Raw genomic sequence first — 133217 nt, 5'->3', positions numbered from 1 at the left:
CTTCTGAAAAGTGAATGGTCACCCAAATGGAAAATGCAAAGCAGTTTAATGTGACACATGATGGGATTCCCCCACCACACTACGCCACCAAAAGAAATAGACTGATGGTGTCTGAGCTGTCTTCAACCAACCACTACATCTCAGAGATGTAGTGTTGAGAGTTGACAGCTTAATGTTTGGCAGATGTAAAACAGCAAATCCCATGAGTAAGGCATAATTGTAATTATGTGTTTCAAGCAACATCGGTATGAGAAAAATCTAGAACATTTGGGGCATTTTTGCTTGGACAAAAGTTAACTGAAGGAACATTATACGCATGATCCGGGTGTAATAAAACCATGCATGGCATGGAGAAAATGGAGAAATGCTTTTGTCACTTTCTGAAAACACTAAGATGAGAGATACAGCTGATTTAGTTCTGGAAGATGTAGAATATAAGAAAGCACTTAAGAAAGTAATTGGATTATTGTGCCATGGAAGAGGATTGGAAAAGGAAGGAAGAAATGGTTTCAATTAAGAGATTTAGTTCCTTAGCTGCATTAGCAGAGGAATAGCATCAATATCAACTTCTCATATAACTACGAGAAGTTATAGTACTATTTTATGCTGCACTAGTGAGGCCACATTTGGAATACTGTGTCCAGTTCTAGTCACCATAATACAAAAAAGATACTGATACCCTAGAAAGAGTGTAGGGAAAAGCAACTAACATGATACCGGGTCTGCAGGATAAATTGTGTGAGGAATAGTTAAGGGAACTAGGTATATCTAGCCTAATGAAGAGAAAAAATAGGGTGATATGATAGCTGTCTTTGATGAGGAGCTGCTATAGAGAGATGGGGATCAACTTATTCTCAAAGCTCCTGAGGGTAGGACAAGAAGCAATGGGTAGAATCTCATTAAAAAGTGATCCAACCTAGAATTAAGGAGAAACTTCCTGACAGTGAGAACACTTAACCAATGGAACAACTTGCCTCCCATAGTTGTGGGTGCACCATCACTGGAGGTTTTCAAGAAAACATTGGACAACCATTTGTCTATGTTTATGCAAGGTCTCCTGTCATGGGGGGGGGGGGCTTGGACTAGACCTCCGAAGTCCCTTCTAGCCCTGTGATTCTATGATTCAGGGCTATATTTTCTGGATAAAAGACAGTGACATAAGATGAGCTGTGTGATACAAAAAAGTGGAAATGTTTCAACTAATGATATTGAAACATGATGAGGTTGATGAGAGATGCTTTCAGCAAAACCCTGGGAGGGTTGAAAATGGAAACTCAGACCTAAGAAGTTCAGATAAAAATTTGTATACTCAAGAAGGAAGTGAAGGATTGACCACAGTTAGATTTTTTAAATAATAAAGAGGAAGAACATTTGCTTATGAAGATTGCAGCCGTTGCTTCTTATTTATTAATGCTCAGACTATGAGCATTGTAAAAGTTCAGATGAGCTTCAATTTATAACATATACATAGAAAAATATGACTTATTTATTTATTATTGCTTTTAAAATAATGAAAAAGGGGAAAAATAAACACTAAGATAATTATGATTAAAAATAAATACATTGTCAAAAAAAGGGAGGAATAGTGGTTTTTTTTAAAAAATGAAGACCTTTCTAGGAGTAATGAAGTAGTAGTGATGAAGGATTTCAATTATGACAAGATCTGGAAGGAAATACTCTACCACATATAGTCCCTCTCTAATCTGTGAGATACTTGTGCTTTCTTTGCTGATTATCACTTTCTCCTTCAGGGAGTAGAATAATACGCAGGAAATCAACTCTGCTTGTCTTGAACCCTGCAATATGAACAATTGAAGGTTTTCCCAGGTTAAAGCATTAGCCTCATATAAATTGTATCCTGGATACATTACTAACAGTCTGGTCCAAACTACATAAACATGGTACACAATTTGCCAAATAATTGAAGAGGACAAATGTACCTATCCTCAAAAAGGAATAGGCTCCAGGAAAGTACAGATCTGGTAATAACAATCTAACATAGATCAACAAAGTTTCCAGAGCAAATGGAATGCTGGAGCCATGCAAGCTTCAAAACTGATTAACAAGGTGTGCTTTAATCTTCATGCAAGCTTTTATTCTTTGTGAACCCTTTCTTTTTCCAGACTTCCATGTATGTATGAAGAAAGATACCTTAGGACTCACATTAACTTTAATAACTTGACTCTTTAAAGCAACCACACTCTTTGTCCTGACTCCCACAGATATCTGGAAAAAAGAAAGAAAGCTGCTTTACTTGTGCTGCAGAGAATTTTATGTGAGATTTGAAGCACATTTTTCAAGTCATTTTTAAAGTGTACACAATGCTTTCAAATGCCCTTTCCCTGCATTGTAAGATGTGCTATTTACAATTATAAAAACAGTTATAAATTATACATAATTGCATACATATATCTTAAATGGTGTTACCGCATGTCTCCACATATACACACAGGGTAGAAGTTAGGCAATTTTAAATGATATTACTCTTCAAACTTGTTCACTAACCTCTAGTTTATAGGAAAGTAGCCAAATAGATACTGGATTCTTGGAATTTCAAAAACCATTGACAAAGTCCTTCACCAAAGGCTCCTGAGCAAATCCAGCTGGCATGAAAAGGGCAAGTGCTCTCATGGACTGCCACTGGTTGAAAAACAGAATGAGCAATTCTGTGTAACTGTGCCTATTGATACCAAACTGTTCAGGTTGGTAGATTCAAAAGGGATTATAAAAAACTCGGAAAAGATCTCTCCAACCTGGCAAATGCAGTTCAGTGTAAACAAATGTGAAGTGACAGAGATTGCCACAAAAAAAATATAAATTTAATCTGTATTAGTGCCAACTGAGCTAGCAGTGAAAGGAAAGGGATCTCAGAGCCCCTATGGATAGCTTAATGAAATATCAACCCAGAATGTGTAAAAAATTATGAAATCATTAGGATTGTGTAATCATTAGAATCATTAGGATTTGGAAATAGAACTGCCAGGATAATAAGCCCTTATATCATTAGATACCAGTTCAGTAGAGTACTGGTCATTCTATCTTTTCCAGAACTAAAGAAAATATAAAAACCACAACTAAAAGAGCAATCCCTCTTTTGAGCAGACTGCAGCTAATGGTGCTTTAGACAAAAAAGAATAACATAAAGGTATGTATGGCAATGATAACTTTTTCTTTCTTTCTTTCCTAACTTTAAATTTGTTTTGTTTTGTTTTGTTTTGTTTTGTTTTTTGTTAATTAAATACAATTTAAAATAAGTGATTTTAGAACTCAAGGTCATCCATTCAAATGCAGGAACAGCAGAAGGAAATCCTTTTAACACAATGCATAATTATAATGTGGGATTTGCTGCCGGCAATTCTAGTAATAAAGCTAATTTGGATGGCTTTCAAAGAGGATTGGGCAGGTTCATAAAGGACCAGCTATTAATATGGATGTCTATGTACCATATTGCCTCCTCGGTAATAGGCATTGAGCCATATGGGGAAAAGATTTTGGGAGCTTGTCTGCATGAGCTATTAGTTTTTTTTTTAAATCACCTGTCTGCATTTGCCCTCATACGGTAGTAGCTTCTTTGGAGGAATTTTTGCAAACACGTAGCATCCACTAATATATACATATACATACATACATGCACATATATATACAGAGGGTGGTTTATAATATGATAAAAATGTGGATTGTTGGAAATAATTTTCAGATGAAATTGACAGAACGATAGCAGAGTTCACTAGGAATTAGTAGGCAATATTTCATCAAGGAATGTTTGTTCCCCTCGGGAATCCTTTTCTATCTTAGAGACTACTTACCACAAGTGCTCCCATTGTGCTAGGGGCAAATTGAATTTTTGCCCATGGTCTTTTGTAAAGGGTAGGAAGAACATGACTCATTCATGGAAGAATCCTAATCTAAAATTAGGATTTGAAACAATCCCAAGAGTTATTTTGGTATTTTGGGTTCCCCCACATACTCCCTACTGAACCATTGTTTTTGAAGGACAAAAAAAAAGACAGAAAAAAGTATTACATTGTCCAACGATTCTGTGAAAAATAAGAAAGAATCCCAAAATAGCAAAAAAAAAAACAAAAACCCCACCCAAAATATAAACTTCTGGCATATAATTACTGTCATAGAGATGCTTCTAAACACACATGCACACCCCTACAGAATTTCTCCTTATTGCCCTGGCAAATAAACAGTGATGTTGCTTAAACTCATCTCTGAATAATGTTTAGGTATGAGATTATGAAAAAAAAAATGACCAAAAAAATCCAGAATAGTTTAAAAACATAAACTTTGTTAAATTTAAAAAATATTTTAGAAATAATTGATTATACCAGATTGTCTTCTAGAACAACTTCCCTAATATAATGTTGTTTATTGTTTTAATGTCTTTTACTGATTTTGAAATAGTTAGTTCTCAGGTTAGGGATTAAAAAACCCGAAAAGTGTAGTAAAAATCTGAGAACATATCCTATTGGCTAAGGATTTTGTGCATTTCTTCTGAACTTTTGAGAAGCATCTCCTTATTCACCATTAAAGCAATTTATGTATTTATTTATTCATTTATTTAATGTATAACTATACATTTCATAGAGTAGCTAGTTCTGATCTGGTACCTATTGCTTGCTTAGATGCTGGCAAAGAATGCTGCCTAGGTGGCTGGTGAAAAATATCATACAAGAAGATTCTTATATAAGTTTCCAAAAAGTCAAGATGGCTGCCTCCTTTTTATATGTGTAGTGACGCACGTAAAAAAGAATGGATTTGATCAAGAAGGGGTGAAATCCAGCAGGTTCTGACAGGTTCTGGAGAACCAGTAGCAGAAATTTTGAGCAGTTCGGAGAACCAGCAAATATCACCTCTGGCTGGCCCCAGAATGGGGTGGGAATGGAGATTTTGCAGTATCCTTCCCCTGCCACGCCCACCAAGCCACCACAATGCCCACCAAGCCATGCCACAGAACCGGTAGTAAAAAAATTTGGATTTCACCAGATTCATCCGCTCCTCACATTCTTGCTTATATTCATAAGAGCAGTTTCTCAAGCTACTGAACAGATACTAAGTACAGGTAGTCCTCGACCTACAACAGTTCATTTAGTGACAGTTCAAAGTTACAACAGTTCAAAGTTACAACAGCATTGGGAAAAAAAGACTTATGACTGTTTTTCACAGTTATTACCATTGTGGCATCCCCATGATCACGATTAAAATTCAGATGCTTGCCAACTGGTTTATATTTATGATAGTTACACTGTCCTGGATTCATGTGATCATCTTTTGCACTCTTCTGACAAGCAAAGTCAGTGGGGAAACCAGGTTCACTTAACAACCGTGTTACTAACTTAACTGCAATGATTCACTTAACGCTGGCAAGAAAAGTTGTAAAATGGGGCAAAACTCACTTAAAATATGTCTCACATAGCAACATAAGTTTTGGGCTCACTTGGAGTCATAAGTTGAAGACAACCAGTATAGTAGGTTTGAATTGTTTGCTATGTCAGCTTTGATGGACCATGGAGATGTAGGGTGCAGGTGAGCCAGCTATTCCTTATCTAGAGATGAATGAAGCATTTATAATACTTACAATCAAGAAAACAAGAGAAAATTTAACAACTTGAACCCAGTCTCTGAACAGGAGAAAATATCTTAGTAGAGTATTCCATAGACTCTTGTGCAACCTAGTGGACAATCTTCCACAGTGCAGGTCCAACCTACTTTTGCAAGACTGGTGTGTGAAAAATAAGAGTGATTTAAAGGCGGGGAAAAATATCCAAAATTGATAATTACCCTGTGGTATGATGGATGGCTGATACATTTTATAAATAAATAAACAAACAAACAAACAATCTTGTGGGCTCAGTATTAAGCTATTAAGGACACGTATTATATCCTTATTCTTTTCCCCATTAAAATCACAAGAATGGGTCTCCCATAAACATCGAGAGGCAAATATTACAAATGAATGCAATTGTTTTAATGTAAGCACATGCTGTACTATCACAAAAGACATAAGTTAATACTGCTAATCTAAGAAGGAGATTTGGAGGAGTTTATTTGCACTCTGACCTTTTAAGAACTGGCAGGGAAATTGTCTCATAGTCTTTCAATGGTGACTCATATCTTCAGGAGGAAACATTCACTGAGCTATGGCAATGACAATCACTTTTCCCTGAACAGCTTAATTATCAGAAAATGCATCAAGTTAAACAAAGTGTCCTTAAACTTAGTACTGTAGCTCTTTGTGTACCCAAGAATGTATACTTTCTGTATTGTTAAAAATTCTTCTGTATTTTGCACACTTATTAGGGGCTTGCACATGAGTAATACATGAGTAAATGGATGGAATCTGATGGTCTATTTCCATTTATGGAAGCAAGATTTTCCTCAGGCTACTGGAAGGTATGATCAGTCTTCCTTGCAGCCTTCCCAGCATATCCTTTATAGAGGAAAGCCAGGGGAAGGAAAAGGATAGTACAGTGGAAAGAAAGCAAGATAAAATACTATTGATTATTATTCCATCAAACATGCCTAGAATTAGATAGGGTCTTTTTTTGAGCTTAATTCATAGTCATCTTAAGATAAAAGTCTTGTGTATTATCTCTTTAAACCCTGCTTTCAGCTCTTCTCTGGCAATCAAAATTAACCTAAAGGCAAAATTGTATCTGGCAGCATAGCCTGAATGTGAAAGTCATCTAAAATAAAACCCCTAATTAAATATGTATCATTTAGGAACAGAATATTTGAATATCTGCTTTTACACATATAAGGCTAGATATTTATAGACGGTGCCTTGATTTCATTGACACTAGATATCCAACTGATTGTCCAAGAGACAAATCTTTTCAGTTGTTCAGGAGCCTGATTGCTGATGTAACAATTATTTATATTATAAATAATTATACTGTTCAGCTGCACCTTTAATTAGGGTTAATTCTCTCTCATAGTACTACTATCTTTTTAAAAGATTTATTTTTGTTGGATTTTAGCAAAAAAAACCTTATGAATTTCATAATTGATAAGCTGCCTTGGAGACTTTATGAGGAACTGAAAGGTTGGACATATTTTGTTCTATCAACTATACTGATAGTTCTTTTGGGAATAACAAAGCTTTTAATGAAAATGAAACAAATAGTATGAGGGAAGGTTTCTTTAACTGAAAGACAGTGTGATGTGATGACAAGTAAATATAATTCCAGATGCATAGCTCACTCGAAACTTTATCTTGATAAAAAACAAGGCAAATCCTAAGCAACAGCAGACCAGCACTGGCATGTTTGGCATTTGAAAATATAAATATGTGGTTCACTGAATTGCATTATACCTTCAGTGTCAAAAAGCATTGAAGGACTATAGAGATATAATCTTGGAGCAAAGCTCACATTTACTTATTCACAGGTTTATTTAATTATTCACCGATGTACACATTAACTACTATGCATTGTTTAAACAATATCAGAGCACATTCAGGGCTACTAACTAATATTCTAAAGTTAGTACCAATGGCATAAGAAATTGATGAAATAATTCAGGAAAAGTTTTTCTCTACCCAGTGCAAGGAAGTTATTAGTTGTCCATTGTATGCAGAGTAAAGCATGCCAAAACAATTATTTCAACTGGTTTAGGGATCATAATAGGTTAAGTACCACAGATTTGAGTACAAAATAATGGACTATTCAGATAATTGAACACTATCTGTCACACTGAAGACATTCCAGTTATTCTTCATATTCAGCAATGTAATGACCTCACTGGTTACAACTTAGTACATTTATATTTCAAAGTGTCATTTCATCCAGTTCACCTAATTAATATTTTTCTTTTTCCTGTGAAGATATGAACTCTTCAAGAGGTATATTACACATTAGATTAGAACAATACAAAGCATATTTTCTACCAGCAAAATATATTATTAGACAGCAAGATTTAAAATTTTCTGCATCTCTTCGCTGTCAATTTGTAGCCCTAATATGCAGTTGCAAGGACACACAGAAAACCTAGAGCTCCTGATAGGAACTGATGCTCCCATCGTAACAGTGTACTGCTTCAAGTTACTTGAAGCTTAGCGCATAGCTGTAGAGAGTCAAGTTATCAATCCAAAATTTAAAAGACAACTCTTTAAAAATTGAGTCTACTGTTCGGAATATATCCATCAGCACTTAGTCTAAATTAGTCATTTAAATATCATATGAATAATCTGTCTCAGTAGCAGTAGTAAGCATTTTTTACTTTTTTATTAGCAGGCATTGCTGCAGTCTTTTGAATAAAAACATTCTGAGTAGATAATGTAAAAATATTTCATTTCCATAAAAGAACCTGATCACTGTGTATACTCTATTGCTGCTTAACCATTGTTTAGGATATAAATAACATTAACTGTTAAAACCGGGTTTCTGAACTTTAGCACAAGGACTATAACTAGGAACAGACACTTATTGTATATAGGTAGTCCTCGACTTACAACCATTTGTTTAGTGACTGTTCAAAACTTACGTTGAAGAAAGTGACTTGACCATTTTTCACATTTACAAGTGTTGCAGCATCCCCATGATCACATGATCAAAATTCAGACGCTTGGAAATTGGTTCATATTTGTGACGGTTGCAGTGTCCTGGGGTCATGCAATCACCTTTTGTGACCTTTTGACAAGCAAAGTTGATGGGAAAGCCAGGTACACTTAACAACCATGTTACTAACTTAACAACTGTAGTGATTCACTTAACAACTGTGGCAAGAAAGGTCATAAAATGGGGCAAAACTTATTTAGAAACTGTCTTGCTTAGCAACAGAAATTTTGGTCTTTGTTGTAGTCGTAAATCGAGGACTACCTGAACATTCAGTAGCCTAACATCTGCACTATATCTCCATATTCATTTAAAGTTATTTATACTGATGCTACCTTTTGTATAAACTTCCAACACCACAATCTCAATCTGAAAGAGCTGAATAGTCCAGAAAGAAAATCAACAAAGATCAACAAAGAAAATAATCTTACACTTAACACCAAAAAAAACTAAAGAACTTATAATTGACTTCAGGAGGAAGAGAGATGTACATTTACCATTGTACATAAATGGTGAGGAGCTGGAGAGGGTTGGTAGTTTTAAATTTCTGGGCATTTATATCTCGAAGGACCTCTCATAAACTGTAAATATTAACATGGTTGTGAAGAAGGCACAGAAGAGGCTGTACTTCCTGACAATGCTCAGTCAGATAAATCTATCTCAGCATCTACTTCTGTCCTACTATCGCAGCACCATTGAGTGTCCTGACATACGGCATTCTTGCATGGTATGGGAGCAGCTCTGTAGCGGACAAAAAAGCTCCACAGAGAATCATTAAAACTGCCCAGAATATAATCAGGCTCCAGCTACCAGCCATGGACGACATCTTCGAATCTCGCTGTTTGAGGAAGTTGCATAACATTATCAGAGACTCTTCCCATCCTGCTTACAATCTTTTTGGACTGTTGCCTTCCGGCAGAAGATACAAAACAATTAAAACTCGGAGCACACGTTTTCTGAATAGTTTTTATCCCAGAGCTATTACTGCACTCAACAATGAATTAAAGGGCCACCATCAGTGAGCTGTTGGACAGCATTACTTGATCTGTTGTGTGGATGTTTGGGTGGTTTAGGGGTGGGGAATTTGTGGTGGGTGGGAGTGTCATGTCATGTGTGTTGGACCTGGTCTTTGGGTGTTAAGTGAATTTTGTTATATGGGTATACTGTGTATACATATACAATGACAATAAAGTTATTATTATTATTATTTTCAACAAAGAAAACATGTCTAGTGCTGCTTTTTTTCTTGGCTGGTGTTTTTTTTTAGATCAGCCAAAGTTGGGTAAGTGGTGCCACTTATAGGTCAATTTCAAAGTAAGGATTAGAGCAGAGTTCATTTAAAGAATATAAGCAGTTATAAATCATTCCCACTTTACCATGATGTTGATTATACCTTCTCCCTGCCCAATAACAGTTTTGTAACTTGTAAGCAATAGTCATTTTCAACAATCCTCAAGGAGTCCTAAAGGTATTGAAACTTTTAAAAACATATTGTCAAAGGAATTGCTTCTCTTGTAGTTAACAAATACTTTGGATAAATCTTAGAAACCTTCATTCACTTAGATTTTCCAGATTATAGCTCAGGTAATTGCTGAGGATTTAGAAACAGTAGCATTGCCACTTTGCTTTTTTTTTTTTTTTTTTTGCAAATTCAGAATATTTGCATAATTTTTCTACTGGTTATATACATTTGCTTCCAGCTGAAATATTTTACACTTTTTAGTCATATTTCAGAATTTCAAATGTACATATATACATGCATTATTCTATGAAGGAATGAAAATAAGTATTAAAGAAATTAAGAAAATATATCCAAATCTAGTTTATACTAGATTTATACATGAGCTGAGGTGGCGCAGTGGTTAGAGTGCAGTACTGCAGTTACTTCAGCTGACTGCTAGTTCAGCAGATCAGCGGATCAAATCTCACCGGCTCAAGGTTGACCCAGCCTTCCATTCTTCCGAGGTGGGTAAAATGAGGACCCAGATAGTTGGGGACAATATGCTATTTAATATACTGTCTTTGGTGTAAGCCAGGGGTGGGTTCTAAATTTTTTTACTACCGGTTCTGTGAGTGTGGCTTATTTTGTGGGTGTGGCTTGGAGGTCATGTGACTAGGTGGGCATGGCTAGCTGGTCAGAGTCATTTCTGGAAGGTCCTCGCACTTACGACCAGTCCTCGCACTTATGACCCAACTCATTTGTTTGCTTTTAGCACTGATCAGCTGTAGGACGGCCCTTTGAAGCCCCACGGCAAGAGTTTAAACAGTTTTTTTCCCTCTAGTCATCAGCTGGGACTCAGGAGGCAGCAATAGATTGGGGGTGGGACCAAATAAAAGGTAAGAATAACGGGGGTGGGTAGGGGGGTGAACCGGTTCAGTGACGTCATATCGTCACCGCTACCGGCTTGGCCGAACCGGACCGGACCGGGAGGAACCCACCACTGGTATAAGCCACCCAGAGTCCTCGGAGAGTGGGTGGCATAGAAATATGACTAATAAATAAATAAAATAAATAAATAAATAAATAAATAAATAAATAAATAAATAAATAAATACCAATGCTACTCACTATAGTAGCATGTACTATAGTAGCACTATAGGGCTGGCTTGATCCCATCCTTTCGGTTTTAATTTGAAATTGGTTTTAACTGGGTTGCTTTAAATTGAGGGCCAAAATTATTTAATGTCTTTTAAACTGTTTTTTAAATTTTATATGTTATGTTTTATCTCGGCTGTTCACCGCCCTGAGTCCTGTTGGAGAAGCAGAGCTGTGGAGTCGGGAGATAAATGTTCCGACTCCGACTCCGACTCCGACTCCTCAGTTTTTTGTACTTCCGACTCCGACTCCGACTCCGACTCCCCGACTCCGACTCCTCTGTATTAATATGCGAATGTATTTTATACATTCCTTGAAGGAAAGAAAGGCAACATACATGTCATTACCACAGGACTACTGGCTGGGAAGCCAACAGTCTACTGTATTGAACAGTTTAAGCAAAAGACAAACACAATGAAAACAACAAAGTTTTATTATTTTTTTTTTATTAATTTAATTAATCAAGTTGCTGGATAGTAGCAGCAGGCATAAACATCAGGAACAGGAACTTTACCAGTTCAAAAATACAAACCACATTATTTGGTTGTTTTAGAACAAAAACAAAGCTTATCTATATGAACCAAAAACAAAATCTGTAAAACCTAGAAATGGTTTATATTAATCTTGAAATGTAGTTATAGGCTTAGCAAATGCAAATCAATTCAATGTAGAGTTCTAAGGAAGAGAATTGCCTCTGCCAGATCCTCTTTCATAGAGGCTCTTAAGTCAGACTTTATTATTTTTAGGGCTGAAAATAATCTTTCGACACTGACTTGGGTGGGTGGCATTGCAGTAACTATTCTGGCCACATCACTAACGATCTCTGGATAAACAAGGATGGCTTCTTCAACAGTAAGTTTTGATGAGCGATCATACTTTTCAACTTCTTTTAGTGCTTTATAAAACTCCTGTTGGAATTTTTTTATTTGGACATTTACTGGTTCTGTAACGCTTATGCGACGTCGCTTTCCTTTAGCAACTTCCATTTTGTCTAAGAAGGAATCAAAGTCTAATTCTTCGTTTGAAGAAGATGATTCTGAGTTACCACTATTGCTTAAAAGAACTCCATCCTCCTGTGGAGGTATTTCAGGTCGTAATCCCTTCATGCGAACTGCTACATCATAGAGGGCCTTTTTCCCAGTAGCAATCTGTTTACTGTTCAATAAAAGTCGGCTCATTGGGTCGACATAAATAGCCGCTAACAAGATTTCATTTTCCAGCAAAAGACTCTCTCTTTTCATCATTGAAGATGCAATGCCCTCAGCTATTAACCCTCCATTTTTGTTCAGGCGATATAACAGGCTCTTCCATTCCAAGAGGAATTTACCCGGGGTTAGATCATCACATTGCAACCTCTTGGTGACAGTGAAGGGGTGAGAAAGAAGGTTCTCCAGCTCTTTTGTTTGTGTCCACTGGCTTGCAGTTAATGCAAGATTTTCATTGTCCATTTCTTCTATGAAGTCTTTAAGTTCAAGTAAACGCTTCACCATTAAATAAGTGCTTCCCCAGCGAGTTGTTTGATCCAAAATGGCTCCTTTTCCTGCACGTCTTTTCAAAATTGCATCTGTTTTTGGGGCCCTGGCTGCAACAGTTACTTGTCGTAATTTGCCAATTAATGTAGCTGCATGGCGATCTTTTAATCCATCTCTTATGGCAAGTTGCAGTGTATGAACAGCACATCGCATATGATGAATAGTAGCAAGCTTCAATGCTTCTTCAACAAAGTTGTCTAAAAAAATGTCAGCATTCTCTTCAGTTTCTAAACTTTCTCTAATACTTGCAGAGCTGTCTTCCTCTAAGTCTAATATCTGTTTGATACCTTCTTCATCTGCCTTCATCTTCTCAATTGTGCTCAACATGTTAGAAGCGTTATCTGTCACAACACATAAAATCTGTTCCTTTTTAATTTCAAAATCTTCTAGAACACCCTCCACTAACTTCTGAAGGTAATCACTGGTGTGATGTGCCTGAGTGTCCTTTACTCCGAGGGTCCGTGTTATTGTTTTGTTATTTTCATCCACAAATCTAACATTAATAGCGAAATAATTGACTCTGTGACGTGTGCATGCATCCATTTTAAGGAAGACAAAACGTCCTTTCATAACTTTCTGTAGTTCTTCCTTTTTACATTTGGCCTCCTCAATTATAAGTTTCCTTATACTTTCTCTTTCCAGAGAAACACCAAGTTTTTTTGCCATTTCTCCATTTAGGCCTAAAAAGGCTGTCTGTGAAAAGAAGGATAGTGGTACACTATTCTTTACTACCATTTCAATAATGTGGTGTTTGAATTTTTCTGGTGTCATCCTTATGGTAACTTTGTCAGATATAAAGAATTTTCTTATCTGTGATTGTTCTCCAGTAGATTTCTGAACGTTTTTTGTCACAGAAGTAGATGCAATGTTTTCATTGCTATCTTTCTCATTCACGGCTTCTAACACTTTGGGATGAAAACGCTGTAAGTGTCTTTTCAAATTTGATGCTCTTGTAGGTGCATTTTTATCAGGCCCACTGAAACTGCTAATTTTTGCATCACATTGTTTTTCACCATCATCATCTTTTCTAATACATTGGCACACGTAATGTTTTCCATCACTTGATAATGCAAAGTGCTCATAAACATGCAATCCAATTTCTTACAAATCAATTAATTATATTTACCAATAATAATAAACCAAATAATTTCCCCCATATATTCCTCCAAACCACAACTTAACCATTTCTGCTTTCAACACAATATACAATTAATAGTATCTCAATTATTACAATTCCCTAGTTAAATAGAGCTTTTTTTCTTTTGTGTTTTAAAATCTCCTTTTTTCCCTAAATTTCCCGTTGTTTGCACCTACCTTTTTTGGTGAGGAAAAAGAAAAGAAATCTGCCTGCCTAATTTTCTAACATGCAAAACCAACAGCCTGCTTTACTTTCTCTTTCGTTTTTCAGTATAGCTAGGGGGGGAAAAATCTGCAGTCTTTCCAAGCAAGCAAAAGAGCACTGAGCAAAACAGCTCAGAGCAAATCAGCTGGGGGTCGGGAGCCGATCTAATCAAGGGCTAATTAGCCTATGCTGAAGCTCCGTGGGCCAATAAAATTACAAAAAAACCACCGAACCATTTGTTAAATTGCTGGGTCGCCCGCCCCTCGCCCACCACTATTTATTGGCAATAAATGGTTTACAGCTTCAGTCTTGAACTATTGACCCTCCATTCCCTTCACTTATGCAAGTGTCTCTAGTCCTGCAAAAAACATATTTACTTAATCCCTTATCAGTGAGAGGCTAGGTTACCCATGGGCGCTGCGTTCCCTGTAACAGCAGAACACAACACTATGGAAAGTATAAGTATTGCCACTCCTAATTGTGCGTTGCGTGCCTTATAGTGAAGCACATGAAAAGCATGCTTCTTCACGGTCACTTAACGTGTTCATTTTGCGGTTACGTGAGGCACTGCATGCATTGGTCTTTATTCTTACAGTAGAGAAGTCATTAATTATAACTTTTTGTGAATTGGGACATTTAAACTTGCTTTTTTTAAAATTCCAATCTAAATTTAGTAGGAGTCGGAGTCGGAGTCGGTGCATTGTTTGCCGACTCCGACTCCGACTCCAGGTACCCAAAATTTCCTCCGACTCCGACTCCTCGACTCCGACTCCGACTCCACAGCACTGTGGAGAAGGGCGGTATAAAAATCAAATAAAATGAAAAAAATATATATATATCTCTCTTCACCTTTTTAGCTCACTTCCAAAATGTCCATAAATGCATCATGCTTTTTGTTCTTTCATCTTTTTTTAAATATCTCATCAACTTCATTCAAGCATACGTTTTCCTTTTTGTCTTAAACCATTTTTTTTTTTGCAATCTTCAGGCTCTTTATATGATCAAATCACCTTGACATACTACTTTTATAGTGGTTAAGCAGTCATTTTATATTCAATCTACATTCATTCCGAACAATACTTTATTATCTCTTTTATTACTATATTATCACACAATTTAATTCCTTTTTCATTTCGCTCACTGTATTTTATATTTCTTAACATTTCTAATTCTTGCTTCCACATGATAAAGTGGGCAGGAGATTCTTATACAAAATACATTTTCACTTATTTTGATAAATCACACTCTATCCAACATTTCTAGTTTATAAATGTTATTCTTATTAGGTAATGAGGGGAGCACTACACATCATTCTTTTACTCTCTGTTTAATGAACTATTCATTTTCACATATGCTTTATTTCTATCATATTCCCCTCTTATTATATTTGGCAACCAAACTTCAGTTTCTCAATTGCTCAAAACATTCCACAGTTCAAATCTATTTGCTTTATCCAATTTCTCTTAAGTATCTCTCAATGAACAAAACAACAAAATTCTGGTCTGCACATGCTGCACTGCACTCCCCAAATTTTGTTGGTACCTCACATACCCTTCAGTTTGGGGGAGGGGTTCTACTTACCTTTACTACCAGTTTGCAACAGGATCACACACACGTGCTCACTTCACTTGTGCACGCACCTTGCATCTGCGCATGCGCAAAAGCTTCGGTACATGAGCAAATCACCGATGACAACATCCGGGGCAGTGGGTGGGGTCTCCTGCCGGTTTTACTACCGGTTCTTGTGAACTGGTCCGAACCGGGGGCAATCCACCACTGCTTCAGTTGGAATTCTGCTTCGTTTCTGTAGTTTTTGCTTTCAATCTTACTTTTCCATTCATTTGTATAGGGAAACAAAAGGACTATTTTTTAAATCAGAAGTCAGCAACCCGTAGCTCTGGAGCTGCATGTGGCTTTCATCCCTCTGCTGCGGCTCCCTGTTGCTGGTCGGCTCCACAATTGATAGGGCTTTTGGTTAGGACAGGTAGAGGAAAAGGGATGTTAGGAGGAGACTATGGTGGGGGAACCGGACTTCCGGTTAGCTCCAGAATTGAACGGGGGCTTCCGGTTAGGACCTTTGTGACTCTTTGAGTGTTTAAGGTTGCCAACCACTGTTTTAAATCCTCATGCTGATTGGTAAATGCATATTAAACAAGGTAAGAGTTGTTCCATAAGCGAACCATATCCATATTTTAACATTCCTCCAATTATAGCTATTCCTAAAACTTTACTGCCATACATTATCTACCAACATTCTCAAAAAAAAAAATTCATCTTTTTTCTCATGGTGATACATTTTAGCATTCATTTTGATTCATCTTTAACATACAATTCTTAAACAAGTCGACAAAATACAACTTTAGAACCCCTTATTTCAATTTTATCCCAAGTCATTATCGCTATCAATTCCATTTGCACTTGGGGTCTCCTTGTTTATTCCTCACCCATTTCCAAAACATCTGCACCTTTTTAAATCTTAATGAATAAAAATACGGTACTCACAACCAGTCCTTGAAGTTGCAGCTGTGGCAGCATCCCCACTCACACAATTATGATTTGGGCATTTACAAGGGTTTCCTGGTCACATGATCACAATTTGCAACCTTCACAGTTGGCTTCCAACAAGCAGTCAATGGGGAAGCTGGCAGGAAGTCACAGGTTGCACTCTCATGTCACACTTAATGACCTGTGATGATTCACTTAATGACTGCGCCTGGAACCAATACTAAGCTGGGCATGATCATGTTGTTTAATGATGGTGTTGCTGGTCCCAATTCCACTCAGTGAGGACACTTTTTCCTCGCACATAGCTTTTCATTTCAGAATTACATCCAGTATCCATTTTCCTACCTCCCAATAGCACAAGTCCATTAAACTCTATTGCAGTCTATTTTTTTTTTCAGTCCCAAACAACTTCCACATCTGCTCTTACATACAACTATTCACTGTGTTGGGAAATGAATATTGCCACACTTTCCTAGTTATACTAGTGACTCATTTCTTTCAGTTCTTCCAGGTTAATTTTTCAAAGACAGACTCCTCATGCTACCAAACAGTCTGTCCAAGAATTAGAATCTCTCATTATCCTTTTAGCTTTAATTGTTTCAATATTTCATCATGAACACTTTAATATTTTTATTCATTCCTTTTCCAAGTTTTCCACATTATATTAACATTGTGCTTCTATTACCAAGTGGGAACAGTTTTTTTTCTAAGCAGATATTCACCAGTGACTCACCAATCCCATTAATTTTTAGGACTTGAACTGGCCCATAGTTTTTATGTATGTTCTCAACTTTCTATTTGCAATAGAACAACAATGACCAGCCTTAGCTTATATTTAAAAAGCAGGGTATAAATCTAATAAATATGCCCTAGTTCTTTCATCATCACCATTCACTAGTGGTGTATAACATCCATCTAGGGATTCTTACTTTTATAGAATATGCACGCACAACCACCTAGATAATATGTTGCTTTTAATTTATAATTAACTTTTTTCCTCTATATTTATATATATATATATCCCACATGATATTTTATTCAAGTATATTATATTCTTCCCTTTAGTTTCATTTTTATTTCCATTTCACCTGAAATCATGCTTTACTGTTTACTCCCCCTTCATTCCAAACTGCAACTTTTCAAATGTCATGGACATCACCAGCTGGACCTATAGATATTGAACTCTGATTATAATTTATCTTCTTGCTAAAGACAGTACTAACCATTGTTGGCATTTTTGACTAGTACAAGCACAGCCAAAGTCATGTTTTATCCCAAGTATCTTGATGATATTCTAGGAAAGTTAGGATTTCTAAACAGAGACAATCTTAATAGGGCAACCTACTATTGCCTGCATCTATCTAAGTAGGAGGTATGTACACTATAACTGGCACACATCCAGGATGAAATGAAGAGTACTGAAAGCCACATCCTGTCTCGAAAGCATCAGGCGTTACCTCAGCAGACATACTGCCCAGAACAGCAGGACTGCATCAATGGGCCTAAGCAGACCTAGGAATGTTTTTCTAGAATAGTACAGGTGTAATCTGACCACTTTCCCGCAAAAAAGACAATGTTAATTTCCAAGTGGCACTTTAATATTTTGATGCAATGCTAATTAAAAACAGAGTGAAACATTCAAGTAGGAAACTGTTTAAACCAAAAAGCCAGTAATAGATAGCATCTATTTGGGCAATATTGAAACAGATTATTAGGGTACCGATTATATTATTCTCTTAACTAAAATCGAAATAAATTTCAATAGGATCTTCTGAAATTGCAAACTACAGCTTTTATGTTGTACAATGTAACAGCTATATACAGTTATTTTGAAAAATGTTAAAACAGTATATTTATGTACAAATAATGAAACATACGAACAGTGACATTCACATATTAATAGAGGAGGGAAGAGAAGGTAGAAAAGGAAGAGGAATTAACTTGACAACTTTTATTAGAAACAATTATAAAAAAGACATTTACACTAACAATGTAATTCAAATATAAAATTGGTGTGCTGTCTCTGTACACAGTACACTAGCTTCAAAGAAGGAAGCTGCTTTCACTAGAGCAACTCTGGTATTTTTTTCACATAATTTTTTAAAAGAAAGCCCATTAACACAATGATTGTTTTAATGCTACAGTTTACAGCAAGACAAACTAAAAATAGCAGCAGTTTCACATGGCATGTATCCACAAGGTTACTCCTGTGGTTTGCAACAATGCCTAACAAAGTGCTCCCAGTTGAATCCACGAATAAATTCACAACAGATTTACCTGACACCAGGTATGGTTTGGCTTGTTGTCCTTTAGACTTTCTCCATGGCACTTCTTATCTCCATGCCTGATGGAGCAATTTATAAAGTAATTCTTTATATTATCAGGAAAATGCCTTTTCTAACAATGCATTAAAACTAAAAAGCAGCACACCATTCCAATGGTTGGCTCTGGATGATATAATATATACTATAGTCAAAAGCCTGTTCAGCAGTGGCTCCATCCAGTGTTCTCTGAGCAGCCTTCCTTTGTGCATTAGGATCTCCCTTTCTTCAACTCCACAAAACATCTCCCAAATCTACTCAAGAGAATCCCTTTCCTCACAATCCTAAACCCTCTAGAATAAATTTAGGGAGTGCACAGCACTGAGGAGAAATCCATTTTACTTGGCGGTGGCTATATTTCCAGAAAATGAAGATCTTGAACGTAACTTTTAAATATTGGGAGAAGCAGAGAAAAGATAATTGATTAACTGCATCTTGTAAAATTCAAATTGCATAAGGCTTCTTTATAAAACCATTGACAATGATTAAATAGAAACTTAGAAACAGACTCCTCTCTTCTGTTCCTAATTCAATCCAGCAATAATCAATTATCTTCCTTTGTCAGTTTATGAAATAGAGTCATTAATATATCGTGAGACTAACTGAACGGTTCATTTTTTTCCCAGTAAGACGAGCAATTCTATTCTGTGCTGTAGATCTAGTTGTCATTCGATCTGTAAATTGTGCTCGCTCCTCAGCAGCCGCCTTTGCAATTTGTGCTTTCTTCAACTCCCTGCAAAGAAGTACACATCGGTTATTTCCCTTCAGATAAATATTGCAGAAATTGTATCTAAAATCATTTAAAAGAATCTGAAACAAAGGTATAACATAAATGGCATTGCTACATATATTACTTCTACAACATGATTAATTGGAGATGGAGCAATTCATAACACTCTGTACATTTGAGCTGTGTTACTTCTTTTCACACCAACTTTAAATTTGATCTCTCTTCCTATGGAATAATTCTTGTAACATCCCCATCTTATGTTCCTTGATTCTTCACAACCAGTTTTACTCTCTTGTGCTTACCACCCCAAAAAAACCCTGCTCTGAATCATACTCCTACCACTATCCATATACACAATAAATAATACTAGAACATCCCAAATCACACATATTCAGTCTAACCCTAACCACCCCACCATTCTCTTACATAATTAACATTCCTTCCTGGCCATTTAAACAGAATACCCAACAAGGATCCCTTCTTACCACTCTCAATATAATCCTCTCAGATCAATCCTTCCCCAATTTACAAAACCTTGACTATGGCCCTCCAACTCATTTATCCATCCTTCCACTTCTCACATGAAGGATGAATGATATCCAGGAACCAATTTTCTATTTTAATCCACCACTGAAGTCCAAAAGTCAAATCACCCTGGCTACATCTCCAGAGATCTAACTATTTAAAGAACTCTATACAGAACTCCATCCCAGTTTTCAAACCAAATCCAACTTTGTTCTTAAGCAGACCCCAAACAGCCTTTCTCTGTCCTACAGTCAACCAGCAGCTTACCAGGCAAGGTTCCAACCCCAAATTCAAATATCACCATTAATGCTAGAAGGATGTTCCAGCCTTCATATGTATTTTGGAAGCAGCCTGACAACATTCATGCTGCTTTTTCCTCCCACATACCAAGGTTGTTCTCCTGCTACTGTCACTGATGAAATCTTCAAGCCTGTCACCCACCAATTGTTTCTCTTCCTTCCTACTTGCCCTGGACTGCCAGGCTCTAATGGAAGTTTTCAGGAATTAGCCCTAACTTACATCACTTGGTCAAAATCATTGAAATGCTATTGTAGTTCAATCCTTCATGAGGCTGTCAGCAACTATCAAACCAATTGCTATATCCACACTAACTCCAATGTTTTAGCTTTAGTCTTACTTTTATTCCCCAATATTGTTTTGCATATTCTGTAATACTCTGCTTTACACTTTCTTAAATTCAGCCTCAGTCTAAACTTATCCCAACTTTAACACACTCAGGACTGGACAATCTACATCACATTTAGTACATTTTCAAAAAAGAAGAAGAAAGGGCTGCAATAAGCTTATATAGGTAGTGCTCGACTTACAACCTTTCATTTAGTAACTGTTCAAAGTTACAACAGCACTGAAAAAACTATTTTTCATACTTATGATCGTTGCAGCATCCCCATGGTCATGTGACCAAGATTCAGCTGCTTGGCAACTGGTATGTATTTGTGACATTGCAGTGTCCCAGGGTCATGTGATCACCTTCTGCCAAGCGAAGTCAATGCAGAAACCAGATTTACTTAACAACCATATTACTAACTTAACAACGGCAGTGATTCACTTAATCACTGTGACAAGAAAGGTTGTAAAACAGGATAAAACTAACTTAACTGTCATGCTTAGCAATGGAAAGTTTGGGCTCAATTGTGGTTGTATGTCAAGGACTACCTGTAAAACGTTACAATTTATTAAGACTGAAAAGCATGCTATTTCTGGCACTGGAGGCACTTCCTTTAAATTATCAATTTCAAACTCCACTGATAAAGAAAACAAGATAACTTGTTTTCCTTTGATTTTCATGGTGCAATCTGGCATGCCGCTCATATGGGTAATTTTCACATTCAACTAGAACAGTCACTGAATTCTCACCTTCCTTCTGATTATAGTATTCTATTTACATTCTGTAAATTATCTTTGGATTTTGATTTCATCAACTACACTGATAATACTTTAGAAAACCATCCATCTTCCAGGGATGAAAGCCAGGATGGACTTTTGCTCATCTCTACATCATTCTTTTTAAAAAGGTAATATAAACATGCCTCTTGCAAAAGAAAAACCCTATCCATTTTCTTCTTATTGGGAGTACAAAGATCTTTCCACAGCAAGTGAACACATTGTCTTTAAACACTTAGAAATCAGTTTCACTCCAACCTTCTGTACTGGCACCCTAAATTACGTTTCTGAAGCCAAAATATTGATGTTCTAGTTCAGATCCCTATATATTAATGCTTCAGAAGAATTGCAGACCTCTTTATTTTGTTGGACAGTTGTTTACTATCAATATTATTCCTCAGTACTTTAAAATAGGCATAGTATAGATTAAACTTACTTCTGCAACAAAGAGTTTTTGAACTTTTCAGCATTCAATTCTATTCGTAGCTGCTCAGCGCTCTTTCTCGCAGTGGATAACAATGCAGAATGCTTAACTAGAGCAACTGCTGAGGGCCTTTTCTCTGGGTCAGGGTTTATCATAACCTGAAATAGATTAAAGGTTCATTTGATTACTGTTTTCATCTTCATATATGAAGGAATTATGTAGTTTGTTGCTGTATATTCTTAAACTTACTTTTAGTAAGTCTAATAAATCTTGAGAGAGGACTTGTGGGATTTTGGGTAGTCTTCCTTGTCGAATTTCATGCCATTGATCCCCATTGGCTGGCAATGGTTCAGCCCCAGCAGCACATATCAGCGTTAATGCCAATGCAAAAATATCCGCTTTTGGCAAGTAATTATAGTTCTGAGGAAAAAAATAATCATACAGAAAACATCAAATTAATCTTTTTCCCTACATTCCAGCTCTGTTTATAGAATAGAAATATAAAACAATCCTTCTATAAATCTAATCAAGATTGATACTCAAAGTTAATTGTTTTGCCATAATTTAAAAGTGCATTACCTCTTGTAAAACTTCATTGGCAAGAAAACGACTATCTCCTTCCTCCACCTGAGGACTGGCTATTCTAGTGACGTGACCAAGATCACCTTTATTAAAACAATACAGGATAAAAAATTACTTTCTCAAAATTAAAAAAGGTTTGCATTAATAGATACAGTTCTAGTATTCCCTACCTATTTTGAAAACAACTCTGCTAGATGACCATTCATCTTCATCTCCTTCTTCAGATGTAGTAGTTGGAATTGAGGTCCTAGATATGAAGATATTACCTGTCAAGGAATAAAATTATAAAAAATGTATCAAAATATAAATTAATTTCAGAGGTAGATTTCTCACCTGCTCTCTTGGGTCTCCTTGAGTAATATACACTAATATTAACAGCTTCCTTGGAAAGAAGCCAAACTTTTAAAGACAAGCAAGGAAACTTAATCCCACAAAAATATTTCCAAAACAAATACAACAGTTGGCCAACCACATATTTCAAAAAAGAACTTTTGCACTGTATTCTGTAGTTAGATTTGAAAAGTTTCAGTTGCTAAGGTGTGGTTCACTATTCATTTTGATACTACCGAACATATATGTTCATTGTGGAAAAACATTAAATCCTTACAATGCAGAAGACATCAGATTTTATAGTACTTACTAGGTTTTATATCCATGTGCACCAGGGACATTGAATGGATGTACTTTAAACCACGAGCAACTTGTAGTAGCAAATCTTTCAGTTCTGGTTCACCAAAGTAACGCATATTTCTATAGTTTTCACTTATAGCATCAGCTAAACTGCCACCTGCATATAAAATTAAAGGATATTTAAGGATAAAAAAAACACCCTGTGTTTTTTTTTAGCATGTAATATTTAATAATCATTCTCAAAAATATTTGGCTTCATAATGTTGATAGAAATCATAAGCTTACAGAATGGATTTGTTTATTGCTGGTATTTCTATGTCACTCTACTCCAAACAGCTCTAAGCACATGTGGTTAAGATCACTACTGAGTTCACAATAAAGAAGAAATAGGAACTATAACTCAGACTTTATATTCATGCTAACTCTAGATGCAAGTAGCACAAGGAAAATTTGTTATGTAGTGTTAGAGAAAATCTATACTTTTTAAAGTACAAGTTCACACAATGAACTGAATTACAAAATCCACACAAATGTAAATAAGCCTGACTTTAATCAAATGCTTTTTAATAATAGCATGAGAGCCAAAACTATGAATTGGAATGACTGAACTATAAACTAATAATAATCTCAGAAAACCCACTATTTTTAGGCTTCTCTAACTCATATGCAATAAGAAGATATCAACATTAGTATCAACTAGATTTTGTCTAAATGATGCTCATGAATGTATATAAAACATTTGGAATATTTAACTATTGATATGCAAAGAAAAATTTATTTTTGTGTAAATTAAGAGTCAGGTTTGCTTATACAGTCTGTAATTTTTATCAAAAGCTTCAAAAGTTTCTTCTATTTTATGTTATTTTACATTATGGATGCATCAATAGATGCTTCATAAGTGCCATTGTGTGACTTTTACCATTGGCTGAGCTGAAATCCTGCTTATTGTTAAAATATTTCACTGGAGCAGAAGGCAAGAAAAAAAAAAAGGAAACCACAGTGCAGAGCTGTGGCATGCTCACAAGAAAACTAAGTAGTAGTAAGACAAAGAGAAGTTATAATTTTGGCTTCCATATGAATCCCTGGTTGTCAGCTGACCCTACATTTCCATTATGGAATAAAAAGGATGTTGGTCTTACCTGACACATCTCTTCTCAGTGCACTGTGGGAGAATCCAAGACTTGAGATATACCCAAGCTTACGGAACTAAGGGTGGGAGACCGGCTGGTCCCGGGTCCCTACGGTGGAATGAACTCATTGAAGTACTCTCCATCCAAAGGACGCCTCATCCGAGGCATACATGTCCAGCTTGTAATGATGGATAAATGGTGATAGAGAAAACCAGGTGGCCGCTCTGCAAATGTCCTCATTTGGAGCCTGCGTGGCCCAAGCAGCCGTAGTAGCTGCACTTCGAGTGGAACGGGACGTGATTCATCGAGGAACAGGCCTTGCCTTCAGTTCATAGGCCTTTGCAATGCAAGCTTTTAACCATCGTCCAATGGTGGAAGACACCTTTTGGCCCATGGGAGATGGCTGAAATGAAACAAATAAGGATTCTGTCTTACGAAACAACGCAGTTCCCTTAATGTAACATCAAAGAGCCCTTCGGACGTCCAGTGTGTGCCATCGAAATCATGAGTTGACTTTAGGCAGAAAAGAGGGGTCCAGGCGAAGGACCACTCTGTCTGCATGAAAGATACAGAGATCCTCACGTACGGATAAGGCCACTAACTCAGAAATCCTTCTGGCCAAAGTTATGGCCATGAGGAAGGCCAATTTCAGAGTCAAAAACAAGAGGCTGGAAGTCTTTAAAGGTTCAAACGGAGCTGAAGTAAGTGCCTGGAGCACTAACACCTGTTGTGGCCCGTCAGTGGCCTGTGCAGTTAGTAGCTGATTCCGACAGCGAGGAGGCTGGTGTGGTGCTGCGCCAGCAGCCTGTGCAGCTGGCGCTCGAGTCAGACAATGAGGAGGCTGGAGAAGATGTAGTGCCAGAGGAGGGGATTCAGCCAGGGCCTTCAGAACCTCCCATAAGTGAAGAGGAAGAAGAGGAGGAGCCTCTTCTCAATGCACGAGCGCGCAGAGCTGTTAAAAGACAAGAGTGGCTCCTCAGGAGGAGATCTCCTCCAGAGTAAGCCTTGGGGCTAATTGGCCACTCCCCTAGCCTATTTAAGGAAGGACGACGACTGAGGCAATTTGCAGGAAACAACTTCGTTCATATTCCTTCGCGTCTTGATTCCAGAAATGTTTGACTCGGCTCTTGTTTCTCTCTTATCAGTTTTCCTGCAAATTGCTTCTGGGCATTCTGCCAACCACAGTAAGATTATGGTTATCTGAAATACTGTACCTCAGAATTTAGTTATTATTCTTTGGATTCTTGTCGGCTGTTAATGAAGTTAAATTAACAGCCCTTCTTCAGAAAATACTGATTTAAACTGTACTTGTGTTCGAACAACTACTAAGAAAGCTCATTAGTAGTCTTTAATTAGTAAACTAAGGTTTGTACAGACTTTGTGTGTGCTGCGTTCTTTGGGGTCTATAGTTAGGGCAGAACAACGCCAGGTCCCAAGTAAGGTAATGATGAACAATCGGAGGTTTCAGGTTGGCAGCTCCCTTAAGGAAATTGAGAATCCTGGGTTGGTGTGGAGTGGTTGCCTATTCTCAACGGACAAAACTGTTGCTAAGGCTGCCACCTGTCTCCGTAGCGTAATCCTCTGTCCAATCTGTGCTGGAGGAAATCCAATATCTCCGGAACTGAAGCTATTAAGGGATCAACCCTTGCTACACCATCTGCAGAATGCTGTCCAAGTAGCATTGCAAATTCTGTTCGTTGAAGGGTGTCCAGACGCCTGGATGGTCTGGATGACTTTCCATGACAGTTTGTCTCTCCTCAGGATGCGCCTTTTAAGTGCCAGGCGATCAACTGGAGCCACTGGGGTTCTGGGTGTACTATGGCCCCCTGGCTGAGATGAACCCTGTCCTGGGGAATTCTCCAGGGGCAGGAGATGGAGAAACTCATGAGACACTGAACCAGGGGCATCTGGGCCAATGTGGGGCGAGAAGAATGATCTCCGCCCTCTCTTCCAACACCTTCCTGATGACCCTCGGGATGAGGGGAAGTGGCGGAAAAGCATAGAGCAGCCCCTGAGGCCAGGGACTACGGAAGGCATTGACTCCTTCTGCCGCCTTCGCCAGGTGTCTGACCTTGGTCTTTGAATTGCTATTCCTGGCCCTCTGATGGGGCAACAGGAACCACTGGAGCAGTCTCACATGAAGCCACACCCAAGGTACTATTGCTACACAGGAGATCATTTTCCCTAGAAGTTGGAAAAGAAGATCCAAGGGAACTAATCGCAGAGATCAGATTTTGGCCATCAGGTGTCTGATGCTTCCTTTCGGTCTGGAGAGAGGAACACCTCGCCTAAGGAGGAGTCGATCACCGCTCCCAGGTGGAAAAGACGGGTGGAAGGAACCAGATGGCTCTTTCCGGAGTTTATTGAGAACCCGTGCCTTTGCAGGGCTAGGGACATAGTGTGCAGGTCCCTCTGAGCTTGAACTGTTGAGATAGACTGGATTAGTATGTCGTTGAGATAACATTGTAGTCTTACTGGAAGAGCTCTGATATTTGCTGCCACTGCTACCAAAAGTTTGGTAAATGTTCTGGGAGCCGATGACAGGCCAAATGGCACGGTCCGATATTGAAAATGACTCCCCGCATAGGTGAAGTGCAGGAATTTGCGGTGGTTAGGTCTTATGGGTACATGTAGATAGGCCACCTTGAGATCTATAGATGTCATCAGGTCTCCTTCCCTGATGCAGCCCAAGATGGATTGAAGAGACTGAATCTTGAAGCGCCTATATACTATGTAGGTGTTGAGCTGTTTCAAATCCAGTATGCCTCTCCTGCCACCCAAACTTTTCTGTACCAAGAAGAGAATGGGATAAAATCCTTGATCCTCTTGACCTGTGGGAAACGGCTCTATTGTGTTGATGGCCAATAAGTGCTGGACTTCAGCCTCCATCAGGTTCCGTTTTCCGATGTTCACCGGGACTGGACAGTGGATAAATCGGTTTGGGGGGCTGGAGAGGAACTCTAGTGTGAGGCCCAACCGCACTGTTTGAAGTACCCACAAATACATGGTGGACCTTTCCAATTGGCTCGCTAAGAGTTGTAGCTGCCCGCCAATGGGAGAATTTATGAAATAGTCATTTCCCCCTACGAAATGGCCTGTTGGAGGAACCCTGAAAGGACTGCTTAGCTGAAGGTTGTCTTTTCCCTCTATCACGGTATGAGGATCTGTCAGAAAAACATTCAGGGCCCTGGGCGTAGGTTCGCTGAAATTGGGGAGCCTGAGTCAGCAGGTCGAAATGGCTGTCTCTGATAATAAGGGGTGGTCCTGCGATCCGCTCACCTGTGCATCAATGGCATTCCTCTTGTCCCTATTCTCAATAAGAATGGGTTCTAGTGCTTCTCCAAACAGATTGGCGGCCTTGTATGGGACGGAAGCCAATCTCCATTTGGAGCACATGTCTGCTTGCCAATTGCGGAGACAAAGAAGGCGATGTGAAATGACCAAATACGCTAAGGCCTGGGAGGCAAATTTTGCCGCGTTGAACGTGGCATCTGCTGAGAACTCTGTGGTTGCCATCAATTTATTCACATCCTGGTGTAATCTAGTTTCCTTGGGGAGAAGCCTCACTTGTAGTTGGCGGAGCCAAATTAAGGAGGCCCTGTTGAAAAAGGAGGCCGCTGATGTGTCTTGCAGAGCACCATCTCAGTCTTTTTGTCCTCTGCCTTCAACCCTTCAGCTATGTTGGCCGGCAAGATGGTGGACGATGTTAATGTTGCCACTGAGCATCATTATGTTGCTCCACAGCTGGCAATTAAAGGATCCTTTCAAGATCCTGATCCACACTGTACAACTTCCTGTCATTCCCATTAGGGGCTGGAACGGATCCAGGTTGTAGCCTTTGATGCTGGATAACGTCTAAGAATAGTTTCGGTGACGGAATAATGTCCTGTTCCGGAACTATTTCAGAAAAAAGGCCTTCATGAGGGTCTGGAATATCCTGAGACTGGTCAGCAATAGATGTTGACCTCCCCATGTTAGTGGTGGGTTTGGCCTTATGTAGTAAGGACTTAAACAGAGAGGATTGAAAAAGGCCTGAAAAGGCAGGCCTATCAGGAGCCATTCCTTCATCATCGGAAAATTCCTGATCATACTGATCCTCCTCTCCTAGTAAGGAGCCTGTAGCCTGGACAAATGCGGAGAATGAGACTCATACAATGAAGGCATATCCCCAGAAACCTGGGTATGCATACTAGGATGGAAGGACTGGGCCTGGCTTTTTTGTTGTAGGCCTACAGTTATCCCTTTTGAAATTGCATCAGCAATCAAATTCCTTAAGTCCTGAGGCAAGTCAGCAGTAGGAGTCTCCACTGAGCAGAGCCCCGTGGCAGTGGGCATAAATGTGGCTGTAGGTGCCGAGCTCCTTGAAGGACCAGGACCTAGATCCAGCCCAGCAGGTGCTAGGCCAGAAAAAGGGCTAAACCTTTGATCTCCTGTCATCAATGCCTCTTGTAGTACACCAGGTCCTTCTGGTGACCACTCCCTTTGTTGCTCCTCACCAAGGTGAGAAGACAAGGCAGGTAACAAAGATTCAGGGAGAATCGCCTCTATAAGAGAGATAGGATGTTCCCCAGATGCCTGTGCCTGTTGTTGGGCCTTGTCAGATTGTTTTTCTAAGGTCTTGTGGCATCTCTGAGCCTGCTTCTCCAGGGCAGTCATAACCCGTATGGCCAAAGACTCCTCAGAATTGCCTTTATGGGAAGATCCCTTGGCAGTGGCTCTGGTGGATCTAAAGCTGTGACCTCTTGCTCTGAGCGTCCTGGGGGGATTCTGATTGGCCCTTATTAGGGGACAATTCCCTTTCAGCTATCCTATGACCGCCCACGATATATACAAACCAATCCTGGACGTTTCTTCCACCGGATCTGGTCTTCCTTCGTTAGGGTGGTGGAGACCTGCCGTTGTGGTCAGGAATCTCTGCACCTCTACTTGTTAGGATTTCGTAACACGAGTCAGACAACACCGATGCGCCAGATCCTGCCGAGCCTCTCAGCTGGTCCCAAAATGGCACCAGCGAGCTTCTCCCTTGTTGGTGCCTTGTGGAGAAGCCAGAAATCCAAATTGCACCTGAAACTGGCGCGAGAGACAGCAAGTTTCTAGCCGCTGCCCAGCTGATATTCACGCTGAGCGAGTTGTAACGCTGCTGCCCTCCAACACCAAGCCGCTCACTCAATCTGGACAAGCTCCTGAGTGCCAGACGATCAAGGCGACTCCACAGCTCCCCACAGTACCTGCACCTCCCAGCTGGTCTCAAATGGTGTGAGAGCGGGATTTCTGGCTCTCTTGGCCCAGCACAGCTTTTTTGCAATTTAAAATCGAGCGGAGTATGTCCCCCTAGTCAGACAGTGACTCCAGCGCCGCACTCCCAGTGAAGGGGATAGCTTGGTGGTGGTGGTTATTCCGGCAGACCGGGGAAACCAGCGCACTCACCAGCGGCCATCTCCAGATGCTAGGGATTGTTGCCTGCACCCACGGGGGATCCCCGGAAACAGGTTGGCCCCGGATTCACTGTCTTCGCTTCCAAAGTTCTGGGTTCCTTTCCATTTCCAGTTGAAATATCCAAGTAATTGACTGAATTGCTGGAGCAATTCTTCCCATGTCTCTCTTGGCTGGATTGAATTGAAAAACTGAAGCTGAGCAGAGGAGGCGTGGCCAAGAAAGTTCTAGCAACTCAAGTCTCTGGCAATAGGATTGAAGATAACCCAATGCTTAGATTCTTCAAGCAGCACACTGGAGAAGATGATGCTTTAATATGTATGTTTTGAGGGGTATAACTGGAGTCCCTAACAATTAATATAAAACAAATGCAGTGAAAATGTATTTCAATATTTAATTTTACAGTTTCAGTTGAACCTGAAGCACATTAGTCAATTACTAACAGTGCAATATTACTCTTATTTTTATTTTTTTTAGTCAGGAAATTTGAAATAATCAGGCTTGATGATAGACCCATCAAGCAAAATAGACAACTATTCTGATCTCGAGGGAAGAAAAGTTTTTCTTTTAATATTTGAAAGAAACGCTTCCTGTCTCATCTTATTTAATATGCATAATTTTATTATAATTCAGCTTTGAGGATTTAATGTATCATACTTCTTCCATTTTTGTTCTGCTCTGTCATAATTGTAATCACACACTCAAACACCTATACAAATTACTGAAACTGAAATCCTCAATCCTTACTAAATCTTTTAAGAGGTTTTATTTTAAGGTAACAAGGACTGACAAATCTTTAACAGGCAATAAATATACTATTTACCTTTCTAAGCCACTTGCTTAACAACCTACTATAGGTATTTTTCCACAGTCATTAGAACAAAAACTTACTTACCATTACAATATTCATTCTGAATAAGCATATGATCATCTTCAGCCCAAGCAGAGAAGTATCTGACTACATGTGAATGCTGTCCCAAAACGGCATGAGCATAAACTTCTCTAAGAGCATTTTGCCTATTATATTGGGGAAAAAACAATTTCACCAAAAATTATTATCAAATATTAAGTTGTTAAATAGATAGAATTCTGGTCATTTCACTAAAGTAATTATATATATATATTTTAAATTATTCTGCATAATGCAATAGTGTTATACAATTTAGGTAAAACTTCAACCAAACACATACGAATGTATAGGAAACAATGTTTCTTGCATGAGGCAAAAAAAATTGTGAATAAGAGATATTCCTGGCCCATTTCAGGTAGGGCCAAACCAAATCCCAGAACAACATTTGAAAAGGTCTAATGGGGTAAATATGGCAAGGCTGGTGCTCCTTATCCTTTTTCCTACTTTTTTTTGCATGGCCTACGTGCTAGTCTTCCCCAAACCCTAATTTTTCTAGATCCTTGCTTTTGTTTAAGAACTGTACTTTACATTTAATTGCAACTTGCTCAATTGGCATAACTATCCTGCCCCGATCTTTCCAGACAACTTCTTTACATACTACTAACAATCTTGCCCTTTTCCATTACTTCAGCCCAGAACATCTGTATTCTGAATCCATGCCAGGAAACATAAATGTGACTGATCTGTTCATGGAACATTTTGTACATCCCTAGAAAGGAGCTACTATAGAGTCAGTTATATTTAGGATTGTTTTAAATATATTAGTGGATCTATGTTAATTATTTTGATACAAAAATGGTATGTACAACTATACATCCCAAAGGTGCTTTTTTTCCAAGAGGCAACTGGACTTTCTGGTTTTTCTTTGAAGACGTTTCGCTTCTCATCCAAGAAGCTTCTTCAGCTCTGATGGATGGTGGGGAGAGCTGAAGAAGCTTCTTGGATGAGAAGCGAAACATCTTCAAAGAAAAACCAGAAAGTCCAGTTGCCCCTTGAAAAAAGAACCTTTGGGACAACCATGACCTGGGTAACTGAGAAACTCCATAGAAATACAATAATACATTTTTTCAAGTACAAACAATTCATTAACCTAATTGCAGAAATGTTATTATATATTTTTAAATGAGTTATGGGCACAGAAACAAAATATAACACAAAATATTTTGCATTTAAATTGTTACTAATACTTACTCATCAACTGAGCCAGCCAATGGTTTCTTAGATCGCTTTATTGCATAGATGCAACCATCAAGCCTTTTCACACATTTGAATACAGAACCAAATTCGCCAGAACCAATCTTCTCCAATTCATGAAATTCTGTGGCATATCGAGATTTCATATTGCTTTCTGTTATGCTGATCCGCTAAAATTGTGTAAACATAAACACTGCTAAATTCAATGTCACTGAAATGTGTTTATTTAGAAATATGTGGTTTTATGGAATTTCTTTTATTTTACCTTGGCAGGTCTGACAGTTTCATCCTCAAGTTCTCCATCACTTGCTTCCATGTCCTCATCACAGGAGCTAAATATATAGAATATACAGAAATAGAATGAAATCTTAACTTTCCAATAAATTTTTCTAAGTAATACATCATTCAGAGGCAAGATGAATAGAGAACATATGAGATGGACAAGAATAATGCTAGGAGAGTACAGAGAATCTTAAATGAAATTCACTCCTTGAGGTAGAATTATTTCTTGTTGTATTATGCTGATACCACAGCATTTGACCAGAGTAAGATATCTCTGTGAAGCAGTGAAAAAGTCAAGTGACGAATGGAATTATTTAAAAGAAAAAAAAAAGAATAGGAATATAAATTGAACAAAATGCCATTTATTTTTGAATTTGTTTTGAATAAATAAAAATAGAAATCTGATCCATAGAGAAAACCTAGGCCATAAACTCCTTTCTTAAACAATAAGATCATTTATGCTAGCTATTCTTAACCAAGAACCAATCAGTATGTTTCTCCTGATATATAATATCCCACGTCTCTTTATCTCCACATTAGTGGAGGTAATAGCTTAGAGTAAACATAGAAAATCATGGCTTCAATAATCCAATCAAAGAAGCTAAACATGCAGCAATTTTGGTAACAGTGACATATTTTAACATAATGATTTTGTTTTGACTATCATTCCTAGCTTCATGAACCTACCTTTTTTTTGGGGGGGGGGGTGTCCATTTCCATTCTGGTTTAGCCAGAATTCCCTGTTATATTCCATAAACTAGGGTCTATATTCTTGCTCTGTTAACTAACATTTAGCTTTCCTTTTCTGTGCTATATTAGAAAGTGAGAGTTTCATTGTAAATATACTTTAAGTCATTGTTACTTTCAGTTCAGATGGTTTGAAATATTTTGCTATGTCACAGTCTGAACACTGAAACCATGATTCAATATACAATAAGGGATTTCACATATGTCATAAACTATATTTTATAAAGAATGCTTAGGTTTATACATTAAGCCAATGATTTGTTAACAAACCATTTTGATTTAGTTCAATGTATAAATCCAGCTATAATTGATCTCAGGTTCATAATTAGAGTTTAAATACAATACAACATAATAAACCACACCAGGCTTATATCTACTTTACTCCTAAAATTCTTTTAAGCACCTGTTTTTACCTCTTTGGGCAACCACAGAAATTCTCTATTGCTCCCATTCATACTCTTAAATACTATTTATTACTGATTGTAATAAATTCACTATGAATCAGTAAGATGATATGGATAAAATCCATTTTCTTTCTCAAGGTAGGCCTCTGGCTGGCGATTGTAAGAACTATATTTTAATAAATGTATAGCAGATCAGATTAACCAAGTCCGTTGTTAAGTATAATACAGATTGTACAACACGTCTGGAAGACACTAAATTGCAGAATTATACTTTCTCAAATAATGGTGGTTTTTTTTAAAAAAAAACATTTTTTTAAAAATAACCCTGATGTATCAAAGATCAGTTTTGATACTCACTCATTCCAATGTGTTCTCTTTCTCCTTCGACACTGTCCAACTGAAGATTGAAGAAAGACAGAGTCTGGAGTAAAGGGATTAATGTTCACATGAGGGGCTTGTCCTATATCACATTCCTGTTTTACTAGTTTTCCAACATTCATAAAGAGAGAGCCACCACGAAGTTTAGCTGAACTCGAGCCCATTCCTTCAGCTCGACAAAGGAGACTCTGAAAAATCAATACAATATATTTAATGAAATAATGAGCATTTAAAATGTAATACATCCATATTCTTGTCATAAACCATTCTTTGTTCTTTCTTTCTGACACACTACAGCAAAAATTGGCTTCTGGTGTTATTCCTAATGCGTAACTCCTCTGACAATGAACAAAAGAAATCATTATGGGAAGAAATACTGTAAAATACTGTAAAATATGCAGATATTTTCAAAATTAAGTTGCAATCAAAGCTATGAGTGTTAGCTATTTTAGCAGGCAGAGAAGTTATTTTCTATCACAAGGATGTCAAACTCAATTTCATTGAGGACTGCATCAGCATTGTGTTTGACCTTGGGGGGCAGGGAGTGTGGCCAGTTCAACACCACTTGTGTGGAGGGCGCCTGTGGCGGCCCGAGCACTCTGCCAGTGAAAACAGAGCTTGGGAGGGCCTCCTATGGCCACCTAAGCTCTGTTTTCGCTGGCAGAGGCACCATGGGTCGGTCCCTCGCTGTTTCCAGGATGGCCCCATGGGCCAGATCTAAGCACCCAGTGAGCCAGATCTGACCCTCGGGCCTTGAGTTTGACACCCCTGTTCTATCAGTACGTCTTGGAACTGAAGCCAAGACATGGTGTAAAAACTATCAATAATGCATGCTTGATACTAAGTCTTTAAAAGTTTCTAGACAGTAATAAAATCCTAATTTTTTTTAACCAGAAAATCCTGCCATGTAAAACACAGGCTTATTAAAAAAAATCAGGACATAAAAGGGCAAGCTGGCTGAGAAGGCATGTGGAGAAGGCCTGCCTTCCACACTAACTCATTTAATTTCTCTCTGGACATGTGGCAGATTTTGCCAGTCAGTTTCTATACTTGGCTACAGGAGTTCATGTCCTTTACAAATGTTACTCTCACCTTCTTGTTCTTTCTGAATTGGAAGGAACACTATTCCTAATGGCTAATGGTTAAGTGTAAGATATTATTGCCACAATGAAAGTATCTATTTCAAAAATGAAACAAAAATTGAAAATTTCTAGCAAATTTTGGCAAACTTTAGAAGGATAAAAAGTGCTAATAATATTTTTAATTAGCAAATGTTAGTAAAATGTATAGCTGCTGCTTACTTCATCAAATGGATAAAATGGCCTGACTAATGTAAGACTAAATTGGGGAAAGATAGGGAAGTGGGGAACAGATTACAAGTACTACATCAATTATTAATTATATGCTAAAAACCCACTGTGTCTGATGACACCTTCTGATATGTATTCTGATGAGACCTTCTGACATTGCCTAAAACTTTTTGATGCACATGAGTTTTCACTCAATGATGCTGTTAAAGTTCTGCTTTTCCAAAACAGTCGCACTGAGGTCTGCTATGATGTCCTGGATGGTTTAAAATGCTCTGATATACTTTTTTTTTCTTGTTTTGGGTCCTGATATCAAACTTGTACCTATTAATTATTTTATGCAAGCTTGCCTATTTGTCCTATGTAGAATCCAGAGGCAAATGACAGCATATACCATATTGGAGGAAGAACAAGTGAAAGTATCCCTCATCTTGTGTGTGGACTTGTTGGTGTTGCTGATGTGGAAATGGTAGCAAAGTATACACCTGGTTTATTGCAAGGTGTGTACTCATGCTTGCATGCTTTTTGTGTAATTTCTTGTTACTCATGAGAATCTGGTGATTGTCCATATGTAAGCATGGGCCTATCAGTACCAGAAAATGTGCATTGTTCATTGTCCAGTATAGGGTGTAGCTTACTCATAATGTGTTTCAGTAGCTTGAGTTATAGATGATAACTAGTGGTATTCTGTTTTTCTGTTGTCTGCTTTTTTAGTAAATCCTTCCTGGGAACTGAACTGGCTCTATTGATCTTGTTGAGTGGGGTAGTTCAGTGTCCCAAGTGATTGATTTTTCAGAACCGCAGGAAGAAGATTCCACTCATCTTAATCAAATAACCTAGAATAGCTGAAAGAATACAAGAACTAATCTTATAAATTAAGAAAAGCTGAAAATTTTCCCTCCTCACTTTCAAGATGTCCATATGGAAAATCAGAACTGATATGCAAGAATCTAACATTTCCAGCAATAATTATATACTCTAACCGTCATGCTTTTTCTGTCAGTAACAGATTTGGCAGAAAAAATGTTACAACTCAGATCTCCATCAGTTTAAGTAAATTCAAAAAACCTATTAATCAGATTACATATTCTGATTCTATACAAATCCACTCATGGCTGAGAATGGATGCACACCTTTATATGTATATTTCTTCTATGTATCTTCTACTTACTGAAGCTTTGAATCCTTTGATAAATATGAAAGATCGATGCAGCAAGTAACAAATAAGAATTTCTAACAGTAACAATATAGGAAATCAATTAATTATAGAATATCCTAGTGAGTCTTCATCCAAGTAATAAGCAGAGCTAACAAACTTAGCTTTTTGAGATCAGCCAAAATGCACTACAGGTAGTCCTTGACTTATAACCATTCATTTAGTGACCTTTCAAAGTTATAATGATGCTGACAAAAGTAACTTGCAACCAGTTCTTGTGCTTACGACCATCTAATGTCCCTGGACACTTGGCAATCAGCATGTATTTATGATGGTTGCAACATCCTAGGATTACGCTATGTGCTTCCCATAAGCAAAATCAATGGGGGAAAATTGGATTCACTTAAAACTGTGGCAAAAAAGTTCATAAAATTGGGTGCAGTCATGTGTTGATCACATCACTCAGCAGCGGACATTCTAGTCCCAAATGTGATCATAAATTGAGGGACTATCTGTAAGGATTTCCACCTACCAGAAAATAAGGTCATTATAAGTATATGAAGCTATACAAATCTAAGTCAGTTCATTAGTTTCTCTGGCCAAGTAGTTCTATGAAGTATCAATGGCTGTACGTTGTTTGGAGCAAATGAGGTATTTTTCACTACCAATCACCCAGTCTTTCTAATCATAGCAGCCATGTGATATTTAATACATTCTGAATACAAAACTTTTTAGCATTAAGCTCTGATCCCTTTTTGACAGTGGTTCAAAAATACTGTACCTAATTTGTGACTTATAATTGCAGCAAGACCAAACGAGTCATTTGTTCTAATACATAATTTGAGCTTTATATTGTCAGATTACTGTATAGTTTTTACTTTTAGAGTCATTTTATGATTATTAACAGCTAGTTAAACTCTACAGAAAATTGCAATATCATATGCAGCCCAGCCCTGTCTACTGTTAGAACATAATGAATTATCTCCTTGGCATTGTTATGGCTGAGGCAGGCAAACTCTGATCTCCCAACAGCATTTGTGATTTCCCAAACTGGGTACAAGTAATTTTTTCCCCAGAAAACTGAGTGTCCTTTATACCTAGTATAATTGAAGTTAAGGGATAAACATAGATCAGTGATGGCTAACCTTTTTCTCGTGTGCCGAAAGCGTGCAGGTGCAATAGCACGCAAGTGTGCCAACACCCTAATGCAATGTGCTCCCTGCGCATGCGAGCACAACCCTGCTCCACACTCCCTCTCCCCCACTCATGCACACGTGACCCCCACACACACTCTACCACCCCCCCGCGCATGTGTGCACAACCCCCCCCGTCCCCATGTTGGGCCTAGTAGGCCTCCCTGCAGCCTCCTGGGCCCAAAAATGGGCCGTGGGGGGCACCACACACCCCGTGCTCCCCCACAATGCGCATGCGACCGTGTATCCTGAAAATCAGCTGGCCGGCAGGAGGCGTGTGTGCGCATGCATGGTGGAGCTGAGCTCGCGTGCCCGCAGAGAAGGCTATGCGTGCCAGCTGTGGCACGCATGCCATAGGTTCACCATCACAGACATAGATGTTTACAGCCTCTGCAAAGCTTAGGACAAACATTTGATGCCTCAAAATACTCAAACCTCCATATTTCAGTTCTACTACTCCAATGACAGCCACCAAAGAGGCCATATAGAAGATATGTATCACAACATCCCATTGAAAATGATTGCAGTCCCCTTGTTTTAGGCCTTGAAATATCTAGGATAGAATAGTATAAATGACTGATACACTAAATGCCAACCATTTATACATATTCACAAACTCACAACAAAAGCTGAGTATGCTTTCCAATGGAATCTTCGCAAAACACATACAATTTTTCTATACATCTAAAGCTTCCCCAGATTCTTCATAGGTTCCTGAATCTACCTCAGTAATCCAATCTAGAATTTGGTTAAACCATGTCTTACTATAAGTAAAATCATAGTTATATTTCCTGACAATTCATTTGGAATATTAAGATTATCTTAATAGGCATGAAAGCCAGCAGGGTGACTATCAATCAAACCTCCCTCACAGGGTTGTTCCGGGGAAAATAGGAGGAAGAAAGGGTATTACATATATTCACCGCTTTGAATTACTTCTAAAGTAATAAAGGGGGGATAAATATCTAATAAATAGGCTTCCATTTTCAAGATATGCATTATTTTAACATACAGTATTGACAGCAAAACATTAATTTTATAGTATGAATGACAGCCTCATAATATGCTTTATTGTTAATTTAGAGGGCTTGATACATAAAACATAAACAGAAAATTAACTTCAGTTGTAAAAATATTGATTCTACAGTGACCATTATCTTAATAAAAAGCAAGAAAAACTAATACATCACTCTCAGAACAAGCAGACAATTATGGTCTCAAAAACAACTCACATCTCTCAGATTTCTTTATAATGTAAAATTCACATAAACTTTTTAAAGCAGATGCTTTGCTTAGAAAAATCACCACAAAACTTTCTCCATTATTTCTCTCTTTTAAAAAGGGTGATTTCCTAATATATACTGAGTGATCCTTGAACTGATTTCTTTCAGGAAAGTAAACATTCCAAAATCACTAAGCAAACCAGAAGGTCAGCATTAGGACCATAAAGGTTGAGTACTTTTGTAAGCCAATTGTAGTGGATTTACCACATACTTCACAATGGGGGGGGGGGGATTATTTTGTTACAAATTTTAGTTTAGTTACATAATCTTAACTGACAATCTGTGGGCAGGCCTTACCAAAATGCCAAGTTTTTTGTAACAGGCAAGCAAATCTGTTACATAACTATTATGATACAAGGGTTTGGCACTGGAAAAAAAAATACTCTTCTTCTTGGTATTGATTTATTGAGAAATGAAGGGTTGCCAGAATTTAAAAGGTCCTCCTGATGACAAATCCACTCTGTCTTTAGTGGAGCTTGTTTGCCTCTTAAAATGCTACCTGCAGCAAAATATCAACCACAGGTAAAGTGGCACGTAGGACATTCAAATGCTTGCTGTAGGTGTGAAACATGACCCTTATCATTACACACAGGAGGAAGACCCAGCTAAATAGACTGAAGGTTAAAACTCCATCTCAAATTCATCCTATTTCTTGAAAATTGTCTTTTGCCTTGCCCACAGGGGTTGGGCATTGGTCATCTTCTTTCCCTCTGCGTTAACATTTGCGACCTTTAACAGAGCAGAAAGCACCCTCAGTGAAACACTCTTAAACCTGTCTGGCACCAAATGGATAATCCCTGTGAAATGTCCTGCGCAGAAAAACTGACAAAGACAGAAAGGGGGCGTGGCTGTTAATCCAAGAGCGCCTCTTGCCGTCTTTTCTGAAAAACAATTCTTTTTTTTTTTCCAAAGCAGACAATACCGACTTTATTCTGACCACACAAAAGGCCAAGAGGTCATGGTCAGGGAGGAAACCAAACGATCGACTCGCCTGGCAAAGAGGATCGACCACCTAAACTCGCCTGAGGTTCACACGTCACCCACGTGCTCGGACGAAACCAAACCAAACAGGGTTCCGACTTTCGGTTAGTTTCCCCCCTCCACCCCAAAAAAAAAAAACATCCAGCAAGCAGTCCCGCCGAAGTGGCCAAAGGGCCCTTTTCCTCCCAGCCCTCCACCGGCGGCAGAAGGAAGAAGCGCTCCTTCTCGGCCCACGGGCCGCGCGTTCCGCCCACCTCACCATTGTCTTCCTCCAGGGGCCCTTGCCCAGCTAAGCCTCCTCTCTCACCTTCGGCGTATGCGGAGTATCGAAGAGGCGCAATTTGCGAAAGGTCTTGTGCGGCGGTGTCCCGGGGTACTCGGGCAAAGGAGAACCGGGTTCCGGGTGTTCCCGGTACCGGATTGTATCCGCTCGCGGTGGCGGCGATGACGACTGACCGTAAAAACGGCGAGGACCCTTCAGCGGAGGCGAGCCAGCCATGAAATAAGCTCCGGGGGATTTCACCGGGGACGAAGAGCCGAAGCCTTCCTCTTCCCACGAGTCCCCTTCCTCTCCTGGGAGCGCAGCCGAAGCCAGTTCTCTCCCAACCTCCTCGGGGTTGCGCGGTGGCTGAGGCTCCAACCGAGCCGGGGTGCGGTTGCCCGAAAGAGGCGAGTCGGCTTCTTGGAAGGCCGAGTCTTCCCCGGTGCTGTTGCCGCTGCTGCCGCCTCCCTCCTCTTCCTCCTCCTCATAGCCGCCTTCTTCCTCCTCTTCCTCCTCCTCGCAGTCGCTTCCACCGCCCGGGAAAAGCAGTTTCTGTCGGATAGGGGCCGCAGCCCTCCGGACCGTCAGGCGCCGCGCCCCCGTGGCCAGCGGCGGCTGCTGCCGGCTCAGGAAACTCATGGTGGCTGAGATCGTACACGCTCTTCTTCTCTCCCTGCCGAAGCTTCCGTTCAGACAGGCGCCTTTGACAGGCCAAATCCTGCCCCCCTGCGGTCAGACTCTCCTCCGGCGTGCGTTCACACAGTCACCCGACGAGGTTCCCAGCTTGTCTCAAAAACCTCCACCCGACCCACAGAATCGCCCGTTCAGACTCCGCGGCTTTCCCGCGACCGTTAGTCACGTGCCGGTCACACCGGCCAATCACACACGCCCCCTCCGTTTGAAAACACCAGTGGCGAGAGGCGGGGCCCAACGTGATGACATCAGCGATCATTTGGCGCGAATTCGGGGGGTGAAAGAAGGAGGGGTTGGTTTATTGGTGGGTTGGACTGAACGTGTGGGTGGAGAGTGGGGGGGGGAGTTTGCCGTCTGAGAGAAAGGGGGAAAGTGTTTGAAAGGCGTAAACGTGGCTGGAAGTTTAGTATTTGATCTTGGGGGAAGCGCGCTGGGAGGTGGGGGGGGAGAAAGATAAAGGAGGGTTTCAAGTGGGTCCTTTCAGCGGTCGGGGGCTGACTCAGATGGAAATCCCAGCATCTAGAGTGGCCCGAAACTGCGCGTTTTAGTCATTATATGTGTCATCAATCTCTCAATTGTTTTAAGGCCTCTTTCCTTTTGGATGCCCTTTGCTGCCTGAGGCGACCAGTTTTATAGTCCAGGAAGCTGAATCAGCGCTCGTTTAAGCTCCAACTAACCCCACCGTCTAAATTGAGTCGATACGTTTCGAAAGAATTGAGGCGCAAAACTTCGGATGGTAGACCGGCTTGACCGAAGTGCAACGCGAACGTCTCTTATTCCCTTTGCGATGAAACAAATGAGGGTGTGTAGACCCTTTTCCCTCAGCTTTCTAGGCAGATTCCTCGAGGCTGCCGTCACGGGCGCCCGTCGGTTGAAACGTAGCATTGGCATTAATTAATCACTTTCTTGTACTTTTTATTTTTCTCCCTCCCACTGGAACGGCTAACAGCAGAGCAGCCAGAACGGTTTTTCTGCGGTTTTATGTTTAGAATTTGGATCGCTGTGATAAATGTATCCTCCAAACGGTTAACCGCAGGGGAGCGTTGCTCGCGCTGGGTTGTTTAAAGGGTTTCGTCCCTGCTGGAAACGGAAACTCGAGACTGCGAGGAGAAAAGCCTCGCTAGACGACTTTCGCCTGCCTCAACAGGCAGCGCCCGCGGTCAGACTTCCCAGCCAAAAAGAAAAAGAAAAACCAAATGGAGCCGAAAGCGGCCTCAGGGGGCAATGGTGGACTTTTAAGACTTGCCGGGAAAAGAAAGACCATGTTGTCATAAGAGGGCGTGAGGTTGTCGTCGCGCTGAGAGAAAGCAGCATGTACAAAATTGCGGTCTCAGCGTTGGTCCCAGATGGGTTTTGACTGAACTGCAATGTAGGGCTTTCTTCTGTCGTGTCTCCTGCACCATTTGTTTCCTGCTACGGTGCCATTGAGCCAATCGCTACTGCGCTTTCTCTACAGCCGCTCCACCTAAAATAACTAACTACTTGAAAGAAAGAAAAACCCAGACCAAAGTTTGCAACAAACCCGGCCCCATGTTTGGCCTGGCCTTATGAGGGCTGGCTGGACACAGTAGTATCGACAGCTCAGCGGTTAATTCACTAGTTTGTCTTCGAATTAACTCCAAATATAAAACTTTTTTTTCTACATAAAACAGATTCAGTGGACACAAATCTAAGAAATAATATACAGAAACCAACACATTTTTACTTTTGTCTCTGAAGATAAACTGGCTGATTTTAAAAGTCTATTCGGGAACAATATATCAGAAATTCTAATGTATGTTTATTTAAAATCAAATAAATACTAAAGACAAATATCTAATTGTCAACATGTATGTTGAGAATGGCTATTTTGATAATCACTGATTTTTGCATTCATCTCTGAAGTGTTTACAACCTTCACCCATTCACAATAAAGATCAATGTATATCTAAAATTTGGCACATGCATGTTTATATATTTAACTTTCTGCTTAAGTAGCTGTGTTCACCCCTTACTAAGCCACTGTTTAATTACCTATAGCTTATTAAATGAACCATAATCAACATGCATGGTCACCGCATGTTGTCCAAAATCAACCAACCATATACTGTATAAATCAAAAAACCTAAAAATTAGGGGTTTTTTTTCTAACTGCATGGTAGCATTTGTCAAAATCTGAGCCAGATTCTGAACTCTGTTTCCTGTGATTAAGACGTGATTTCAATTGGTTTTGTTAGCTTAACAAAGCCTTAATAAGAATTGTATTTAAGATGTATTTACATAACCCTCCAGGCTAATTAAACCATGATTTACTGAATGAACTCAATTGCTTGGTATGTGCAATACACTAAAATACAAATTACCCAAACACCTTTTGTATGCTGATCAAATCCAAACCTAGCCTTGCTTGAATTGTGCTTAATAGTTCATTGGAAGCTACTGTATTTTCCAAGGGAGCTAGTCAAAAAATAAGCATACAAGTGCTGAGATTACAAACTTTTAAAATTACAAATGTAATAATAAACTGGAAAGTAGTTTTGATGTACTAGTTAAGGGCCCAGGCTAGAAACTAAGAGACTAAGCTCTATTCCTATCTTAGGCAAAAAGCCAATTGAGTGATCTTGGATCTTAGGAGGCAGTGGCAAATGGCTTCAAAAAACATTGCCAAGAAAACTGCAGGGACTTGTCCAAGCCTTCTCCAAACTGGCACCAAAGGGGGGAAAAGCTACATGAGGAGCAATAAAAACAGAATACCAGTTGAAGATACTGGAACAGTTAAAAGGGAAAGGTATGAAGAACTTTTTTCATTTCTTGTTTCTAGCATTCTTCCATTCTTCTGAGTTAAAAGAAAGATGACATTATACTGATATTTTGTTTAATTGTTTTATTGATTTACAGAGGAATGTGTTCTATTGTTAAATCACTGTTACCTGCCTTGTCTCATTTGCCTGCATATGTTATTTTGCTGTTCATTGGTTTTATGCACCTTATCTGAAGAACCATTCATTTATGGTTTTTCAGAAATTATTACCATCTAATTTTTTTTGTTGAAAGATCAGATAACCTTCTACGTAGAATAATCTACTAAATTTCCAATATCAGCAAAGGGTTTGATTAAATAAACCCGGAGGCCCTTCCAGTTCTGTGATAACAAATTTATATGATCAATAAAATCTGAAAGTGACATTTTTTGCTGCAATCCTAGCTGATTATCTAAATATGTTGTGACAAAAGGAAATACAAAAGAACTTACACAATGAAGGGGTCAATACTGCTGGAAAGGGGAAAGTACATTTTAGATACTATTAATATAACCATTACAATCGTAATTGTACAATGTTTTGACTATAAGAGTGGGAAGTTTTTATAAGTCTTTCAAAAAATATGATTTGTGTAGGACTAATGCTGCCATCTAAATAGGTGCTGCAACATTGTAAGTACAATTTACGATACACAATATTTTATTTCCTAAGTGTATGACCTGCTTTTTACCAGAGATTCTTAATAGAAGTATAAATATCATTAAATAGTCATTCTTGCAATATATTTGGATTGATCTCACTGGGGCTTTTCCAAGATAACCATTGAAGGCTCTTGGACAACCAGGAAGCAGCACAAAGTATGTCAAAATAGTCTGCTCCAGTAATAAGTTTGGAGAGAGGTACTGAATGTGGCATGCACAAACAATAGAGGTGGACCTTGCATGAGATGGTCTGACACTGCCTCCATTAGTTTAAAACCCCAGTTCCTCCCCCTGGCTGGATTGCGGTGCTACTGTTCTTACAGTTTACTGCAGGACAAGAAATTGGTGGATTTCTCAGCTGCTGGAAGAAATTTCCACCAACTACTCCATCACACATGATCTAGGAGCTTGGAGAGAACCCTGTATTTTTTTCTATCTATTTGGTGTTAACTAGAGGGTAATGTTCCTGGAGAGAACCAGAGTCCAGATCCTCTCTAAGCATAAATAGATTTATGGTGGCAGGAAAAACATAGAAAATACTGCTTTCACATCATGTCAGAAAGAAAACTGAGTTTAAAAAAAGTCTGGATCATGTGGAAGTATCCTTTAATAACTGATAGAAAAGTTAAGGAGATGTGTGTAGATTGAATGACAACTCCCAGTGTCTCTTGCTACTAGTCATATTTCTCCAGAAATGTCAGCATTTGAAATTGCTAACACACGGAAGACCATAAATTGACTACCTGTAACAGAAGCACAATGCACAAGATGCACTAATGAGATAAAGATAGATTACACTATAAGAACCAAAAATACAATTGGTATATTGTATTCAATAGGTCAGTGGGGAAGAAGGAGAAAAATAGAGGGGCAAAATTCTAAGTAAACTTATAAAAAGAATTAACAAATGTTATTTACAACCTGAGAGGATGTGAGGATAGAGTGTTGAATTAGATTTCAAAACTTTGTCCAGATTAGGCTGTTCTCATATGAGACAAGAGTTCTCGTGTATAAAATCCAGGGTTTTCCTTCTGAGCTAGAGGACTAAGGGGAAATGCTCAACATTCAAAATCCATCACTGGACAATGACTTTTTTAGGACCAACATGTTCAAGTTGTGTGGCAATTCTGCCTTAGTGTGCATAGCCACTCATGCTCTAGTCATCTCTTGGTTCAATTAATGCAACACGCTCTACATGGGGCTACCCTTGGAGAGTTTTTGGAAACTACATCAGGTGCAGAATGCAGTAGCATACCCTAGGGTGGTATGTAACACTCCTGTTGCACAGGCTGCATTAGTTACCAGCTTGCTTCTGGGTCCAATTCAAGGGGTTGGTTATTACCTTTAAAGCTTGATATGGCAAGGGGCCAGGGTATCTGAGGAGCCATCTCACTCAATGGTACTAGCCACTGCATTCACACCAGCAGAAGAGGCTTGCTATGGACTTGTTGGCCAAGGAATTCTGATATTTGGGATCAAGGAGAAGAGCCTTTTTTGCTGTGGCCCTGACCCTGTGAAACACTGCACCATTGGATATGAGAACTATACCAAGGCTTTTGGCCTTCTGAAAGGACATTAAAACATTTTACCAGTTGGCTTGAGGCTAGAGGTGGGCTGCTACTGGTTTGGACTGGTTTGGGCGAACTGGTTGTTATGATTCTACGCATTTCGGCAAACTGGCAAATCCCACCACTAGCTGGCCCCATCCACCCTGCTCCACCCCACCCCACCCCGTTCCACCCCACCCCACCCTACCTCACCTCACCCTCCTTGGCCAGTGGCTAGAGTCACGCCTGCGCCCAGCTACTCTGGCTCGCTCGCCCAGATCATGTGGCCCAGCTGATCTCTGCTCCTTGCCCACTTGCCTGCCTTCGCCGCAGCCTACCACGTCGGCCACACGGCCCAGCTGATCTCCATGCCTTGTCCGCTTGCCTGCCTTACTTGTGGTCTATCACACCGGCCATGTGGCTCACCTGATCTCTGTGCCTTGCCCGCTCTGCTCACCACGGCTGCCCACGAAGGTAAGACGCTCTGCCAAAGGGCGCCCCGGGGTGGACACGTCGAGTTTGGCAACTTTTCAGGCCTGGCTCTCGACATCCTCCTGCATGCCGCCCGCTCGCCCTTTGGCTCAGGTCAGGGCCCGGGGGATGCACCATCCCTGGCTCTGGCCTTCCCTGGGGCCTCCGCCCTGCCCACTCGCCTTTTGCCTTGGGTCAGGGGATGCACCAGTCCCTAGCTCTGGCTTTCCCTGGGGCCTCCACCCGCATGCTGCCTGCATGCCACCCTCTGGATTTAAACTACTTCCCTCCCCCCGGCTGAAGCAATTTATCGTGCCTTCGGCCTGCTGTGATCAGCTGAAGGGCCATGGGGGGGCAGTGCAGGTGCAGGAGAGGCGGTGTAGGTGCAGGGTGCCGAAGCGGTTTGGCTAAGTTTCTTACCTTTAAGAAGTCCCATCCGGAAAGCAGTGGAGCAGTGGAGAGAAGCAGCCGGGTTGAATCTCCGGCGTCTCTCAGATCTTGCAGCCGCTTCCTCCGGCCATTGGTGTTGGGCGAGCCTCGGTCGCTTGCAGAGATACTCTATGTGTTCTCTGGGTCGACAGCTGTTTCTGTCCACTGCTGCTCTTGCTGGAAGGCGTCTTGTGCAGCACAGCGAAATTTAGCAGCCATGAGCCGCCACTTTGGGTCCTGTAAATCCCATCCAGAAAGCGTTGCAGGGCTGTGGCAGAGAGAAACAGCATTCAACCTGGCTGCTTCTCTCTGCTGCAGAGCTTTCTGGATGGAATTTAGAGGAAAACAACAGCTCATGGCTGCTAAATTTTGCTGTGCTGCACAAGACGCTCTCCCAGCCAGAGCAGCAGCGGAGAGAAATAGCTGCCGACCTGGAAAGCACGTGGAGCATCGCCCTGAGCGCCGAAGGCATGCCCAGCATCAACAAGGGCCACAAGAAGCGGCTGTGAGATCAAGCAACATCTTGATGGGTGGGAGGACCCAGAGAAAATTCCTCCCCCGAGGGCTGCCCACCCGGAGTGCCACTGCCACCACTCTGGAGCTCGCCCTCGGGTCGGATCAGTAAGTTCTTGCTTTGCTCCCTGGGAAGGGCTCCATCGTGGAGGGCTGTGTGCCCAGACCAGGCACTTTCTCTCGGGCCTCCCGCTTGCGGTGGTGGGAGGAGGAAGTGTGTGGCAGTAAAGGCTGTCTGTAATTTTTGCAGCCAAAGCTTGGATGTCTGCGAATTTGCATATGTATGAGGTCTTCTGCCTTGAGCAGAAGGTTGAACTATAAGACCTCCAAGGTACCTTCTAGCCTGTGATTCTAAAGTCTCCAAAACAAGGGAATTTGCTTAACTTGAGTGTGTGTGTGTGTGTGTGTGTGTGTGTGTGTGTGTGCGTCAGTGGTGGGATTCAAAATTTTTTACTACCGGTTCTGTGGGCGTGGCTTGGTGGGCATGGTATGGTTTAGTGGGTGTGGCAGGGGAAGGATACTGTAAAATCTCCATTTCCACCCCAGTCCAAAATCCCCATTTCCTCCCGATCAGCTGGGACAGAGAATAGATGGGGGCGGGGCCAGTCAGAGGTGGTATTTACCGGTTCTCCAGTTCTCTGAACTATTCAAAATTTCCGCTACTAGTTCTCCAGAATTGGTCAGAACCTGCTGAATACCACCTCTGGTGTGTGTGTGTGTGTGTGTGTGTGTGTGTGTGTGTGTGTGTGTGAGAGAGAGAGAGAGAGAGAGAGAGAGAGAGAGAGAGAGAGAGAGAGGTGGCTTCTTAAGAGGTGCATTTTGGATAAGTATCAAGAGAAATGCTAAAAGGGCAATCAGTTTGGGATTAAATTCCAAATGAAATTGGGGCTTCAGGGTAAGGCGACATGAAGAATGTTCAACTGCAGGTTTTTAAAATTCTTACTAAAATGAATGTCTAGAGGCAGTCTCTTTAACTCATTAGTCCAGAGGGAGCAAAAGAGATAGGCTATCTCTTAGGCAAAGAAGCAACATTGAGTTGGCAACATCCACCCAGCCACGCCCACCCAGCAAGTCATTAGGGCAGAGAACTGGTTGTTAAAAAATTTGAAGACCACCACTGCTTGAGGCCCCAAAAGGGGTGCTTAGCTCTGTAGGTGGTTGACAGAGTAAGAAGACCTCATCCCTGTACCATCTGTCTCCTTTGCTTCTGGTTTTATGCATAGTTTAATTTTTTTTTTAATTTGCATAGTTTTAAAATATTAACTTTTTCTACTTATGTTTTTATGATATGCAAGCCACCCAGAGTTGCCTTATCAGGGAGATGAGCAGCATATAAATTTAATAAATAAATAAATACACTTTATTATTTATCTTCAATATTTACATACCACCTCAATAATGAAAGTTCTTTGCATAGAAAGAAATACAAACAATTAAATACAAGAATACAGGATGAGAATAATACGGTACCTAATTTCAAAACCAGCATGTGGATAAGCAAACAAGTGAACATTAGAGATATATTGCAATGTGACCTTTGTGCATTAATTATCTTAGCCTTTGTTGGGTTGATAACATTGTTTGTTCCTGCTCCTAAACATTCTTAACCAAAGCTAATCAGCAACATTGTATATTGAATAACTCTACTTTCCTAACCAGAGAAGGTAAAACAACATACTTAAAAGCTGTGATCCTTCCAAAATTCTCAGGAGAATATTATATGGTATTAATATAACATAGCATGAAACGGCCCTATTCTAGATATTTTCCTGTAGTTGCTCTACAGTAGGCAATAGTGGAATCTCTCTTTGTAGTTTTTTAAAGTCTTTGGAGAAATATGCTTGATTTAGGGACTTGATTATTGTTGATTTATTGTTAGTTTTATATTCTGACTTTCCATCAGAAGCTTTAGGCATTGTGCATTGTACGCCTTCTGTAATTTTTCCGCAACTGATCACAACCTGATCAGTTGGTTGGGCTGAGAGAGAGAGAGATAAGCCTAAAATCACCCAATGGATTTCAATAGCTGGTTGAATAATAACCATTACTTGAGACTGCTTAAAGTTATCCTTAGCTGTACTAAATTAACATTTTCTTCTTTAAGCAGGAAACAAGCCATGGCAGTTTGATTGTGAGTGTATTCTGACCCACTTCACTGACCATTTGATTGGTGGCAGAGTCAGGTGACCATAAAGGATGGGATTAACTTGAGACATAGTACAGGTGGTCTTCGATTTATGAAGTTATGACAGAAAAGGTACTTATGACCCATATTGCAAGTTCTGACAGCCTCCACCAACCCCTGTGGTCACGTGACCATATTTTGAGTAGTCAGCAACTAGGCTGCATTTACAACCGTTTGCTGTATCCTGCAGATGCATGGCTGTGATTACTTCTGCTTTCCGACAAACAACATCCATAGCAAACTATGGATTGCCAATTTATTAATTCAATTTATTATTATTTATTAATTCAATTTGTATGCCGCCCCTCTCCGAAGACTCAGGGCGGCATACAAATTTAATTACTGTGGCATTTGCTGAACGGCTACCATTAAAAAGTTTGTAAAATCAGGCATGGTCACATGACAACCCACTAAACGATCTGCATGACTTATGACTGTAATTATGGGCTCAATTACCATCATATGTTGACGACTATCTGTGGCCAGTGGTGGGTTGCTACTGGTTTGTCCCGGAACTGGTAGCGGCGGCGGCGGGAGGCTTGCACGAGCGAACCGGTAGCAAACTAAATTGAAACCCACTACTGCCTGTAGCCACCTTAGATTGGTGTAGTCATGTGACTTTCCTGCTGCCTCTGGAGACTTTTTTCCATGGCCATTCTAAATTAGGCAGCAGAAGAGTCTCACTCTTTCAGATTGATCTTTCCTCCTGAACCCATTAGGGCCAGAGACAAGGAGCAAGAAATAGCCAATGGGGGCAGCTGTGGAAGGTGGATGAGCTGCCTAATGACCTGGGAGAAATAGACACCAAACTCTAGTGAGTTGATTAAGGGCTAAACTGGCCATTCTATCCAGCTATCAAAATTCACCTCATCCTCACCCATCCCACAACAGGGAGAGTAATTAGCAGATCTATATCCACCAGCTTGTTGGGAAGGGATGGAAGCAAAGCCAGGGAAATCAAATTGTCCATAATTGCCCTGTACTATATTCATACTGGCAAAGTATTGCATGATTAGGTTGGAATGATCCAGCATTACAGGAATTCCAGGTTTAGAGTTAATTCTTTCCTTCTTTTCCAAAAGGCTAATCATATTTGGCCATTCAACAGCAAAAACAGCAAAATGATGAGCGCTATTTTAAAGATAAATCCTTAGACGATGCTACAACCCATCCTGGACTGGTCTCTGCTTCATCAGTATAACACGAAGTATAACCTTCAGTATCTGTCGATGCATCCAGTGAAGCAGATTCTAGTCCACAAAAGCTTATGCTATTGTAAATGTGCTATCCTTTTTATTGTGTCACATTATATGGAACTTCTCTGTAGCAGTGCCTGCTCTCTGGAACCAGAATAGACCCTACTCTGTTCTGCCGTTTGTTCAGAAGAGCCATGAAGACTTGGATCTCCCCTCAAGTTTTTGATAAAGGAGTGTGAGACCCCTCATTTCATTCCACTTGCCATTTTTTAATTTTAATTTTTTATTAATTTAGTATATATTTTTAATTGTTGTGATCCATCCAGAGTGCTGCGCAATTGACTGTTGGGTAGCATACCAGTTTAATAAATTATTATAGTTGGTCACCCAGTCAGCCTGATGTTTAGAGTGGGTTTGCCATTTTGATCCACCTATTGAGTCCTTCCAAAGACCTGGGATAGGCAGATGATGTTGCTTAATAATATTTATTTATTTATTTAATTGGACTTATATGCCGCCCTATCTCCACAGGACTCAGGGTGGCTAACAACAATATAATGAGTTTGTCACAGGATGTAAGCTATTTCAAGTAAAGCTCCCTTTTTCAATTGACTGATAATGGTTTTGTCAATGCTGATGGTGTTCTAATGCAGTGGTAAAATGTAAAATTTGTTACTACCAGTTCTGTGGGCATGGCTTGGGGGGTTAATGTGACTGAGTGGGTGTGGCCAATTTTATTTTTTTAAAACTTTTAAAACCATTTTTTCTACAACCTCTTCAGCCGAAGAGGTTGTTAAAAAATGCTTTTAAAAGCCTCTGACAATCAGGCAACTCAGCTGGGATCGTCAGAGCCTTTTAAAAGCATTTTTTCTACAACCCTAGAGGTTGTTAAAAAAATGCTTTTAAAAGCCTCTGATGATCCCAGCTGAGCCGCGCAATTGTCAGAGGCTTTTTTTTTACTTTTAAAAGCATTTTTTCGGCCAAAGAGGTAGAAAAAAAGCTTTAAAAATTTTTTTTAAAAGCCTCTGATGATCGCGCAGCTCAGCTGGGCATGGGGGGGAGCAGGGATTTTTGCTACCTGTTCTCTGAACCGCCCGCCGCCATCGCTACCAGATTGGGCGATCCGATCCAAACCGGGAGCATTTCACCCCTGTTCTAGTGGTGCTCCAGTTTTTTTGGGATTTCACCCAAGGTACCTATTACTATTGGTACTAGCTTTGATTTCTTTTGCCACAGTCGTTCTATTTTTATTTGCAGGTCTTTGTATTTTGTGATTTTATTCAATTCTTTCTCTGCAATAGCTGGAAACAGTAGAATAGAAATGTCCACTATTCAGACTTTATTATCATTATATACACAAAAATGTGAAGTCACAGTTGCCTGCCAGTTCTTTTACTGTTGTTAGTCTTCATACACATTAAGTTCTTCCCAGGTTTTAAATTCCTCAGTAAATAAAGCTGATGATTGTATCCCCCACAGGACTGAATTGCACAGTGGCCCCTTCCTGCCACTGAAAAGGCCCTACCTCCAGTTATTTCTAGCTCCCTTTCAGCTAACCTTGTAGAAGGCAAACAAAACTCCCTTGGTAGTATAACAGAGAAGCTATAAAGGATTTTAATATTAAAACAATTGCTTGGAATTGGCTTGGAGGACAACAGGAAGTCAGTGCAATTTAACAAAGATGCATTTTGTGTGCTGCAAATATGTTATGACTGCCACAGCCTAAACCCACTGGAGTTTTCTTAATCCTTAAATTCTAGGCAAAAATTTAGAGTCTACTGGACAACTTTTGAATTACATCGGAAAACTTGCAGGCTGTTCCACTCTACTTATTACAGGTGTGTATTCTATGATACATATGATTTGAAACTGTTCTTGTTGGTTAAATTATTCTGCTTGATGCAGCTTGGTTATAAACACTCAGTATCATTGAATCACATGCCAGCTGGCTCTCTGATGGAATTTAGTCAAGAGACATGCTTTATAGCACTAGTAATTGATACTCACTTCTATGGGTTAATGGAATGTGGACCTGACAGTTCTATTCATTTTAAAATTTATTATATATGCAGGCAAAATCACATGAGATTTGTTTGAAAATTTGGCCCAAGCATATATTATAAATTAAGTCAACATGTTGAATGTATAGGCTACTGTGTGCATAGATCTGCTGAAAAGCAACTTATGCCTAGGTTATTTATGTATGCTTATTGTTGTATGACTGGTTGATTTTTTTGGTCTATCTGCAATAATAAGAAATTATAGGGGATTTTGTATAAACTTACTATATTTCCTGTGAAGTCTGAAATATAAATACAATCTCAAACAAATAAATACATATTAATCTTGCAATCTTATATAATATTTAAGTGAGAACAAGTCTGACTGAATTCAGCAGAGTTGATGTCTGAGTAGATAACTATACATTTACAGTGTACATTGCTACATTTCTATTTACTAAAAAATAATTCCCACCAAATAGAATGGGTTTCCTTCTGAACAAAAACATCTGGGTGACAATCAAAGATGAAGCCCAAATGTATGCTTTTGTTTACACAAAGGAAAAAATAATCTGTTAGTGGAATTGAAACCAGAGGAGGGGAATTTCCTCTCCCATGTGTAACTCCCTCATGCAGGCAAAATAAAAAACAATAAACCAAACACACACACATACACACACACACACTTTGGAGGTACAACAATTGTCCATAACAAATTGAGGGTGAAAAGGTTATCTTCTGCTTGTACCACTCATAAGCCAAAATGCAAGATTCATTTCAATCATTAATAATATAGAGTTTTATTGGGGTTTATTTTACCTAAAGAGGTCATAGCCTTTGCTTTCCAACTTGAGGAACTACACTATTAAGCAAAAATTTTGGTTAAAATTTAATGGCTACCTCAGTGGGTGGGCTTTCTGTGTGCAGATTTAGCAGCAATAATCTTACAAAGTAAATATTGATAAAGTCTGTACAGGAGGACTGTGCTGGTTTTAAAGGGAGTGAAGGCCAGAAGTGTCTTTGACATGCAATTCTCAGTTCTGAATTGATCTGAATACCTACCTATACAAACTGTATATAGACCTTGAAGATTTTAGTACTGTGCATAAAGATTCCATTAAAACACACATAGATAAGATTTATTAAATAGTCACTGTCAGAAAAAAATGAGAGCAACACATTCATAGCACCCATGTCTTCAGAAAATGAAGTTGTAGTGCTAAAGTCAGTTTTGTTTATCCATTGGCCCCAGGTAAGACTTGCTATTCCTGTCTCTCCCTTCCAATCTTACGCAACCCATTTCATGAGATCTTCAGCATAATTTTAGATTCTTTTCTGCCTCTTATTCCATATTTTGCTGCCAGAGCTGCAGTTTATTTCTGTCTTTGTGTCATAATCAGGATTAACTCTACAGTAATCTTAATCCCTGGTATTACTTAATTCAAAAGTATTACCCTTTCAAAGGAAAGCCACATAAAACTTGCATATGCTTTAATCTTTGGAATTAGCTTAATGAAACACTCAGGTAGTAGATAATAGATAATTTTTGTGCCACAAACCTAGAGAGCAGGCACTGGTCAGAATAAACAATATTTGCCTGATGGACTATGTATACTAGATTGTGTCAGATAATATCTATGTCCTACCCTTCCTTTAGAAAAGTTCAGAAAAGTTTGATGTCTTTATGTTGGTAAGCTTGTTCAGTAACTTTTCCAAGCAACTAATATTGTTTTTTCATCCATTACTCTGAACATTTCAATTAAAAAATATTGTATCCCAGCAATATATAATGAATTACGAAGATCAAATATTTTAGCTGCATTTACATATTTTTCCAGACTGAAAAATGTTGATTATTATAGCGCATTTGCAGAGTAGCAGCTGACCATGTTCAATAAGACATTTTGCTGCAATTGTTGTGTATAACATTTTGTAATGTATATTTGTGTATGATCATATTACATGTGATTTGTATGTGATTGTGATGTGGGTATAAGGCCTAATCCCATGTATTACTGTGTAATATACTGTACCAGCTAAATGACAAGTTATAAATGAGGATGTTCTTTAACTATTCCAAGCAATTACAAGGTAGGGTTTAAATCAGTTATTACGTATCTAATGGGATCAAAATGTTTATATGATTTTTAATGTCTAACTTTTTATTTTCCCTAGTTATTCTTTATCTTTTGATATCTCTACAATCATTTGTTTTGTAGTCTTTTGTATCAGCAAAACAGACATTCCATTTAAAAATAAGCAATCTAAACTGCATGTTTGGTATTTTTTTGTCAGATAAAAATATTGAAAAACAATGAAGTTGCTTTAAAAAACCTTAGATTATATGAAATATTTTAAGAATCATGCAGTTATAATCTCTTTCTAAAAGAGCTATGTAGGAGAAATTCCTTAAACTAACATGGCATCGTTTCCCAGAAAAATTATAAAGTCAAAACCCAGTTATGGGAATAATTGCTCATTCTTTCATGTGATTAGAAAACATCAACTGTAAGAGACTGTTAAGATACACAATTTCTGTGCCAGGTTAAACAATCATTGTGTTTTAAATCTTAAAATTTCAAAATTTTCTCAAAATTTATTTTTCTTCTTCATTCAATCCCATTACCTTTTAATATTTTAACAGATAAAGAACATCAATAAAAAGGCCCAAGAAACTATCAAAGATACATTATTTTTTTAAAAAAGTGGTGGCCGTTTTCTGCTTTAATTTACAGTGGCAGAGTCCGCCCCTGCAACTGCATCAAATTCAGCTAGTTTTTTTTTTTACTTCTTTCCCATGTGTTCTCATTGTTGCCACAGTGACATCATTGGCAGGGCACCAGAGCTCCCAAATTACATAATAGTACTTTTGCAGAGGATTTTGAATCAGGTATATCTGTTAGAGATGTCTGTCTTGCTATGACAACTAATCTATCCTGCTCTATTTCCATTTGGGATTAAGGCTATTTAATTTGGGAACTGATAGTACTGGTAGTCCTCGTTTACTTACTGTAATTGGGACTGGCAAACATGGTCATTAAAATGGTCACTTAGTGAAAAATTACGTGACTGCAGGAGAGCTTGATTTTAAATAAGACATGAATTAACCGATTGTAATTGCAAACATATAACAGAGATATTGCAGAAGTTATAAATGCAGGCATCAGTCATATAGTTACTTCAGTACTGTTGCAATTGCAAATAGTCGCTGTTCAGGACGGTTGCTAAGTAAAAAATATCTGTATTTTCAGTTTCTGAAAATTTTCCCCATTCCCCCCCCCCCAAATGTGTCTGATGAAGTACATCCTGCTTTACAAGTTTATGCCATTATATATATAGCCTTGATGAACCTCCTAACTATTGATTTTTAAAAGTCTACATGTCACAATAGAAAAACCTGTCTTTGGATATCCTTATAAAAAAATTGAATGTTTTTAATAACTACCGTGTTTCCTCGAAAATAAGACCCCGTCTTTTATTTTTTTGAACTCTGAAATAAGCGCTTGGCCTCATTGTCATGCACTCAAAAGCCTGATTAGGGTTATTATCCGGGGATGTCTTATTTTGGGGGAAACAGGATAGTTTTTATATTTTTTCCAGCAATTTGACTGAGATTATGATGACAGAAATTTAGGTTACTTGATACTTAACTAATTACAATCATTCAAACTAGCTAACCATTCTCTCTTATCCTATTTCAAGATGTCAATTTCAAGTTAAATAAGATGTGGGTAGAACAGCAAAATATTAGAGTGCAATATTACAGTTTAGAATTCCAGTTAGCCACTATACCTTTTCTAATTTATTTGATATATTGAATTGCTCCATCACACTAAGCATTCACAATCACTAGGGATTTCCTTATTTTTCTCTTTTACAACTTTTTTTTGATACTTTTTGAAACCTTTCTGTAAAATCGATGCTTCCTTTCTTGTGGCTGTATTATGTCAAATTGTTACACAAGAACCCATATTTTGAGTTCTCTACAGTTGCTCTCAAGCACAGATGCAATGAATTAAAATAGAAATAAGAACACTTGCTTCACTCTTCGTTCTTGTTACTCTTTAAAGAAGAAAGGGACTGTTGCAAAGTGCCTGTTTGTATAATTTAGATCAGGAGTCCCCAACCCCTAGTCTCTGGACTGGCACTGGTCCGCGGCATGCCAGAAACCAGTCCAGTCCGCACAAATAAGAAAAGCCACATCCACAGCATGCAAGTAACACATGAAACCATGCCCCCTTTGGTCTGTGGAAAAACCTCTCTCCACAGAACCAGTCCCTGGTGCCCAAAAAGGTTGGAGGCCACTGATTTAGATCCTGGAAAACACAAACTATGAATATGATAATAGAGGGGACACAGCGTAAGCAATATCATCTCATTTTTCTTCCTTTTACTTAGAGTTTATATGTATGTACTCCAAATGATCAAACAAAGATAAAGAGAAATTGTCTCTCATATATAACATGATGGTAGACGTTAAGTAGAAACACCAGTTTTAATTCCTTTAATATTGAACAACCAAAGGTTTCATTTTATACATAATCCAATTCAAAGACAATATAATAGCAATTCTGGCAATTGTCTGTATTTACAACCAGTGAGACAGGAGAGGAAACTAAAAATGATAAATGTTCAACATGTGTATGAACCACAATTAAAATGGAATATTTACAAAGGTTTCAAAATTCAAAACTGCATATAAGAAACAATTAAATTCGTGCTTCCAAAGGATTTTTGAATGATGATTGCTGTTATGATTTAAAGAGTTAAAATCTTCAATAATGCCTTCATTGATTTTGTATGACTTTAAAATTAATTCCAGCATTTCTTCTGTGACTGTTGCTTGTCTTTAGTCTGGTTTGGAATATAAGCAAGTGAATTTAATACAAAACCTAATTCTTTGTCCTGGGTAGAGAATAATGAATCTTAAGAGATGGAATTCAGTATTCCCAAAGTTCATATACATAAACATTATACAGTTTAAATGTTCTTCACTGTTGCGTAAAGTATATGCACAGCATTAGTGAGGGAAAAACATTTTATGGTTTTCACCTGGCATAGACTTTTGTTGAACAAAAATAAAATAGAATTCTATTGTTCCTTTAGCCAAGTTATGAGTTAATCATCAATTCCTGGTGTTTCACCTTGTTGTATTCTGGAAGCTATTCGAATTGCTTCTTCCAAAGACTGCTGTTCTCCAAGCTGAAACAAATAAAAAATAGCTTAAAATAAACATTCTAAAAGCATTTTAGCATATTTTTCTAAAGTGTTTAAATGTGTACCAATATTACTTATGTATGTATAATAGTAATAGTTTGTCATATTTTTTTTGAGCCCACATACATAATTTCAAGTGATTTCTTTTTGAAACATAGGAACTTCTTTGAGGTACTTGTTTCTGGATTCTGCTCATTCTGATGAAATTGCTTCTAAGCATGAATTACAATGGATCAGAAATTGATAATGCAGAACTGATCAGCCTTTTCATAAATAATTACTATATAATAAATGGCTGAAATTTAGAGTGTGTAACAATTATTTGTATTGAAAAAAGCAATTTATAGCATATAAAATGATCCAAATCTGTGGTTCTGCAAAATTAAAGCAGATTATTGGATCCAATGAAGGTTACTGGGTTATATTTATATTGTATCTCACTTTTATTATTTTTACAAATAACTCAAGGCAGTAAATATACCTAATACTCCTTCCTCCTTGTCTTTTTCCCACAACCACCTCCCTGTGATGAGGATTAGACTGAGAGAGAATGACTGGCCCAAGGTCACCCAGCTGGCATTCTTGGCTAAGGCGGGATTTGTAGAAGAAAAAAGAGTAGAAGAGAAATAAATGATTACTGATTCTCTCTCCTCTAAGGCTCTCAGAATTACTTCCTGCGGTGTTCCAAAAAGTCAATAAATCTCCAGAAGCAGATTGTGGGGAGCATAAAAGGATGGAGAGAGATAAAATTTGTCTGCGGTCTTTCTAGGCCTGCAGATTCTCCAGTTTGTGAAATTCTACTCTGGATTCAATCCATATATTATTAATAAAATATTCCCAATGTATATTACGTATCAAAATTACCTGCACTGCAATTTGTGTTCCATTGGATGTTGCCAGCAAAGTAACAGGTCTAGATTCTGCACTGACTAAATGATGTCCATGTTGCTGATGTCCAATTTCTGGTGAAGCACTATGAAAAGCTGCTAAATCCTGAGCCACAATGGCAACCTTAATAAAAAGCACAGAGAAAAAAACTGAAATACTGAAATCTAAAAATAATTAATTCTTCTTTAGTTTTTAAAGTCATCAATGATCAGTCTTAATATTTTAAAAATAATATACTAGGACCGTGATGGCAAACCTATGGCATGCGTGCCACAGGTGGCATGCGGAGCCATATTGGTGGGCACGCGAGCGTTGCCCTAGCTCAGCTCCAGGGCACGTCACCTGGTTTTCAGGCTTCTGGGCCCACCAGAAGTCAGCAAATGGGCCGTTTCCGGCCTCCAGAGGGCCTCCAGGGGGAGGGGGCAGGGAAGGCTGCTAGAAAGGCTCTGGAGCCTGGGGAAGAGTGAAAAACGGGACTTCCGGTCCCACCGGAAGTTGGCAAACGGGGGGGGGGCATTGAATTATGGGTGTGGGCACGCATGAGCCCGACCCCCTTGCTTTTGGCACGCGATGGCAAAAAGGTTAGCCATCACTGTACTAGGACATAAAGAGAGACATATGAATAATATCTCCTTCAACACATATTCTAAAACCAATAGTAAAGAATGAATATTTGCAAATCAGTAAAATAATTTACACAATATGCTAAGATATACTATGCATTAAACTATAAATAATTCTTCCTTTTGGTCTTTGGGCACAGAAATAAATGGCAGTTACAAAGTATGTTGATTTATTTATTGCTAACATTCCATGCAGCTTCAATCTGAATTTAAACAATTTACAAAGTTCAATGATGGTGCCAAAATAAATTAATATATAGAACAGTAAAAAAAATGGACTTCTGTTGCACTGAGCTCATTTTTAATTCACTTCCTATTGCATGTATTATCCCAGGCTTAACTAGATTGGCTAGAACTATATTATAAATCCTGTAATATTAAGCTTTTTATTGTTACAATAGTAAACAATAACAAGTGAAGCCTATATATATTTATCTAATGTATTATCTGTAATTTTATTTTTTCTGTTGTATTTTCTTCTTAGTTTTAGACAATTGCTATATATTTTTGACAATGTGTGTATCTTTGTTCCTTTTATTTTTATTTTTCTATTATTTTTAAAGCAATAAAAATATTTTTTAAAAAAACATCTTATGCTGAGGTTTTTTTCTCCAACACCTTTATATGTTGTTCTGAACTATGCTTTTCTATTTTATTCTGTGGCTTTATTGGTTATTGCTGTTATTATTCACCCCATTAGCCATGCTAATGGCTAGAAAATCTGTTCTCAATACATTTATTTAGAAAGCTTCAATTGTTTGTTTTCACCTATATATTAAGAAGCAATTTACCTGTTGTCCTTCTGTGCCTTCCGCAGTGACCATTGCAACAGAATGTGTTCCTGCAGAAGAAATAACTGCATCATGTGCAGGGACTGTGATGGTAGTGCCATCTTGTGTTACCATAGTGATAGTATTTCCAATGGCCTGCATGTCAGCCTGAGATATATTAACCTGAAATAGTATATAATCATTTAGTTAACAGCATTGGTTTGAGCATAATTTGTTTATATAAAATTTCATCCTGGGATATATTAATGTATCTTTATAGTAACTAAATAAGCTAATAAAAAAATTAAAGATCAGCAAGGTTCATAACCTTAAGCAGAAGTCAGACATAAAAAACTAGAACTGGAACTTTTAAAATAAATTTATTATACTCTGTTTTATGTCTTAGATGGTTTCCACAGTATTGCAGTTCTTTTTTTAAGTTAATGTATGATGTGTTCCTAACATTATTAGTGTACCAGAAACCAATTTTAATGATACCTGTAAAAAAAAAAATCAGGAACAATTTTTTAAAAGTTATTTTGAAGGCTATCTTTCATTATGGCAGATACTTACATGCTGAGTTCCATCTTGAGAAATAAGTGCCACCTGCTGACTCAGCCCAGTTTGAGTCACAGTAGCAACTTGTGAAACTACATCTTCTCCTTCAACACCCGTTACATATGTTATTTGAGATCCTTTGAGAACATCTTCACCTTGACCTATTTAAAGGAATATGAATTTAATTTTCACTTTAAAAAGGTAAGAATTCTTTTATATTGAGCTCAAGCCCTGACTAAATGGAAAGATACATGTTGGGATTCTGGTAACAAATGGACACGGTTCGCATTTCCACTGGCAACTTTCTAAGTATTTTTTCAACTTCCCTAGAGCTTAGTTCTTATAGTCTCTCAACTAAGTGCCAATCAGTTAAACTGTATTTTATTAGCTTTATTAAAATTATCATGGTGTTCTACAAGCAGCCCCCTAAGGCCTTCCAAATATGCCAGGTTTTTACTAGCCACAAAGGTAGGGTCTAATATTGTCTTGCAGGTCAAACTCTTCTATAAGAGGGAAATTACCACAGAGAATACTTGCTATCAGGTCTTCTCCCATCACACCTCTTGATAGCAATAATGCCTTCTGGCTATTCAGATTTGTTTAGGCAGAATTATTTTGGAGGAATATTTAAACAAAATGATTTGCATTATAGATCAACTATGTCCCAAAGATGTTATGAAAGAAGAATGAGAGAAACCATTTACTCAAGTAATTAGAAGAAAACGAGAAACCCAGAGATGCAATCAACTGCAGAAAGATATCAAACTCCTGAGGTTGCTACAGAAATATTTAACAATACAAAGGACTTAACTATAATTTTGCAATATAAATCCAACCCCAACAGTGCTTACTATGAAGATTATTTAATTACAAGTTCCACAATGCAATTGAAAGAAGAATATTTGCCAGTAAATCTACAACCCCCAAGAAAATAAGTTTTTGATCCCCACTTCAAATTGAAATGGAAATGGACAATGTTGACATATTTGCTTTAAAAGTCATATTGGAGAATCTTTTGCGAGGAGAACTTTGTATTTATTTATTAGATATTCCAAAGAAGAAAGATATTCTATTTTATGAAATTTTATCTACTATAGGGATTGCCATTGCTAAGCGATGTGGTCGCACTTTATGACTGCACCACTTAATGACAGAAATTCCGCTCCCAATTGTCATTGTAAATCAAGGACTGCCTGTACAATAATCCAATCAAGAGAACGTATATGATGATGTCTAACTGGATATAATTAAATTATTGAAGATACGTCACCCCAGACTGATGGATGGCCTCTTCTAATGGTTCAATCTCAGAAATTTATACAGCACATTCTGTATTATTTTTATATTTATATCTTCTCTAAGACTGATTACTTTCAGAGAAACTTAACTATGTTTGTAGTAATTAACTATGAATGGCAAAATGTTTACAAATAATTTTAAAACACAAGGAAATGGGCATCACAGAAAACATCTTATGTTTAAGAGTAGAACTTAAAATATAATGAACTATTTGCAAGAGGTAAGGAACAAAAACCATTCTTATAGTTAACATGAGAGAAAAATTAAGAGTTACACTAATTAACTGATACCTGGAGGTGGCTCAAAAAAAGCTTCTTGTTCTTCCTCTATTGGCTCAGTATCATTGTGTGCTGTTCGCTTGTGCATTGCAAGAGTAGAAATCTGTTTGTATGTTTTTCCACAGTGATTACAGTTGTAAGGTTTAGAATGCGTATGTACTACATGATGTTTATATAAACTGGAATATTCAGTAAAACGCTTATCACAGCCAGGGACTGTACATACATAAGGTTTCTCCCCTAGGCAAAAAAAGAGAAAGCAATGAAGGTCTGAATAGATTGTAATGTCTGGCAATCCCATACCACCATAAATAACAGTCATTTTCAGATATTACATATCACTGACATTTATGTTAAAAATAACAACTTCAGTATATTTGTTTCTTTGTTAACAGTATTTCAAGCCAATCACCAATTTTCATTCTCTTTTCACTTGTCTGCCTTCTGTCCTCCCTGCCATTTCCTTACTTTTGCAGATTTCTTCTAAGTACTTTCTTTTTCCTCTAAGCCAATCCTTCCACCAATCTTTGTCCACTAAAGCTTTCTTTCTTCCAGCATTCCTTCCCTTGGACCTTTTTCTTATATTACTTTTCAATAGCTATCCAACTACAAGTAGTCCTTGAGTTATAATCATAATTGAGCCCAAAATTTCTGTTGCTGAGACATTTGTTAAGTGAATTTTGCTACATTTTATGACCTTTCTTGCCAAAGTTAAGTGAATCACTGCAGTTGTTAAGTTAGTGATATGATTGGTTAAGTGAATCTGGATTCTACATTAACTTTGCTTGTCAGAAGATTGTATGATCCTGAGACCATCATAAATGTGAGTCAGTTGCCAAGCGTCTGAATTTTGATCATGTGATGCCGTAATGGTCATAAGTGTGAAAATGGTCATAAGTTACTTTTTTCAATGCTGTTGTAACATTGAACGGTCACTAAACGAACTGTTGTAAGTTGAGGACTACCTGTGCTAGTAATCATGATCATTTTGTGGATCAATGCCCACCAGAAAAAGCCACCTCCCATCCATCACCCTCCATTGCTGATAGGCACCTGAAATTGCTTTTTTCAGAGATTTCTCTAGCACCATAAATATTCTGGAAAATCACAAGGAATCGTTTTTACACAATTATATGCTTATAAAATAATAATTGGAAATGTACATATATTGTTTTTCTTTTAAGTACATATAATACAAAACATCTGATCTCACTATTTACATAAAACATCTCAATTTTTTGGAAATTGAATTATTGTATTCCAGATATGTTAAAAAAAATAGAAAATTCAAATGGAGAATTATGAGCTCATTATTTAGTAAACAATGAGACCCAAAGTATAATTGTTTAGAAGGATGCTAATCACTTTCATCTGAAAAAAAGAGACTCTGAGTCCATCAGTGGCAATGCCTGGAAAATGTGCTAATAAATACTGAAAGAAGAAAATAATATTTATTTTGGAAAACTTTACCATGCACTATGTATCAGCAACAGTTTCTCAAGAAAGAAAGTAGCATGCTTAAGATAACACATAGTATTAAGCATATTACAAAAAGAAAAGAAAGAAAAAAGATATATATATATATATATATATATATATATATATAAAAAGACGTTTTTCAAATGTCTTTCTTTTCATGGATCATTTGAAAATTATTCTTGGGATTCCAATTCTGCAATTCAAAGTACATTATTCCTATTTTTATTTTACAATCCTAAAAGATAAAAAATATATATCATATTTAAAACCAATGAATTATGATTAACACAAGCCATAGACCCAGGCCTTGTTATTCTGTTAAGACTCCAATCTAGAACTACTTTATCAGAATGAATGGTTAGATATCAAAAGCAAAGATGAATACCCATATTTTCAATTGTTTTACAACCTTACTTGCAATGACAGTTTGAGAAATTCTGTTCTAAAGTTGCATTCACATTATTTTAAGTTCCATTTTCTCTGATTATTGTTAGAGAGTATTTCAAGTTCTACTTTGTTAAGAGGAGAATGAATTGTTTCCTATTCTCCCAAAAGACCTAAAATTATCCCTCAAATGAAACTGGAAAGTAAAGAAAATCATGGACTATAAGCAAAATATATCAAATAGCATACCTGTATGTATTCTCACATGATTCTTATAGTTAGTTGCACTGGCAAATGCCCTTCCACATCCTGGCTCTGTACAATAATATGGTCTTTCCCCTGTATGTGTCCTGATATGAACCTTTCTGATGTTAGATGTTGTAAATGACCTACCACATCCTTCAAAGGGACACTTGAAGGGTCTTTCACCTAAAAAAAGTGAGATAAACAAATTACAATACTTTAAAATAGCATATTTATTTATATACATTTGGCACAAAATATGTTAATAAATAAATCTCTCCACCTTTTTTTTATTTTTTTATTTTTACTATTTTGAATAAAATAGATTATAGTTTTCTGGTACATTAAATAAATTTCTAATCCTGCCTTGTACAAAATTATGAGGTCTAAAATATACCGAAGAACCATCACTGAATTTACCTTTTGCTTCACTTTGCTTCATTTATTTTGGGTAAACAAACCGTACTGATCCTCAGGCATTAATATTTAATATTTTCATCTTTTTTTCTTTAATAATTCATATCAGTGAATTATGCCTAAAGTTGGGGAAATTTTGTAGATTCAATACCATTACTAGCTTAAGTCAAAGATGCAGCTAGAGAAACTTCTATATACAAATAATGCAATATTTTTAAATAGGTTTTGTGTTGGTCTGTGACCGTAATAAAGGTTGAAAATTTACATGTTTTATTCCTCTCATTTCTCTGAAAGTTAAAATGCCAATATACACATAGTGTGTAAGAGCTATTATGGTATGAGCTACTCATACTGCATATGAATAATTCATATAAACAATAAAAGCATCACTAAATGAAAGGCTAAACATTTTAAAGTACAAATGAGACAGGATGAAAAGAAACCTGGAGGCAAAGATTTTGAATGTTACTATGTACTTTTTGATATTATGTATTGTGTACAGAGTCTGGTTTAACTGCTGCTGGCAAGTTTGCCATTTCAGTTACTCCTTAAATTAAAAGGAAAATTCCTTAGAAATAGACCATAAACCAGAGCATTAAACTTCTGGATTTGTGCATTCCCAGTCAAATACTGAATTTTGGACACATATTAGTAATATAGTTTTTTACACAAAGTTTATGTGTCATTAAAATGTTAAAAGTGGTTTGTCGGACAGCATGAAAAACTACTGCTTCCGAAAGAAAGGGCCTCTTTTGTTAATGACATGTTTGTTCTCTGGATTGTAGCACTGGCTGTGTTTAAACAAATGGGTATCAATTATCCATATGTAAATAGAACACTCTAAAACATATGTGTATTAAACTCACCTATGTAATAAAGAAAAAAGGTATCTTTTCCCCGTTTAACTTAAATACAACTACCATATGTGCGTACTGATCAGTACTTAAATCCCTACAACAAATGTTATATTGCTAGCATACCCTTATGCTGCTGTGCGACACTTTCTCAAGTGCTTTTGCTAAGAATGTCGAGTCTCTGTATACTGTCATGCCACAGAGAGAAGCCTAAGAGGGATGGGTGAAAGCACAATTTTTATAATTCAATGTATTATTGAATATTACCGAGATATTTATTAATCCCCCCATTACTATTATAAAACACCAGATAGGAAAAAGCCTTCAAATTACTTCCATGAAAGACAACTATTGGCTTCCTCCTAGAAAAAAACTGCAATTTTTTACTTTAAAAAGCCTGCCAGTTTTCTGCCAGAAAGATGTATGTTTTGAAGTGTGTTTACTACAATATTACATTGCCATAGTTTCCATAATCCTTTCATGATGCTTTATATCATATTGTTACAAGGGAGAAAAGAGCTGAAGTGTGCTAAGACACACCCAATAACAGCTTTTCTTTAAAGGCAGTCTTTAGTTTAAACAGAAGGAATGGAATGTCTGCAAGAATGTTACACAACCTGTTTTGATTCTTTCTTTTTTTTTTGAGGGCAAGCGATAAGGATATGGTTATTTTAGAAACTGGACTTTTAACAGGGAAACACATTTATATAGTTTCATAGATTCTTCCACTGTAGATTTCAATCTGTATATTGCAATGTAAAGCTAAATTTATGTGAAGTCTGCCTCTCTTGTGAAGACATTTAAAGCTGAAAACCAGAGGAGAGAAATAGGATGCTAAGCTTTACCTGTGGAGCCAATTTGGTGTAGTGGCTAAGGCACCAGGCTAGAAACCTGGAGACTGGGAGTTCTAGTCCCACCTTAGGCAAGAAAGCTAACTGGGTGACTTTAGGCCAGTCAGTCTCTCTCAGCCAAATCACCTCACAGGGTGTTGTGTTGGGGAAAATGGGAGGAGAGAAGAATGTTAGGTTTGTTCACTGCCTTGAGTTATTTATAAAAATAATAATAAAGATTAAAACAAAATCTAAAAATAGATAAATTAATAGAAAAACACACACTTCAGCTTTGTTCTTCTATGGGAATTTCAATTTAGATCTCAGTATTTATGGGGGATATATTCTTTGTGCTTACATTAGAAACATACAAGAAAAAATAATCATTATTCAGAATATATATGATAAATTTTGTTTGTTTTCTTAGGCTCCCACAAGGCAATTCCTATTTGAAATACTTTTAGTATTAATATCTGAAAGCCAAATATTACCAATACATAACAAGCATAACTAAGGATTACCTCCTAGAGAATATATAATGTGTTAAAAAACACAATGGTTAAAAAAACCCACTGTGGGTGTAAACTGTCAGTTTTAATTGCTTTCTTCCTGAGAAATTGCAAATACCAATTGTATATAGGTTGTCTCCACATTTAATATTGAACCACTTCCAACAGAAGTAAAAATAATGTTTCTACAGCACAGATTTGTATTACTTTACTTCTTCTGGAAGTAGAGAAATGAACTGGATGGCAATTTTTTTCAGTCTTTGATAGTAAATCAGCAACTGCACCTTTGCCTGATAATCATTTACTGTATGAAATTCATGGATGTGTGGAAACTATGAGTATAGGTAGTCTCTTTCCCCCAAAATAAGACATCCCGATAATAAGCCCAATTAGGCTTTTGAGCGCATGGCAATAAGGCCAAGAGCTTATTTCAGGGTTCAAAAAAATATAAGACAGGGTCTTAGTTTCGGAGAAACCCGGTAACAAAAGCTTCACAGAGAAGCATAGACAAATGAAGGAATGGAGTATATACACAAGAGACTAACAAATGAAATGAAGTAATAAACAGATGTGAAGAGCTCCATAATAGCACAGAGAAAAAAAGAATGAACAGGTTATAAGACTTTTAGATAAAAATCAGGAAAACCCGAGGTAATCTGTCAATACTGTTAAAGAAATTAATGGCAAAATTAGAAACAGAAATGCTGTACTGTATAATGGGCATGTACAGAGAAAAAGAAGGAAGGTTAGGGTAGAAAAGGGATCCTCAGAAGAAGCTGAGTTGTACAAAACTGTCCCTTTTACACATTTGTTAAAAATGTATTTTTTCATTCTCGAATATCTCGTTTAATATCTCGAAAAAACTAAATAATGCTTTGGAATGAAACATCATCAATATGTTGATGATTTCAAAGTCCATTTATTATTTGCACCTCAAAGATCAGACTGAAGTTAGTGATGTGCTAAGTGAGGCTAAAAAGCAAAGCAGCCAATTAGAAGGTACAGCTGGTAGACTGTCAGATTAACCAGCAATTATTTTTTCTATTTCTGATAAAATTGTACAAAACCAAATCTAGTTTTTGGATACTTTTAGGCTAGATCCCTATGACATAAACTGCATTTCAACACTTTCAACTTTGTATCAGCTGCATATCCTCCTGGCAATCACCAAACAAGTCTATTGCAAGGTCTCCTATGTGGGCCTCTTCATGAAGATTATGCAAACATGATCATTGGTGAAAATACAACAGTTAGCTAACCTAAACTGTCAACATTAGCCATACATAATCAATATTTAACGAGCTCCATTTTTTTCCCTTTTTGTTTCTAGGTTTAACTGATTTGTGAACGGAAATGGACTTTTACTCTGGTACTTTCCAACTGCAAACTTCCTACCAAAGAAACCAACTGCATGCAGAATTTTAAGTGGCTGGCTGGTAAAAAAAAATCATATTATTTTAACTAAGAAAGAGTATGATTGTTATTGTTGCTACTGAATATTACTAAATAGTTATGTTGTCATTATTTTATTCTAGATCTACGGTGCCTTTACATGATTAAATTGCTGAATTTTGTTTGAATTTAGGAATGTTTATTGGTAGCAACAAAGTTTCTAAGTTACGAAGAAAGAAAAAGTACTTTTGTTGCACATTTTATATAAAGTGAGTCAAGGCGTTACGAAACTCAGGTTTTTATTTTAAGTTTCAAAATGTTCAAAGTAATTTACAGCTAAGCCCTCTATTTGTTTATTTAGATATAAGAATTTCTGAATTAAATGGCACTTATCCTAAATAGATGCAGTAATATATTTGATGCTTTAGGCTTTAGAACAGATTGGTTAAAGGTAGATGAACTTAAGAAATGTTTTATGATATCCAAATATACCATTATAAAAATTAAAGTTGTATTAATATGCAAAATACCTGTATGGGTTCTTATATGTTTCTGCAAGTCTCCTGAAGTCTTGAATGACTTTGTGCAGTTTTCTTCTGAACATCTATAAGGCTTCTCTCCAGTATGAGTTCGGACATGACTCTTTAATCCATAACCTTGACAAAAATTGAATGATTTAAAATCTTTTATTCCATCTGTCTTTAAATTTCTATGAAATTCAATGATTTGCATATTTCTTTCACACCATTAAAGTAGTAAGCTTGCATTATTTATAAATCTTTAATTAAAATTTCCACTTAAAAAGAATTAACCCCCTACCTGTTGCAAATGCTTTTCCACAACCTGGATGATCACACTGATATGGCCGATCTCCTGTGTGTGATCTTTCATGTACCTGTTGAAAGGCAGAAATCATATATTTTGTAAAATGATTGTATATACAGAATGTAAAGAAAGTAAAAGCAAAAGTCAACTTGCCCATGCTGGCCAAAATGAATTAGAATGACCATATTATAATTTGAGTGATGTCTTATAAGGATCAAAAAATTGTTTCCATCACAACATGTATACATAGCATGTTTAATAGTTTGCAAAAACAATGTCATTCTTATAGCAATACTTTTAACACCTACCAGTAGTTAAAACTTTTGAAAGGAAAGTTAAAAGCACAGAAGCAGAGTTTCATCATTTATCTAAACTGGCAAAAGACTTTCTGTTAGAAAATTAGAGGAATTCTATGATTAGATTGCCTGACTCAGTCAAAAACTTCTCAAAATAGAAAAGTCACAATGTTTTTATCATTTGCAAACAATTCTTATACCAAAATGTCTATGTTAGGCCTAATACCTGTTATAAAATAAATATAAATATAAATGTGTGTATGGTATGTATGTATGTATCTATGTATGTATGTTATAATATATAACATTGTATTAAAATAATACATATTTAATATTTTCTATTTGAACTGTAGCCCATTCTCCATAGCAGCTAGGAAATTAAATTGATGTTAGCAATATTATTAGAAGTTTTATTTATTAAGTGTTTATAACTTAGCACTTAGAAGTACACTTAGAATTTATTTATTTATTTATATCTATTTTATTTATTTGTCGAGTACTATTAGATAATATATATATAAGTATAAGCATGAATTGAATACATAAAATGAATACAATTAAAGGGAACATTAGGATAGGGACGGTAGGCACGCTGGTGCTCTTATGCACGGCCCTTACAGACCTCTTAGGAATGGGCCTGTAAAAAGAGGTAAAATTTAAACTATCATCTGTCAGATGTTGACTGCATTTCTATCCTTTTCATATTTAATTGCAAAGAACAACTGGAAGATTTGAACGGTTTTTCAACAATAACCTTAAGGTGATGAGCAGTAGTGTACAATTTTCCACAGCCATCATAGTCACAGCGAAAAGCCTTATCTCCAGTTGACTGGGACTTAGTTGTTACTCTTGTGCCATGGCTCTGCAAGACAATCTAAATGGGAAGAAATGACAATATTAACATTTCAGTCATATCTAAAGTCTAGAAAAGGACCTGCATTAAAAAACAAGAGTACTTTAAAATGGTACAATTCAAAATGTTTCCTACATCTCTTGGCACCTAAATATCAGTATTTTCCTAAAGATTTCTTCATCATTAATTTTAAGATCTTTTTAAAAAATTACATAAAGGTGCATTGCAATCAGACAGTATGAAGTACAAATAAATAGGGATGTGTAGTATTAGCTTTGAAGGGAAGAACGTGCTTTGAAAAATATAGGGCCCTCATATAGAATCCATGGGCAATTCATTAAAAGTGCATTATTTCAAGAAAAGGCTTTTTCAACACTCACCTATATACCCTTCAAGTCTAAAGCTCTACCCAGCCCTCAAAGTGAATTGCCAATAAATCCTATTTTGGACTAGTCTAATTTTTTTAAATAGAGGTCTTACAAAGAAAAAAACCAGGCAGTTTATCAAAACTGCCTGGTCCTTTTTAAACTAAAATTTATTTATGTTAATAAAATTATATATAAAAAGAAACTCTTTTATAAGTATGTAAAATAGTTTGATACAATTTGGATATTTTATCAAACAAGGAGAAATAAAACTGACTCTAATGTCAGTTTTAGATTCTATATTACAGTACCCATATCACTTGGAAATACAGCACTTTCTTGTATCTGACTTCTAGGACACCTGAGAGTAGAGTATTAAACAGAGCCATTGTAAATGTTTCTGGACAAGCAGGGCTGATCTTGTTGTCTCTCCATGTCCAGAATATGTTGTGTCAGAAATCATGGCTTGTTCATACCACAGAGACAGAATGGAACACCTATAATAATTTTAAGTATACCAATAAATAATAATTATTTGTAATAATTTACAGAGAACAAAAAATAATCAAAAGTGAATAATTAGCTCCCACCCACCACACCCAGTCCTTTAAGAAAAATTAGGTTTCCACTAATGTCTCGAAGACCATTACTATGGAGGCCAACAGATCAGGAGGTTGTTCTAAACAGGTGGTGGCATAAGAAAATAAAACTAACAAAAATTGCTTACTGTTCTCAGCTCCTATCACCTCACAAAAATCAGCTGCTCCTTCCAGAAGGTTCTCAAAGAAGCCAACTCTTGTTCAAGTAAATAGCCCTAAAGGTACCTTGGCACCAAGTTTTATAGGCTTTTATAATTTAAATTAACATTTGGAACTGTATCCAGAAGACAAATGATAACTAATGCAGGGCCCACAAAATAAATCTGTAATATGATCACAGCAACAAATGCCATTTAATATAGCAAACCAACAGGTATACAGATCATGTGATTTGCTTTTACTTATATACTTTTTTGTAAATTTAATGTATATACCTACATTGTTATCTTAGGATGTGTCTTGTGTTAGGATGTGTTAGCACACATTAAATTTTGAATAGTGTGTCAAAATTTAGATCAGAACCGAAAAAAATGATTATTTGCAATGTACAATTTTGAAATGAGAGAACTCCACACACATGAAAGGTACAGTTCTCACGTATAATACGTGCAGAGACTGTGTAACTCTCTAGGAAAGCTCACTTGTAGTCTTTTTCATCTTGCAATAGAGAGATGGATTATCCTTGGATGAAATTTATTTATATCCATTTCAACCCTTTTCTGTAGTGAATGGACAAAATGATTTAACAGTACATAGAAAGGCATTCTGCACATTCTATACTTAGTATAACACATTTTTTATATGGTCAAGAATAGAATATTTATGTTAAATTTCTTTTTATACTGAGCAAGTCCCTTGGTGAACAAAACTAAGGATTTATTTTTATTCTAGTTTAAAAAAAACCAGAGGACAAATTAGATTATTATATACCTGCATTTTTTTATCTTGTTCACTGTCACCTATCATCCCAGTGCTACTAACGCTGTCACTTCCATCAATAGACACCTGCAAATAAAAAATAATAATAACTTTAAAATCTGCTTTGTGTTTGTTCACTTTCACGAAATTTTATTCTCTTATGAACTTTTCATCAACCTAATCAAATAATTTTACACAATAAATTAAGTAGATGATTTCCCATGGTTGTTTTAAATAACAATTAGGACATCCAAACTACAATTGGCTTAGGGGCTATAGAGTAGGTAGTGCTGCATTGTCCACTGCAGTGTACACAACTGCAATCTAAGGCACTAAAATTAATTATATTATATCTATGCAAACAAAGGCCAAGATCTCTTAAATATGCCTGGTAAATTTCTTAATATTAGTTTGAATGTAGACATATTCCTTCTGCTTATAGACGAGTCTTTCCTCAAGCGGAAGGTTTGTTGGGAAAAACAGAAGTTACAGTTTTTGTCTATTTTCCATTATATTTGTCTAAGGATTCCATACTTCTAATTCCTAACAAGGATAATTCTGCCCCAGAGGAAAAAAAATTATAGCACACCACTGTTGAAATTCCTAAACCCTTGTTATTTGTTATTAAAATCATCTTTAAAAATGTAACAATTTTAACATTCTTATCTCCAAGGAACTATATTACAGAACTGATTTATTGACATTAAAATATGTTATGAGCTGTGGTGGCGCAGTGGTTAGAATGCAGGCTACTTCTGCTGATCGCCTGCAGTTTGGCAGTTCGAGTCTCACTGGCTCAAGGTTGACCCAGCCTTCCATCCTTTTGAGGTCAGTAAAATGAGGACCTAGATTGTTGGGGGCAATATGCTCTGTAAACTGCTTAGAGAGGGCTGTAAAGCACTGTGAAGCAGTATCTAAGTCTTAAGTGCTATTGCTATTATTAATTTTCCTTACATGTGAATGATTTATGATCAGACTTATTTTCTCAAGATCTTTTTTGTTTGCTTCAAATATAAAGTATAAAAACCAAAGATGCTATATTTTATTAATCATTTAATAACTAGTATATCCATTATGTCTGCATTTCTTTGACTGTACTTCTAATCATTTGCTGTACTCCTTTCTAGTCTTTTTTACTGTTTCCAACCTCCATTCAAACTCTTTCTGGATATCAGTTCTATTATATATTTAAGTACAGTCAGTTTGGTTTAAATAACAGGATTCACATATTGCACAGGAGTTCCTCAAATATGTTTTACTGAATAAGCTACAATTATGAGTTCACACAACATGCTAAACCATAAACAAGCATATATGAGCCTGACTATTGGCTACTCCCCTATCTGTTACATCATATTTTAATTGCAATATAATTCACTTTGATTTTATCATGTTTACCAATATAAACTATATGTAGTTGTAGAGCAAAGTACCTTGGCTGCATATTGTTCCAGAGCAGTTATGGTATCTGGGTCAATAGTAGCATCTCCTGTGTGAAGACCTGCCACTGTGCCATCTGCCTGAATAGCTAATATGGTGTCCGATTGTGGCACTTGTACTGTATGGTGAATGTAAGCAGTGGTCCCATCTTCTAGTTGTACTGCTTGCAGGGCACTCTGGTCGTAACTGTCTGATAAATTATTTAAGATGAATATTAAGACAATAGATCATCTAGCTGTCATAAAAGGAAGGGCATAATTAAGAACGCCATCCTATTGTGAATTCTCTATTTCATTCATTATGTAATGGAATATGAATACAATGTTTAAATATCATTAGATCTACCAGCTCCCCAGAGATATTCAGCAGTTTATATAAATGGCCTATAATATTGTTAGCTACCCAGGCAGGCAAGTAACCTAAAATCTGCATGTTCTCAGAAACTCACCTGTCTAAGTTTCTAATGGTTAAATCACCTATGAATAAAATCCTAGAGGTCTGGGATATTTTTTAAAGTATGGCATTTTAAGGTCATTGTTAAAATGAAGTATACATTACATCAATTGACATTTAAAACAAGAAAATGTGTATGAATTTATTCATAGAAGATTTAGCAGTTAATATCCAGCTTTTAGAGAGCTAAATCTTATTACCACTTTACATATTTATGCATCGGTAATTTTGTACATTAGCAAAATAACTTTTTATGCTTCAATCTCAGGATAAATTTAAGAGCATAGATGGATTAGCAGAAAAACGTTATTTGGAATGTCCATAGGTGTATTTGTCTCACTTCATTAAATAAAATCCACCCTCAAGGAATTATCAATTGGTACATAAATGTGTTCTGAATTGCTTCCCACCTTTGAATCCAGATCATTGCATACACATACCACAGAATAAACTGAGTTGTACCTACGATTATAGGATGTTTTAATTGTTTTTCTTTAAACTTATGCAGTAAAAAATGTTACTGAATTCCAAAGATTTCAGAAAACAAAGTAAATTTCTTGTTTTATGGTATAAATACAATTTGAAATACACTGGTTATTTGCAATAGTTAGAGCATATACATTGTTTATGTGATTAGTAATAAATGTGTTGTTTTGTATTTTCTATCAGCAAAATGCCATCAACAGTACTTGTCTGTTGAAAGAAATAGCTCAGGTGATTTTGTTTTATGTCATTCATAATCCCATATGCTCTCTCCGGAAATATGGGAATTAAGACTGAAAGCCATAAAGACAGTAAGTGAAAAATACTTTCCCCAAGTGAAAGCACATGGGTGTTAACTTTTGGGCATTTCTGTAAAGAAATGTATTGATGTAGGGCAAATCTTGAATAATATATTTCATAAATTGAAGAGAAATTGAGATAACTTTACTGGAAAGTCAACAATATATTGACATATAATTTACCTTTTGAAGCGTGATGTATAAAGGCTGTTGTTCCATCTTCAAGCTGAACTGCCTGCCCATCTTCTAAATGAAGACTGTCTCCTACATCAAAAAAGGAAAATCAAAATTTCAAAGATGCAATATCCTATCATTACAAATGTTCAAGTCCTTATTTTGATATTTTAACTTGCACTAGAAAATATATTAATGAACTTCAAAATTCAAACATTTTATGAAGTGTTAAAATAACAAAGCATTATAATTAATTTTATCATGAAGTCAATAGATTTAATGAAATATACTTACTACTTTTAGACATCGGAACATGTTGGACATAGGCAGCTGAGCCATCTTCCAGCTGTATCACCTGGCCATCCATTAATTTGCCATCTGAAATAGAAGTATATTGAACATTGTATAGCCCATCATCTCCATCAAGAGGAGCAAGCTGCAAAAAATTAGGCTACAATGCAAATTTAACCCTAGAATGCATTTTCAACATGCAGAAATATTTTCCATATGTCATTCTCCAAACTCATCATCCAGCATCTGGATTTTATATATGTTATCTTTCTTGCTGCACTGGAATTACTGTATACAGAAAATGTCCTCAAGTTGCTTATCTCAAGTTGAATCAGATCACCTGTTGGGAGGTTGAGAAGCTAAATTAATATGGCAGTCCTCTCACTTTCCCAGACAGATTATTAAGAAAGAGATCATATGGACTGGAAGACATCCTGGGGGTAATAGCATTCTTATATTCTGCTGATTTTGGATTGGTGCTCAAAATGCAGCCAAGAAAGAAGATCCACTTACATTAATGTTAATTCTATTTTGACTTCATCATTATTTTACTCAAATAAAACAACTAGGGGAATGAGTGTATCTGTATAAGGTATATGTGTGTGAAAATCAGAGGAAACTAATTTTTTTAGTTTACTTTTCCTTTTTCTCAACCGAACAAGCAATCCAAATTCATTTTCAGAATAACCATTGGGATGCTGTTCACATATATGTAGACTGATCTGGATTTCAAAGAAATGTAACAACTATTTTTTTTTAGAATTGACTCCAATGTTACATTTTAAACTATGTTATTTTTAAATAAAATGGCTACAAAAGTTCAATTTTAAAATAAAATGGCTGAAAAAGAACACTTTTTGTTCTAAGCCTCCAAAGGTCCCTCAAGATATGGTTATGTCAGCAGGCCTAGAGACCCCAAGATCATGTACACTAGTGAGATGGCTCCATGACTATTAACATCCTCTGTTTATTATTCCTGGTTTTTAATGTTTTTAAAATTTGTTAATGATAATGATTTTAGATGTTTATTCTTTTAGTTTTGTTTAAGTCTTGTATGCTGAAAAGAGTCACTTGCTTGTGAGACAGGCAGCCAATCAGCCAGATAGTCTCTAATTCTGGACACACAGAGAGGATCTGCTGATTCTGAATTAATGAATATAGCCCTAATTGTTTCAGCCAAGCTTCTATTAATATTCATAACAAATACAATAACTTTGTAAACTGGTCACAGCATGAAAGAATAAATTTCTGAGATTATTTTTATTAAATAAATTGCAATAATGCTCTTCTAGATATACCTTTTGAATTGTGTTGTATGTAGGCAGTGGATCCATCAGAAAGAGTAACTGCCTGTAAGCTCACTCCTTCCATATTGTCCAAGTTGTCTCCATCTACAACAATAAAAAAAACCCTGGTATTTGCATTTGCAGCACTTACTACACCTCTACTGCATGAATTACTAAGACATTTTAACCTTTGGGATAAATTCTGAGTGAATTTTGTGCAGCATTTTAAAACCCAACGTGCCAATGTATGTTTTATTTTTAAATTCAAATAGATTTGGGCTTGTTGGAAAGGGGATTATCCAAAAAACTTACCTTGTACAGCTACAGCTTCTGTTAAACAGAGAGTGACATGCTGAGCTTCCATCCCTCCTCCAGAAAACTCTGTCATTCCCTGAGAATCCCGATTTATCTGGGCTAGTAACATTGTCTACCTAAACATAACAGAAAATAAATACAAATAATATTTGAATTAGATTCAAACAGTATTCCTTACACCAACACTTTAATATTTCTCAGACCATTAAGTATTTGTGATTAATTTTTTAAGGAAGAAATATTTTTGCAAATACTTATAATCCTCTAATGAGGCATTGCAAGAATCCTTGCTCCTCCCAAAAATCTTGTCTGAATTATTTTTAAACCTTATTTTGAATAGTTTTGTCCTCCAAGGGAAAATATAGAGACATGTTAAAGGTTCAAATATTAATAAACATTCTGAGGGGAATAGTTTATGCACCAAAGTGGAAAAAGTTCTAAGGAATTATGATATCCCTTTCTAAATAAGAAATTGGGGATTGAAACAGAAGATTGGTTTACTTTAAAGAAAAGACCACAGCATACATACAAGGTCAAGACAATTAGCTAATGCAATTGATACCATTGAATAATAAAATAGGGTCTTCAGCTGGTTTTTCTACATTTGCTCTGCACATGTAGGAAAACCAGCCATTGGGTTCAGGATGGTTGATTTGTTCTGCAATAGCTACTAAATAATAGAAAGCAACTGGCAGCACTGAGCTTTCAAAAAGGCTAATCAGATCAGACTTAAGACTAGCTATCACATGAAATTCCAGGGCGATAGGGTATACTGCAAATCGAAAACATCATGGAAGATGACAGTGGCAAACCAATTCCATGTAGTTGTGAAAAACCCCACAATTTTCTTTGTATGTAGATATCTGGAGCTGTCTCAAGAATATTGAATACTCAAAGGATACTTTACTTTTTTTGATATTGATATTACAAATTAGAATAGACATTCCTGGGAGTCATTTCATATTTTTGTGATTGGGGACTGAATAAAATAAAATTCAGGTACATGATAATGGCGTACTTTTTTTTTTGTCTTTTGTGGCTTTAGCAGGATTTACTTGTTAATCTTAGATTAACAAATCTACTTTATTTATACTTTTTAAAAAAGCAGAAAACCTAGCTGCTAATTTTTGGCTTTTTGTTGTTGATTTGCAAGAATACAATCCTGCAATGACCCGAGGACCACAAAAACAGACAATGGGTTAACATGAGCAGACACTGTGCCTTTGACTACTAATTCTTCTCATATATGCTCCTCAAAATCAGCATGTATCTTTAGTTTTTTTATGTTTCTCTCTACATGCTTTTTTTACCTCCTGCTGTCTCAGCCATCCTAGGATAATTTCATATTCCGTGTTGTCTGTGCAACAGCCCTGTACTATGACTGTGATTCCTATTTTTTTAAAAAAAAAACATTTAATTATTTCTTCCACTTTTGTTGTTTGTGTTTGTTTGTTTGTTTATTATTGTTGTTAATTATTATTCAGAAATATGGATAAGGAAAACTAAAAAACAATAAATTCATCAACAAATCCTGGTTTATACACAATTATAAATCCAGTAATAGAATCAAGGAGCATCAGGGTAGGTACAGTATGCTCCCATTCTGCACCAGCCCATTTGTAGTATCACAGAGGAGGTTGCAAAAAAAAAAAAAAGTACTTTTACATTTAAAATTACAATTACAATTTTAAATATAATCAAAACTCAGAAGTATGCTTTGGTATATTGTATGTGTGCATAAGATTACCAAAATCAATGCTTAGAGCATTTTAACTCTTAATGCTAATTAATTTGACAACAGATCATTTCTTAAATGCAACTTAATTTTATTAATTCGTTTCATTAAAATTACCAAGTACATTTTCAAAGAGAAAGTTGTTTCAGCTATACCACATGAATTTTTCAAGATAAAAGCTCTGTTGCATGAAAAAGAGGCAAAATTGAGACAGTTTGGTCTAATGGTTAAGGCACTTGGCTGGAAACTAGGAGACTAGGAGTTCTAGTCCTGCCTCAGGCATGAAAGCTGGTTGGGGGACTTTGGGCCAGTTGTTCTTTCTTAGTTCAACGTACTTCACAGGGCTCTTGTTGTGGGGAAAAATAGGAGGAAGAAGGCATATTAGATACATTCACCACCTTAAGTTGTTTATAAATGAATAATAAAGGTGAGATTGCCCCCCCCCCAAAAGAGGATTTATTTAGAAAAGCACAATTTCTTTCTGAGTTTAACCAGGTATTTACAGAAGCAGAGAATGAATACAGTTACTTATTCCTTTTTCCCCCTAAAACTGTTATCCAATGATGTATTGCTTCTGAAATAGAAGCTCCATTTAGCTATAATGGCTACTACTAATGGAATCCATGAATTTGTTCATTTCTCTTTAAAATCATATATCCCTACAACTATGACAATTTATGACACTGCATGAAAAAAATTACTTTTGAACTATCAAATACATTCAGAATAAAGCTAATTTCATTGTTAAAGAAACTGGTTAATATTTAAATTAATCCACCTGATTACCATATATCCAAATGTATTTGCCTATGGACAGAGCAGCATCTGATATTATAATAAATTCCATCTCTTTCTGTGCACCCATGTGCTCCAAAGGAGCCTGTGAGCAGATTTCAGGAATGGGAAATCCCATCCCATAATTCATTAATTAAATTTGGATGAATTTTGATTCTTCCCATCCTCAATTTTATACACTTTCATAACATCTTTTGGGCACAGTGCTATCTTTTGGAAATGGAAGTACTTTATCTAAGTAAAAAAATAAACTTTATTTTCTTAGGTACAAAAAAAGTGCAGTGTTCTTACACTGACAACAAATATACTTCTTCCAGTCCAAGATATTTTCAATTATCTCCAGCACCCCAATTCTTTCATCAGTTTTTCCAATGAAGAAAAACTGTTACCTTTCAATTGTGGTACTGAACAAACTGAGAATACTTTTAACTGTAGAAATAAACCTTCAATATTACAGATTATTCACTAGAAGAACTAATAATGAAGGAAAGCTTAAATATTTTGGTTGCATAGTGCAAAGAGTAATTGAAGAAGACCTGATACTTGGGGGAAAAAATTAAAGCCAAATGAAAAAGTGGCTAACAGAAGACAACCAGCTATATTATATCACTAATGACGGAAGCATGAGCTTACAGGAACTCAATGAAGCAGTTACTGACAGTCCAGAACAACTCAGAAATAAATCCCACTAAATTAACAAGTCTTTCTAAATATGACACCTGCTTATGTTGTTAAGCTTCCAGTCAATGCCTACATTCTTAGGAAAATTTCCACTTTTCTCAATGATTATTAGTTCCAATTAAGTAGGCATATACATAGTTGTCAATTTAGGACAATTGAACCCAAAATTTCCACTGCTAAGCAAGACATTTAGTGAGTTTTACCCCATTTTAAGATCTTTCTTGCCACAGTTTTTAAGCAAATCACTGCAGTTATTAAAGTTAGTAACATGTTTATTAAATGAATCTGGGTTCCCCATTGACTCTGCCTGGCAGAAGACAGCAAAAGGTGATCATGACCCCAGGACACTGCAATTGTCATAAATACATGCCAGTTGCCAAGCACCCAAATTTTGATCATGTGACCATGGGGATGCTGCAATGGTTAAGTGTGAAAACTGGCCATATAAGTGACTTTTTTCAGTGCCATTGTAACTTCAGTCACTAATAGTTGTAAGTCGAGGATTACCTGTACAATCAAAGCTTAGTTGTTTTTTCTAATGGGAAATCCTCATCTTGTAAAGTGGGTTATTGGGAGGGGAAAAAAATATATGGAGAAATTTTCAGGACCCAAGACCCAATGTACTGACAATTAGCATCATCCCCATCTAAGAGCAAATGCTTCTTTAATATATTTAATATTGTAATATAGAATATACTATTATAAATTCAGTTCTCCATTAAATTCTTTCTCTCTAAGAGTAATATATACCTGGGTGAATGCTCAAAATCTTCTAAGGTAAAAAAAATAAAGGCTTATATATAAAGGCTGTACCTCATAATAGCAAAATAAAGACCTGGGAGAGCAACATCAGTCCAAACTAGTGTTGCAGGAAACTTAAATCTACTTCCTCTGATGAAAAGAATATTGAATTAATTAGGTTGACATTTCAGAATGGCAATGTTTCCTCAAGTTAATCACAGCATAATAGTTTTCTCTCCCTTGATATTTAAGACTGATCAGAATGAAATTTGATTTCAAGGCTCACATCATAAATTTCACATTAGCCTTATTGTCTTCACAATGTAAGATGAAATGAAAGCAATTATATTTGCTTAAACATAGATCTGAATCAATTAGCCAGGGATTGAGGATCAGTTTTAATTAGAATAGCTAAATGAGATGGTTCCAACTATTTCTATGTGTTGCTTACCTGTCCACAAGTAAGGGCAAAATCAACTCCTTCCCATTACCACCTTGGCATGAGCCTCTGCTGGGTTAGTTCCTTCTACAGACGTGAGATTTTCTATTCAGAGAATGGTCATTCTAGATTTAATCCAATATAACCGAATTACTATCAAAAGCTCTAGTATACATATGGGAAAAATACCTCTTAATGAACTTTTTCAAGAATAAAACTCCTAAAGAACTCTCATTAGAGCAGTTAGGCACTATCTACCAGGACAACATAATTGTGTTATGTTTAGAGAATCCTGTGGTCCAAGGAAGGCACAGATACTTAAAGTTACAAACAGATGCTATTTTTTGTACCCCTGGGTTCAAAATTACCTTCTTGAAAATGAACCCAAAGCATTGGTCCTTGCCACCTGGGTCTTTTATGATATTCCAACTTGCTTCAGTCTATAATAAACTGTGATTTAACAAGAAGGAACATTAGATGGAAAGATTTGAGTGAATTATTTTACACAATAGCACTCAGGCAACTTTTGAGGGTTATATCTAAATATAGTTATAAATAAGTTTTTCTTAAAACTTTTTCTCAGAACTCCTTCTCACTTTTAAAAATTATGGAGGACCTCAAAAGTGATTTGTGTCTATGGAGTGTAATTATCAATATTTCATGTATTAAAAATTAAAACTGACACATTTGTTGGTACCACTTTTAAGAATTGCTTGTTGGGGTTTTAATATTGCATTATTTTTCAACATAGGCTGGTAAATAATTGTGATCTTGTGGTCCCCTGAGTGGGTCTTGGGGGACTCCCAGGATTCTAGGACTACCCTTTAAGAATCACTGCTATAAATGAAACACTAACACATCATTAAAGACACAGCTTTCTTAATTATCAGAGCTTTTATTGAAAAAAGTTTTCTTAATTTTGTAGGACCAATAAATAAAACATGTCATGAGTTTAAAAAAGAAATAATAAACTGGGTTTGAGACTTAGAAGCATGCCTCATGTCTGTAAGATTTTCTAATAGATTTAGATGCATACATCTGTAAGCAGACTCGTACTCTTTCCCATGAGCCCCTACACCATGACCATTTCATTCCAGGGAATTCAAGTCTCTAGCTGCTTCATAAAATTAAAAAGTTGTAATTATGATCACTGGATGAACAAATCTTTTATCAATCTTGTTCCTTCTGGATGCAAGTATTATTTTCTACATAAATCTATTTCAATAAAAGCATATTTACTAGTGTTTGCAACTAAGCCCTCTTGATCTTTCATTTTTGATCTTCCCTTAAGTGGGCAGATAAATTCCTTTTAAAAAATTGACATTTTATTTATATGTAGTGTGCAATTTTCTATATTGCACATCTTAACTATATCCTATGTTAGGAATACATATATGATTTAATTGAGTTTAGAACCCTCTATTATTTTTAAGAGTTCTTAAATAAGATTTGCAAATCATGTTCTAATATTAGTGGAAAAATGTATTTTCCTGATATGGATATGTATACTTTATAAATATTTACTGAGATGATACCAAGTCTATGTATGTTTTATGGGAGAACTGGAATTGTGATTTATTGCAAGACGGCAAAAATACGATATTAAATGAAGAAAGTTATTGAGTTTTCAGAAGCATGTCAAAATTATCATGACATTATTTTCTTTCATGAATAAAAGTGAAATTACTTTCTACTTTTGTTTATATATTTTTTGGGAAACCAAAATATTTGTGGCATTAACATTTAAAAAAAAAAAAATCTCAAGGAGACAATCCAAACAGTCCACAATCCTAAAATCTCTGAAAAATAATTAAATCAGTGAGCCAGTTAAGATATAGATATTAGACTTGCAGTCCAATATCAACCAACACACACCAACCAGATCTAGCTGAATTTTTTAAAAAATAGGACCCACAAGAAAACTTCCTTTCCTATACCTAAAAAAAAAAAAAAAAAAAACCTCATCCGAAATGGGCCTGTTGAGAATCATGTATGCAGAGCTTCTTCCATCAGTCATATTTGCGTAACATAATCAGAAGAAGAAAAAACGTGTCGTGCACGTCCTTAAATAACGGGTAAAGTGTTCAAGACTTTAAAGATCGACTGAAGGCAACTCAAGTTGGTCGCACACACTGATTTGGAATCTCCCTTTCCGAACCTGCAGCTTCAGGTCGCCGCTCGTTCATATTCGAGGTTTGTCAAAAATGGTTCCGCTGCTGCTTTTTTTTTTTTTTTTTTTAAAGCGCGGCGTGGGTGAATTCACCGGGGAGCAAGGGGCGACGGTGACGTTTTGAGACTCCTTCGGCTCGGGATCGATGTCGGAGAACAAAAATGCCTCAAGATCCTGTTTTTTCTGTCATGGCTTGCAAGGGCTATACAACATGAACCTTCTCCAGTGACGCAGCCCTTAAAGCTTGAGAAAGCTTCCTCAAGCACACTCCCCTGGAAGTCATTCAGATAACATGTCGCCCGATTCCGAAGACCCCGAGCGGGTACTTTTCGCGGCGATTGTCTCTCTCTCTCCCCCCCCCGCTTCCCCCGAGACAAATACATCGCAGGAGAAAAGACCTGGAGCCAGGGAAATCGAGAAGGCGGGAATGTGAAGGAAGGGAGGGGGAGGAGAGAGAGAGAGAGAGGGAACGGGCGGGCGGCGGCAACGCCTCGGCTTTATTATTAATATGAGCCGCGATACTAGGGCGACTCCCCGTTTTCTCACACATTTCCCTCTGTGGAACATCGCCGCAAAGGGATTAGGCCAGACCAAACCCGAGAGTGAAGCATCCCAGTCGGAGATGGCGGCGGTTAGAATAAGGCACACTGGGTAAAAACACATTTATATACGAACCTCGCTGAGAAATTTTCCAACAATTCCTTCGTCCGACCACCATGCACCAGGACAGGAAACGGCCGTCTCAGCGCCCGCCCGCCTATCCCAGCACCGCCCAGAGCCGCGCGGGGAGGCCCTGCCACCAGCAGTTGCTTAGGTTCTCATTGGCCACTTGGCAATTCCAAACTCCGCCCATAGTCGCCATTGGGCGCTTTAGCTTTAGATGGCACCATCTATTGGTAATCGGCCCGTGGGACCGCCTTCACGCTACAGGGTACTTGACTATGCTGAGTTCGGGGCCGTCGCAGCAACCATTTTATATCACGTCGGGCGAGGCTGTAATGCGTCAGTGAGGGAAAAAGGGACTGGCGCCATTTTAGTCCCCCCCCCTCCTCCCGGGACTTTCCCCATGAGGGGAATCATATCGCTACTGTTTGAAGCGAACTATTTGAATTGAACAGAACAGCTTTGTGATTAGAAGGGCTTGATAGAATGGAAAGTGAAAAGGAAGTTCCGTCTTCCCGAAGTGCTTTTGTTGTTTTTGGGATGACCATCTTGCTAGTCCACCTTGGGACTTAGTCGACCAGTGCTCAAGCTTTTATTTTCTTGGGTGGGAAGGCTTTCTCTCATCACCGCGACGAAAGAAGGTATCATTAGAGGAAATCGCTTCAATTTACTATCGACCAATTTAACATAGTATTTTCGATGTCGTTCCGAATAATAATAATAACAATAACAACAATAATAATAATAATAATAATCCACTTTATTCTGAACTGCCTATATGCTCAGACGTTACCTTAACATCTCTCAGTCCTTGGTTAAGACTTGAACTGTTAAGTTTTTAACAGTCCCAGACTGTGAATCAAATTGAAGATTAAATCTTAAATAATATAATAAATGGGTTGTGATAGTTCTAAACTACCTTAGAGTGACTTTAGACAAAATTTTCTTTAAATAACTTAAGTAGTTTAGTAATTACAATTGGAATGTTAAGGCTTCTTCCTCATAACAAGAAGTGAAATATTTAGATTAAATTATTTGGCTGGTTGAATAAATCTCTGAATGCACTCATTCTGATTTCCAATCCAGAATGATTATAGCTAATTTAGTGAGCAGGTAGCATGTTTTCTCATTCTTTTTGCCACTGTAAAACTTTAGATAGTCTTTAGACTTCTTACCCTATTAAGATGAGAAAGGTCACAAAAAATACACAAGTGTGCAAGAATCTCCGGATATTACACAGATGAAGCAGGTAGGGAGAACCGATTCCTGGATGAGTGCCTTTTTTTCATTTTTACATTGTGTATTTGATAAAAAGCTCAGTAGAAAACAAGTTGAATTCAACATACTGTAATCCTTTTTACTTCCTCAAACCACCTCATTTTTTGCTATCTTGCTTAATGAATAGATTTTAAACACATGCATTTTTGTGATCTTTTAACTGCCCTAATAGTTTCAAACTGGAAATACCTCACTTTTCCTATATTTTAACATAGGTTTGTATTAAAATGTTCCCAATTAGGTGGCAATACTTGGGTTCTTCTAAAAGGTTAAGCAATCAGACCTGATTGGAACTTGGATTGTTTGTTTCATAAGTAATTGGTAATTAAAACATGTCTTAAGTATCAATAGCCATCTGTCATGCTAGGCCCTTGTTGTCTAGTTACATTTTTGATGGGTTTAGCCCAGGGGTGGGTTTTTACCGGTTCGGCCCAGTTCTGATGAACCGGTAGTGGTGGCAGCAAGAGGCTCCGCCCAGACATCATCAAAAACGCTCTGCACATGCGCAGAAGCGCTGCATGCTCGCAAAGCAAGAGTGCCCGCCCCGCACACAACCGATAGCAAACCAGTAATGCTGGGATTTGAATCCCATCTCTGGTTTAGCCTCATGACTTGACATTCCTGGAATAGCTTACAAAAGAATGCTGACAATCTTTTCTATACAGAACTCAGTTCTGTATATACAGTTCTGCCTTATTCTTTATTCCTTGGTCTCCAAAAACATTGCTTCATAGTGAATGAGCACTACACCTATTTTAATTGAAATAGAATTGTTGATTTGACACTGTTTCAGATGCCAGTACAAGTTATTGCACTCTTCACAAATACACTGAAGATCACTAACCAATAAGTGCAGTGTGCATTTCTAGGAAAGTACTGTATTATAAAATATGGAAATGTAGGTTGTGCTTTTTATTTAAGAACTATTAATGTGAGAAAGAACAATTGGTATGACAAGACTGCAACTCTATTATTTTAGCTTATATTACTGCATCATGGAGAAAGCTTTTTTGTTGCTAGTATTAATTTTTCCCATGCTAACTATATGCATAGCAACTCCATGCAAACAAAGCAAAGGATACCATCAGCTAGTTCTGAAATTTCTGCAAATGTATTGGATAAAATAAAAGCAGAGGTGGTACAGTGGATAGAGTGCAGCACTGCAGGCTACATCAGCTGACTGCTAGCTGCAGTTTGGCAGTTCAAATCTAACCGGCTCAAGGTTGACTCAGCCTTCCATCCTTCTAGGTGGGTAAAACAAGGACTCAGATTGTTGGGGGCAATATGCTGACTCTGTAAACTGCTTAGAGAGGGCTGTAAAAGCACTATGAAGTGGTATATAAGTCTAAATGCTATTGCTATAAAATGGTAAGTTAAAAATAGCAATTTAACTACCACGGAATCCCCCACATTTGTGTCTCAAGTTATTGTTGCTTCTTGCATCTTTGTTTGTTTTTGTTTTTTTTTTGCCTAGTGGCCATTTAGAACTGATTTGTTTTAATTTGGAGTCATAAGTATATCAATGAAGATCTTAAGAAAATATGGGAATTTTATCTGAAAGATGACTGAATTTAAAGTAATCCCTGCTTCTAAAAAGAAAAAAAATACAAAAATGTGATTGCCTACCCTCCACATATTGGCAACCTGGGATTTAGTTTTGGTTTTTATCAACTGTTCTTGAGATTACCTCTTCCACAATAAGTGTATCGTGCATCTGGGGTATAGCACGTGCTAAAAAAACTCAGGGCTGAAATGGTAGTACTTAATTGTTAAATTAATGGATTAAAATAAGGCAATCATTTATAAAATGAACTATCTGCACAAGAAATCATTCTCCTGCATATTAACATTTATCCCTCCAATATCAGACACATTAAGAAAAATAATGGAAGATGAACAAAAGATAGTAACTTAGTGGAAAAACAAAGGGGGAAACAAAACTTGCTAGGAATGAAAGGTGTGACAAAAATATTTATTAGCATATAGCTAGTCTTATACAAAGGCTGATTCTCCTTTTCTATCTGCAGTCATTTGCACCTTCTGCATATTTAACCAATTATCAGTAATGACTCAGTCATTATTTTACCACACACAAGATTTTACTCCCAAATCTACAATACAGGTTTTTAATGACCAATATCACTTATTTTCTGTTCAGCCCATCTTTTCCACAGGGTAGGAATATTAAAATTTTTTCCTGTACTGGAAAATTTTTTCTATGCAAATTCCTGCAAGGAAAGCAGTACAGTAATACTACCACTGCATTTCATGCAATTTTTATAAGCATAATGTGGTCAAATGAGTATAGTCCTCATTGAACTACTTTGTATAGAGTATTTTTTTTAAGTGTAGGTATAGTAAAAATATCACTTGGGGAAAGTATTCATAAATTATGACATTCTAAATTAGTTATATGAATTGCCAAGTTTTGTAAAATTTGCATGTAGCACTTTTTGACTCCAAGTTTAAATATCACGAAAAACTGGAAGCTTCTTTCTGGATTGTATCCTTTCAGATAGCATTTATGTACCCTAACATGTTGTCTGTGAGGAATAAACTTCATTCATTTTAGCCTTTATTAAAGAACATTTAGAAAGGAAATTCAATTGTGATTTATCAGAGTATATAACCATTTGTAAAATTCAGTTTATATAGTAATTGTTACTGAAAATGGCACAGCATTTTAAGAGAGATCTGAAAGTTTACTGCTTACCCAGTGAGTGCTTCAAAGAGGTTTTAATTATAAACCATTGCAAAATCATTAGGTATGTAATGCTAATGTGATAAACATACAGATAGGCCAGCAAAAAATAGGGATTTACTTTTCCTGAAGTAAAACTTCCCGATTTACAATGATTTAGACATGGTGATTTATAAGTTTTACTTAAAAGTTCTGGTGCAACTAGTATTGAACAATTGTTCACTTTTAATATAAAATTTATACTAAAAATTCAATCTATTATTTAAAATATTCATAAATTAATGTTTCTAGTGTTCATTTTTAAGATTAGGCTCAAAATCTTTTTCTGGAAACCCACATTGTCCTATTCTGATATGTATATTTTAATCTTGCCTGAACTAAGAAAAATCTACAACTGTAGTAAGACATATTTAATACCTGGGGGAAAAAAGGAGAAGTCTGTCCAATGACATAAACTCAGAAAACAGAACAGCATAAAAGTATTTACAGACAGATACAAGAACTCACTTTAAATCTACCCAAAACTGAATGGGAAATGCTCCTCTAGCTACTAGCTATAGAATTAGAGAATTCTTTAACTGAATCTGTATTCAGTCAAAAACAGTTCAGGGGCTCTTGTATCAAGCTTGAGACAATTGAGAGGTAGATAGTCCACTAGGAAGTCAACACTCCAAGCAGTCTGCCCCCACTAATACATAGAAAACAAATACTCATCACACAAATTGGTTTTCTGAAGATTGCATTTTTGAATATCATAATATATAAGTTTCATTTCAGTTTTATTTTTATATATATAAATTCAGTTCATTTAACCTGTCTTTAAAGTTTTGGAGGCTTACATTTAAATTAAGGTAGCTTGTTCAATACCAGTTATAACAGCAGATGACCATTAATATAAAAACAGCCAGGAGAAATAAAACATTTTGCTTAAAAGATTTGACACCAATGATCTTATTGCAAGATCAGAAACTCAGCATCTATGATTTTATCTTATGTATTTATTTTGTAGATGGAGCACTAAGCCAGCCCAGTCACATTATTTGATGTTCCCTTCTTCACCAAGTCACTCTTCAATAGTGGTCCCAGCAGGAAGAAGTCTTCTAGAGTATAGCTAAAATGCTATTATATCACCTGACATTGATAAAACTGTTGCTTCAAAGATGGGACTTGGTAACCCTGAGACCATGTCTAGATGACCATATCTAAGTTTAACTCAAAATATTAATGAGACTTTTTCTGAGGTGCAGCCCTTTCATGGCTATAAGTCTCTGACCACAGATCCCTATTTCAGATCAAGGGGTTGTATTATGACACCACCTTAAATTTCAAATTAAGTTAGGATTCTGACTTTTTCCAAACAGATAATCAAAGGATCTTATCTTCAAATAGAAATCTATGGTTAAAAACAGTTTAAAGGTTGCATGAAGAGGCTGCATTATTGACAAGATTTATTTAATTCTTAGACAGCTGCATAAACTGGACTACTGTTCTAAATGGATCAGGTAAAAAATCCTGGATTTTGGGCATCCTAAAGTGGGAAGGGACATAGATGAGAGGAGATCCTTGAAATGTAATAAATTCTGACCATATTCCCATATATGGGAATAAAACTTTAATTGACTCCAGCCCAAGTTAACCAAATTATATTCTAATAGATTGCCTATGTAGATGTTTCACCACGCATCAAAATACACTCCTGGAAAAGCAGAACTTCATGTCAGTTTTCACGCTGCTGAGAAAATGAATTTCCACTCAGCATTTAAACATGAAGATTTCTATTTTCAATTTTCCATTTGTACAATGACAGCTTTAAGAAAAAAAACAAAGGACACAGAGTGTTGCCATTTTTTTCTTTTTTAGCAGCAATGAAATACCACTAGCCCCTTCTTTACATATCAAATTCAAGTCACAACCAGTGGTAGCTGCACCACAGTTCACCAGGTACAAAACTGCTAGTTTTAAATTAATAACCTGAAATTTTCCCCAGAACATCCCTTTTTTTTATAAACAAACATTTTGCTAATTTTGTACATAGGCTAGCAGGCTTGTTTCAATATGAAAGTGCTAAATCATTTACAGATTTTATCAGTTATGTAGTGCTACAATAAGTGTCCGATATTCTACATATGAACAATCTTGATAAATGGAAATAATGAAATGTTAAGTAAGGCCATCCAATTGCCTTTATGTACATTAAAAGAATAGATACCCATTGGGGGAGGAAAAAGAAAATTGGGCAAATACTCAGTCCCACAGTTGTAAAAATTAAATTGGCCTTCAAGCTTGTGTACTGTAAATGAGACCTTTCCAACAGTCCTGCAGCCAATGCCTATTTTCTTCATAGAAAGGAAGCTGCCTTCAAGACATCTCCTCTTGATTTCCAATATCCACAGTGTGTCATTTGAAGCTCAAGTTTCAGGTTCTTCCTATCTTCATAAAACCTTCTTTCCAGTATTAGGTTGCATGATCAAGTCCCACTCCTGGGTTGTTTTTTCTTTTTAAAATATTCAATCTACCAATTCATTTAGCGTGAGCTGTAGATAACATGAACCAGTTCTGGAACCACTATATTGGGAGGAACACAAGCTCTTCACTACAATCACACAGTAGGAGGAAAAGTAGTGATAATTCAATTCATTCCTGGGGCTGGACCACCAAAATTAAATGAACTTGGCACAACTGGAGCACTGAATTTATATCCACCATGTTTTTCAATCATTTTGGATTCTAGAAGAGAGAAGATAAAATTATTTAGTGTCACAAATTGTTTCTGTAAGATAAGTTATTCACAATCAACAAAAAGTTCTGTTAAAAATACCTCAAGAGATCCTCAAAAATCAGTTCTTTACAACTGCATATTAAAAGAGAAGTGTTCTATAAAATAACAAGCAGAAGAATGAGTAAAGTATTACATATACTTTTCCAGCCTTAAAGAGAAAGAAGTAAAAACTTAAAATTATCATACTCATCGTATTGAATCTGGCTGGTTCAAAAAAGTGCCCTGATTTAAAAGAAAAATCAAAATCAAAATCAGAGTCACACAAGTGTGATGAACAATATAGAAATTTGATTAAAAAGTAAAGATTTCTCCCAAAAAAGTATTGATAAAGAAATAGATTTTAAGCTGTTTCTGTGTCCACAATGTTTTTAAGAGAAATGTCTTCAGACATCCTCATCTTTAAATAATTGAGAATGAAGATGTACATTTTAATCCCATCAGTTTATTTTGTTGCAAACCACATAGTGTTCTTGCAAATATAATTATTTACACAATTTGAGCTGCAGATGTGGCTGACCCTCTGACAGGGAGCTGGGATGACAAATGAGTGCTATTTTTTTCTGACTGAATTCCACAGCAACATACACCTTGTCCTGTCTGATACAGTATTTGATTGTGTTTTCAAAGACAGTAGGCTATTGACCTTACAGAGAGAACCTGAGAAATATTTTAGCACAAAGTACACATCTAATTTGAGACAGATTCATTCTTTAGTACAAGAGACTAGGCTTAAATTTGGAAATTACAGTTTCTTATGCGGATGGAGTTTGAATTGAACATGAGTGTGCAACATGGATCTACTTTAGCACTAGTCTGCCTTCCACTAAGAAAGCCTCTAGTGTCCCCACTCTTCTAGCAATGATTATGGCTACCAAGGAGTTTATTTCAAAATGCAGGTGTTAATGGGATATGTCTGAAGGGTCCAATAGGAACCCTTGTTTGGGCCTGAAGGACAAGCCCTGTGACAGAAAATGATATATGACTGGCAGTGAAAGGAGGCATACATCTCTGAGGAAGTGGTACATGATAAGGATATGGGGAAACTGTTCCCCTGTCAAGAAGATAAATCCCAAATTGCAAAGTATTTGCAGCGATCTCCTGATCCATCTGCCAGAAATCTCATAGTTCAGAAACTATGCAAAATCTGAAAGTTTACTGCTTACTTCAAAGGGGTTCCCGTTGGAAACTGAATGTAACAGCTAAGCAGAGACCCACACCCCTTTGAAGTGGAAGAATGACCTCCTGAAGAATGGTATAAATATCAATACCTACTTTGACAGGTAGCAACTCTCCAGGGTCTCATTCAGAAATCGTGTACATTATTTTGTAAACTAGAGCTACTTACAATTGCACCTGGAACTTTCTGCAACCAGTTAGAACTTTTACAAACGAGTTACAACCCATCCCTTTATGCCAGCAGATACTGGATAGGCAGCTTCTAGTTGAATGTCTTAGGTTACATATTATAGAAATAAGACAGCATTAAACAGGTTATGGGGTGATTGTCTAGGTTGCATAAAATAATTCTCTAAAGGCTGGCCTTCTCAGCCGGAATCCCACAGGTACCAGGCTTCTAATGTCCTGTGATTTTTTTGCAATAAATATATTCCTTGCAAGATACAGGGTTTTGCTGGGTACACAAAAACAGAACGGCCAAACCCAGATAACAAAGTTCTGCCCAGTACAGATGACTGGCTCCCCATAAGCTGGTTAGTACTATATATTTTGTTTTGGTGAGATAGCAAGGTAAGAGTTTATTCTCATGATCTACATAATTCAGACTGAACAGGGCCACGTTCTTTCTTAAGGTTCTGGGATGTCTACTGGAATGAATTTTGTATCTTGTATGTTTCCTGCTGTACCAGAATGTTTCCTCCCCCTCTTATACATATACATATCATATAGCACTTATCAATTTGGTATTGCCATTTTTAGCAATAGAGGGCAGGCATGTCAAATTCACATATCCTCAATGTAGCCTTAAGGCTTGGATCTTGCTGTGCCTACATTCTTGGCCGTCAGCTGATCATGTTGACTGTCAGCAAATCACTGCTAATGATGCTAACAACTTCCTCAGGCTACAGAAGGATTACTAAACTTGGAGCTGACCAGGTCTATTCGTGCAGAAGGAAAGGCTGCTAGAGAATTGTCACAATGGGTGGCACCTGTAGTCTAGTACAGCACTCGCTTTGTAACCCTCTTCTCTACTTCTGGAATTGCTTCTAGAAACTCATCTGCCTTCAGTTTGACTTGTGAGATAGGGTGCATAATCTTTCCTGAAAGAGGTATAGGAGTTTGCTTCCTTATGACAGTAAACCATGGTTCTATTGGCACATCAATCCACATCAGCTGTGGCTGCCGTGGACTGCTTTTTAATGGCACTAGTGCTCAAGGAACCAACGTCTTTTATTGCTTCCTATGATCAGTTGATGCTGCTTCTTCCTCTTTGTTACATAGGAGTTTGAGGACCAGTGACTTTCATTCTCTCTAGTATTCACTGAAACTTTTTTCTTGGGTATTACCTTGTTGCTCCTCTAGAGTTTGAATGTCTTTCTTTGGCACTTGGTGGCTTCTTCTACAGGGATCTGAGAAGCTGATTGCTGACCAAACCTCTCTGAGTAACTTTACCAGGCTTACATTGGTTTTGCAAAGTCCTTCTGAAAAGGATTCTTTGACCCTTCTGCACTGCTTGTTCTGAAGGCCATATGAAAAGGACGTGTGATTGCTCTTTTCTTTTTCTTGTCAGCTCTAATATAGAGCTGAGGAAAAAGTCACCCATCTTGAAGATGCAGAGTTAAAACTAAAAAAGGGGATTCCTTCATAAGAGGGGAAGAAGTCTAAACCAACCTTCTAGTGGAAGAGTTAAATTTAGCCAATTCTTTTTGGCTCCAACTTTGGTGATCAAGATTTTCCTAATTTAAAGAGGAGGTAAGATGAAGCTCTTTCAGAGTGAAACATATACCTCAGCAAAATACTAATGACATGAACTTAATATAGCCATGTAAAATTCAATTAAAATGCATACCATGAGCAGCTCTTCGCTGATCTGCTAAAGTTGCTATGTCCTGTAATTGTTTTCTTTGATCTTCATTAAGACCACGTGTCAATGCTTGATACCATACTGGGTTACGATTCTGAAGTGCTGCAAAATATATAGATCTGTAAGCATTTGGAAAGTTCTATGAAAATCAATCTTAATTTACTATTTTTAGATGCCTCTTGATTACTATTGGTAGATCTTAGTCTGTTCTTTGCTTTCTTGCTGATGTTCTAATTTTGCTTTTGCTATTATAATTAAGTATCCTGCTCTGGGATTATTTTTATGGGAAGTTTTATAAATAAAATAAATAATATTAATTAAACAGTCTTTAATCTTATGGGGAAAGAATGTATAATTAAATGTATCAATCCAATAAAACTTATTTTTATACATGTTTTGAGATATCCTTTTTCAATTTATTATGAAATTAGCTTGATCTGCATATTAATGTACAACTGAAATTTGACTTTATTACAGAGTAGATCAAAATCTATTTAATAATTGTTAGGTGGAATGCATCTACAATTGTTGATTAGAAATAATACAATATATATCATCACTTGAAATTATTTTCTCTCTTCTATTCTTTGATAAGGCAGACATGTCAGAAAAAAATTCAAACAAAATATTATCACCAAAGAAATATTAAGTAAGAGTTAACTGTTATTCAATTTTGCTGAGAACAAAATCTACTTGTTTCTATTCTTATATGTACGTATATCTTACTTCCCCCAATTGCTAAAGTTTTTCTTATCAAAGTTGAAAAATCCAAGGTGGTTCTTTCCTTCCAATGTCATTTATAGACTTTTCTGCCTAGCTATTTCCATAGGAAACACAACCAGTAATCTGACGCTGTAAGAACTATTTGCTATAGCAGTGTTTCCCAAACTTGGGAACTTTAAGAAGTGTGGACTTCAACTCCCAGAATTCCCCATCCAGCATGGCTGGCTGTGGGATTTTGGGAGTTGAAGTCCATACATCTTGAAGTTCCCAAGTTTGGGAAACACTGTGCTATAGCAATAAAAACATTTGCTCTAGCCAAGATAATCTAAATATTTATCTCTGATAGTCAAATTTTTACAATAAAAAGTGAAGTATCTACTAATAATTCTGCTAAACTATTGACTTCCATCAAACCTGACTCATTTCAGATTTGCTGAATGCTTAGGCTGTAGCTTTTCAAATTCCTTGAATGTTCCTCTGAGTCTTTTCAAATTACATGCATCCCTTGAGTTCCCATATTTTTTACAAGCACTACACATTGATAATACATATTTCAGCAGACACAGGAATACAGATTTGCAATGAAAACTATGGCAGCTCTTACTCTGAAAAATTGCTTTAAATATTTGATATTCATCAACAGGGTTATCTTCATCATCAATAATAGTTGAATATCCCTCCAGTGCTGTCTCTTCAGCATCATCGTCTTCCCAATCCTCATCATCGCCATCTTCTCCAGCCTGTTTTGCCAAAATCTCTAAATACTCTTGACCATCTTCATCGATATCATCTTCATCACTTCCCAGTTCTTCTGTAACCAAGCAATGGGTTTTAAGAGTGCTCAAAAATTTCATCTAGACTCTTCCCGTTTAATTATTCTATTATTTGTATTGCATAAAATTCCACGTTTTTGGTTTAAATCACATGGTCTTTAATACACTAAGTTAGGAATAGAACACAAATTTAATCATATGATACTATATTATTCAGCTACCAAATGATAACTGCAAACCAGATATAACAAAAAAAGAACATTAAACAAATTGGGCCAATGATTCAACAGTGTAAGTCTGCTTAGCTTTATTTTCAAGATTAAAAAATATAGGAACAGACTGAAGAGCACAACAAATATGACTAGGTATATGCAATCAATGCCTATATTCTAGGGACAAATAGTTCCAGAAAATGAAATATGTGTTTCCTTGACCATACTAAATTTCCATTTTGATTTTTCCATCACCTTTCTGAAATTAATCTTCAAATAGAAAGATCTTTCTAATTTGAAAAATTAAATTCCAAACAAAAACCGGTAAGTCTGTGAACAGCCAAGTCATTTCTGTCCAGAGAAGAAAATGAAATACCCCAGAGAAATTCTAGCAATGGTAGCTTTTGCATATTCTTAGACATGGCAAAGGACCAATTATTCATATGTAAGAGACCCAAACAGAACAGAGAATACAGTACTATAAGAAAAATGAGATGTACATAAATACTTCGGTCCAATTAAAAGGCAAAGATGAAACTAACACAGGAAAAAACCATAAGACACACCAAAAATTTCCTGAAAAACCTTCTACAGCTACATCAGTAATGTTGCTTATCATCTTTACAGGAAAGACCATTACATTACCTGCTTCTTCATCTTCCTCTGCTTCATCGTCGTCGTCATCACTGTCATTTTCATGTTCAGCATGGCAAGCATATGCCCTTTTTAACCCATTAAATAAAAGTATGAAAGCTGGCAGGATCTGACCCGAAACCTGATTTAAAACCTGTGGTACATGCTCCAAATCAATCAATGCACACAGGCCTAGAACACACATTTTTCTGTCATGAAGTCTGCAATAAGAAGGAAAACATTATATTACTTTTGGTTTTAGGAAAGATGCCACGGACTCTACCTGAGATATTCATAAAGGGCATGGCTGAAAGATCAATGTGCATGCCCAATAGACCTTGTTACGTTTCTTCATATAGATCTAGCCCACATTCCCTGAAGAAGCTAGATGGAAAAGAGGCACCTGTTGTATCTATATAATCCCTTCTCTCTACATTAGAATTTAATGAATTAAAGCCATAATCCCAGAGACAATAAGCTTACCCCAAGAAACAGTCTACATCATTAAGCCACTGTGTAATGAAGTGATTTGTAACAGGCTCCACGTTATTGGGAAAGCGAAGATTTTCCAAGGTATTTAGAAGTAGATGAGGATTGTAATAGAGAGCAGCTATGGCAACCTGGAGGCACATTGTCCGTAATTCGCTTGTTTTAACTTCTCTAGTTAATCGTTCTAAAGCAGCTTCCACAAACAAGGGTATACACTAAAGAGACAGATAGAAAAATGTTACTAAAGTCAGAGGCAAATATTAACACATCACTGTAGTGATAAACATTTGATTTTCAATACCTTTATCTTGCACTGCATGTATTAAATTCTTGACTTTTAAACTCTCTAGTACAACAGAAGACACTTCCAGTTACTCAGATCTGCTCTTTCTCTATCTCCCCTCCCCTCCAAGACTTCTTCTTAGGATTAGTGGAGTTTATTTGTGATATTAGTTCTTCACTTATTGCCCCTCTTACTTGACCGCCAAAGAGGCAGTAAGGAATTTGTTCCTGGCAACAGTCAACAATTAATTGCAGGGGAAATGCTAGCTGTACAGGAGGAGGTGTCTTTGTAGGTATAGAAATATTAGAGCAGATAAGAAGATAATGGGCCTAAAAATGAAAACCAGATTTTTAAATTGAGAGCTTTTGTTAATGAGTTTGCATTTTATAGGAGCCTGTGAGAAGGACTGAATTAGATGAAAAAACTGAAAAGAATTTGATGTGACAGAAGGTTTTAAAATTAATAAATAGAAAACAAAGATGTTGGTTAAAAATATGACTGCACAAGATCAAGGTCAGGGGTGAAATGCTCTGAAGCCTCCTACTGCTTCGCTACCGGTTTGCTTCACGCACGCATGCGCGCCAAACGCATGCTTTGCACGCAGGCACACCTCAGGCACTACCGCACAGCACTGAAAAAGGAGGATTAAGAAGCCTTTTCTGAGTCTTCAAAGTTAAGGAGAATGGGGGGGGGGGGAACAGCTGTGTTGTACGATTTAGATTCTCTACAAAGCAGGATTTCCTGCTTTCTAGCAAATATATATCACACAGCATAGCTGATCGTCAGAAATACCGGTTCGCCTGAATCAGTAGTGTTTTTTTTACTACCGATTTGCCTGAACTACTAGCAACTAGTAGCAGACCAGTTCGCCTGAAACGGTCTGCACCGGTAGCATTTCACCACTGATCAAGGTGTTTTGATGAAGAAACCTGGTATTAAAATTGAGAAAAAAGTTAAATATTTGGGAGTTAAGATAAAAATAATTATGAATTTGAAAAGGACAACACTGAATTTGATGTATAGTTCTGTACAGATGATATTATTGCTAAGATAAACTTTTACCGAAAATAAGGAGGACAAGATTGTACAGATAATCCTTAATTTAACAACAGTTCACTTAGTGACCGTTTGAAGTTAAAATGGCACTGAAAAAAGTGACTTGAGTGTTTTTCATACTTATAACGGTTGCAGCGTCTCCATGGTCATGTGATCAAAATTCAGACACTTGGCCACTGGTTCATATTTATGAAGGTTGCAGTGTCCTGCATGCGATTATGTGAACCTTTTGCAACCTTCTGACAAGCAAAGTTTTTAAGGTTTTTATGAACAGACTGGACAGCCACTGTTCTAAAATGGTATAGGGTCTCCTGCCTGAGCAGGGACTTGAACTAGAAGACCTCCAAGGTCCCTTCCCACTCTATTCTGATTGACAAAGTCAATGAGAAACCAGATTTACTTAAGATCTGTGTCAGTGATTCAACAACTGTAGTGATTCATTTAATAACTGTGGCAAGAAGGGGCATAAAATGGAGCAAAATTCACTTAACAACTGTCTCACTTAGCAATAGAAATTTTGTACCCAATTGTAGTTGTAAGTTGAGGACTACCTGTATGATAAAACAGGCAAAAAAAAGGGGGATATAATTACAGTTGAACTAATGGGCAAGTATCTGGAAGAAAGAGTTGAAATATACAATGAATCATAATTTTAAAGAGAATTTTTATAAAATAAGTAATTGTTGGTACATGACAACTGATAAATTGACAGCTTTGATGAAAGAAAAGACTTAAGACAAATGTTATTTCTACTTGGATACCCACTTTTGGACCTTGTGAGAAACTGAAAAAAATGAAAGATTTCTGATGACACATTATTTAACTTACCTGATCGATTCCACGGCCTTTACATTGCAAAATGATAACTTCTAATAGTTTTGCTGCATGACATTCTGCATCTTCTCCTGCTACACCTGTAAGGACCTAGGAAATACATGAACTATGAATTTTGGTACTCAGTATTATCACTTTCTATAAATAAATTCAGCTATATAAAAATGTTGTCATCTCTAGGTTTCATCAATATATAAATGACTAAATCTTTTTACATAACTATATGAAAAAAGTACATTTTTTTTAAAAAAAAGGAATATTATTTCACATTTTTAAAGCCAAATTCCAGTTAAGACTCCACAAATACAAACCAGTAAAAGATCTGAATGTGACTTGTCAGTTTTATACACTTAATGGAGGGTGCCATATGACCCAGGGAACCACTCCATTTTGCTTCTGTAAATTGATCTGCACAATGCTGAGGAAATCTCCAGAAGTCTGCATAGTACTATGCGCGCAGTATTAGGGAAGCAGAATTGAGTGGTTCGTCCCTGGGCCATGCAGCAGCCTCCCGAAAGCAGCAGCCATTTTCATAATCCATAATCCTCATGGTCATGCAATAATGGTGAGAGCTTCCAAGAGGCTGGTATAAAGCCCGGGAACAAACCACTTCATTTTGCTTCCATAAAGTGGTCTGCACAGTGCTGAGGAAAGCTCCAGAGGCCATCTAAAAATAAGTGTGCAATGGATGATGGAGATCTAAGCCCTACTTGACCCGATCGGTGGGAGGGGGGAAAAGGCCTGAGGGGATGGAGGGGGGGGGAAACAGGCCCAAGGGCTGTGGGGAACCTAGGTGAAGGAAGCGTTGGGAAGTGTGGGGCAGATGGGTTTGGGATTGCGCTAGGCCTTCCCCCTGCAATACCTCATGCTCCACTTGTATGTCTAACAGTTGTATCAGGGAGAACAGGGCTGGAGGTTATTAAGTGAGGCCATTTCACTTGCAACCATAATAGGCAAGCTCCATTACTGTCATAGAGAACTACCTGTACTATATATAATAAAGGGGATGGGGGAAGGCAGAAGTGAAAACCGAATTAATCTACCATGTTGGAATTTGGCTCCAGACTGAAAATCCTCCTGCATAAAAAGACAGTCTATGCAAGAATTCTCCAATTAAAAAACAGAGAGACTGTTCATTTTAATAGCAATGATCAAAAGAATTATTTCAAAAGAAATGAAAGCAAATGAACTCAGACTCATTCTTGTTTAAAGGAAAGGATTTTTCTGCCAGATTTTAAAAAGCCCAACTTTCTAAGAGATTCCTAACATTTAGCTCTGCTTGGGTTATTGACAGCACACCTGAAATTACCATTCATGCAGCAGTTAACAAAATAGTAACAAAGGTGTTTCAAAATTCTACCTCATTTCACACTATTATGTTTGAGAATTTGGAGGCTGGACAATGGTAAACTTGTTTTTCAACATCATTAGACCAGTACTATGATCTCATGTTGCTCTTTGGCTGCAGATCGTATGTGAGCAATATAGTCTATGTGCAGAACGCAAATGGACTTTATCACTAGACATAGATAATATACTATGCACATTTGACTGCAGCCATTTAAATCTTCTCTAGAAGATGAATTAAAATCATAGCACACATAATATTCACATCTCTTTTTTCCTAGTTTTAAAAAGGCATGCAATATTATTCTGAGGAAGATACAATGGGTTACCTACCTTTTTACACATACTGTAGATCATTTCTAGGTATTTTGTGTCAGACAGGAGCGTGTCTGTATCAACAGTCACATAATTATGCAACAGTGGCATCATATCTGTATTTAAAAAGAATAATGCTACAAATGTTATGTTTCCACCTCTTAATATTCATAAAAATAAAAAATAAGATATGCATTTGCATTTCAGTTTATGTCATATCATTTCCCCTTTGTAACATGAGCTCCACAAGGCATAATGTATTCACCTGTAAAGTAATCAAAACCATCCTGCTGAAATACCTCAAAGACCAAAGGCAGAAGCTGCCACATCTGTGCAGAGACCTGCTGACAGGTCAGACTGTGAGCCAAGGAGAAGATTTCCTCATAGAATTCTGGAACAGATCAAAGTATTAAGTGTGACTTTGATCAAATTAGTAGTAGATTGTTTAATATGTTTATATTATTTAATACAACTAAAAAAAATTACCTAAAACATGCTGTTGTAGAACTGTTCCAATTACTTGTAAACAGATACCTTCTAACTGCTGAGTAATCTGAAACAGAATATTTAAATGTAAGACAAGATATATATGATTGTGTACTTTAAAGTGGAAAATCCAATTTTGAGATTCAAATACCGTATTTTCTGGAGTATAAAACACACTTTTTTCCCTCCTAAAAGAGGCTGAAAATTTGGGTGCGTCTTATATTCCGAATGTAGCTTTTTCGAAGCTTTTTTTCAGCCCTAACAAGGCACTAGCAGTGAAGCGATCTCCATGGTTTGCCTGCTTTTCTCATTGCTTCTCTCTCCAAAGATCAGTTGTGCTCTAGAAGCTGTTTTTTATCCCCAAGCAGGGGATAAAAACCAGCAAACTAATGTGCTGAAACTGTATCAGACTAAGGATGCTAGCCAGATGAATACCTGGTAGGCAGATTTTTTCCCCCTATTTTCCTCCCCAGAAACTAAACTGCGTCTTATACTCCGAAAAATATGGTAGTATGTGATCCATCCCCCATGATCCATATTAATTCTTTTCCCTTCCTTACATAATACCTATACATTTTTGCACCTTTTCAGAACAACATTTTAAATTTGCTTTTATCTTTCTGTTTTTATTTCTTTCTTCAGTCCAGGTGCAGAATTTGTCAGAAGCTATTTTATTCTAGCAAATGGATCTAATACTGAAACCTGAAACTTTTTTTTCTGGTTTCTAGCTGATATACAGGTGGAAAAAGAATATGGGACTTTTTAATATATGGCTATGGCAGCAAGATTGTTATATGCTATAAGTTAGAAAGAGTATATACCCAGAATGGAAGGAATGGATTTTGAAATTAACAGAGTTAGCCAAGATGGCAAAATGCTTTGCACAGAGATAATAATTTGATTAAATTTCATGCAACTAGAGGCCATTGATAGATTTTTTTGCAGGATAAAGAGAAGAATCTGCTTTTGACTTTGTATTTTGAAGATTAGATTAGATTTAACTAGAAAAATAATTACAATTTTTAAAATAAAAGGTTATCTACCTTTGATATTTTAGGGGTTTTTTTTGGATGAAATTAAAAACATTTAATCAATATTGATTTTTAATATGAAGACTATGAGTAATTTAAAATATTTTATAGAGAGAACATCCTACTAAAATAGGAAGGGGGGGGCGAATACAGTTGCAAATAACCACAAAAATCCTTACCTCTTTGTGATCTTCAACTACACTAAGAAGTGTATCAATAGTATTCAAGATACCCATAGCTGTTACTGCTTTATCATCACTGCCTTCTTCATCTGGTCCTGTCTGAATCACCTGGTTAAAAGTCATTGCCTAAAAACACAAAAAAATATCAACTAAAAGTTATACAGTTTGAGAAAGGGATAGTAAAGAACCAGGGAGTAAAGAAATCTGACTATGTTTCCAAGAATGTATGCATATTTACATTATAAATAAACATGCCTGTGTGAGAGGGACAAACTATAATCAAGAGAATTTGGATTTTGTTTTATGGCTCACGGGATTAAAAAGTTGATGCGGGGTTTGTATTTTGTGGCTCATTGAGAGTTATCAAAGTAGCATGTCTTTGCAAACCATTCAAAACAGAAACTCAACAGAGCACTGTCATTAACGAAGCACCTCTCCTTTCCTAATTTAGGTGATCTCAAATGAAAGCAGAATTTTTAGTATTTCAAAAGGGTACTTCTTGATACTTTCATTATGCCGTGTTATTGGATACATATGCTGCACTTAACCACAAACACAAGTTTACCTGAGTGTAAATGTACCTATTAAGATACACATTAAGTTTACCAGAGTATAAATGTACCTATTATCCCTGGGTAGCAGTCAAACTTTAGCTAGCAATAGCACTTAGACTTATATACCGCTTTACAGTCCTCTCTAAGCGGTTTACAATCAGCATATTGTCCCCAACAATTTGTGTCCTCATTTTATCCACCTCGGAAGGATGGAACACTGAGTCAACCTTGAGCCTGGTGAGATTTGAACTGCCAAATTGCAGGCAGCCGGCAGCCAGGAGAAGTACCTGCAGTACTGCACTTTAACCACTGTGCCACCGTGACTCATCCTACACAGCTAACATCCTACACAAATATTTAGGAAACGTCTGGACAGAAATACAACCAATGAAAACACAAAAATAGATGAGATGGACAGCAAATATATCTAATAAATAAATAAAAATTAAAAATATACTGGGCCCAGACTTACCAAGTGCTGCGTCATCTCAACTGCTATAGGAGTAACTTCTTCACTATATTCACAGATCATTTTTTGAATTACATTGGTAAGATCATCATTCTCAGTTTCTCTAATTATGTGAAGAAGGGCCTGCATTACAGGTCTAATGAATGGTGTTATATATTCTTTAGCTGCAAAGGAAGCAAGAATAAACATTACTTTTTCATAATCATTAACAAAACTGAATGACTTAAGCATTTTTATTTGTTTTTTTAAAAAATATGGTCTGAAAAAGACCCTTTCAATTATTATTTAATCAATTTTGCTGGCTGGCTTTATTTTGAATAAATATTTCATTAGTACACAATCTGCAAAATTCCAGGGCTTCCCTATGCCCCTCCCTGAATATTTGCAGTTATTTCTCTCTTATGTGGAAAGAGGAGGCACAGTTCTAGCTCATTCTTTTTTCTCAGTCTGCACCCATGGGTCTGTTTTTTCTAAAAATTCTCCTCTTTCCTAGCTGTAAGATGCTCCAGCCCTCAAGGTCAGCATTCAAACGGCTCCAACAGACTAAATAAGAGATCACAAACTCATATCCTTTCAGCATGCACCTCAGTCATCTACAACAGAATGATAGCTAAAAACAGGACACCATCTTCTGATCTTGTGACAAGAAAGTGGACTTCATGTGTCTAATCTAGAAGTCCACTCTTAGGTTGGCAATGGGGTGGGTCTCACAATGAGAGCTAGGGTCTGTCAGCTTTGGGATTGTGTTTCATACCCTAAACTTGTAGTTTTATGAATATTGCAGCAGCCCTGGTGATGATGGCATGCTGATGTAGCATTCCACCTCAACCTGTTTTGCTTGGACAAAAAGCTGTTTCTTGCTGGGCAAGGTGGCGTCACAGGTCTAAGTAAAGCAAGTTCCAACCTCCAACCCTATGGAGGCAGTGGCAGGATCTACAATTCCAACACTTTGGATTGATTGGACGCAGAAAGAATGGTGTACATACTGAGAGAAAATAACCTAGGTATGAATTTGGCTTCTTCTAACAACTGCAACTAGACAGGGTATAATTTTCTTTTAAAATAATTTTAAGTAAAGTGGTGACTTGCATTTATATAATAAAACAATCAGAGAAATACATATAGCTTATTATAATTGATATCTTCTATACTGATTTATCACAAGTCTGGCTATTTTTCTTTTATTGTTTAAATAACTACATGCAATGAAATTTTGAGCTGACAAATTGTTTCACATTTGCTTTTATTTTATTTCCTGATTCTCAGCTTCTTTGACAAAGAAGAAAATGTACCTCTCTCTTGATTACTAATCAAAACTTGCAGTGCAATGGCAGCTTCCACTTTAACAGGCATTTCTCTATCATCAATCAGGCATCTTCTTGTTAACTCCAGTGCTGTCTGAAGGTTCTGGTCACTCTTAAATTTAACTTCACAAAAATAATGGAGAACCCAGCAAGCCTGGTAAAGTTGATATGCAATAAAACACATTTAATTATGGTCAACGTGCATATTACTCTACATATATATAATTATTCCATGGATTAACTGTCAAAACTGCAAAAATATAATGCTTCAAGCACATTGGATAATCTTTTTTCATTTCCCTTCCCACTGTGATTTTTGAGAATTTGTAGATTAGTTAATGATAAACTTGTCTTTAGACAGCCAAGATCAATATTACAATTGCTACTTGTCCTAAGGCTGCAGATTGTACGTGAGATGGAATACAGAATGCAAATGTACCATACTGCTAATTACAGCTACTTTAACTCACTTACAGTATTTATTTTTTTTTAGCAGGGTTAGGGTTACACAATCAGCTTTTTAAGTCCCTAAAAAAATTCAACAATATACTTTGTGGTAGTATTGTGCATTAAGAGCTGTCTCACTTTTTATAATATTCCATTATTAGTCTGGTTTTATAGCAGCAAAAAGATTTAGCATGTAATTTACATACTAACTTGCTTGATACTAAAAATCTTATTCTATAATCTTTATAGAAAACTATTTTTCGTGGTACTCAAAATATTATTTTAGAATTGTTACAGGAGACAAAATTAGATAATATTTAAATATTCTGTAATATTTGCTATATAAATACAGATTACAGAACCTTGTTATAGAAAAATGTTATTAAAGCTAATGAAATTATTTTAACAGGAAACCAATGTCATCTGGAGGCAGAACAGGCAGGCCAGTTACATTTGTCTATTTCCCTTGAAAACAGCCCTTGCAACTTAAGAATGAGTCTATTATTAATAAATGTATTTGTTGGTTTAAATGTACAGTATATCTCACCTTTTTTTCAAAAGCCCAAAGCAGTATCTCTATTTATCTCCAGTCATGAGGCTGAATTGAACTTTGGCTGGCCAAAGTTAGATGGTAAACTTCCATGACTGGAATGGATTTTTTTTTTTAAATTTGATTTATCTGCCGCCCTTCTCCGGAGACTCAGGGCGGCTTACAATGCGCTAAGCAATAGCCTTCATTCTTTTGTATATTTATACAAAGTCAGCTTATTGCCCCCATAACTAGGTCCTCATTTTACCTACCTTAGAAAGGATGGAAGGCTGAGTCAACCTTGAGCCTTGGCGAGATTCGAACCTGCAGTAATTGCAGGCAGCTGGTCTTAATAACCAGCTTAATAACAGGGTGCCTTAACCACTGTACTACCAAGGCTCTACCAAGGATTTGAGTCTTCATCTCCCTGGACCTATACCTTAAGTATTACATCATGCTGGCTGATATGGGATTTCATGGAACTCAAAATTTTGACTGTAGTTCTGGACCAAGAGGCTTTAGCAAGATTAAAGTCATGTCCTTGTAACCTTGCACTTATTGCAATGCATCCTCACACTGGACTGCCAATAACAATGGTGCTGGAAAAAATGGACTTATAACCTTGAGTTCTCCAGTATCCCACAGTCAGCCAGCATGATGTAATATTTAAGATGTAGATCAGGGAGATGAAGGCTCAAATCCATTCCAGTCAATTCCAGTCATGGAAATTTACCGTTTTAACCAAAATTTGGGTGCTTGGTAACTGGACCGCATTTACAACTGTCACAACATTTGTGGGTCATATTCTCCTGCCCAACGCCAACTGCCTCCACTTCAATTTCCCCAAGATGGTGACAGCAGAATATAGCAGCCTCTTAGTCTCGGCCATGGTCTGCAGGGTGGCCAAAAAAGCAGATTGGGAGAAGGGGAGGAGTTATGCAGGGCAGAAATGAGTCAGCATCTTCTGGCTTAGTGATCCCCTGAAATCATCCCCTGCAAGAACCAAGGCTTGGGGTTCAGAAGTTGGGAATGGCATGTATTGGGGTGGGAGCTTTGGAGAGACAGAAAACCTGATTGCTATTTTCAACTTTCCCTGGCAGCTCCTGACAAATAAAGCCAATGGGAAAGCTGACAGGAGACCACAAGTCACGGTTGCAACAGGTTCTCATTTAATGACTTCAACTGGAACTGCCAGAACTGCCATTGCTAAGCAGTGCAACCATGTGATGTTTTGCTTAATGATCACTTTGCTTAGAGATGGAAATTCCAGGCTCAATTAGGGTCATAACCTGAAGACTATTTGTAATACCAACACTGAGCAAGCCTTCTACATTATACTTGCAGGACTATCTGCTCCAAATAAAATCTGCCCCATATGTATTGGCCAGAAAGACATGCCATAGATTCCCTATTTAACATTCAATGGATATAGTCTGTATATACACACACCCCACAAATACATTTACATTCTGGAAAGCTGTGAAAGAAATGTTTTTTTCAGAAGACTAAATAGACAGCACTACTTATTTGAAGGCAAATGTTTTGGGGGAAGGGGTAGATATACTATAGTTGCAAGATGTTACATATTATATTTTATGGTATGGTATAACATATAGGATCCCTGAACAAGGTAGGATACAAACACATGTAATAAATATATTATCAAATTGCTTATCAGAATCATCTATTTCCTGTCACTACACATTGCAACTTTTGTAAGACTAAGGGAACTTTGTGTTCCTTTACATTCTAGAAACTTCCAGAAGTCTGGATCCAGCTTTGTACTTACCCTTGCTCTCATGTAGCCCAGCTCATTACTGAACAGAGGAAACACATGATTCTGCAACATGTACTCCATCTGATCTTTGTATATCTTTTTCTGTTGAAACATTTTTCCAAAAAGTAGATCAGTTTCTTTTTTTATATATATAACTCACTTTTCAAAAATATATTTTTATTTTTCCATCCTATTAACGTTAGTAACTGGGCTAAATAGTTGCTAAACTAATACATAATACAGTACTAATACTGACTTTGGCCAAAACAGTACATCACAGATAAGTAACTTTTACCTAAATTATTGAAATAAAACAAAGACAGTGTAAATCAGGAATGTCAAACTCTCATCATCATGGCATCGTCACGTGACATATTGTTTTTTTACCCTTCGCTAAACTGTGCGTGGCCAGCATGTGACGCATCGGCCTGCTGGCCGCGAGTTTGACAGCCCTGGTGTAAATGATTCATGTATTACAGAGGTATCTAAAGCTAATCATGCAAGAATTATTTCAAACAGAAATCTGTTACTGAATCTGAAAGTCAAAATTAACTGATACAATTTAAGAGGTATAATTCTAGATATTCTATTCTGTTAAATATAGAATAGTGATAAATACACAAATATCATGCCTTTAGCACACTACGACCATTAATTTATGTCTATTTTACAAGGTCTGTTTCTTATGATTAATCAGGATGGATAAAAATTTATTTTTTTAAAAAAAAAAATTAAAAAATCAGATTTTTAAAATTTAAATTGGATTTTTTTTATTTTTATCAAATTTATTTTAATAAAATGCTTTTGGAGTAAAAATCTATCTAAAGATAGTTTTCTATTTAAGATACATTAATAATTTGGTTTATTCAGCATGAAATGGAGCTTAGTTATGTAGCATGAGGCTGTATATTCTGCAATATTATGACTGTTGTTGAGTCAGCAGCAGGTTAGAAGAGCCGCTGCAGGACAGAGATGACAATTGCTCTTTAAAAATTATGATTTAAATTGAGTTTATTTAAATCAAGCCACTTTACTAGCGATTTAAATGGTTTAAATCACTTAAGTTTAAATGTTTTAAATCGTGATTTAAATCAAATCCACCCTGCGATTAATTCCTTTGAATTAGAAAATATGTGTAAAGTGATCATGTGGTTGTGTTTGGAAAGTGTAGCTGCTTAATTAAGTACAAGCCTTCCGCTACCAGTTTCAGGAAAACAAACATTTTAAGATTATGTGTTGGATATATTCCAACACATAATCTTAATATGTGTATAAAGGTTGAGCAGCCTGAAGTTACTGTAGCCATTGCCAACTGTAAAAAAAAAAAGGAGCCCTAAAAAAACATTCTAAGGCCATCATGATTGCAAATAGTCATTAAACAACCAGTCATAAGTCAAAGACTATTTATAGTGAAAATAAGGCAGAAAAATCTTAAGACTTTTAAAGGATCAACAAAACTCTACTTACTTTCAGAAGTATTTCAGCCAAAGAACCAATCATATGCAATGCTCCATCTTTTTTACGAGGATCTGCATTTGGCTCTGTGAGGATTTGGTAACAAAAGCCCATTGTTTTTTGCAGGACCTAATATGAGAGTAAAATAAATGCCCAGATACATTTCATTAAACAATTATATCAATCAATCAAAAGGTTCAACCAATATTATGAGTTGAGTAACTCCTAATGCCTAATACGTCTGCCTATGTTTAATTTTTCTAAATATTGTGCATGAAAATGCTTAAATGTAATAAAGATACCAGGATTAAAACTGTCGTTAGGGAATTCACTTAAAGTGAAAAGATACACTACTGAATGCAGGAGCTAATTATTAACAAGAAAAATCTAAAATCCTTAGACACATTCTGATTTTTTTGATGTGGAATAATAAAGAAACCCAGTTGGAAGATTCACGACATGTCTTTCCTAGTTTTGGGGGCTGTCATGCTTTGAGTCAGAACCTGATACAGTAATAACAATGCCAATGGTACAACCACTGCATCTTACATGAATCAGCTGGGACTTCACTGTTAGGGATGGGGTGAGAGGTAGTCAGCAAAACTGAATTATTTCACTAGAGTGCCATATTCTGACAACAAGCTAATGAATATAGTGCAAGCATGCAGATTGGAAACTGCTTATCACACACAGTTTCTATGGAAAGTAGCCGAGTATGCCCCATGATGCCCACAAGAAATACTTCTTCAAAACCTTCTACAAGCAGCTTCCCAAGGAAAGCATCCAATAGTCTACATATGAGATTTAAAAATAACTTTTTTTTTGGATTTAAGGTAATCTTTATGGAATATACCTCTTTCCTTTTACCACATGCCGTAAACAACAACGTTTGTGCAGCAGTTGTGGGGGAAATGAAGTCTTCAAAAACATCTATTAAAAGAAACAATTTACATTATTTGCCTTTTGAAATATTCAGAAATTAATGCAAAACAAAAAGCAAAGTCAGATATAAAGGATTCTTGTAATCATCAACCACTCGATATGTCCATTCTGAACTTCCATAAAGCATGTCTCAAAGCTGTAAAATGAGTAATGTTTCTATAATTTTAGATAGTGTAATAGTCAACATATTGCATATTAATATTATTTCAACGTCATCTAAACTGTATTTATTAAGATTCACCTCGGACATATTCATTATTCCATGCTGACTGAAATTTCAGCGATTTGTGAAAAAGTTTCTTTTAAAACAAAAACCCTCTTCTTGGATCATGCTGAGAAAACAATATAAATTATTTTGTTCTCTGGCAAGTCAATGTCATTTTAGAAAATTCCATAAGTCAGTTAAGTGCACAGAATAAACGTATGCTGGAAAACAGAAATGCAAAACGGATCCTGCAACATTTTATAATCCTAAGGCTTTTGTTCTATGCAAAATTCCATGCAGTAAAACTCCACTGATACAGTAGGATTCTCCTACATATAACTGGGTTGCTGATGTTATACTTTGAAAAGTTTAAATTCAGGGATTGACTGTAAAAAGATGGACGAGTATTAGACAGAGGCAGCATTTATACTTTGTATGTAGAAGATCCCAGGTCCGTTGCTTAACATCTTCACCTAAAAGGATCAGATGGTGGGAAAGACCCTGGAGAGCAGCTGCTTGTCAGTGTAAAGCAAGAAAGATACACAGAGTGGCACAAGCTAACTTTCTGTGTTAAAAGTATAAGAATTAAATACAAGAAACTTGTCAAAGAGCCATGAAAGAGGAGTTACTGGACAGAATGAAATGTTACCAATTGAAACTTGCAAAAGCAGAAAAATCTTACTAAACGGAAGAAAGGTCATAAAGTATTTGTCTCATTACATCTTGCATGCCTCATATAAGACGTCACAACTACTAGTAGTAAATCTAAATAGTGAAAATAGGTTTTGAACTATTTCTCTAACATATCTGACATTTGCATTCTACTGTGATCTTGATCTGTTTCATATATTATGCAAAGCCTTGATTGGCAAAACTGGGATGAAATGTTTACTAAGTATACCACAATATAATATAAACCATGTTCTAAAAACCACAATGTTTGAAATAATGACTGAATGTATTTATCACATTAAGTAGAAACCGAACAAGCCAACCAAGACACATTGTGATTTGTGAACCTATTACTCCTGAGCTGCGAAAACACTCTGCAAATTTAGTCAGTTCTGAATCACTTACCAAATTTCATACGTATATATTCATAAGGGTCTTCCTGCCACAGCTCTTCATCTGCATCTGTATAGCACATCAATGGGAAGATAACATCTTGGATAATTCCCTGCAAATAAAAATTATTTGTTTTTATAGGCTGCTCTTAACTTTTTTTAAAAGGGGAAGAGGCTTCCAATATCAAATAAATTTAGAAATGTCAATGGTAAAATAAAATGTAAAACTCATCTGCACAAGTTAAAACTCAGTCAAATTCTGCTACAGCAGAGCTCCAGGGGGGAAAAATCATAACTTATTATTTAGCTATGCAGGCTTCATTCCAAAAAAACAGGAAAAACAACTTACTTGAATATGGGGTTTCAGATTTTTCCAAGTAACTGCATGTGATACCCCTTGATTGATATAGTTCAAAGTCTGCTGTAGAACTCTCGGAGCCATATACTGCTTTTCTTTATATTGATATAACACTTTCAGCAAAACCTAAGAAAATGGATTAATTATTTCTAAAGATTTAAGCTGTTTTCCAAAATGTGTTAGATAACAGCTTTCCACACAGCTAAGATAGAATGAATATATAGCATGTGATCAGTGGCAAACCTTGAGTGTTTGCTGAAAGAAGCGGCAGAAAGAAAAAAGAAAAAGAAGCTAGCTACATATAACAGCATTCTCTTGTCTGCTTATATGCTAGATAAGTGGATATTAGACATGCCAGGAGAAACATAAGTGAAGTGAAGTAAGATTTGGTGACTTGAGAAATGTATGTGATAAAAAAGATGAGGCAGGGTCCAGAATAAATGAGGGCTGAATGAATGTGACCAAATACAAAGTAAATAAATTAAGAGGGAGGAGGAAAAAAAGGCTATGACTGGATGGAGGTGAGATCCTGAAAAGAAGACAAGTTTGAAAAACTTGGCCAATGCATGAAAAGCTGTATGGATATGGTGGAAACTAGGATGGTTTATAGAGATATAAAGGTATGAAGGAAAGTATAATGAGTGGTTATTGGTGTGAATACATTTCAATCAGAATAGAGCTGGAAGGGACCTTGGATGTCTTCTAGTCCAAATATTTCAGCTATATTTTCTCATTTCATTCTTTTATATTCTTTGGCTTACTATTTCTTACTCTTTTCTGTGCAACAGCTTATCCCAAAACGAGATAGAGTGAAATTATGTTATATACAAATGAACTGTCTCATTTAGTATGAAGCAATGCTTTATGTACTACAAGGTGATACATACAGAGAAGAAAAGATGGCAAAGTGTATGCAAAGTCTAATTGCTTGGAATGCCAGGAATTTGGCCTCAGGGAGCTTGAATTTGACTTATTATATACATCAACATTAAAATGCTTCTTTTATCAACTAAGGCAGAATTTAATTCCTTTGACTAAAGAAATTATGTTCTCTAGGAAGTAATAAATTCTATTTGGCAAAAAGAAACAGAGACTACCAATTTTATTTCAAACACCTTCTACTTAGGTTTAAATGATTTTTAATTTTTAAATAAAAAAAATGATAGTAAAGATCAGTTAATTCTCAATCAAACCCAAATTATAAAGAAAAAAAATCCTACCTGCTGTATACCAACAGCAAATGCCTTTAAAAAAACTTCAGCAAATTCATTGTATTCCTTGGAAACATTACCAGGGCTTCCATACCTATTGAAATATTAGTAAAAAAAAAAAAAACCAGTGTAATATATTATGTACATGTAACAAAAATATAACATTTAGAATACTTAAAACTGAATCTTGAGGGGGAAAAATGTTACCTTTCAAAAAGTCTGGCTAAGATGTGGAGTGCCCACTTCTTACATTTCCACCATGGCAATTCAGGCCTATCATCTTCATCCACCTGGAGAGTTTCCTTTTGAAGCCAAATTAAAATGTATAGTATTAATTTATAATGTAATATGCTTCTGGGCTTTTATTTTAAAATCTAATTAAATAGGGGGAACCATCTTTCGATGGGTAGGAATCACCTTTAAAATTATGGGGGACGGATGACAGCTATAATCAACAGAGAAATGTCACAAAAGCAGATGATCTTGTCTTGCATCTCTACAGGATAAGAGTTTATTTTATTTGTATATACTCCACAGATGTAGGTTGGGGCGTTTTTTTTAAAAAATAAGGATCATATTAAGATTACAATTTTTAAGTTTCCCACCACAAAAATGTGAGAAAAATTGCTGTCAGTTTTTAACTATTGGAGGAAGCCTTGAAGTTGAGAAAAGGGAGATGGGGGCCATAGGATGCTCGTCCCTTACTATAAATATGTTTACTCTCTTACTCAACAAAAGATTTAGAATGGCAAGATACAAAGAGAAATAACAAAGAGGCCTGCAACTTTTACTTTTGAATTTTCAAAAGTCCAAGGGACATGCTTATAAAAAAGCGCGAGAAATCTATAAATGTCACTAGAATTCCATTCTCCAAAATTTACATCGTCTATAGATAAAAATAATACAGCTGTGTATATCATTTATTTGTACACTCAATCATACAACCAACTCACATACAATGTCATATATGTAAATCACATAGTCTGTATAAAGTAAATACTTACAGCTGGTACATCTCGGTCAACAACTGTTTTCAAAATTTCTATCCATTCTGCTAGGTTTTGCTGATTGATCAACTCCAGGGGTAATGTATACTGTTGAGAAAAATTATGAGCAAAGCAAAAACAAGTTATGATTATAAATTAAGCAAAGATATAAACAACCTGAGAAAATCCATTTGATATTTAATTTCTTAAATTATCCACTTTCTTGGCTAAGCATCAATATATAATTGTTCCAATCAGTATGTAAAGATTAAAACAACGTAACTGTAAAAAGGACAAACCTGAACAAGGGCATAAAATATTTTGAAGATCTGTTTCTGGATAAGGACAGATTGATCAGATGGATCAGAAAGGAGCTGGATGAAACGATCTTTCAGAACAGGCAAGAAGTGTTGCATTGCTGCTATCAATGGAGTCCTCTCTTCTGGTTTTTTGTATCTTTGAAAAATAGTTAAGAGCTGATTTTAGAAAAATTATCTATTAGAACCACCATTGATTAAAAATAAAGAAATTTTATCCTATTTCCAAAGAAAGTACTGCATACTGCATAGGAAACAAATAAACCTCTACCTTGTTAATTTCTCTGGATATACATCGTTATCATAAATAACGATGTTCTTGCTGTATGTCTTTCCTTTTTAAATGCACGACGGAAAAGAATAAGGAGAAAACTATATGGATTACAATCACATAAATGCAGTTTGTCCAATGCCTCTTTTGTAGCCTCCGCCAGATACTAGTTGGGGTCAATTTTTTTCATTGTTATTGGGTGTCAATTTAAGGAATGAATTTAAACTAATCCCCCACACAACAATTTTCCTTCTGTCAATTTAGGGAGTATCTTAATGGATGAGAAAAAGTTTGAGCATATACAACTTCACACTTTAATGTTTTCATTTACAGCTGATATTCTTTAAGAAAAATATTTCTGCAATACATGGCCAGTCTCTAGAATCAGACTTACTTCAACTCAGTTCAGCACACTTTCTGGGCTGCAAAAAAATCAAACTTTTAAAATAATCTGACATAATTCCTTAACTGAGAGTGGGTTAGATACTTCTTAAAGATATAATTTTTAATAACAATATTTTTTAAAAAATAATACAAGTTAATATGGGAGAAATTTTTGAAGCAATTCAAAGAGGAAGCATCTTCACAGAACATTTTCACAGACAAACATCCAAATTATTTACACAGGTCTCAAGACTTTTAAAGCATTAAAAGAGAGAGAGAGAGAAACACTGTAAAAATTAACTCTTCTTAATAAAAAACACAAAGACAGTAACATATTCATATATAAATACAAATAATTAGAAGTGTAGCAGTGTTTCTTAGATTTGACAACTTTAAGATGTGTTGACACCAAATCCCAGAAATAGCACATATTGGGAGTTGAAGTCCACACACCTAAAAGTTGTCAAATTGAGAAAAACTGGTGTAGCATTTCAATATTATCTGCGAAAGAGGCAAGCATACATATTTTAGTAGGCATATTCTATCTGGGCTCTAAAAATCCAAATTACCAATAGATAGCAGCAAAGAGATATAAACCAAAATTTATTTATTTATTTATTTATTTATTTATTATTTATTGGTTCGATTTATATGCTACCCTTCTCCGGAGACTCAGGGCGGCTTACAATGCATCAAGCAATAGCCTTCATACTTTTGTATATACCTGCTTAGTAGGCCTTTCGGGCCCCACAAGCGGTGTTCTTTTTTATACAAAGTCAGCTTATTACCCCCACAATCCGGGTCCTCATTTTACCTACCTCGAAAGGATGGAAGGCTGAGTCAACTTTGAGCATGGTGAGATTTGAACTTGCAGTAATTGCAGGCAGCTGGTGCTACTTAACAGCACTTTAGTCTGCTGCGCCACCAAAGCTCTTTTATCTCTGCCATCATCTAGCAGTTTGCTGAACTTCTGCAGCAGATGCACAGGTGGCCAGAGATGGCAGGTGAGACTGAATTTCTCTCATTAAGCATGTCATCATATGACCTGTTCACTTAGTGACAATTCCTATTGCCACTGTTAAGTGGGGACTATGCAAGTTGTTCAGCTCAGAACTAACCACAACATGAGACAAATTGGGTATCAAAAAGTGCTTGCTTGTATCATTGAAACTGCATCCCAGGTAATCAGGGTGAGAACAATGGGCAGATAGGTGGCTGAACAAATAATCCCTAAGCAAGGATTACCTGTATTGCATGTTTATGTCTACAATTGTAGAAGACATTCCTTATGAAAAAGTCATTTCTCTTGTACCTCAAAAGGTAAACAGACAATCTGTCAAATCCAATCATAAATTCAATTTCATGTTTTATTTAGACTAGAAGGTCCTACAACTCTAATGTATAGAAAACAGTAATGTGAATTACAAATAAAGCACATAACACATAGTAACTTACTCATAGTTCTTCACAAGTTGATAAAGACAAAGGAGTATTCCAAGCCAACAGGCACTATTATCAGACTGAAGATAAAATCCAATTTTCTCAACAACAGCAGTCCAACGAGTAGGATAATCATGCTTGATAATATGATGTATGCAAGTAGTAAGCTGTACTCTGGAACATATAAGATATTTTACAAATAATACTGCTATTTTGAGTTTCTATACATTAACAGTTTAATGTTTGAAGTAGATGTAAATACAATGTGAGGATCTGAGAACACCAAGGAGTGTCAGCATTTTAATACAGTAGAGTACAATAGGCATTCTCTTCTGTCAATTACACTGTGTAATGCCCATGAATTTCCCTACCCCAATATAAATTTAAGAGCATAGTATCAGTATTATACTTTCTAGTATGACTGAAAATACTCCAATTAAGTATGAATTTGGAACAAGAATACTTTGTGACCACAACTTTAAATATACCTGATCAGTTCAGGAGAATGAATAATAGCTTCTACAATATTCTCTCGAATACAATGTCTATCTTCTTCTGGTATTGAGTAAGGCGGGTTATCCCCTGGAGTAATTCCCCGGTCAGGCCAATACTGGGTTATCATATTCTTCAAGTATATAACACCTGTCAAATAACAGTATTAAGATGCCCTAAAATTGTATTATAATTCATCCGTAATAATCTAATAGACATAACTATTAGGTCACAACCAGCACACAAGCAGAACATGGAACTTTATAAAGTACTCCATCCTGTATAATTTTGTCCTAAAATTTATTGCTTCTTTATTTTTTTTTTAAAAAATGGAAGAAAGTGAGCTATTTGCATATTGAGGAATAGGGACCTTATCTACTGCAATCACTTTTGCTATGACAGCCTGTGTGTTGTGGTAGATTAAATCCCTAGACATCAAACTAAGTATCAGTCATTACTATCATCTCACAGATTATTTCAGGCATAAAATGTTTATGCATATTATGAATTTTTGCAAAGAAAAATGGATATGAAAGTGTCTGCCACAGATCTTAAGGGCACATATTATTTATTTATTTAACTTTCAAGCTTGTACAAATTTCTTAAGCTTTGTGACTGGAATACTCAACCTGATATGTATGGTACCTATTAGTACAACTAATATCAACATTAGGGGACTAGAATTAAGCTGAAGGAGGCTGAATTACTAAAATGCCTCGATAAGAGAAATTATGCAAAACGTGTTATATATTTCAAGATCTCAAATTAATAAACTCAAAGCAAGATTTTAGTAAGAATAATTTAATGACAAAAAAACATCCAGGATTTGCTCTTCCAATATATGCAAAAATATTGTATCTGATATTGATGATAGCCATGATACCATTCTATCTTTTTTAAATCAGTAAATACTTTTGTCTTTTTCAAAATGTGGAATTGCAAAGAAGGATGAGATGACTTTTTTAATTTATATATATATACACACACACACAGTCATGTAATCATAAATTCTGAGGGATGCTTTTGTACAAAAATAATCATGTCCACTTTAGCAAACTATTTTAAGCACAAGGATTGTTCTCCCGACCCAGTTTTCAGAGACCATCCTGTTCTTATTTATATAGTATTACTCCACATTAAAATCTACTTTCCATTAGTTCATTTTGCTACTCAGTCACTTATTAATAGCGCTAAATATTTATACTATAAAAAGTGATGAACTGTTACTTGCCTGCCTGCCTCACTGGTAAATCCAGTTGTTCTGACATAGTGATTTGAAGGAGAGTTGAAACGAAGTTCACTGATTTATGAGCCTATAAGCAAAATATAAAAAGTTAGATGCTTACAATTTTAGAAAGCATTACAAAATATTTTTTTAACTTTAGAATCCACATTTTAGCTAAATGTGCATAGACATTAGTTACCCTCCTACTCCATTATCTTAAAGGCCCCCATCATCCAATGCCTATTAGTTCCTTTAGGGGGGGTGTCTTCCCATCTCTTTTGTTCCCTTTGCCAATTTCAGAGCTGAGATGGCATTCCATTCCTCTCACAATGTTGCATAATCTCACTCAATCAGATAACTATCAGCAGAGCTTTGCTATTTATGCTGCCCAGGCAGTGGAAGAAAAGAAAACCATCCTTGACTTAGACTGGATTTAAAGGTGCCTATTTAAGAAAACAAAAGGAGGCCATTGTTTCACCTTTATCCTTCACTATATTCACAACTAGGAAGGTCAACATAACACAACTGCAGTTTTTTCCACCTTTTCAATTAATGGTCAACAGCCACTGTGAGAATGGGTTTAAAAGTGTTGTCATGTTGCCATGCTAACCACAATGTAGCAATGAGTGTAAGAGACCACAAAATATGACCATTATTTGCCAAACAGTTGCCCATAAGGTATGTTTCTTTTCAGCTCCAATAATTTTCATTTGGAGAGCACAAAGTTGAAGAAGGCTGGTATAAAATGTATCAGTGCTTTAAGAGGCCATCTGATTACTTCATGAAAAATCAAGCTGTATTATGTATCAAAGAATGAGTTGCTTTTCTCATTAATATTCAGCTATGAAGATTAAAAAAGTCAACATTAAATAAAGACAACAAAAGGAATACAGGTAATCATCAACTTACAACAGTTCATTTAGTGACTGTTCAAAGTTACAACAGCACTGCAAAAAGTGACTTATGACTGTTTTTCACACTTAATGACCGTTGCATCATTCCCATATGATGTGATCAAGATTCAGACGCTTGCCAACTGACTCATATTTATGATGGTTGCAGTGTCCTGGGGTCATGTGATTGCCTTTTGCAACCTTCTGACAAGCAAAGTCAATGGGGAATCAGATTCACTTAACAACCGTGTTACTAACTCAATAACTACAATGATTCACTTAACAACTGTGGCAAGAAAGGTCGTAAATTGGGGCAAAGTTCACTTAACAAATGTCTTGCTTAGCAACATAAATTTTAGGCTCAATTGTGGTCATAAGTTGACGACTACCTGTAGTGAGGTTTTCCATACCTCCTGTTACCACTTTAGTTCTAGAAAAAGAAAAGCTGGAAAGATAACCATTTCAAGAATCCCTCTTGCATCCAGGTGGAGTTGGGGTGACTGAACAGATCTCAAGCTTTTACTGGCCAGATGCCCTTCCTGACGCCTACGCAGAGTTCGCAGCAGACAATTATTCACTGCATCCAAAGAAAGACGTATCTGCCACTATCTAAGATCGAACTCACAGCCTCCTGAGAGCTTAACCTCTAGGCCTGTGATGGTGAACCTATGGCACGTGTGCCACAGGTGGCACGCGGAGCCATATATGTGGGCACACAAGGGTTGTCCTAGCTCAGCTCCAGCGCGTATGTGCGTGCTGGCCAGCTGATTTTCGGGCCTTCCAGGCCCACTGGAAGTCAGGAAATGGGCCATTACCAGCCTCCAGAGGGCCTGGGGGGGGGGGGGAGAAGGCCGTTTTCACTCTCCCCTGGCTCCTAGAAAGCCTCTAGAGCCTGGGGAGGGCGAAAAATGGGCCTACCGGGCCCACCGTGCCACCACGTGCCAAAAGCAGGGGTCACGCAGGGGGGTCACGGGTCCATGTGCGGGGTGCATTGTATTATGGGTGTGGGCATGTTCGTGTGTGAACCCCAAGGCTCCCCCCGCTTTTGGCACGCAATGGCAAAAAGGTTAGCTATCACTGCTCTAGGCCATCATGCTGCTCCTAGGAATCCCCCTTGCTTGCACTGTGCTAAAGTGGTACCAGATAGTGGTACTGATAAATAATTTCTTTTTCATCTCCATAAATGAATACGGTCTGTCTTTTTTACTGGTTTTAGTAATCTGCACCTCTGTTCAATACAATGAAGCAGATGAGAACTGCTGCTATCCTATCATGTGTTTCAAAATTCCAAAAAAGGCCAGGCTGCAGGAATGACAGATAAGAATTCCAAACTTTTTGACAGGATGCGAAAAGGGGGTGATATGTTGACTAAGCTTGAAATTGGCATGGCTGATTAACCATGATGGTTTGGCTGAAGGCCTGAGTGTTACTGGTTGCTCTGGGACAGGGGAGATAAAGTGCTCCAAAATGACCTGAAGACCCACTGAAATAAGTGAATTGAAAGTGATGTGAGGAAGAGGGGGAATCATGATCCAGAGAAAGATCAAAGTAAATGACATATTGCAATCTGATTGTCAGCCAAGTGTTATTGATATCTTGCTTAACTAAAACAGAAGGGGGATGTAAAGCTAGTTACATAAACATGTAGACATAGGTATAACACCGTGTTGGTGAACCTATGGCACGCGTGCCGGAAGTGGCACGCAGAGCCATGTTGCCTGGCACGCGTGGTGTCGCCCTATCCTCTTCCGGGTTTCCAGGGTACGCATGCACACCAGCCAGCTAGTCTGCGGGTTACTGGTGTGCATGCGCTGCCTGGAATCCACATGGGCTGGCGCAGGGGGAGGACAGATATGGCTGCCTGGACGCTGCCTGGAGCGCGAGGGTGGCAGGAGGAGCCGCTGCTGCCTTGTAGCCAGTGCGACCAGCTTGCTGCTACAGCCTGCTACCACCCTCTCCTCCGCCAACTACTCCTGCCACCGCTGGGGAAGAGGAGCGCAAGAACCGCCGCCACCGGGTGCAAGGGGGTGGTGGGAAGGATCTGCGGTCTGGGGCTTCCCTGTCTCCACACCCAAGCAGGCTGTCCAGGGAAAGGGATTGAAGCCCCAACCCGCTGCTTCTGGCGCTTGCACCCCCTCAACCCCAGCAACAACGGCTCTTGCGGTGCCTCTTCCCTGGCAGCACCAGGAGCAGGACTTCCTGTGGGTTTTTTCCCCCTTCGCACCACAACGAATGAAGAATGGGGGATGGCGGTGGGAGCGACCCGCTTAGCCCTTTTCTGGAAGAGGTGGAAAGGGGGGTGGGGATGGCGTTGTCTTCGTTATTCCGAGGCAGGGCTGTTTGGGCCAGCCGATTCTTGTTGTGCCACAGAGGCTTGTAAAGCTCGGGCTGAGCCTGCAGGCTGCCAGGTCTGGAACCGGCAGCAGCTTTTTCCTGCCCCTGGACAGCCTGGACAGGTCTGGAGCTCGGCTGGGGAGACAGGGAAGCCCCAAAAGCAGATCTTTCCCCCACCCCCTTTTCCCCAAGGGAGCCGGTCATTGCGCTGCCAGAAGCAGCAAGTGGGGCTTCAATCCCTGCCCCTGGACAGTCTGCTCGGCTGGGGAGAAGGGAAGCCCCAAAAGTAGATCTTTCCCCCACCCCCTTTTCCCCAAGGGAGCTGGTCATTGCGCTGCCAGAAGCAGCAAGTGGGGCTTCAATCCCTACTCCCAAAAGCCCAAAACAAGTCGCGGTAGGGGGGGCACAAAGCACATGTGGGGGACTGCGCATGCTCAATGCAGAACGTATGCATGGGGGTGTGCGCGCAATGTGGGGCGCATGCGTGGGGTGTCACATGTGCATGCACATGCGTGGGGGGTCGCATTGCATTATGGGTGCTGGCACACGCGGGCATTATCACGCGCGCACACACACACACACACTTCCGGCACGCAACAAGAAAAAGGTTCGCCATCACTGGTATAACACATTAGAAGGATATGGTTAATTTAGAAAAATTGGCTTGAGTAGCAATAAATCAATGCTGCACTCCTTTTATGACCAATGAAGATAAGAGAGTGCACTGGCAGAGAAAATGACTGTTTAATTGCCTTAATACAGTGTTTCCCAAACTTGACTCTTTGAAGATGTATGGACTTCAACTCCCAGAATTCCTCAACCAGGCATACTGGTTGGGGAATTCTGGGAATTGAAGTCCATGCATCTTAAAATAGCCAAGTTTGGGAAACACTGCCTTAATACTATATAAATTAGCTTTGCATGGATGAAAATGAAACTAAGTTTATATATATCTTATGTTATGAATAAAATAGGGGGAAATCCCAAGAAGACACTTCCATGCTGAGTATTTGATCATTTTCTGAAAACCAGAGACATGTGACAAAGCTTTTCTGAGCTGGGATCTGAATAATTTAATAATCTTGAATATAGAAAAGCATGACAAAGCTTCCCCAACCTGAGCAACCTCCTGCTGCATAAATGTTACTCGCAGAAGTAAATAAGAACTGACAGTTCTGGGAATGTGAAGTCTGGACATATGGAGGACCCTTCAATTGTAGGGTATTGTTTTAGACCAATGTTTCTTAACTTTACCAACTTTAAGATTTAAAGTTTAACTTTAAGAAGTTAAGGTTGGCTGGGGAACTAAAGTCCATACATTTTTGTTCTCCCTTATAGCCATGATGGCGAACCAGTGGGCACACAGAGCCCTCTCTGTGGACATGTGCACCATCGCCAGCTGCCCTTCCGTGTTTTGTCGCGCACATGCACTCTGATCATGCGAAGACCAGCTGGCCGGCATGCATGCGCAGGCCGAACCCAGAAGAGAGCAGCTTGCTGGTGTACATGTGCGCCAGATCAGCTATCTGGCGCACATGCGTGCGCCGGAACCCAGAAGAGCAGCTGGTGATGGCACGCGTGTCCACAGAGAGAGCTCTGCATGCCACCTGCGGCACACATGCCATAGGTTCGCCATCACGACTATAAGGTGAGAACATCCCCAGACAAAGCTGAGTCATTTTGCAGCTATTATACATTCAAGATGTTTGGACATAACATAGTACTCAGCAGTGACTCATTTTTATGCCACAGTCAATAAAAAATAACCAGAAAGAAACAGGCATGACATAAAGAGAAAGCTATTCCACAGAGTTGTTTGACAGCATAATCTAATCTTAGTTCAAATATAATGGAGTAATGTCATTATACCGTTGATACAACTTTAACAAAAATATGGGCAATTAATCTTGAAATAATTCTCTTATTCTTTTTCACCCAGGATTCATTCATCATCTGATATGCATTGTTTGATTTTTTTAATAAATACATTTATCACAGAGAAATTATTTCTTATTTTAGATCTGAATAAATAATTACTCTTCTTCAATATGCTGCTTTACTCAAGATAAACAATGCTTATAATTGGCAACATTGCTTATAAAATGAAATATGCAAAATTTTAAGGAATATATATACAACATTAATGCTGTCGGTGAGTTCAATATACATTTGTTTATTATATACTAAGTTCCACAAAGTTCAAACTATAAAATGATGAATTGCTTATATTTTCAACCACAGTAAGTTTCAAAACCAGAAATATATCACCATCTTATACATAAAGATGTGCAACATCAGTTTAAAAAGCAGAAAGCTAAGACAAGGGAGGAAAACTGGAAGTCTGAGATATCTTTTTATTTCTAGATATTCCCTCTGCCCCTCCCCATGTTGTACTGTTTATTTTCATGATTTAAGAAAAATGATTTTAAAATATTATAGTTCACCTCTGACATGACCCAACTTTCAACAAAAGGTAATTCATTTGCCATTCTGAGTATATCAGTTGATATAAAACCTGCTGATCTAAAACTGCCTTGTATAAACATGACATAAACTAGTGCTCTGCAAATAGTTCCAAGCTCAGCAAGTTTCACTGAGTGTGGAACAAAAGTTCTCTGAATTCCAAAATGTTGTCCCAAAGTAGGATATTATGTTATCTCAATTGTTCCAGCATCCCACTGTGCACATTGACCAAAAGAAAAATAAAAACAGGTCACATTCCTGGTGATATCTGAGGAGAGGAGATAGTGGAAATTATCAAGAGCAGTGAAAACATGCATTCAAATTTCAAACTTATTTGAAGGACTAACAGGTAGGTAGGTAACTAAGTATTTTACTATTATTTTTTTGTACGGGAAAGTTTGAGTTCAATGTAACATTGTTGTCTTTATATTCACTGTGTATGTTGTGCTTTATCAAGCAGACTACCAAATGCAAAATTGGACACTGTGTATGTATATTAAAAACAAGCCTCAACCAAAGCCAGAAAAGTATTTCTCCATTACGTTGTTCCTGAGTATGTTGAAATGAAGGCATTTTTATTGCTTCATTTCTGGTATGTTCTGAGGCTGTTTGTGAAGGCAGAGTTTGCAGACAAGTATCTTTAACTGTTGCTTCTACTGCACCGTTCAGAATTTAAACATCTTCTTGATCAAATACATTTTTCTGCCTGGGGGACAAGACATATTCAACATAGAAACACCAATCCAGGTTTTGTGACTCTAAAATGAAAAACAAGAAAGCAAGGGGCTTGTTTCAAGGTGTTTTTTTTTTAAAAAAAAAATCCTTAAGACAGAACGCACAAAATATTTCAAGTACTTCTACTGGAACAGAAGACAGTCAAAATGTTACAAGAGAACATTCCAAATGTGGCAGTAAAATTGTTTTATTGTTTTGTGCATACTCCAATATTTTTCAGTTCAGCTAAACTTATTTCCTAGATGTATATAGTTGCTTATCTCAGATAAGAGATTTGTGTAAGCTAAGACAATAAAAACATCAAACAATAAAATTTATAATAAATAAAACACATAAAGCAAAAAAGGCCACCGATGATAAACTAATCAACAGCAAATACATTTAACTCAGCGGGTCAACCCCTCATAACTTTCATGTGGTTGTGTTTAATTTAACACTGGGAGGGATGGTGTCCCTGAGAAGCAACACTTCTATGGAAAAGGCATGCTTCCTAGGTCCTTTGAGGAGACACTTTTTAATCAACAGGACCACTTCTGTCAAACCTGATAGGACACAGATAACTGAAGAGGGATGGCCCTTAAATAAAGCACCTCCACACTGTAAAGGGACAAGCCCTATGAATACAAGCCCTATGAATAGTACCTGGAAGAAATTGGGTGCCACTGCAGCTTGGGAAATAAAGACCTAAGGTCATTATGGGCACACCCATAATTGCTCGTGCCACTGCATTCTGGGTCAAGTGCAGCTTCTAGAAGCTCTTCAAGGGCAATTCCATGTAGACCATAATGTCGTACTCCAATTGGAAGATAACCAAAGCAAAGGGTACCACTGATATACAACACAAGAGTTTTACAAAAGCCTTCCTGGTCATAGCTGCCACTTGTTCTCTGAACAGAAGCTGCAAGTTCAGGAGGATCCCCAAAAGTACACTGATTCTATCTAGAAGAATGTAACCTCATCCAGAATTAGTGATGGGAAATGGGATCTAAGAGGTGAAAAATCCAGACCCGCATAGTATTTCTCAAGTTTTAGTTGAAGCCTGTTCTTCCCCATCCAGCCTTGAATGTTAAGTAATTTTTGGGGGGGAAATGATTATATTTACATGTAGAATCAAACCCTTCTTTTCCAAAATCTGGATTTTTAGATCATAATATGCATAGATGTTAATACCCTTAACTCCTCTTTCTTTTATTCCCAAATTTTAATAAGAAAGCAACATTAATCACTGTTTCTATTGTACTGGAATCTAAGATAAACACCAATTGCTCCTAAATATACCAGGGTTCAAAATCAGACTTAAACTGTTTTGAAGTTAATTTATACAAACTGATTTGATAGGAACTAATCAAAGATATACTGAGAAAGTATGATTAACTGTGAATTCCTACTTGACTTTCCCACTTGCACAAAAGGAAAAATGAAGTGGAGGAAAAAGACACTAAAGTTACATACCAAATAATCTGCTTTATTTAAGCAAATTGTTTTAGTCAGAAGTGTGAGATATATATATATATAAATACACTGCTCAAACAACTAAAGGGAACACAAAACTACTGTATGTAACGAACAAAGTATTTAATAAGGCTATTTCATTCATTCAGATCTCGGATGTCTTCTGCTTGTGTTCCCTTTATTTTTTTGAGCAGTGTATATATATGAAGTAAATTCAGTTGATAATGAAACATGCCCCATACTACCCATCAAGCGCTAAGCTAATGCATAACCGATCTATAGAAGAGGATGCAAAATTCAGAGTTCAGAAAAATTAATAGCTGTAATCATCACAGGGTTACGTGAGCATTTCAAATAAAATTACTTATGCTATAATATTATTTATTTTATTCAATTTAGGCACCACCCAACTGATAATATCAGAAAATCCAATATAAACCAAAAACAAGATGCCATCTTCATACCACATACATACAAAAAATCAGGCACATTCAACAAGGGGCACGGCCCCCTCACCATGCTTATCCAAAACTGCAATAGGGATTTTATTATTCTCTCACCATTTTTATGTAAGAATCACTCATCTGTGTAAACATCTATTTACCAATTTGTACCCCAAATGTGGTATGCATCAAGGGAGGGGGGCAGTTATTCAAGTTGGACCATCCAGTTCACATAATCTCAACAAATTCTACTCTAGAACTCATTACATTGTAACATCCCACCCTACCATGTCAACAGGCACTCATTTCCTTGATCGATCAAAGCATATACTATTTCTGTTGTAATTTTCCCTGGGAGGAGGAAAGTTCAAGGCAAAGAAGCCAATCTAGATAACCACTTAAAAATTTTGGCATTACTTGTGTGTGTGTAAACAAGGCTAAGCAACTCTACGCATGAAAACATGGGAACTGGGGTGTAGAAAATGGCAGAGGGTGCTCTGGACTGATGAGTTAAAATTTGAAATATTTGGATGTAGGAGGCAGTTTATTCACCAAAGGGTTGGAGAATGGTGCAAGAATGAGTGTCTGCAGGCAACAGTGAAGCATGGTAGAGGTTTCTTACAAGTTTGGGGCTGCATTTCTGCGAATAGAGTTGTAGATTTGGTCAGGATCAAAGTTGTCCTCAATGCTGAGAAATACAGGCAGATACTTATCCATCATGCCATACCATCAGAGAGATGTGTGATTGGCCTCAAGTTTATTCTGCAGCATGACAACAGCCCCAAACATATAGCCAATGTCATTAAGAACTATCTTCAGTGTAAAGAACAAGAGATGGTTTGGCCCCCCGAGAGCCCTGATCTCAACATCATCGAATACGTTTGGGATTACATGAAGAGACAGAAGAATTTGAGGCAGCCTATATCCACAGATGATTTGTGGTTAGTTCTCCAAGATGTTTGGAACAACCTTGAAGGAACCTTGCCGAGTGCCTTCAAAAATTGTGTGCAAGTATACCTAGAAGAATTAATGCTGTTTTGAAGGCAAGGGCAGTCACACCAAATATTGATTTGATTTGGAATTCTCTTCTGTTCATTAACATTTCTATTTCTGAAAATAATCTTAATTTACAGTACTTTTGCACAACTGCCTAATTCTTTTGCACTGTATTGCTCATACACAGATACCGGTATATCCTGTTTCTATGCTTATTAATGCTCCTATTAGATTAAAATAGGTAGACAAAATAGCATAAATAAATACATAAATGTGTGGTATGTTATTTTTGAAAAATGCATTTTAATTCTTTTTCTTATGCTAATCCTATGAGGTAATCCAGATCTCAATACTGATTAAAATCAGCTGTATGGAGAATTTTCAGCCTGGGACACACTTGGAAGGCCAAAATGCCTAAAAACATTATTTATAAATACCTGTTATCAAAACATTAATTTAATATACAAACATAAAAGAATGGAGTAAAGGATTGGATTTTTTTTAATAAATAACAGAAAACTACTTTACCCCAATGTTAAAAATGTAGTTGGATCTTACTTTTTATTTAAAAAATCTATCAGATTTAGTGGACCCCTACTATGTTTATACAGAAAATGAACAAGTAAATTACTTACTGTCTTGTTGGAGATGCAAAAATAACGCTTGATTAAAACTTTTTGCAATGTCTTAATGTTAATTTTGGATGCATACTTTTTAAAATTACAGTATGTGGAATTTGACAGCTAGACAACAGAAATGAATTCTATGTGACCATATTGTTGCCGAAAGACTAATTCTTCAGCATTGGAAAGATAAATGTATGACCTCAGTTACCCCATGGATTGAAGACTGACACAAATGAGTCTCCTATAGATTTAAATTACCTATGGACAATGACAAAAAATAGTGAAAGAAAATTTACTTGATCTGAGTAAGTGTGTGTTGTAAATAAACAAGGCAGAAAAAGCAAGCTGAGCATTTCTGGAATTCTTTCTAAACCCTTAATAGTTCTGCATTGCTAGAAGGGAGTAGGGAAGCAGGCTTAGAATGAACTGATCAATGTAGGGATGCAGTGGGAAATTTAATTTACATGCAGCACCAAGTGGATCAAACCCATTTTAATGTGATTTTTTTCTCTCCAGCTTCTCTGCCATACCAAATTTGGCTCCTTTCTGTTCTCTCTTTCCAGTATTCTGTGTGTTTCTAATAGTCCATTAAGTTGGAAAGAACTTTTCTTTCTTTTTCATCCTAGTAGTTTTTCAGAAAGGTCTGCTTTTTTCAGATCAACCAAGTGTTGATCTATTGGTTGTGACAGGAACTGACCCACTGGCTTGTCGCTGGAACTGATGTCTTGGGCTCACAGAGTGATTGGCCCAAAATCACTCAGCTGTCTTTCATGTTTCAGGTAGGACCAGAACTCAAGTCTCCTGGTTTCTAGCCTGGTGCCTTAATCACTATACCAAACTGATTATGGCTGAGTTGGAAAAAAATAAGAATTTAAAATCAATGCCAAATATAACAAGAATGAAAAACTAAGTAAATATGAGTAGCTTTGTCCTAAAACATTAAAAATACTGACAATTCTTTATAATTTTATTCAGAAAAGGCAGGCTGTAATATATATTATAAATGCTGTAAAATTGTTACTCTTATTATTCAAAACCTATCATGTTCCCTGTACTTAACAAAAGTACTGTAATGGATTTTATGTACACTGGGTATGACAAATAATCAAATTTAAGTGTGTTCTCAGATCACACCAACAATTAGCATATCTGTGCTCAAAAATCTTCCTTTAAATTGTATACTATTAGTTTGCTATTTCTCTCATGTCACTACAGGATGTCTTCATCTCCGTGTACGTATGTATAGCAAGGATAGTATTTTTTCCACTGAAAAAGGAAGTGATTTCTGAGCTTATCAAGAAAATCTGAATCCAATTCAGTTTTTGAACATAAAAGTATAAAATAAAAAAAAAATCAGAGGATATTATTCTTTGTATGCTCTTATCTTCTAGTACATAATATTCCTTAACATAGGAATATAGAATAGCAACCACCTGGCTCCATTACAATTCTATCACATGCAACAATAAAGCAAACAATTCAAAAATAGCACTAAAATAATATCATTGTTGCAAAGATAAGCTTTTTTCAAGCCTTCTCCAGGTGTATCACTGAACGAAGCACCAGGATGGCGAAGGCTTGTTTATTATAATAGTACAATACCATAAAATATGAATATCTACCTATATCTATATATACCGTGTTTCCCTGAAAATAACACCCTGCCTTATATTTTTTTGAACCCTGAAATAAGCTCTTGGCCTTATTGCCATGAGTTCAAAAGCCCGATTGGGCTTATTATCAGGGGATGTCTTATTTTGGGGAAAACAAGGTGTGTGTGTGTGTGTGTGTGTGTGTGTGTGTGTGTGTGTGTGTGTATTGATACAGATACATAGATATAAATATATTTTCTATTAAAAAAATAAAAAACAAGAAAAGCAAATCTTCCTATACTCCCTGTATTGAAGACATATGGTAAAATGTTAATCACAGATAACTTGTTAATAAATCTTCGACAAAGAAAGATACTACCTCTATCTATAATCTTTTTGATGCCACTGGCAGATAAGAGTTCTGAACAGAATATTTGAAGGACTTTATTGAAGGACTTTTCTACCACCAAAGACCTCATACAATTGTTCATGAGGTAAACATTAGTTGCTTGGTTTTATGGAACTGCATCCCACAATATGCTTTCTTAATAAATAGGATACCAAGTGTGAAAAAGTATATAACCTAATAGAATATTTCACTGCAAAAAGTACAAACCATTAGTCACATCTGGAAAACACTGCAAACCAGAATTGTAAAAAACTTTTGACTTATTCATGAATGAAAATGCACTTGTCAATCACTTGTCCACATAAAAGTTTCATCCACTGGTTGTGTGGCATTAGGCCCAAACAGGAATTTTGGCTTGGTTTTCTCTTAAGAAGCCATAATCACATGGCATGCTCTATTCTGTTAGTGGTTTGGTTCAAACTGTTAGGAAACAAATAAAGCAAGACTTCAGATTCAAATATGTTAGAAAGTAGGGAAACCTGTTGCCTCTCAAATGTTGCTGAAATGCAAGTTCCATAAGCCACAGCAATTTTGGCCTAAAATAAGAGGTATTGGGACTTGGCAGTTCATTAATATGTGAAGGATCACAAGTTTCCCTACATTAAACAAAAGCTTAGACAATCATTTTAGCTGCCTAGGTGAGTAGTAGCCAAATGGCACACCAGCATGTTGTTTAAGTAAGGCAATTCTCATTTTCACAATATCCCAATATACAAATTATATCAATATTTCTGATGTAACAATGCCAGTTCATTACTTTATCAGATTTTTTTGGTCATGAAAATTAAAGCTGCACCCTTTTTGGTATTTATGCTAAGAATGATTACAATCTGTAATTAATAATATGAAGCTTTGATATATATATATATATAGAAACCAGGCAATTTTTTAATACAAAAAGTATATTAGTACACACTTGTACGTTACTTGTAAAGCTACAACTCAGTATATTTAATCAGACTAAATAAAGAAGATAGGCTGTGGGTCACAAAATGTGGTTTTCATGAACAGTGTGACTTTTAAAATATATCTAAAACTTTCTTATCTTCTTTACTTCAGTTTGAGCACCACAGACTTCATGACACCAGTTGTCAAATTCAGGGTCCTTTCCAGATTTTTAAAATTAATATATCTTTGTATTTCTACACTTAACTCATTTCCAGAACTCAAAAACCATTGTTAGCTAAATTAACTCACTGACATGGTGTGATCATTCCAAATTTCTGTTTCCAGAAGTAGCAAGCACACCAGTGATGACCTATTTCAGACAAAATACCTTAATCTCTTCTAAACAATGAGAACATGGTTTAGAACCCAAAGAAGCATAGCAAATTACCTAAGAACCACAGTGGACTTTCTCATTATTTGCTACTTAAGATAAGTTGCAATCAATAAAACATTGTCAACACCAACTTTACTTAAAGCTTCAATTATTCACACACGCCTTCCTACATCAAAATGCATATGGATGGTTCATTTGACTTAATCTGATCAAATTTAGCAGTATAATTCTTATAATTTATTTTATAAATTTATACACCATCCATGTCTGAGCGACTCTGGATGGTTTACAAATGAAAGCTAAAAACTATATAAAAAGACAGCATTAGAAAGATTTAAAAACAGAATTAAAAGCATTTTTTTTTAAAAAAGGTGGATGGAACACCCTCAAGCCACCAACCACCCCCAGGACTGCCTACCACTCGTAGATCCCCATGCAGTATAATAAAGAATTACACATAATTTGGGTAAGACAGGATTTGTAAGGACCTTCATACGTCACCCAAGGTTTTTTCCTACTTTGATCTTTACCCTGGCTGGTGTTTCATGTGTTTTATTTATTTCTGTTTTTATGCTTTTATGCTTTTCTTTTAATACATTTAGACTCCCAGAGTCATTTTGAATAATGACCATAAATTGAAATAATAAAGTATCCATTTTAGATAGCTTGAATGTCCTGACTATAATTACATGTTGAAAGGTTCAGATTAGAAAACAGGAAAAAAAAAGCCTTAAGATATGATTCTTTAGCGAAAGCTAGGCATTTCATTCAGTACACTTATACCAAATACACACTGATTCTTCATACTTGTGGGGCTTTCCATTGAATCATAATCATGATGTAAGTTGCATGTTGCCTGGCTGCTTCAGGACTGCAAAATGTTGAAAAACAAACATGGTTTAAAACAGGATGCCAGTTTTAATGTGACATTCAGACTATTTCCACGAGATAGCTTGCTTTTTAAAATCTGCTTCCCAACTAGCTTATTACATTTCAAATTTTAATTGAAAACTTGGGCGGAACACTGTGAGAACTATACGAAGCCGGTTTTAAACGCACTTTCCGGTTCACAAACGTGCACCCTTATAAATACATAGATCAAAATTTGTGCTGTGCAATTAGTGAAAACGAAATACGGGCTATTTCATTCTGAAAGGTGTCTTCAGCAGCCGTCTTCTTTTTCCCGCCGCTAAATTTAACCTTAAACAGCAAAGTTTGCGTCCATATAAGGAAGAAGGACACCCTCGGTCTCCTGCACTAGAATCCTTCTGCCGTCAGTTTCAGAAAGGACCCGTTTGAAATTATTTTTTCCTCGCTATCATGAGCAAGCGACTCTGGCTCTTGTCCACCAGGCATGGCAGAAGGCGGGCAAGGGCCGGGCACTGACGGGCTTCCCTCAGATGAGGACGGAGCGGCTGCCACGTGCCCGAAGACAATGCTTGAGGGAGCGGGAAAGGGCCTGACATTAGGCTCGATCGCGGGAGAGGCCTTCTTCCCTTCCGGCCCAAAAGCCGCGCTTCGCCACACGGCCTGGCTTCCTCGCCCCGTCCACGCTCTTGCCTCCGCCGCCGCCGCCTCCTTTCCTCTTCCTGCCCACGTTTCACTCTGGGAAAGGCGGCTCCGTCAGGCCCGCGCCTGGGCCTCTCTCCTCGCCCTCCAGGTGCGTGTGCACGTGCGTAAATAGCAAGGCGACCGGCGACAACCTGGGCCAAGTTTTCAGCCTTGAGCTCCTTCTCTTAGGTTGGAGGTGACCTCCCAGGTGCCACCGAGGGATCGCTCGCTTGTTCGGAGCCCATCGCGGACCTGCTTCTCCTACCTCCCCCGTCCCCGTCCCCGTCCCCAACTCCAATGCAGGGAGAGACCATTCGGGGTCCGCACGCCCGATTTCTCTCCTTCTCTCCCCCGCCTGTGCCTGGACCTAATTCGTCGTGTCCCCGACTCGCGTCCCACCCCCCGCCAGCCACCCCCCGTCGGCCTTGTCGCCGGGACTGCTTCTCCTGTATGCCGCGCTCCCAGGCCGGGCCTCGCTGCCACCGCCGCCACCGCCGCCTTCTCACCTCGTTCAGCTGTCTCTCGGCTGCCTCCCGCAGCGTGGAGTCCATGGTGCCCCGCAGGGCCTCGATGATGGTGTTGGGGTCCATGGCTGTGCGGTCGAGGCCGAGACGGGCAACGCGGACGAGATCTGGGGAGGCAGCGCCGTTCGATGCGCACATGGACCCGCCGCTCTACAGCGGCAGCCGGCGGCGCGAAAGGAGGATAGAAGCGCCAAGGCCCCGGATAGAGCTACTCGCCGCCTCTGCGAGGCCGACGCCTTCCGCTCGGCTCTTGCCGCCTTTCACAGGCATCACGGGAATTGTAGTCCTCCTGGAGGGCGGGAGAGGATGAAAGCGGCCTCAAATGCCATTTTCCCCCCCTTTTGGAGCCCTCTGCTCTGCAAGATAGGACGGAGGTGGGTTCGGGGAGGGAGGGGGAAGAAGGTTCCGTCGCCATCGATTACAAATTGGCTACAGTATTCAGACGGGAAAAAAAATGAATCGCAACAACATCCAC

The 133217-nt window shown here is 37.2% G+C and overlaps 3 protein-coding genes and 1 non-coding gene across 10 annotated transcripts; all 4 read right to left on the bottom strand.

Annotated features, from left to right (window-relative positions):
- Window positions 1-18446: 18446 nt before the first annotated feature.
- On the bottom strand, window positions 18447-40451 carry WEE1 (WEE1 G2 checkpoint kinase). The gene is made up of 11 exons (XM_070957477.1): window positions 39858-40451; window positions 33610-33818; window positions 32085-32151; window positions 31817-31989; window positions 30611-30732; window positions 23163-23309; window positions 22693-22788; window positions 22520-22605; window positions 22190-22360; window positions 21953-22098; window positions 18447-19590 (listed from the first exon to the last, which is right to left on the bottom strand). Exons 1-11 carry the CDS (start codon window positions 40449-40451, stop codon window positions 19440-19442), a joined length of 1962 nt encoding a protein of 653 aa, XP_070813578.1. The 3' UTR covers window positions 18447-19439.
- A 16437-nt stretch (window positions 40452-56888) lies between these two features.
- Window positions 56889-83945, bottom strand: ZNF143 (zinc finger protein 143). Of its 2 annotated transcripts, XM_070957476.1 has the most exons (18): window positions 83863-83900; window positions 81030-81142; window positions 77937-78016; window positions 76624-76742; window positions 76324-76416; window positions 75029-75112; window positions 74744-74824; window positions 73319-73515; window positions 71898-71972; window positions 69905-70024; window positions 68849-68924; window positions 68560-68685; window positions 64034-64213; window positions 61934-62161; window positions 60360-60505; window positions 59808-59969; window positions 58370-58516; window positions 56889-57490 (listed from the first exon to the last, which is right to left on the bottom strand). In XM_070957476.1, the coding sequence occupies exons 4-18, from the start codon at window positions 76733-76735 to the stop codon at window positions 57407-57409; spliced, it is 1911 nt and encodes a 636-aa protein (XP_070813577.1). In that variant the 5' UTR covers window positions 76736-76742; window positions 77937-78016; window positions 81030-81142; window positions 83863-83900; the 3' UTR covers window positions 56889-57406. The 2 variants fall into 2 exon arrangements, with proteins under 2 accessions (XP_070813577.1, XP_070813576.1); XM_070957475.1 differs by lacking the exons at window positions 77937-78016; window positions 81030-81142 and having other exon boundaries at window positions 83863-83945.
- A 4606-nt stretch (window positions 83946-88551) lies between these two features.
- IPO7 (importin 7) lies at window positions 88552-132948 on the bottom strand. Of its 6 annotated transcripts, XM_070934010.1 has the most exons (27): window positions 132725-132948; window positions 117449-117530; window positions 116214-116367; window positions 115741-115899; window positions 113613-113769; window positions 113332-113421; window positions 112535-112629; window positions 112337-112421; window positions 111108-111242; window positions 110772-110871; window positions 109401-109477; window positions 108560-108676; window positions 107105-107194; window positions 104328-104493; window positions 103039-103199; window positions 102010-102138; window positions 100800-100866; window positions 100579-100704; window positions 100332-100429; window positions 98646-98741; window positions 96473-96693; window positions 96002-96210; window positions 94976-95182; window positions 93634-93750; window positions 90795-90830; window positions 90648-90703; window positions 90474-90556 (listed from the first exon to the last, which is right to left on the bottom strand). In XM_070934010.1, exons 1-26 carry the CDS (start codon window positions 132878-132880, stop codon window positions 90675-90677), a joined length of 3159 nt encoding a protein of 1052 aa, XP_070790111.1. In that variant the 5' UTR covers window positions 132881-132948; the 3' UTR covers window positions 90474-90556; window positions 90648-90674. The 6 variants fall into 6 exon arrangements, with proteins under 6 accessions (XP_070790117.1, XP_070790101.1, XP_070790107.1 ...); XM_070934016.1 differs by lacking the exon at window positions 90648-90703 and having other exon boundaries at window positions 88552-90556; XM_070933986.1 differs by having other exon boundaries at window positions 90648-90830.
- Window positions 100026-100206, bottom strand: LOC139309136 (small nucleolar RNA SNORA23). Its single transcript, XR_011599794.1, has one exon. It is a non-coding gene; the product is annotated as a small nucleolar RNA SNORA23 (small nucleolar RNA).
- Window positions 132949-133217: the final 269 nt, after the last annotated feature.

Source organism: Pituophis catenifer, unplaced genomic scaffold (genome assembly GCF_029215685.1).
Source record: "Pituophis catenifer annectens isolate HBS135680 unplaced genomic scaffold, rPitCat1.0.hap2 SCAF_1, whole genome shotgun sequence".
Lineage (NCBI taxonomy): Eukaryota > Metazoa > Chordata > Lepidosauria > Squamata > Colubridae > Pituophis > Pituophis catenifer.
Note: the sequence above shows the minus strand (reverse complement) of the source record. Positions and strands in the feature narration are given on the sequence as shown.

Excerpts from the sequence above, each read along its gene's own strand:
- WEE1 (XM_070957477.1), bottom strand. The coding sequence starts at position 40,451 with ATGAGTTTCCTGAGCCGGCAGCAGCCGCCGCTGGCCACGGGGGCGCGG. Across the intron at positions 23,310-30,610 it reads TCAGAATGAATATTGTAATG|GTGGCAGTTTAGCTGATGCT; the intron begins GTAAGTAAGTTT and ends TTTTATATGCAG. Across the intron at positions 22,789-23,162 it reads GCACATGGATATAAAACCTA|GTAATATCTTCATATCTAGG; the intron begins GTAAGTACTATA and ends ATTCCTTGACAG.
- ZNF143 (XM_070957475.1), bottom strand. The coding sequence starts at position 76,735 with ATGTTACTAGCCCAGATAAATCGGGATTCTCAGGGAATGACAGAGTTT. Across the intron at positions 74,825-75,028 it reads TGTTCCGATGTCTAAAAGTA|GAGACAGTCTTCATTTAGAA; the intron begins GTAAGTATATTT and ends TTTTTGATGTAG. Across the intron at positions 73,516-74,743 it reads TATACATCACGCTTCAAAAG|ACAGTTACGACCAGAGTGCC; the intron begins GTAAATTATATG and ends ATAATTTATCAG.
- IPO7 (XM_070933986.1), bottom strand. The coding sequence starts at position 132,880 with ATGTGCGCATCGAACGGCGCTGCCTCCCCAGATCTCGTCCGCGTTGCC. Across the intron at positions 112,630-113,331 it reads TTGACCGAGATGTACCAGCT|GAAACTCTCCAGGTGGATGA; the intron begins GTAAGTATTTAC and ends TGGCTTCAAAAG. Across the intron at positions 96,694-98,645 it reads AAGGCCGTGGAATCGATCAG|TGTATACCCTTGTTTGTGGA; the intron begins GTAAGTTAAATA and ends CTGTCTCTTTAG.